General features: G+C 43.1%; 5 protein-coding genes across 8 annotated transcripts; 2 read left to right on the forward strand and 3 right to left on the reverse strand.

Annotated features, from left to right (window-relative positions):
• Window positions 1-5571: 5571 nt before the first annotated feature.
• On the reverse strand, window positions 5572-78643 carry LOC118123258 (protein kinase C beta type). 2 transcript variants are annotated; one of them, XM_035180567.2, is made up of 17 exons: window positions 78134-78643; window positions 76106-76137; window positions 56032-56114; window positions 47793-47904; window positions 47285-47413; window positions 41843-41999; window positions 41050-41184; window positions 39467-39563; window positions 35624-35767; window positions 30223-30396; window positions 28621-28712; window positions 27566-27628; window positions 27276-27414; window positions 26917-26997; window positions 26432-26539; window positions 22798-22938; window positions 5572-9502 (listed from the first exon to the last, which is right to left on the reverse strand). In XM_035180567.2, exons 1-17 carry the CDS (start codon window positions 78316-78318, stop codon window positions 9347-9349), a joined length of 2028 nt encoding a protein of 675 aa, XP_035036458.1. In that variant the 5' UTR covers window positions 78319-78643; the 3' UTR covers window positions 5572-9346. The 2 variants fall into 2 exon arrangements, with proteins under 2 accessions (XP_035036458.1, XP_035036457.1); XM_035180566.2 differs by lacking the exon at window positions 5572-9502 and adding an exon at window positions 14590-18796.
• Window positions 78644-95866: 17223 nt separating this feature from the next.
• socs1a (suppressor of cytokine signaling 1a) lies at window positions 95867-97939 on the forward strand. The gene is made up of 2 exons (XM_035181608.2): window positions 95867-96093; window positions 97040-97939. The coding sequence occupies exon 2, from the start codon at window positions 97097-97099 to the stop codon at window positions 97799-97801; it is 705 nt and encodes a 234-aa protein (XP_035037499.2). The 5' UTR covers window positions 95867-96093; window positions 97040-97096; the 3' UTR covers window positions 97802-97939.
• Window positions 97940-102504: 4565 nt separating this feature from the next.
• On the reverse strand, window positions 102505-128459 carry clec16a (C-type lectin domain containing 16A). The gene is given in 25 exon segments (XM_035181602.2): window positions 102505-105390; window positions 106673-106786; window positions 106789-106809; window positions 107192-107362; window positions 108584-108788; window positions 109259-109410; window positions 110240-110360; window positions 110793-110921; window positions 111060-111110; window positions 112059-112103; window positions 112765-112874; window positions 112964-113083; window positions 113838-113938; window positions 114044-114155; window positions 115286-115592; window positions 118767-118883; window positions 118973-119023; window positions 119578-119752; window positions 120026-120149; window positions 121384-121389; window positions 123392-123497; window positions 125555-125703; window positions 126082-126215; window positions 127296-127424; window positions 128241-128459. Coding segments are annotated over 25 exon segments (3393 nt in total). The 5' UTR covers window positions 128315-128459; the 3' UTR covers window positions 102505-104821.
• A 188-nt stretch (window positions 128460-128647) lies between these two features.
• dexi (Dexi homolog (mouse)) lies at window positions 128648-132068 on the forward strand. The gene is made up of 2 exons (XM_035181609.2): window positions 128648-129560; window positions 129898-132068. Exon 1 carries the CDS (start codon window positions 129135-129137, stop codon window positions 129402-129404), a length of 270 nt encoding a protein of 89 aa, XP_035037500.1. The 5' UTR covers window positions 128648-129134; the 3' UTR covers window positions 129405-129560; window positions 129898-132068.
• Window positions 132069-132572: 504 nt separating this feature from the next.
• ciita (class II, major histocompatibility complex, transactivator) lies at window positions 132573-144001 on the reverse strand. 3 transcript variants are annotated; one of them, XM_035181600.2, is made up of 21 exons: window positions 143438-144001; window positions 140754-140807; window positions 139953-139991; window positions 139812-139868; window positions 138930-139034; window positions 138746-138814; window positions 138365-138571; window positions 138013-138063; window positions 137797-137904; window positions 137644-137703; window positions 137344-137561; window positions 135837-137206; window positions 135205-135726; window positions 134685-134864; window positions 134525-134596; window positions 134340-134420; window positions 134164-134247; window positions 133933-134016; window positions 133754-133837; window positions 133056-133139; window positions 132573-133017 (listed from the first exon to the last, which is right to left on the reverse strand). In XM_035181600.2, exons 1-21 carry the CDS (start codon window positions 143997-143999, stop codon window positions 132942-132944), a joined length of 4167 nt encoding a protein of 1388 aa, XP_035037491.2. In that variant the 5' UTR covers window positions 144000-144001; the 3' UTR covers window positions 132573-132941. The 3 variants fall into 3 exon arrangements, with proteins under 3 accessions (XP_035037491.2, XP_035037490.2, XP_035037492.2); XM_035181599.2 differs by having other exon boundaries at window positions 137644-137904; XM_035181601.2 differs by lacking the exon at window positions 143438-144001 and adding an exon at window positions 142368-142548 and having other exon boundaries at window positions 137644-137904.
• Between the last annotated feature and the right edge of the window lie 178 nt (window positions 144002-144179).

Below are 144179 nucleotides of genomic sequence, written 5' to 3' on the forward strand. Positions count from 1 at the left end.
CCCCGGTTCCACTGAGACACACCAGCCGTGGACTCACCGCTGGGGAAGGATCCGCTCCGGTGTCTCACAGCAGCAGCAGCAGCAGCAGCAGCGCCAGAGACGTGAGGCGGTGCAGCTGAGGCTTTTTTTTTTTCTCCTTCTCCTTCTTCCTGTTGAATCACTGAATGAATGGAGGATGAATCAAGGCCATACGCGTCGGTTATGGAGAGGGAACGGACGCTGGCCGAGATCCGTCGTGTGTTATCCACTCCAGCTGTTGACTCACTGACATGTTCTCTGTCCCTCCTCCAGATGTGCGCATGGGAGCTGCTGCCCCAAACCGTCGCTGATATTTAATAATAATGATAATAACAATATTAATATAAATCTGTTCTACCAGCGGTTATCTGCAGTGAGGAGACGCATCGGTGTTTAAGTTAGAGGCACAAAAATAAATCTCCTCCGTGCGGGATTCATCAATTTCCTCTTCGCTCGCTCTCACCGCCGGAGTTCGACCACAACCGGGACGAACCGGTCCATATACGCCGCCTGCAGATGGACCCTCTCGGTCAGTTACACCCGCTTGCTCCCGAGGAAAAAAACGTGCCCGTTCCTGCGAATGAGAGGAAAAAATGACAGCCGCCCCCTCCTCCTCCTCCTCCTCCTGCTCGTCTTCCTCCTCCTCCTCCTCCTCGCGGGTCCAACCAACACAAACTAAAACTAAGCGCGCGTCTCCCCAAACTCCGCCTGAGGCCGCACCGCTCGGCTCGGATTGGACTCGCGGGTGACAGCGGCCCTTCTGGAGCTAATCCGGCCCCGTCACCTCCGCGTGTCCCCGCCCACCGCCGCAACGCCGTCGGTATAAAACGCGGGTGGATCTCCGGCAGAGAGCGGAGAGGATGTTCGGAGTTTAAACATCAGCACCGGCAGAGACGCGTCATTTTGTTGATGTATAGTCACACAAAGTTCGTGAGGACAGCGTCACTCACTGTGTTGACATGTTGGAGCGCGCACGCACACGCGCACATGCTTCATATCAATATCATATGTTCGACACACGTGTTCACCGCGTCTCTAAATGCAGATCTTCCACTTTGTAGGCGGTGCTTTGCCGCTGCCGCTGCCGCTGCTGTGCCGCGTCGCTGCCGCTCCTGGAGAGAGAGAGAGAGAGAGAGCGCTGTCCGTGGTGCTGAACGTGTGAACGGCCTGGAGGCGCTGTCCTTGGTCCTGAATCGAAGTATATTAACGTATTAATACAGTTAACGTTGTATTATTGTATTATTATCCAATGTATTATATAATTACTATTGCATTATTCTCTCTCTCCTCTGTTCTCGGCCTTAGTGGCCCCTGCACCGCACTGATTAGTTAGAGGAGAGTAAGAGATAGAGAGAGAGAGAGAGAGAGGGAGGAGGGTGGGTGGGTGAGTGGGGGGGTTAGGGGAGAAAGAGAGATTGGCAAGCGATGCATGAAGAATCGCGCCCGGGAGAGAAGCAGAGACGCCACTTAAAGAGCCACGGACCGTTTTTAATGATTCCACTCCAGCGAGGCTTCCACACAAGGCGGTCTGAGCTTCACAGTTCACTCCACACACTGAAGAAGAGCATGCATGTGTGTGTGTGTGTGTGTGTGTGTGTGCACGAGTACGTGTGTTCAGCCTATGTACTGCAGGCATTTGTATGTGTTTATGTCGATGTTCACGTGATGCTCTCATGTGCAAATGTGTGCACATATAAGCATGTGTAAATGTCTTTATGAGGTGTGTGTGTGTTTTAAAGCTCATTGTATTGCCTGTTTAAGCTATGAAGTGAATCCTGTCCTCTCCACTGGAGACCAATGACAGGAGGACAGGACTGCAGGGAGGAATAAAGAAACGTACCCTCACTCTCTAATTGTTATTTGAATGTGTTTATTTACTGGTAGCATGTTTATTTATGAATGAACACTCACACACATATAGCTGACAAAAGACAGACACATGAGTATTTAATGTTAGTACAGTGTTTTAAGATGATCTGTAGATGTCAGTATGTCAGTACCTAAGTGCCATTCCACATTAATTAAGTGACTGATGAATTGACTGTGTGAGTGACTGGCTGATGGAATGGAGGGTTGTTGTAGTGACTATGAAATAAACAGAGGAGGAAACACGGGAATTAAAGCTACCGTAAACAAATATGGAGAAAGAAAAGTGAAGAGAGTGGGAGAAAGAGGGATTACAGATAAATAAATGCATGAACAGATCAACAGAGCGCAGTGACGGGTCCTATCATCCTTCTCACTTGCTCTGCCAGTGTGTGTGTGTGTGTCCGAGGCCCTCGCTGCCTGCGTTATCTCACAAGGAAACTCATTAACATAGAAATGACTTCAGGAAGAGTACAGCATTTCACCTCTGGTGAGAGACAGGAGGGAGGGAGGGATGCCGGAGAAAAGAGGGACGAGGAGTGACAGCACATGACGAGAGGAGGGAGGAAAAAGAGGGGAAGAAAAAGGTAAGAGACACTGTGGTGGGAGAGGGTGAGTGGACGAGTGCAGCGAGGAGGGAGGAGAGGGTGAGGAGTGGGAAAGGATGGAGGCAACATATGAGGACGGACAGATGGAAGAAGACAGAGGGAAGATAGAAGGATGTGGTGGAAAGGGAGAAGAAGAAAGCACTGGATTGAGGTGAAGAGAAGGAAGAGACTGAGTGACAGGAGGAAGGAAAAGCGATGCAGCGATGCATGGCTGCTATGTGCATATCTCCAAGAAAGTATATTTATACCATAATAATTAGTTTTACCAAATATCTTCTGAAGAAAACATAATTGTGTGGAAACATCAGAGACAAATTACATAGTGATCTATTCAAAATGTTGTTGGGGTTTGGTTTTGACTTTTGTCGAGGGAAGCAGTTGTTGAGATATCTCAGCTGTGTTACACATCTCTCAGAACATATTTGCTGTTATCACTTCTAGGAAACGAGAGAGAGAGAGAGAGAGAGAGAGAGAGAAAATAATTTAACCGTTAATATTAATGAAAGTGAAGGGCTCCCACCATCACACAGAGCAGCTGTGACACTTGTTGCCTGTAGGTGGCAGACGTGTGAGAACTGCAGCAGCTTTTGTGCCTGTAGATGGTGCAAAACTGTTGCTGCTGTTACATTTCTTGGCAGTAGGTGGCGCAAGTTCGAGTGAACACCCATTTAAGCACTTTCAAGTTTCACGGCAACATTGGTTTCTATAAATTTTTTTCTGTCTCTCTCGTTTCCATCGTGTCAGCGGCTGACAGCAACTTTTCTGAAAGATACAGTATTGAAGTTTATCAATAGTCTAAATACCATTTGGCTTATGGGCCTGGTGTTGCTAGGCAGCAGGGGTGGAGAGGGGTCGCTGATCCCAGTGGAAAAAAGCATCATGGGAGATGCAGTTTAAAAATCATTAAAGTGTTTTGTGTTTGCCCCTCCTCTTTCTGACTATCCTTTTCCTTCCCTCTCTCCTCTGACAGTTGTGGGGCAGCACAATAGGAGATTGAAGGGAGGAAGATGGGGGCTGGTTCTTGAAGTGAGGAGGAGGAGGACTGCAGGGTTTCTGCTCAGTGAGCTGGAACCTTCTCATGCCTCTGGCCAGTGCTCAGAGACTGGGAGGAGGAGGAGGAGGAGGAGGAGGAAGAGGAAGGGAGGCAAGACAAGAGGAAGAAGTTAAAGGAAACCAAAAAACCACGCAGAAATAATTCAGTGAAAGATAAACGGTTTGGGGGGAAGAGGAGGAGTGGCAAGATGAATGACAGGACAGATATACTGCTGGATACAGTCGGGGGTAACATGTGTAACCTATCAGATAAACCAATCAGCCCTGTTGTAAAAACTGTGCTTGTGTTATGGTGTTTTATATCTCTGTGCATTTGTTAGAATTACATGTGCATGTGTATGAGGATGCTCTTCTCTGTGCACGTTACGATTGTCTATGTGCATCTGTGTTTGTTTCTGTGTTCGAGTGGGTTTCACCAGATGGGAATGACTCCAGGGCAGAGAGAGGACATATGGTGATGTGGCAGGATTCTGGCGAGATGCTAATACTTCAAAACTCTGATTTATTACTTAGACAACATCCACAAATACAGAAAAAGGTCTATGAAGAAGTGTGTGTGAGAATTGTTCCAGTGTGTTTGAGTGTGCGTGTGTGTGTGTTGTCTCATTTGACAACAGAAAACTGATTATATTTATATCTAAGCTTCTGTAGGTGGCGCTCTTTCAGCCATCGTGGTTATGTCTGCTCATGCTGTAGCTACAATAGACGGTCGACATGAGTGCTCACCAAAAGTGAAGCCAAAGCGACTCGATCACCACCTGGTGGCTGGCTGCAGTATAGGCCATGAATCCTGCCTTCTCCATGTTAGTGGTTGGGACTTGGCATGTCAAAAAATACATCAAGCGATTTTTTCCTATTTTAGGTGGTTGTTTCCCCACTTGTATATGTTGAAGGGTTAATTATTCTTACGTGCAAGATGGCAGCGTTCGTATCCGGGATATTTTGGCTTCATCTCTGGATGGTGGGAGAAAGTGTCGTCCATCTTTCCCGTCTATGTGAGCTGCCCCTTTCTTAATTTAGTGTTTTGTCCAAACAACAAGCGGCTGTAGTTGTATTGATAAAGATGGACGGAGCGCAGACGTGATCTGTGTCTGTTGTTACAGTTGTAGTGAAGCAGCAGTGTGTGTTTGTACAAGGCTGCAAAGTGCGAGGACACACTGAGGGAGACATGAGGTCAGTGTGCGTGAAAGAGAGAGAGAGTGAATGTGTGTGTGTGTGCGTCGACCACTGATTGACTGACAGTGAGATTGATTGATGAGGAGGGAGAGGAAGTCAGAGACTCACACACACAGATGTATCTTAATTGTGAGAGCACATGTCTGATGGTGTGAAAGTGTGTCTAATATGCTTGTCTAATGAAAATGTGTGTAGGGCAGCGAGAGAGAGAGAGAGAGAGAGAGAGAGAGAGATAGGGTGAAATAAATCCAATAAGCTCCTCAGTCATGCTCCCCTCTTGAGCGTTTTTTAAGATCCACTGAATGAAATAAATAAGAGATTCTTTTTCTTTTGTCACTTTCCCTTTTCTCTCTCTCTCTCTCTCTCTCTCTCCAGTGTGCTGCAGTGCCCTGCTGTCGTTCACTTCAACACCCCCACCCCCCCCCTGCCCCTATCCACACCAGCAGCCAACTAGTCTCCCAAAGAATCAGTGTGAAGCCCCCTAAACATGGCAACCACCGATAAGACATCTAACTAACTGTTCGCCGAACCCCAACCCCGGACGGCGATTATCCATTTACAGCTTAGCAACTGTAACTAGGCACGTCAGATCTCTGAACATGAAGTGGTGTGCACGGGGCTGTAGTGAGAGCGGTACCTGACGATAGAGGAGTTTGGATGGAGGTGTATTTTCTATCTTCTGCCTCACTCTAAACTGCTTGGACACTAGTTAAAGTTAATACTAGTAGCAGTACCCACACATGGGTGAATTTACAAGAACACGATGGAACAAAAGTGTATTAAAGTTGTAGAAAGAATCTTTTCCACACCAACATCCACATTAATCAGTGAACTGAAACAAGGCAATATGCTCTTTCAACATGATTTATTATTCTACGATCGAAAACAACACAATACACATTTTCTTATTAATAAACTATCTACAGAACACATTATAACTCTCCCGCTGCAGAATCCTCACTGGCGTCTGCACACAGTAAACTATACTATACGCGTTGTTTCGCATGTAAGCTCAGCTGAAATCAAAGCAGGAACAAATTCAAGGCAGCCGACCAATTGTTTTTAATTCTAACCCAGTAATAGCACGTCATATTACAGTGTCAAGCAGAATGATAAAGTGAGGATTACAAAGGAAAAGAAAGGAACAGGAGTAAATACAAGTAGGAGGAAAATGGTTCTGTAATATTTAAAATTGATAACAAAAAAGAATGATAGAAGAATAAAAATGCAAGAGAGGAGAGGGGTAAAGGAGAAGACAACAGGGAAGCTGAGTGGAAGTGGAAGTGGAGGAAGGAAGGAAGGAAGGAAGGGGAAAGGTCAGAAGAAAATAATAAAATAACAGATGGAAAGGTGAGATCAAGTAAAAGGTCGGACGTAAAGAAAGGAGGGAAAGGAGGAGAGGCCTGCAGAGCCTGTACAGCTGAATGAATGGTGGAGGGTCAAAGTGTTTCTTTAAACGCAAAATGTCAATTATAGTTCAGTCATCTTCTACTTTTCTATTGCAACTCATACATTTATTAATATTAATATTAATATCAATGTTACCCCTAAACACATCAGTTCCTCTGTGTATAAAAGCAAACATGGAAATGGAAGACTGGAGACTTGAAAAATATTTATATTTGTACAGATGAAGCAGAACACGGTCCTTTTCAGATATATTTCATCAATAGGTCACAATGACGCGAGACAAACCTTTATCATAAACCCTATAAATGCCTAAAGAAAAGTTATTATCACACATCGGTCCATCGATCAACATTAAATATAGGATAAATCCATATCGCATGGAAGAAGATATGAGAGAGAAAGAAATAGATCATCACATGCATGCATAGTTATAATTCCTTACAGTCCTGATGTGGAGTTTTAAACATCGAACACGTCGCTTCCTGAAACACGGAGAGCGGAGCGTCACATGGAAAACTTCTTTGTATGAGTTCCTGATGAAGTGTTTCGTTTCATGTTAACTCTCTCAAGTCGGAGCTGCTGAGTCGGAGGGACGTTCCAGTGGTGGGGCGAGAAAAAGTACATTTACCTCGTTACCGTACTAAAGTACAATATTCATGTATCTCAACTTAAAATACCACATCACCAAGACTCAGTTGATGATGTAGTACACTCGTAAAGTACTTCTACTTTTAATACTTAAAGTATATATAAAAACATGTACTTGCTTTGTTTTACCCAAGTAGGAAAAGTAAATTTGGTACTTTTGATTTTACTTGAATACATTTTTGTCGTTGTATTTGTACTTTTACTCAAGTAAAATGTTGGAGTACTTCCTCCACCACTGATACATACAGAGAGACTGTTGGCTTCTGACAGATTTCTTATATTAATCTGCACAGTACTTTACATATCTGGATTACAGCACATGCAGGTACAATTACACACTCGTTCATTCGCTCAGCCACACACACACACACACGCACACACACAGGTAGACACAGCTGTCAAGTGCTATTAAATGCTTCAGGGCCGGTGATTCCCAACAGCAGATGTTTAGAGTAGGCAGCGATTAGCATAGGACGTATTTACACCCTTAACCTGAACAATATCTACAAGTCGGTGTTTGAGCGCGACAAACACAACACAACTACACCCATTCAATGAGAAGTGAACAGGACGGCAGAGTCAGATCCAGATACACTTCCAAAAGGTGAAAGAGTTCTTCTCTGTTCTCTGTGTGTGTTTGTGTATGTTTATTTATAACTATGTACAATATATATGCATATGTGCTGTATATAGTGTGCATGAAGGGACAGTTTGAGCAGATTAAAGAAGGGAGGAGGAAATCTAGGCCTGTGTAATGGACCTACAGTATATGTCTTGTGTGCCTCCAGGAGCCAACGTTTCACAGTCATTGTCCGCCTTGTTACGCTTCACCTAATAATTCCAACCCTCAGTCATGGATTGGACTGTATTGCTGAGTGTGTGTGTGTGTGTGTGTGTGTGTGTGTGTGCGCGCGCACAGTACATGACGCTAGTTGGCATTATAGCCAATGTAATGTGGTTTGAAGCTGGAAGGCAGATTTGCTGAATTTGAGCTGAATTTGGAATAATTGGCTTTATCACACACGCACACACACGCACGCACACGCACACACACTCCTCCTAACATATGGACGGTACATGCACATATATGTATGCACGTACATACACTCACACAGACGGATTAGGGGAAGGAGGTGCAAAATAAAGAGTTGAGAAAAGCTGCATTGCTGTTCTTATTATTGCTGTTTGTGAAATCGCTCACTCGGAGGTTGTCAGAGCGGGTCCCCACTCACTGTGTGTGTGTGTGTGTGTGTGTGCACGTGTGTACGTGTGCATGTTCCACTGGTGACTGCTGCATCTGCAACCCCAGTGACACGGCGTCACGCTCGGCTCCCGGTGAGGCCTCGTCAGAACTATGGATTAGAGCCCAAACTAAAAAAAATAAAATAAAAGGACAACAGCGGGATGGGGGGGAGGAAGAGAGGAGGAGGCAGGAGCCAAAAGAAGGATGAAAAAGATTTGACAGTCTGTGAAGTTTGCTCGTTAGGCATATTCCTCTGTGGTGGCCCAGTGTCAGACGCTCATTCGGAGTCTGTGCTCTCAGTGAAACTCATGACAGAGCACATGTTGGACGATGGTCCGGACACAGATTTAACTAGAGGACGACGCTCCTCGTGCTGCAGGTGCGACAACAGACTCCACAGAAGCAGAAGCTCTGTCTGTAGCTTCAGGAAGTTATTATCTTTTAAGTTGTCATGACACAAAAATAATTTTAATCTAAATATTCAGTAGATTTCCTGTTTGTTTTGTTAAACCTTATTGAGACGATGATCTCAGGACTGCAGCTCGTCTTCCTTCAGATTTGTTTTTTGTCAAACATGTACAGGATTCTTGGAAATAAGGAAATGATCAGGTTTGCCCGTCATAAAAATGCAACTCGCAACTCACTAGCAGAGAAACAACAGACGACCTAGAAATGATGTTTAAATACAACTAAGCTGCAGCAAACTAAACATATACGGACCAGATTACATCACAATTACCTTTTCTCCTAACGTAACATGGATATGTTGTAAATGTATGCATTTGTCAAGTTGCAAATATGTTGATACTGAATATATTTGTGAATTATTAACAGAGAATTAACAAGGGGGGAGGGGACTCCAGCCGAACCGGGATTCGAACCGGGTTCATCTGATTGTACTGACGACAGAAACTTGTTTTGGAACTCACATGGTTTGGTTAACGTTAGTCAAAGCGAGTGGTTTGGTTTTTAGTGATGTTAACGTACATTCAAACAGAACCTCACATTCACCCCTAAGTGCTTTTGTTGCCTGAACCACAGACGGATCTGTGGACATGGAAATTACATCTTTCCATCAATCTTTCACGTCACACAAGCTTTTGTCCAAACGTGTGACAACTTGGACTCTTTTTGATACAATGCTTCCAAATCTTTGAATGTTTCTGTACGTTTAGTGTTGTGATACCGTTCTCCTGCTATTGGACGAACACAGATGAGGCCTAAAAAAGGAACACATACATTAAGTGAACACACACAATAATTGCAGTGCTATGTTGGCCTATCTTATCTGCTCTACCAGTGCGTCAGTGTGACGCAGCGTGCGTTAATTTGCAGGAGACACATATTCAGGGTTGGTGTAGGAGAAGCCGAGGAAGTCGTCCTGGTCCAGGTTCATGATGACCAGCTTGTCCGTGGGCGTCAGGTCGGTGGGCATCTTGGTGAACTCCTTGTCGAAGTTGCAGGCGTCCTTGCGGTTCTTCTGCGGGTGGAGAGGGGACGATGGGAGAGAGAGATGGAAGAGAGGGAGCGATGGAAGAGAGGGAGATACCAATGGAGAAGGAGGAGACGGAATGGACGGGAGGTGAGGAGAAAATATTACTGTTCGACAGTTATAACAGCAACATCATTTTAATTCCAAAACTGTGAAACTCTTCCTTTAATAAAACCACCCTTTCATTCTTTTGGCTACTTATTTTCTATTGCTGATGAAAACACATTTTGTGTTTCTTCACTTTACTTCTCACCTGAACATCCAAACTCACATCAGCCAAAGACATTTTTACATCCGCCACAGAGGTTATGTTTTTTACTCCTGTCCGTTTGTATCTTGGTTTTATGTTTGTTTGTTTGTTTGTTTGTTTATGGAAAACTACAGGACAGAGAGAGGGATCCCTCACATGTGGCTCTCTGAGGTTTCTACACTTGTTTCCTTCCATTAATAGGGGAACAGATGATGTCGCCCCTCGTTAAGCCCTATGAGACAAATTATAATTTGTAAATATGGTCTATTCAAATAAAATGTGATATATTTATTGATTGATTATGGATCAGGGAAGGATCCAGATCTCTTCCTTTAACCTTGCAGGGTGTTTTGTCACTTTTTAACTAATTTCCCAGGGAAACATTAATGGATCTTGATTAAAAGAATCAGGCATATTCACTGGACTGATATCTATGAGTGCGTGGGATTTGGTGCAGCTTGATTTAAAAGGGGATTGTTAAGTCTTGTAATCTTCATAATACCAGATCTGTGAGGTGCAGGAATCTAAACTTCTATAGCTCAACAATGAGCTTTTCCTCTTTCACTGTGACAGCAACCAAAGAAACTCTTTGACCTGAAAAGAGAAGACGTTGGTGGAGATCTGCTGAATTTAAAACACAGTGGTGCAGACTGTCCTGACCACTGGTCTGTCTTCATGTCATACTGATTTGTTAATATCAACAGTCACACCAGCAAGAGGAGAGGAAGAGGAGAGTGAGAGAGATCGAGCAGAAAACGATCAAAGTAACAATACAGTTTGATTGAGGGAGGTGCACAGGAGAGTGAGAGAAAGTGACACATACTGTAAATCAACAGAGGAAAGAGACCTGGGAGCCTGAAGTGCAGCCAACTGCGACTTTGTGTAGGGGGTGAGGGCCACTGTGTGTGTGTGTGTGTGTGTGTGTGTGTGGTAGCAGAGGGTTTCTCTGGGGCCTGGCATCATTAATGCACCGCTTGGCTCAGTTGGTGTATGGACGGAGTAAAGAAAAGAGCGGACGGCATGTTGAAGATGGAGGAGTGTACGTTAGTGAGAGGGGGAGGGGCAACTTAGCGGCTGTCTCACACACACACACACACACAAAACTGTCCGTCCAAACGAACCCACCTGAAAATGAGTAACACATGATCATTCACCAACACTGGACATGTGAGCGCAGGAAGATTATTAAGACTCAATTCAGTGTTAGTGAGAGTTGGTCCGATCAGTGGACATGGACAGATGGACAGATGGACTCAGAGAGGGACAGTGGGAGAACAGAAGCTGGCCACAGACAGTAAATATGCACATCACTAAGCAGCGGCCACAGAGAAACCCACACAAGGGGCAATCTCAGAAAATCCACAACCATAAATATTTTATGTAAAAAAGACAGCGAGGGAAGCCAGAGATTTGCCGAACACATCCACAAAGTCAAGAGTCTGAGCATCACAACATCTGGAACAACACAGATAGCTGAAGCCACGGTCCGACTCACAGCACGAGGAAGAGGAGGAAACAAAAAGACAAAGAAAGAAAAAGGGACAGGTGTAAAGAAGAGTAGAATCAAAGTCGATGTCATTATTTTACTCCAACACTTCTGAAGGTAGAGAGACGATTACACGCTCGTACATCGCAAGAGTTCCCGTTCATGAGCGAGGAAGAGGAGGAGGAGGAGGAGGAGGAGGAGCGGGTGGGGTCAGACACATCGACGAGAGAGAGACAGCGAGGGACAGGAGAGCTTTGAAGATCACAGGCACCACAAACAAATGTCGCATCTCCTACCTTCTGCCGACTCTCCCGCGGCCTCGGAGGAGCCGTCTCCATCCACAGGTACACACCTGCCACAGCTGGCCCAGATCCACCTCACGTTCCTGGGCATGATATCCACCAGGGTGCTTCCTCTCAAGGGAGGCCTGCACTCCTGGCTGCTACCACACTCATGTGCATGTGGTGTGGTTCCATTTTTTAAATCAACTTTTTAGATTTAGTTTTATTTAAACCAGAAGCACTTAGAACAGGTTTAGAATCTATGAGTCTGGATTCAGCACAGCGATCGTGTCCTGAAGGAATATTCTGTGAAATCTTATATGTCAGCAATCTTTAAGGATTGATTTACTTTCAAACTAAATGTCATTCAACATATGACAAAGAAAGAAAACTCCCATGTGCACAGCACGCAGTTATTTACCAAACATGCACATTTGAGGTCACACAAACACACACACACACACAAACACACAGCTGCCAGCCATGTAGGCCGGCTCATAATGTGTTCCATCTCAGCGCGCTTCAATTGCGGTTAATGCTGTGAGGCAGAGAGACAGAGATATGGAGAGGGGAAAAAAAGAAGCGAGGAGAGATGCAGTAAAGGACAGCGAGTGAGATAAATATCAGTGGCCCTTGGTATAGATCAGAAGCTCAGAATTAACAGTAGCATCGGGGCAAACACACAATTATTTTTCACATCACTGTGTTCCAGAGGCGGTGGTTTTAATAGAGAAACATGACTCTGAGTCCTTAATTTAGTCTCTGCCTCTCTCGCCCCATCTCTTTTCAGTAACGAGAGGATTAGTGGGAGGAGAGACGATGCGAGCTGAGGATGCGGAAGAGTGGGAGGCACAGAGGAAAGGGGAGGTGATGAGGAGAGGAGGGTGAATGAAAGGCGGTATCGAACGCTGACCTGTTTTGGACTGATAAGCGCAGGCTGCTTTGTGCTGAAGCCACTGGCTTTAATTTGGGGGCCGCAACATTTGGAATTAATTATCACACGCACTCCAGCACTGCCGCGGCTTACTGTGTACACTGGCTATTACATCTACTCCAATACAAACTTTACACAGCTTATGTGCCGGAACTTACTGTTACACAGGAGTCTGAATTGCTGTAGGAATAAAGTTGCGTCGACTACGGGCTGCACCGCAGTGTGAGCATGCAGTTAACATACAGGGGGCGTGGCGTGCGTCTTCAAAGCTGCAGGACGTTGTTCAGGTTGTGCACGAAGCCACGTGAAGCTAATAAATTATCAAGCGGTGGGAATTTGTTGCCATGGAAATGTACTTCATTGAATTTGGTTCTGCACTAAAGGTCGAGATGAATCGGACTCTGGGACATTTGCAGGGATCGGTGGGAAATCAGCTGACAGGACTGATTCTGGAAGCTCTCAGTTTAACCTGCTAGTCTGGCTAGCTGGTTAATTAGCTCACATTTCCAGTTAGTATAAGTGCAGCTACACTGTAGTTAACAGGAGCCGTTACATGCTCCGGGAAATGAGATTAAAACAAACCAGTGGCGTTTGACTGTCGCTCAGTTTCCTCGGACATTTTACAGTTCCTTTGAACAGGAAGGCTGTTAAACAGTCACTTAATGACGTAATGTCACTTCGGCCACTAGGGGTCTCTCAATCATAACGATAATTAAAAACTGTAGTTTGATGACATTGTGAAGCAGCGTGGGATCATGGGAGTTGTTGTCTTCACTATAGATGGAAATCTACCTGATGGAAAGCGTGTTCACAAATGAGGTAATGTATTAAACTCATGCTACACAGCAAACGGCAGAGAACGATCATAATATGTTATGAGTTGAAGGAAAATTCAGCCGACAAAGTCACGAGTCAAGATGTGAAGTCGCAATTTAAAGGCGACTAAAATGAAATGTCCCGTTGCAATAGGAGATTGTTTTGGGGTTTGAAAAGTGTTTTGGATAATGTGGGTACACAGGTCAACTAAATATATAACATAGGTTGAGTCGCTTTAACCAAAGTTAAATTCCGTTTAAAAACAATCTAATAACTTGTGGGATCTCGGATGTGCTCACGTGGACAAAGGCCTTCAGTTTAAATCCAAATGTAAAAATAAAATGTCGCTTCTACATGTTTGACTAACTTCTTCCAAGTTGAGCCTCAGCATCATTTTCCTCTTCCCGCCCAGCGAAACTGAACCTAAACCAGTTTCTACATTCACACTCCCAGAGGATAACTGGTGTGATGTTGATTCTGTTTCGCATCAAATTGTGCCACAGCTCCGACTCGGTTCAGAACCACCACATGTAGTGTGTGTCCACACGTGTAAACATGACACTGTACCAGGGGTTTTAAATGGTGCAGGATGCAGTAACCCGTTAAGAGTGAATGTGCAGCGCGTCGGAGCCGCAGCAGCCGGAGCGGCGGCTCAACCGCATTTTGATTGTGAGCAGCTTTAGAGGCGGCGTGAAGCGGCTGAGTGGCTCAGCAGGGCTGTGTGTGTATGTAGGCCGTGTTCTGCATGTTATTTCCTTGAAGTCATCAGACCTACGCTCCCCCATCAGGGAAAGGCTCTTATGATAAGTGGCAGCCATGAAATATGCACAGCCTGTCGTAGCCGCCTGCCTCGCTTCACAGAGCCTCGCTTGGCTTCCTCGTCCCCTCCCTCCCCTTCTTCACCGCCGTCCCCTCTTACTACCTCTCCCCCCTTCTCACCTCCCTCCGTTGTTGAATTGGTTCCCTCTTCCCTGTCATCTGTTTTTTTTCCCTCTCTCTCCCTCACATTTGCTCAGAAAACCTCCTCGACTGTCACTGTCCATCGCTGGAATCTCGCTTTCCCCTCGCCACCTTCACGCCGCTCTCCCTCCCTCCCTCCCTCTTTCTCACTATCCCTTCCTTATTCTCTTTGGCTATGACACTCACAGTTACCCCATGGACAGCAGCAGTTTGTGTCAGACGGGAACGAAGTGAAAGAAAAGCAAGGGGCTAAAATACAGACGTGGAAAAAGCTTGCAGTCACTTCCTGAAGCAAATCAAATATACACGGTGTGAAGATGAGCACAAACAAACAAAAAATCCCATAAATGATCTTTTAAATCCTTTATTTTTTTAGGTATACCTGTTTTTTTCCTGGAAAACAAAAAATGGCACATGGAAAGCACTGAGAGAAGCAATTATCCTTTTTTACATATTTCATTATTTTCGGCTCGCATCACAGTTTCGAAGCCCCGCTGACACAGAAAACATGTATCACCCTAATATGTTAAGTGTATATAAATCCTAACTAGTAAAAAGGTCAAACAAAAACAGTCGTCATGCAGATTTCATTTTGCTTCTCCCTCAGCAGGAAGGAGTCATAGAGACAAAAGCACAAATCCTGGAGTAAGACTTCTATTCCTCTAGTTCTTTATAATACTGACAGTGTATATTATATGTATCTATCAACATTTGACACAGTTTATAGGTTTATGTGTATATAGATATAGGTATTTTTTTATAACACAGGGGGAATTGTAATGAACACCGACACAAATATAATGGACAAGGAATGAGTTGTACGTCGTCAAGTCGTTCAAATGCAACGGTTGCGTTTACTCGTCCGCAGTTCAAAGTTTAAGACTAGAGATCAGAGACAGGAACAATCTCATCCACATCAATTTGACTCTTGTGGAAATATTCACAGCAGAAATCTATGGATCTGTGTTTTTACTCCAAACTGTAGCTGATGGAAAGTGATCTGTCTGGAAAACTGGAACTTTATCTATCAGATATTCATATGTGAGCATATTTAGCTTTTGTAATAAAGCTAAAAAATTCTTTTAAAAATGCCAACATTTCTATTGTGAAATAATCATAATACTTTATTTTATTTTTTAATTTAGATATAATGTAGATATATTATTTTCACAACAGTCAGCTTCATACTAGTGGAGATAGTGACTCCCATTCCTGTCAGTTTGACTCATTTGCTTTCAGACAAGCTCTGAACTCTGGATAATCTACAGACATTCTTCGTTGTGGGTTTAAGTGAAAAAAGCCGATGTACGAGTGAGTGGCTCCGGACTTTCTCCGGAGTTTCTCCTGCCAGCCAGACGGTAAAAACTCCTGATCTGGAGAACGTCAGCTCGAGGGAGAACACAGCAGGAGATCCTCCGCAAGATTCACTGCGAGCTCGTGAGCTCGTCTGAGCGGAGAATCTCCTGCTGAGTTGTTCGTGCGTGAAAGGAAAACTCAGGAGAAGGTCCGGAGAGAAAGAAAAAACAGATCTGACCCCAATGTGACCCGAGCGCAGTCGCACCTGATCCAACACGTAGTTCACCCGAACACAGAGAGAGAGAATCAACACCGAATGCTTTTCACGAACAAGTGCAGAACAACGATAAGGTCCAATGAACAAATCTAAAGTCAGAGAAACCAGAGTAGATTAATCCTGACACAGATCTGAGAACTGAGCAGGATCTGGTCTGACGCACATTCTGAGTCTGGGTCCTCAGAACTAAACTGACCCCTGAACACCTCTAATTCCTACTGTGCCATAGAAATAACCGAAACAGACGTCTTCAGCTGTAAACATGTAGAAAACTTCATCCCACTACTACTGATAAACACCAGTGGACCTGAAAGTTCAAAGCCTCCCCCGATGTCCCTCTGTGATGAAGAGGAGCACGATATGAAGGACATCAGGTACTTTCACACAATTTTAGCTGCACTTCTGTCTCTGGCTGAGATGAATATGCTTCATAACCTCATAGACTTTGTATGTGAATCAGTTACACTCCTATAACCTGAGTCAGTCCTACAGTGTGTCCAGTTGCGAATACGTCACTTCCTCCCTGTCAACGAGATTATTGCTAGCTAAAGAAAATAAAAAGACAAAACGCAGACACATTCCTGCTGCAGAAGACGAGTGTTAACCAGTGTCCACGTTTACGGCTGCTGTGGTCAGGATGGAAACTCTTATTGCGGATGCAGAAAGCTACGATTAAAAAAAACAACAACACCGTGAGTCGAAGCTCAAATCCTTTTTCCCCCTCATGATCTAAAAATCAAAATCAGAAAAGTAGGGCGGCGCGCTCAACTCACCTTCACATCATAAAAACCAGCGGTCAGGGCTGTTGCAACGCGGGGGGTGGGGGAGGCAAAGCAAGTAAATGTCTGGGGCCCCCGAGCTGAGAGGCAGCCCCTGAGAACAGCTTATAATGTTAGTCCACAGCAACAATATCCTGTGATCAGCTATGTACAGGAAACCGCAACGACACCACGGTCGGAAACACCCTCAAGCCACAAGCTTTCTGCCAAAAGCTTCATCATTTCAGAGGTTTAATTGAAGACTAGAACGTCTGATATGGTTTGATTCTTTTGCCCGAGGTTCCCTCTAGAAACGCTCCTTCCCATCGAGGCGAGGTGGTTGTGTTGACTCAAACACATATAGATGTTTATCATATTCTTATTGTTTTTCCTCCTAATCTCTCTGAAGCCACTTGGAAGTGAAGTGGATCTTTGTAACACTGGTAGATAGACAGCGGGGGTGCTGACATTCACCACACAAACAGATGTAAACACAAGGAGCTGGTGGTACGGACACGTACAGGAAGTGTGACGCTCTCACATAAACACACATGGTAAACGAATGCCCAGGTATCGGAATCATGCTTGAACACAAAGAAACTAACGCTATAGTCTCTCATTGCTTAAAATACTAGATAACAGAAAATGTGAGTAAGAAGTTTTTATTTTCTATTTAACTCAGAGCCTGAATAAAGACCAAACTTCCCAACAGCACTTTACCATCATGATTTTGGAAAAACACACAAACAGACAATCGGATATTTGTGTTTATATTTGTCCTTCGTCGCACAACTCTGATCTCACCTTGTTTGTCTCATTTGGGTAAAATTATATCCCAATGTTTTCTTTTAATACTTATTTCAAAAACAACGAAGAAGATCAGCGAGGGGCCGAGAGATGATGCTAAAATGTGGTTGGGAGACAAAGTCTTTGGCTGTTACTATATCTTACTAATATAGAAACTCATGCACAGTATGTCAAGCATTCCAGTTTTAGCTAAGTTAAGGATAAAGAGACACAATTATTGTTGTTATACATTGAATAAAAAGCAGAGCAGAGTAACAGGCCTAACTCAAAATGCCTCGGAAGAGCCCAGGAATGAAAAAAAGAAGTTAAAGATGAAACTATATAACATGTAAAATTATGCAGTTGAGTATTTGTGTTTGCGGGAGGAATCATGACTTGTTTAAATCTATGTCGTTCTTACTGTGTTTTTTGTCTATTTTATTCTTTTTAATTATGCATTTTTACAATGCTGCTTTTATTACCCAGACATCTTTGTCCCTCACGGTAAATTTGACATTTAATGAACTTTTATATGGTCGCCGTCAATCTCATAACACTGATTCGAGTTGTGTTCGGTGAAATACACACAAACACTTTGTTCACACCGTAAACACAACCGGCTGAAAACTTGAGTCTTCTCATTTACCTCAGATGTTCTTGAGTTTCATGTACAGTTTTATACACACTGGGTTTCAGCAGTAGAAGCATCTCTTTGAGAAAGTTCAGCGCAAATAAAACCAGCTCATTGTAACATTTTGATCAGGTGGAAGCATGAAATGTAAATTACAAGCCTGAGGTTTTATGCCTCCGCCAATCAGTGCAGTATTAGACATATATTTTGTTCCCAGACACCTATGAGGTCACCGTGACCTTTGACCTCAAAAATCTAACCACTTCATCCTTGCATCCAAATGAACATTTGTACCAAATTCCCTCAGGATGTTCTTGAGATATAATTTTCACAAGAACCCAAATTTCTACATTTAGTTTCATAGCTGCAAAAACATTCCAGTAGAACCAGGTTGCAACAGTGTGAACAACAAGTGTATGTGTGAGTGTTTGTCGGTTAAAGCATGTGTGTGTGTGTGTGTTGTGTGTTGTGTGTTGTGGGGGGTTTAGGTCGTGGCTTCTTGGTGATTGTGACAACACAAACAACTTCTAAGATATATTATGTAAGTATATATGTGAGCGTGTATGTGTGTACAGGAATGGTTTTGTGTGTTTGTGTGAGTGTGTCCATGTGTCTGTGCATGAGCTGAAATCAAGCCTTCTCAGCAGCAGTGGGGGTGACAGCAGCTGCTGGGAACACCGTGTTGATAAAGGAGAATCCCTGGAACTCGTCCTGGTCCAGGTTCTCAATCACTTCCGCGTCGGGAGGGGTCAGCACGGGCGGGTGGCGCGTGAAAAAACGGTCAAAGTTCTCAGCTTCCCGTCCGCACTGTTGAGGAGGGTGGGGAGGGGATGGAGTACAGGGGGTGGGAGGGTGGGTGGAGCAGGAAAGGGGAGGGGGATGGAGAAGAATGGATGGATTGGGGCGGGGGTGGGGGAGAAGTCGGGAGGAAAACAAAAGAAGAATGACGAGGTTGAACCAGGGTGTGAGATGACATTCCCTGAACATGGTTTCAAATATGAAGTGCCAGTGCTCGGGGAGCGCTTGATTCAACTCTCTCCGGAAGATAATCTGTGATCACCTTCAAAGTGATAAAAGTATCAGGAGGCGATGAATCAAGTGCTCCCTGTTCAAATATTTGAAACATATTCAACTCCACTTTTCAAAACAACAGAGCCCCTGAAGTCTCAGACGTCCTGTGGCAGAGCACTAACCTGGACCTGTAGGTATAAGGGACCTTTTCTTTTTGGCAACGAGCATTTCTATTTTCCTTATTTGACTCTTTTACTGTATAATTAGGGGTCACATCTATGAATTGTTTTTTCACTTTCTTTTATATTGCCCGAAAACCTTTGACATTTAATTTCTGACATATTTAGGGGACTGATATTAATGAGTGTGTGCGCAAACTAAATTTAAATGTGGTTTCATAGGGGGCAGGAGGTCTCCACTCATTCTAGTGCCGCTTGTAATGCTTGGATTTAATTGGAATTTCTAAACAGTTGCACACGAAAAAAATTCTGAGAGCCACAAGATAATGATGGCATAATTGTGGGTTAATTATTTGCTGCAGCTGTGGAGACCTGCTGAGATATGAAAACCCAAATCATCGGAGCACATACTGAGCACGAGGAACAACTCACAAAGCTCCTGAGATAATAACTTGGAATCTGCACGTTTGTCAAAATATTTAATTTACTGTCGAGATATTTACCTCCACCAAGGAGATTAGGTTTCATCTGTGTTTGTTGGTTGGTTCTCGACTGATCTCCATGAAAGTTTGTAAAGGGGCGGGGCATGTCTCAATGAAGGCTTGAATTTTGGTTTGGATCCGGTTCCATAGGAAGATCCAGGTTTTATTTTTATATAACTTTCTTTTGACATTTTCACAGGAAATAATTGATGGATCTTGCAGTAACTAAAATCTGTTTAACTCATATCTGTGTGGAATTCGGTGCAGCTTCATGGATTTTAAGGGGACTGTTGAGCCTTGGCTGTTCTAGTTCATATATGACATTCAATTGTCATCTTGAATTATTATCTATTGGCTGAAAACACTGAAAACTCTTCTTGCTATTGAGACACACGTGCAGAAATAGAAGAAGATGGATGCAACTATCCAAACAAGCTCCTGTCTCTCTTCCTAACTGCTGACAAAGTGACTGTTCGCCGTCACATTAGGTCGAATTTGTTTTCTCAAGAAGCAATTTGGAGAAAGAAAAAAAAAAATCATTGTTCATTTCAGTCCACCTCATTTCCTCCTCCTGACCACTGGGAACCCCCCCCAAAAAAGAGCTTATAAACCCCTGAGACGTGCGTCCGTCTAAGTACATAAAACAAGTTATTAACTTGAAAACTATATTTTCCTGACAGTGCGCCTCACGGGGACTTTGGGCCGAGCTATTCCTTTTTTTCCTTCCTTCCATCTACATCACTGTGCTGAGCTTTAATTAACACAACAAGGATTCAATGTCCTCTGACAACATCCCCCAGAGGAAAACTACAAACTCATTAAATCTCTGTAACTCGGAGAACCAAATGAAATTAAGCCAGACTGTTTAGAGTTTGGGGAAATATGTAAAATGAGATATACACCAGGGTCAATCAGCTACTTACTTTACCAAATGGGAGAATGAAATGAGCACCGCAAAGTTTGGAAATATCGGTTCAGTGCGGAACACCTTGGCTAAGAGTGCGTTAGCTATCGTATCATATTCACGACCGGGGATATAACTGGGTTTGGTTTTGATGAAATGCTGCTTCAGAGACACAAGGGTTGATTCTGCAGGGAATTAAATGGGGATAACTTTTATTTTTTAAGTTCGTTTTGGATATAGTTCCTGTATTTGAATAAATCCTGCGGTGATGTGAGAATCCTGTAGTGCTCTGCACACAGGTTTCATTTGAGACTGAGCTCCAGACTGAGCATGCAGATCAACAGAAACAAACATGAGAGAGCAGTGAACAGTGAGAGGACAAATAAAAATGTGTGGACAGATGGGTGGATGTGAACAGATACAGTCGAAGGATGGACTGATGATGGAGGGATGGAAAACCACAGACAGCTGGAAGGACAGACTGACTTACACAGTTACACAGTAATAACGTGAATGAAAATGATTTGACCGTTTTTTATCCGTGAAATATGAGTAAAGCAGTCAGTCCGTCGGTCCGTCAGTCAAAAGCTCAATTGTTCGACCATCAAACAGACTCTCGAAGGACATTCCCAGCTTTTAAAACCACAATCGGACCACAATTAGAAAGACTTTGGAAACCAACTTCTGATCAAAGTTAGTCGACCAGCGATATGGATTTAGAGAGCATCAAACAAATCCTTCATAAACAATTATCGTTACGAAAGCACCATCACGTACCAGCCTGAAGAAAAAGGGTTTTTTAAGTCACATCGCTCAAACAAGTCTGATGGCGTCGCAGCGGAAAAGATCAAAAAACCACCTTCAAATGATAAAACTGAACCCCCCCCAAAACTTTCTTTCATGCAGGGTAAACACGACGGTGCTTCAAAAAAGAAAAAATCTGAACGATTACTTGTTCTCCTCAGTGGGAGGAAAGACGGGAGGAGAGAGAAATAGCAAGTGACAGTGCAGAGGGGTGAAAGACAAAAGATGTTAGAGAGATTAGATCAAACAGAGAGAAGAGACACATACAGAAGGTGAGAAGATAGAAGGATCAGACGACATGTGTTAGTAGTCACAGCAGAGACACACACACACACACACACACACACACACACACACACACACACACACACACACACACACACACACACACACACACACACACACACCACCTCAGAGCTGAAGGACAGCCAGGTCCTTAATGTGACCTCAGACACACACATACACACACAAATCCCCATCGGGCCAAGACAGCTGCATAAAAAAACTCAGGAAAATATATTTAGCAGCAGTTTGGCCTTGGGCTGCATGAGTGTGTGTACATATCATGGTCATATTAGGGTGTGTGTGTGTGTGTGTGTGTGTGTGTGTGTGTGTGTGTGTGTGTGTGTGTGTGTGTGTGTGTGTGTGAAGCTCAGGCCACAATTTTCTGCCCAAACCCGATGGAGGCGGAGCGAGAACTAAGCCCGACCTGAGCCTGATGTTTTCCTCGGTCACAGGCACGTGCAGAGTAAAAAAAAAATCAAGTAGAAAAGCTCCAGCCGACGTGACCAAACCCAATCTGAACCCCATATCGTTTCAAAATGTTTGCCTGAACCCAGCTCGTCACGTCGGGTCCCGTCTGTACCGATGTGCACCGACTCCCCGGAGGGTTCCTCTAAACTCAGTCTCACCCCAGTGAAGACAGAAAGCCCTTCAGCTCAGTCAGAGTGACGCTGCACCAAAATGTTGTGCTTTGGTTTCGACAGCTGAATCCGATCGAATGCACGTAGAGTCGTCCTCATCTTCCTCATCCAAACTCCCATTCATCACCACACGTTCTGGTATCATTCCCAACACAACGCCTGCTCCCATCACCACACACTCATCCCCCTCGTGTCTGGACTTACCTGTGTGTTCCATTCAGAGGAGGGGAGAGAGACAGAGGCTCCACATTGAAAAAGGGCAAAGATGTTAAAGGTCACAGGGACAGACCAGAGACGTGTGTAGAACAGAGGAAGTTAGAAGGAAAGACGGGAGTGAAACATTTCCCAAAACCACCAACATTACTCTCTGAGCAACGTCTTCACCAGGAAGAGAAATCAACCCTCCTGGTGTCCAGTGTGGTGGCTGGTGACTAATTCCCCCCCCACACCTTTGGGCCTCGTCCTTATTCGGGGTCAAGTCAGGTTAAAGCGTGGTCAGACTTACAGCTCGGGGTTTGAATGGCGGCTGCACCTCCTTGTTCTCCAGCTTCTCCCAGTCCATGTAGCGGAAGAAGCTGTGCTCCCTGATGTCGCGCTCGCCCTCCGGACCGCAGCCGAGCCGCTTCGCTGGATGCTTCGTCATCAGCTGGACAAGCGGAGAAAGACGAGAGTGAGTTATTTCCTGTCTCCGTTTTTTTCTTCACCCAACGTAACCTCTCTGCTCTGCTCTATTGTTGGCGTATATAAAACAGCTGACATTTTTTTTCACTCCCCTCCATGTGTGTCGTTGAGATATTTCAGTCTGGATAAAAAAAGAGGGGCAACATTATCATAAAAGTGCCGCGCTGCTATCACAGCTGACAAATTAGCTGCAGAGTCATTTCTTTCTTAGCACCTTTGGACACAGTGAAGAAACCGTGTGAGCGTTTTCCCAGGATTTACGTCCACGTGGAACAACGTGCGCTCGGCTAAATATTGACACAAAATTAGCATCAAGGTTGAATCATTTATCCGCTTGAAGGACAATAACGCTTTGCTCACTGACAGCAGGCGAACACCTTTAATTATCAGGTTTGAATGATGAGTGGGGGGGGGTCTTCACTCACTAGCATTTAGTGGTGGGTGGACTGGTGAACCACACTGGTCTGTATCTGCCCCACATCTCCCCTCTGGAATCATTAGAGTTTCATCTCATTTATTCCCGTCTCTTTCCCTCAGCGTTCCCACCCATGATTCGGCCTCTCTCCGTTTATAAATATACATCATTAGTACTATTATTACTTCTTCACCTCCCATGTTTGTATTTCCTTCCTCTTAACCATCCATCCCTTCCACTATCTATCACGTTAGATGACTCTCCCTGAAGACCCAATACGAGCTGTCGAGCCTCCGCCTGCAGACAAATGAACTGCTGGTGAATTTTTTTTTTCTTTACCACAGGCATAATTAAGGAGCGTTTATGATGTCTGTCCACACAACAGCTCCTGAAGAACCAGGATCAGGGCCTGTGGCGTCAGAGTGAGTGTGGAGGTATGTGCGCCTCCCCCAGGAGCAGCAGTCATAACTCATTACATTACAACTAAAATAACACGTTCCATGGGTCAGTCAACCTTATTGTGCAAATATGTGTGCACATAAACACGTTGGCTTAACAGGAATGGAAAAAGTAAACAGTTAATACATAAGAATAGTTTGTTTCTAATAGTTTCCGTGGAATCGCTCACTTCGTTTACATGGACACAGACATTCTGATAAAAACCTGATGAAGACGATACTCTGAATAAGACAGAGTCATGTAAACAGCATATTCTGATTAACTTAACCTGAATGAGGTTTTATACTCACGATAATCAATAATTCAATAAAGGCCTCGTCTACTCTACTGCAGATATTTTCCCCTCCACAGCTTCGTTTTACTGAATATCTCCGTCCAGACGAGAAACCGTTGCTGGTTTTGAAATATGGATGCAAGTCAGTGTGAAAGTGTTCCCCCCCCCCTTCAGATCTACACTGAACTCATACATGACTTTTCTGGGAACCAGTTGATGGTAATACCCGAGTGTTACTACTAAATTATTGTGCAGGGTTTTAAAAACATTTTAAGGAGTTTCTCGCATCTTTCTTCTAACCTTTGCACAGGACAGACCTCATGTTAGTTTGGAGATTTAAAAATAAATAAATGTGTAAACCTTAAATTAGAGCGAACACAGTTCTTCACAGGACAAGAGGCTCTTTAAGCTCGAGCTCGGCACAAACACCGTCATGTTCACTGACTGCGTCGTCTTCCTTGACGAGAACTGAAATATGAACGTTACATGATTCTTTTTTCTTTTTCAAAATGGAAATATCTTGTAGCGTTTAAAAGGAAAGCTTCGTATAGTGACACGCACGCACACACACAACACACACACACTCACACATACACAGAGTTAACCCAAGCAGTACTGGCAGGGCACAGTGGGAACTGTGGGGGTGGACAGAGGCAGCTTTCATGCTCCACTGAAGATCCACCGTTGTAGCACTACAACCCAGTTATCATCACTAATACATATCCACAGAATGTGTCTGTGTGTGTGTGTGTGTGTGTGTGTGTGTGTGTGTGTGTGTGTATCTCACTGAACATGTTTGTCATCACTTTGCCTTTGCCTTTCAATTCATTACAAGAACGTATTCTGACTCAAGTCATCCGCATGTATGTGAGAATGTGTGCGTCTTAATTCATGCTTGCACTGCATGTTGATGTTAATATGTTTGTGTGTTTGTAGGTTATTGTAGATCCGTGTTAGGCCGGAGCTTTAAAGGCGACTGTAATAAATGGAATAAAAGACTCAGAGCATTTGTCTTTCATTCGTTCTCCCTTTCGTTATTCGGCCTTCGTTGAGGTCACAGTGACCTTTGACCATCAAATTTGAATCAGTTCATCCTTGAGTCCAAGAGAATGTTTGTGATAAATTTGAAGAAATTCCACAAGAGGGGGACGGACAGACGGCCAAGCCAAAAACATAACGCCTCCGGCCTTGGCTGTCTGCAGCATGGAGCCCCAAAAACACCACACACCATATTAATGAGCTAAAGTTGTAGCTTTAAACTTTACTAATCGACTGTGCATGTGTGATATACACTGAAGTAGAGGAGTGCTGCTCTGGAGCTCCACAGAAGAACTCAGGGAGCTCCAGAGAGCAGATGAATCATAGGAACTCTGGGGGGGGGGGAACGCCCTGCTGTGTATTAAATGACTCAATGTAAATCTAAACATTACATGGGTTGGTCGACGTGTGTGTAGGTGTGTGTTGCTGAAGCCAGTGAAGTGTAGCATTAGGAGATGAGACCAAGAAGTGGTGGTTTGATAGAGAGGACCTACTCTGTTTATAACACACACACACACACACACACACACACACACACACACACACACACACACACACACACACACACACACACACACACACACACACACACACACACACACACACACACACACACACACACACACACACACACACACACACTCCAGCTGGGACATGTCAAGACATCATTTTTGTACAGTTTTTTTTCTTCCTAAGAGGAGTTTCCACAGCCAACTGAGCGCACTGCAAAGACTTTATAGTCGAGGCTATTAGAGCTGTGTGTGTGTGTGTGTGTGTGTGTGTGTGTGTGTGTGTGTGTGTGTGTGTGTGTGTGTATGTCTGATTGAGAGGATGTACAATGAAAAAAGCGAAACAGCAGCTTAACAATGAACAGTGCAGAGAGAGAAGGACAGGAGAGGAGAGCATTATGATGGAGAGAGAGAAAAGGAGAGAGGGAGAGAGAGAGAGGGAGAGAGAGAGATGGAGAGAGGGGTGAGAGAGAAAGAGAGGTAGAGATGAGCAGAGCAGATAGCCACATGTGAACAATGTTGTTTCACTGCAAATAAATGTTCCTTCATAATGGTTTTAATTACGCAGATAATTTTGATGTCCCTCTCTGCCTCCATCGATTCTTCCTCCCTTTGCTTTTTTCCTGCATCCTTTACTCAAATTTATTACTCTCCAAGCTCTCTCTCTCTCTATGTGTGTGTGTGTGTGTGTGTGTGTGTGTGTGTGTGTGTGTGTGTGTGTGTGTGTGTGTGTGTGTGTGTGTGTGTGTGTGTTTACACTCACCCCTTTACAGATGGCGACAGCTTCCTTGGACATCGACTTTGGATAGGAGACATGATGCTCCATGATTGACTGAAATAACTCATCCTCATCCTCGCCGTCAAATGGAGGCTGGAGAGGAGAAGCAGAGGAAGAGGAAGAAGAGGAAGAGGAAGAGGAAGAGGAGACGAGAGGAGAAATATTAAAGGATATTAAACCTGAAACCTTTTGTGTCTGAACCGAAGGCCTTTAATACTCAAAACACAAGATCCCCCCCCCCAACTGGGACATCCAGGATTTGAGAATGTCACATTTGCTCTTATCAATGATTAATACATGAGACAAAAGACTCATATATATAATTTAATGGCTGACCTTTCATTAGAAAATGTCAAATTTTAAAGGCTCCGATAATGAGCGTTTGTTTTTTTCTCACATTCAGTCACAAATGCTGATTAGAGAAGTTTGACTCACACATACACATTGTTTGAAAAGACTAAGAGACCAACCTGCCCAGCGAGCATCTCATACAGCAGCACACCAAAGGCCCACCAGTCCACAGATCTACCATAAGGTTGGTAGGCTATGATCTGAAATATGAAAACACACAGTAATGTCATGAAAACAACTTTTAATACCTAAACAAAATCAGTCTGGTAGGTTCCTGCAATCCTGAATTCAATTTCAATTCATTAAGAACAGAAGTCGAACTACACCCGGTTTTGTTTTTGCTTTTGTAAATGAGGACTCGTTTATCTTTCCACAGGAACATTTACGACTAAACTCAACTAGAACATGCAAAACAAATCTCTGTTTTAATACACTTTATAACATCCCTTTGAACATGGTACAGGCAGACACACTTTACCTCGGGAGCTATATAGTCGGGGGTTCCACAGAAGGTCTTGGTGGTGACTCCATCGTTCATATTCTCTTTACACATGCCGAAGTCAGCGATCTTAATGTGGCCCTCGCAGTCCAGCATCACATTGTCCAGCTTCAGATCTCTACAGGAGAGAAACACGATGATAACCGGGGAAAGAACAAGAGGCTCCAAGTGTATGTTGCTTCTTTGATTCTGTTCTCCTCTGTATCTTCAGCTTGGTTTTATAAACGGACATTTCTTTATTTTTTCAATTGTTGTGGTACGGAGGTTACCTGTAGATGATTCCCTTTACATGAAGGAAGAACAGTCCGATGCCTATTTCCGCAGCATAGAATCTACACACACACAGAGACACACAGACACACACACACACACACACAAACAACAACATTAATTAGAAAGAGTCTGAGGGAAAGGACAGGGGGGAAAACAGAGGGGTAATTTGTGTGCACATGTGGGTGTGCGTGTCAGCGTAAAGGTCAACGCTGTCTCTTCAAGGCCAGAGAGCAGCTGATAAGATCAACAGGAGGAGTCTGGACGCATTGACCACGCAGTTAACTATGTTTGCATGGGCGCGCACAATCAGCGTCCGTCTGTAGAGTGCACATACAAGATGGCGGTGGAGAATATGCAGTAAAATAAGTTCTGTGATCAGACGCCGACGCTGCGGCGGCAGGAAAAGAGGCGTTTGTTTAAGGCGTCAGGATCCTCGGTGCAGAATATCCTGACTACTGTCTGACAAATAAATTACACCGAGCACAACATGCTGATGGCCTTTGATAAAAGAGTTGTTCACTCCGTTCAACTTGCCCTTTCGCCATCTAAACCTTCTGCCAAATGGAAGAAACTCTAATTCCCTATAAAGTAGATGAAGGGCAAACTCCTCCACGGCTCTCGCTTTGCCCGACAGCCCGCTTGTCAAATACGTCAGCCCGGTGCTTCGGCTTGACACCGGCGATCTCGCCAGCCACCTCAATTATATTCTGCAGCTTTGGAGGTGTTCTACCACACGCTGAAAACTCTTAGGTGCGGCTGGATTACTTTCACGCGCACTGGGGCGAACAACATATTTCATCCCCAGGCACAGCTTGGGTTGTTCATCCATCACCTGAGCCAGTCAAACTGCTGATGGCTTGTTCACTATGATTAAAAATATGTCACTAAACTGGGAAACACCCATGAGCAGAGGATTAAGATATCGTGTTATGATGGCATAAGAAGGTATCTCTGCTTTTTCGTCTACAAATGCTGCTTCGTGTGTGTGTGTGTGTGTGTGTGTGTGTGTGTGTGTGTGTGTGTGTGTGTGTGTGTGTGTGTGTTTACTCACACAGCATGTGGCTCTTTGAACTTGCCAACCTGCTGAATCTGATACATGAGATCTCCACCGTTTATGTACTCCATGACAAAATACAAACGGTCCTGCAGAGAGATAGAAGGGCAGACAGAGACGGTAAAAGTCAAATAATCGTACAGGTTCATAAAAGCAGACGAGAGGTCAGTGAGAAATGTGATGATAGTGAGAGAAGGAGCGTGGGCGGCTGTCGGGGCGAAAGGTAGCGACGGGTCGCACGAGAGAAGATTAAAGCACGGATGCAGAAGAAAGAGGGCGAAAGTGACATTAGAAGTGAAAATGGGGGGGATAAACGATAGAGAACGAGGAAGAGGACAGTGAGAAAGAGGCGATTGGGCTGTCGTCCTTGCGTCCAATCACTCTCGAACTGAGGGAACACAGCAACATCAATTTAAGAGCCAATTCTTCTCCATTATCTATAGAAATTGGCAATAAAGTGCAGTATGTGAGAGAGCGTGGAGGGATTTGGTTTGTGGCCGTGTGTGTGTCTGGAGAAGATATTGTGCAGTTTTGTGAGTCAGGACTTTGAATGCGCGTTCGTGTGCGTGCGTGTGTGCGAGCATCCTTGCCTGCATTGCTTGATAAGTCGGCTCCACGTTTGTGTACAGTGCGCTGTATGTGTGAATAAAATATATTAGTGTGTGCACTACACATCGTATACGGGTATGCATGTGTCTATGCATGCATGTTATAATTGCCTGCTAAGTCCCATATGTACGAAAGCCCTTCTCTGGTCGGAGAATTAGCTCTGAGGACGGGAGGATTAGCACACTCCCTTCTAGTGTGTGTGTGTGTGTGTGTGTGTGTGCGTGTGTGTGTGTAGGTCAGGTCAACCTTTAGCCTTCTACTACAACCTCAAATTGATGTACAATAATTAATTGAAACATAAATGTGTGAGTATGTTTAAGCAGCATGTGCACGTGCACGACATGAAGTTGTTGCATGAAACCAACGAGCTACATTTACTCCTCCGTTAACTCTACGATTTCTATGGATTATGTGTCAGAGGATGAGCACGAATCAAATATGAATGCAGCCTGTGTGTTCTGGCTGTGAGCTGGCGACAGCAGGCGGGGTGGCTGCTGTTCAGACCACAGCGCTCCACAGCAGTGCCGCTGTGCCCTTCAGCAGGACACCGCACGGTGGCTCACAGCTGATCAGATACAATGCGAGTGTGTGGAGGGACACACGATGGGTGTCACTTCTGTGGCTAGTGAGTCACCTGCTCCGAATCCTAACCACCAATCGGAGCGTTGCTTCAAGTGATGATCCATTCTACAGTGTACTGCCATAACAAGTAAAAGTAGATAGTAATAGTAATTGTTTAGGCCGGTGGGTAAAGGGTTTGTGAAGCGTAGGGTTTTTGCACAAGGTGTATTTTGAGTGTGGGGGTAATATCTATAAACAGTTTCTTCTTGTGAATATGTAGAATCTGTAGGGGGACCGGTTTGAGAAAAGAACAGAGTGTGACTGTAAACAGAGCACGGCGAACGAGAGACTGAGTCTTGAACCGGACGTCCACTGTCGACCGCCGGCCCCAGAGGTTTGTTCTTGTACGACGATACAAAAAAAACGTACCATAGTCTGGAAGGTGGAGTGCAGCTGTGTTAAGAACGGGGGTTTTGAAGACAGCGCTAACACTCTCTTCTCCACCATGGTGCACTCCACATCATCATCCTGGATCACCACATCCTTCTTCAGGATCTTCACAGCGTACAGCTCCTCCGTCCCCTTACGTTCCGCCAACATCACCTAGAGAGGGAGAGAGAGAGAAGGAGTGAGACGATAGACGTGAAACACAGGGAAGATAAATCCACCGATATTCAAAATCTTAAGGGCAAATAGCTTCTGTGACATCACCTGTAAGGAAAGAGGGGTGTAGGGAAGAAAGAGGGAAAGAAGGAGGGATAGAAAGGACAAGGACAGGCGGCAGACTGAGATAGGTGAGGCAGGGAAGGCAGCGGACACAGTAGAGGTTCTGTTAAGGTCAGGGATAAAGAAGCAGAGTGATAAAGAAAAGCTTGTCTGACTGTTTTGGGTTCGACAGTCAAGGCAGAAATAACGAGACTAAGGACAGGGGGGGGACTGAGTCATCATTTTTCAAGATGTCACCTGAGGAGAGAAAAACAGAAAAAAGATAGGTAGGACAAAGGGGAAGGAGGAGATTCAAGACTCCTTTACATTGTGCGATTACAGCCAATGTGAAAGTTTACTCCGTCTGGAGTTAAGCCGAAAAAACGAGCTCTGTGACGTCCCAATGACCTTTGACCTTTAAAATCGGACTTTATCCAAGTGAAGAAATATGTTGATTGGTTGCTGTTCATGGGACATCATGCTCAAAAGAATGGGATGGATCAAATACGAAGAAGGGAGTTAAAGTTGGGAGGAGAGGTAAGGACGGAGAGAGGGAGGGGCAGTGGTCTGGCGAATTCAGAATCCTATTTGAATTCATAGTAACAAAAACACAATTTAAAATCTCATTCACATATTTTCTGTTGCTGCTGATCCGTGTGTGTGTGTGTGTGTGTGTGTGTGTGTGTGTGTGTGTGTGTGTGTGTGTGTGTGTGTGTGTGTGTGTGTGTGTGGGCTCGCACTCAGCAGATAAAGTGTCTTGTAGCCAAGGTCGGACTCATTCTGAGGACTCAACCTTATTAACTCATCCTCCTCTCTCAGCTCCTCTGTTTGCTGTATCCTGTTCTCGCCCTGTTTCTTCACCACTTTGCCGTCTTGATTTCTCCTTTTCCCTACCTTTCTTTCCCCTTCTCCTCTTTCCTGAAAAGAGAAGAGAGCTGCTGGAAATAGCCGACCGAATGTGGGTCAAGTCTCAGCTCGCAGGTCGTCTCATGAAAGTAAAAGCAGGCAAAGTAAAAGCAGGCTCGTGACCCAGCAGGTCGGAGGAGTTCATCTCTCTGGACTGAAATATGTATGGAGGGATTTTATGAGCAGCTGTGACTTTAAGTTGTCTGTGTGTGTGTGTGTGTGTAAAGTTAAACTCTGAGTTAGAGAAGAAAATAGAAATCTATGTATTATCTTACGTTGAATAAAATTGGGGATTTCTCTGGGTTTGAACATTGTCTGGGACATTTTGGATGATGCAAGTACACAAGTCAACGAAATACGTAACATAGATCAAGTCATTTTGAGGTATTTTAATTTTAAGAATTGTTAAACACAAGAATGAAACTTGTGTATATTAAACAACTTAATTCAGATTTTGCAGAGTCGCAGTAAAGCTCACACTTTCAAGCATCAGTTCCAGAAAACTAACAGCAGAAACTTCTCTTTGAGGTTTACAATGCGTCAGATACCTGGTTTTCAGTTTCCCTGCACTGTGAATTATCAGCACAGATTTGCAGCAGCACCGTTTCCACATGTTCGACTACTCGCCTGACTGCACGGCTCTAATAAAAGCAGTCTTTAACGTTTTATCTTAAAACAAGTGTGCGAGCAGGCAGGAAGAATGTGGAAGTAGAGAAACGGCAGAGCCTTTTCCATTGTGCGGCTAGCATGGTGTGTTTGTAGATTCCACCGGGCTAATTGAGTTCTGGGACCTCCACAAAAGGAACTGTCATCCAATCGTATTTCTTTTTCTCAAGCACTTTAATTACATTTCCATTGTTAATTTGCATAAAACACCGGGTGAACCTCGTGAGCGGGAAACATTCGCTGCCGCACAACCGCTCAGGTTAAGTTGAGTTTTATTGATTATGGATATATTGAATATATCATTTGTCAGACACAGCAAGATGCCACGGTGACAGATATGAAAACAGCGACATGTTCCGTCAAGTGTGTCGTGAGCAACGAGCAGATCTATACGACCCGCTCGCTCGTTGTAAGTGGCCTTAAATAAGTGTCTTAATGCTCAATGATGTAAATGGAAACCATAACATGTTCATTATTCTCCCCAAACTGGTCAAGAACAGAGCAACGAGAGTGACCTTCCATCCACTTCCTCGCACAGGAGACCGGAAACTCAGCTTTACTGTTTATGTCCTATAAATATTCAGGTATGTTAATATCGAGGGTTAATTGGGTTCAGGAATCTACAGGGAGAGCAGTGCAGATGGACAGAAAGCTCTGTGTGTGTGTGTGTGTGTGTGTGTGTGTGTGTGTGTGTGTGTGTGTGTGTGTGTGTGTGTGTGTGTGTGTGTGTGTGTGTGTGTGTGTGTTTGCATAGAGGGCAGCCACAGTTCAAGAATGTGCACTATAATATTCAGCATTTAAGTTTTAATATCCATTGAAGTTCGATGTATGCAGGTGGCCATAATTGAGAGGGTGTGTGTGTGTGTGTGTGTGTGTGTGTGTGTGTGTGTGTGTGTGTGTGTGTGTGTGTGTGTGTGTGTGTGTGTGTGTGTGTGTGTGTGTGTTTGCATGGACTCATCCCATATGGTGCCAGTGTGACTCTATGTAAATACAAACTCTATGAAGTGAAATCAGAGAGGAAAGACGCCATCTGGCCTGAAGCGGATTTTGATGCCGCCACAAAAGACAAGGACGAGACCAGCAGCAGAGAGAGAAGACGCAGAAAATCTCCAGGTTTCATTGAAGAAAACAAAAGGACGCACACAAACAACAACTGTCCCATGACGACAACCAGATGTTGTTTCAATCATTTCAACCTTCTGAGTGATTTCATACACGTCAGGATCTCGGTCACAGTTTCACTTACACACACCGGCTGCTCTCACCGCTGTGTGTGTGTGTGTTGTGGTGTGTGTGTCACTGTCGGCCCCTTTTTATCCAAGAAAAGTGGTTCAGGGTCATTTGACACAACAGCAGACCCGAGGATATTAACTGTCATGTGTCGTAAATGATGCCAGTGTGTTTTCTCTGCTGACCTTGCAGAGTGAATTTACTCAGAGAAAATAAATGAAACCACACTCTGCTGCACTGCACTGTGGTTTATTACGGTGGGCTGCGTTGTGTTCTTCTAAACGTCACATATCATGTCATCTATTCGGTCATTACTGTGACAAGGTGGAGTTCATGTCTGGACCCTTTTTCTTTTCACGCAAGTGCTATTGAGATTCATGATGATAAAACTTGAGAATAAAGCTTTCGGCTGCAAGAAGAATTAATGCTCCAACTATTATATTTTTATGCAAAAAACTATCTCCCTTGGCCAGTCAGGGTGCCACAGTTCAGATTGTTCCCTTGACAGGTCACAATCAGCAGATTGATATATTTGTAATTACCTTTTTAAACTCAAACTAAAATTACAAATCTATCATAAAACCCTGGAATTGGCCTGTTTATTGGTCTGTGACACCACAAGCAAACCTAACCAGTCAGCTTAGTGTCTGGGCCACACTGGAATTCAACTAACCACCTATACACTCGCCCATTCGACCCAAATCACAAACCAAAGTTTGACCGAGCTGCAACAAAGCACTTAGGTATTTAAGTACTGTCTGATAACAGTAGAAATCCATACGCAGATGTGAGCTCATGCATGTGAAGCACTTGCTCCTCACGTGTGGAGTCACGACGACAAGCTACAGCACTTTCATGTGTACATGGGATACTGACGTGTGTATGTCATTAACCCGCTGAAGGTCCACGGTGAAACGTGAGCAGCAGCATTGTGATGCAGATGTCCTCAGACACTGGAGCAGAAAGCTCTGCGCTGAAGGTACCTGCCTCCCACGCAACCTCAGGAAGCATTAGAGACACAACACACACACACACACACACACACACACACACACACACACACACACACAAACACACACACAACGTGAGCAACTGTTTGTGTGTGTGTCTCCGTCTCTGACGTACTCAATAATGTGTCATTGTATCTTTATTCCTCATATCAGCTGGTATTAACACCAGCTTTGTGTGCGTGTATACGATGTATTGAGTCTCACATACATTCCATCCTGTGTTTCTACACAAGGTGTGTACTCATGCGTATCTGAGCACGTCTCTGTGTGTGTGTGTGTGTGTGTGCGTCTTGTATTCCGGTAACGATCGAGCCTTAACTCAGTCTCTCCACGTTGACGCATCAGTGTGGCTTTAAACGCCCGTTGCCATGGAAACAGGCAGCCAGCACACAGGTCTGGTACACAGACAATGGTCTCTCTCTTTCTCCCTCTGTCGGTCACTTGCCCCCTCTCTCTCTCTCTCTCTCTCCACCCTGCTGCTCTGCCCTTCCTTTACCCAATTTTCTCCCTCTGTCTCTCTCGCCCCATCCTCCCTTTCTTTCTGTTTCTCGCCTCGATTTTCATTCATTCATGTCAGCCTTCCCTCGCCAAGGTCCCCCCCCCCCGCTCCCTCCCACCTCTCCCATGCTTTCATCCAGTCTGACGTTTTTACGTCTCGCTCAATTCATTCATGTCAACCTTGCCACCATCCCCTCACATCTCTGTCTCCCTCGCCTTTCATCACTCTCTGCTCTTGTCACGTCATCCTCTTCGCCCCTTCCCCTTCATCCATCTCTGTCTACCTGCGCCTCATCTCCTTCATCTCTATCCAGGACTTTGTCTTTCTTTGCTTTCCTCTAAGCTCTGTGTGTGGATCCCTGTGCGTTAGATTAGCGAGCTCTAATACTCAGCCAAACACAAAACACACAAATGCTCACGGAGGTATTTATCATAGCACACAGTTAGAGTGCTGATATTCAACTGGGTTCACATGGGCCTGGCTGCTGTATATTCTGCATTTGTCCAGAATGAATTAAGCCTGTAAACGTTAGGTGTAGAATAACAGGAGGTCAAGGAAGTATACTCAGTTTACTCAGTAGGCGATCTGCTGAATTATGCTGAGTCCCCCCGCCTGCTGCGGACCGTAACATCTTTATGGATGTTTTAACAAACTTATGTCCGTATTAAAGATATTCAGAAAAATGATTCATCCTTTATTTGCTTCCAAGTGGAAACACTGTACATTTGACAAGCAGCATCTCAGCTGCTTGTCTACACACGTGTTGACAGAGCAACAAGACAGACACAAACACACATCAACACCACGGCCTCACCTTGCCGAAGCTGCCCTTTCCCAGCACCATCAGGAAGTTGAAGTCAGCCAGCTTCACACGATCCTTGTTGCCATTGGAGTCGAAGCGGGACGCAGCATTGGCCGCCTTGCCCTCTATGTTCTTGCCTGGACCAATCTTAGCTCTCTAGATTGAGGAAAGAGACAACAGAGGACATGATGAGACAAACTGGTAAACACTCAAGGAGACTAGGGGCTGCTGTTAAGAGGAATATATTTAATTATTTGTTGAGAGAAGAAAGTGATTTGCTTTCCTGATGCGCTTTTGTCCTTTTGGTTTTGTGATCAGAACCTGCAAACATCTGATCTACTATTTTAATATCAATAAATGATTTTGATACTTTAGAAGTAATAATAAAGACAATTATAACACACCATCAGGGCCTGCTGTGACTCTGTAGTTTACTTCATGTGGCACAAGGAAATTAAATTTATCATTTGAATAATTTAGTTTGTTGTTTCAGTACAAACACAACTCCGGCGTTCATAGCGTTCATATTGGCAAACATGAGGGAAAGACCTGGAAAAATCATTAAACATTCATATCTTTAACGTGCCAGGCACAGAATGGCTCTTTCTGAGAAAAACTGAAATACATACTCCTAATTATCTTGATGCACTTTTTTGTTGGAAAAACACAAACACACACAAAAAAACACACAGACACATTTAATAGTTTGTAAAAATTAATAAATTATAGAGTGAAAAAAGAAAAGTGTAACAAACAGAGGATCGACTCAATAGTTCAAACCCAAAATGTACGTTTCCTAAAATCAAACACTCAACTATTGCCGGTGACGTCTCATTTCCAAAACTTTTAAAAGCACAAACAAAACGTTTGTGTAAATCCAGAAGTGGAAGAGACTAATATGATAATCGACAAAAGTTTTTATGCCCTTCTTCCATTTTCTTTTTTTCCCCTAATTTATTCCGTACAGGCTCTTTACTCCCCAGTTCACGCTTTCCATAATAAACGCAGCCTCCCTGTGAGTCTGCCACTCACTGTTCACTCATAACTGTCACCACTTCCCTTGTTTCTGTCCTTCAACCACTCACTCCGCAAAAATTTGTACCATCTCTTCCTCTAAAATAATTCATTTCTATTTCATCTTTATAAATTTGGCCTGTGTCTCTTGACTCTCCATTTATTCATGTCTGTCACTCTCAATTTATCCGCCTCTGCCTCGACCTTGTCCTGTCTCTGACATAAGAAACTTCTATTATAATCTTATTTTCCACTTTGTTAAGCCGTGCTACAATTTAAAAAAGGATCTTAAGATATTTAACAGAGTGCCTGCGCACTCAGGAACAGACGTACGTGATGAATACATCTTATCTTATCCAATCTTATCTTAAATTGCTAATCCACACAGCTCTCCCCTCTGTCCTGTGCAGTTGCAGTAATTTTTCCCTCTGCCTTGGAAATTGACAGAGTGAAGCATCAAACTACTCTGCTGCTCCCTGGACTGTTTGTTGTGAGCCGTGTGCTGTGTATGTGTGATGCAACCATACGGCTTTCGACTCATCTACGGATAAAAGGCTCAATCTGTCTCCATCTGTGGTGACATCGCACACAAACACACACACACACTAACACACACACAAACATTGGCTAATGCACTTGCGCTAGGTGAGGGACCGAAGAAGAAAAAGGTATGAATGAAAACATCAAGACAAAGTAAACTGAGAGACAAACGTGGGAAAGTATGTTTGAATTGGAGAGACCCTGACGAGTACGTGTTAGTAGAGTCAGACCAGTAAGCTCCCGTCTCTCGGCCAATCAAGAGAGTGCATGTTAAGGTGGTCAATGTGCATGCTACTGGTTGGTATAGATGGGGGGAGTTCTGCCGTTTATGGCGTGTTATGCGTTCTTTGAAGACAGCACGGTTTACTGATTACGTCGCAAAATGTACTTCAAGCATCACGGACGGATATTTGATTATTTTCTACTGATGCAGTAATTTGTTATTCAATGTAAGTAGCAGTAAACTGTTGTTGGTTATGGTAATTGTAACTATTTTACAAAACCAACAATACATGACTTACACTCACGCTACAGCTCAACAGGTTTCATTTGTAAAATCTTAATTTGCTAAGTAAATGCAAACTACAGCTGTAAGATAAATATAGTACAAGTACAAAGTAGCCTAATGTGTATATTAAGTACAAGATCTTGCAAACTGCCCTTAAGTCAATGCACATAATCGACCACTGGTTGTGTCACAGCTCCAGAGAAGAATAAACACTTAATAGACATTAGTTTTCTGCTCCTTAACTTCCCCTGAATAACATTTTGAGTGTGAATGCCAATGTGTGTGTGTGTGTGTGTGTGTGTGTGTGTGTGTGTGTGTGTGTGTGTGTGTGTGTGTGTGTGTGTGTGTGTGTGTGTACACCCATGACATGCATAATTTATTGCTGTGACTGTCTTATATGTGTGTGTATGTGTGTGTATGTGTGTGTGATTCTAGATAGGATGAAAGGAGGCGTGCAGGTCATGTTACCAAAGTGAAATCTCTCTCTCTGCCCGTCCCTGTGTCTGTCTTTCTCTCTGAGCTTCACCCTGGAGGTTCCCCTCAAGCTTGTGTGTGTGTGTGTGTGTGTGTGTGTGTGTGTGTGTGTGTGTGTGTGTGATAGCCAGCCACCCCCGAGAATGTGTCTCAGTAAACGTCTGAGGCCCGTGACCTTGAAGAGATGGAGGGGAAGAGAAAACAGACAAAGAGAGAGAAACACACAGGGGGAGCACTGAAGGTGACAGAGGACAGAACCGATAACTGAAGGAGAGAGAAGGAGGTGGAATGAGGAGAGGGAGGAACTGAAGGAGAGAGAAGGAGGTGGAATGAGGAGAGGGAGGAACTGAAGGAGAGAGAAGGAGGTGGAATGAGGAGAGGGAGGAACTGAAGGAGAGAAGAACCATAAAACCTCCACATCCAGACAGCGTGTTTATTAGAGAGTCTGACTGTGACGATGAAAGTGTCCAAAAGTAACAAAATCCTACTACCAGCAACTTTAAAAGTCCATAATTACCATGTCAATCTTTTTTAAAGTAAAAAATGACATGTTGTGTTTAAATGACCATTTCTTAGAGAGTTTCATTTCAACTTTATGGCGACATGAAGGATTAAGCAGAAGCTCTAATGTGTTAGTGCGCTGGACTGAGCCAGGTGAGATGTTTCTTATGCTAAGCTAAGCTAACTGGCCGCTCCCTATTTGCTATACAGACTAGAGCTATAGCATCAATCTCACTCGTCCGACTACCTGAAGGAAATGGTTCAGTTTTCCTTCTGAAACCAGATCATAAAACACATCTGGAGCAGAAGCTGAGACAGGTGAGGAAATGAGAGATAAACCGCCTTGGAACATTTCCACTTAACTCTGTGATCAACACATCAGAAAACGAGCCTCTGATGATGAAGAGGAAAAGAAGAAAAAAGAAACAGTGCAAAGCAGGGTTTGCCATTCCCGTGCAAAATGTGTTAACGACTGGGCTTACTGGTCAGCCACACACACACACACGTCTGGACCCGCAGTGTGCCAGACCGGATGGCACTATAAGTGCGTCTGCCAACTGCTAACAGCTCTCCCAGAGAGGCTCTCACTCAGACACACAAAGATGCACTGTGCACACACACATGCACAAGCCAGCCATACCAACACATTCAAACATAGCACACAACACACACACACACACACACACACACACACACACACACACACACACACACACACACACACACACACACACACACACACACACACACACACACACACACACACACACACACACACACACACACACACACACACACACACACACACACACACACACCTCGAATTTCTGCCGGAGCTCCTCGTTGCCCTCCTCCCCCTCCGGAGGGACGGGGACGTTGAAGTACTCGCCCTCTTCCTGGGAGAGCAACTTGAACCTGAGGAGAGAATATTTCCAGTCAAATCAATTCCCAATTCATTTGCACAATTTCAGCGTTTAACTGTGGCCATTAGCCGAGCTGCTGCTGACAGGTAGGGCAAAGTGATGTGAAGTCTCGAGGAATAATCAGCTGATAATTTGGTAATTCACTCTCCTTCATGGTGATGGAGACAGAGACGGGCCGACAGCGTCATCATCATTTCACACAATCAACTGAGCAATTTTCCTTATTGGCCCGATTACGACTAATCGCACAACCTCTATATATCTCACGGCAAAACTAAGATATTCATAGAAACAACACTTTGCTGGGTTTTAATGCTTTAGTTTCACAGATCTCATATTTTCACCTTTAAGCAGTTGATAATAGATTTTTCATCTTCTCACCAAATCCAAAGTGGGACCTGTTTTTTATCAGCAAGATTCCAGATTCCTTTATCACTCTGCATGTTTGGTGCTAAGTTTATTAACTACAAACTTTAGGACCTTAATTCATCTTTTTTTTCTCAGAGGAAACGACTTCCTGGATGTGCTGAGTAATAAATCTGAATACAGCAGCTCACATATACTGCTCCGCCAATACGTAGCCATGTGATCCATTGTTAATACGAAAATATTGATCATGGCCACTTGTTTCAGGAGCCTTTGCACAGTGGGAACATCTGAAGGAATCAAACTGCAAACAGGTTGCAGCTAAAGTATTTTCCAGCTAACGATCTTCTGCAGGCTGTTGAGATGAATGAACCTCATTTTGCAATAAACACTTAACGTCTTTTTTTTTTAAACTAAAGAGCAATTATGGACATGAATTACTTCTTTAACACAAAAACCTCCCACACAGGACAATCACCTCCAGAAACATACAGAACTCAGCTGTTACGCTCACGTCGCTGAGACTCTTCCTCCCTTTGGCTCCCGGTGCCAGAAGGTGTGAGGTTTTTTAAGCTGCACACGTGTCGATGGAGTAAAGCAAAACACACACACACACACACACACACACACACACACACACACACACACACACACACACACACACACACACACACACACACACACACACACACACACACACACACACACACACACACACACACACACACACAGGTTCTCTGAATATCAGGGTTTTAATGCCATCTCTCCACCTCCACCATTCCACCTCAAACGCTGGCACCTCATTAAAATCCCTGACAGGGCAGCGTCAGCGAAAAAGAGAGGGAGATAGAGAGATACAGAGACCGAGTTGGAGAGAGAGCGGGAGGGAGGGTAGTGGAGAGATATAGAAGCAGAGATAAAGAGATGGGGTAGAGATGCTTTGGCACCGAGTATCACCAGAATGAAAAGAGGAGGGAGCTCCAACTAAAGTATTTCTCCAGCAGCGCAGTAATGAACAAGGTCACCTTCACTCTCCCTCCTCCTCTACCTGTTCGGTTTCTCGGCCTCACATCTGTCCCCCGATCCTCCATCCATCCCTACTTTAATCTCACCATCCATCCACTCCTAGCTTCTGGAGCTCCGAGATGCCGAAGGACAGCGATCCCATGAAGTCGTTGCGACTGGTCAGGTCCCAGTCCCATATCTCCACCGACAGACGGCGGTCCTTATCGTACTCCTTCAGGTGGCTGCGGGAGAAACGAGGACAATAAATGATTGGATGTTGGCCAAAGGCCTTTTTTAAATATTTTGACATTTTCATATTAAAAGCTTTTTAACGTTATAGCCCCATGAGAACAGCCGGACTGCATATTTTATATCCTATAACAATTTGTGGACTCTGAAAAGTGCCTAGTAACATTTCTCTGGTAATCACTTTCACTTTATTTCTCAAATACAAGACTTTTTGGAGTAGCTGTCTAGCCTGTGTACATTTAGAGGTTTTTTTTATTTACTTATTAGATGGCAGCAGAAAATGCCTCTCAAACCTAGCATCTGCACACAGATGCCTGAAAATGCAAATCTCCGTCCTCTCACACGCAAACTGCGATGTGGCTTATTAAGAAAATAATTGGAGCCAAGTGGAGGAGCCAACGCCGAAAGCAAGGTTTTTATAAATATAAGGAGCCAGATGTTTTAATCTGAGCGCCAGCGGTTACACATGGTTGGAAAGATGAGCATAATGTGATGCTCTTAAAACACTGCACCGAGCAAGTGAGAGAGATGAAAGAGGAGACAGATAAAATGGGCCGAGACTGAAGGAAGGAGAGGCGAGGAAGAAGGCAAAGAGCGACAGAAAAATAAATGAAATGAGAAACCACCGAACGTGGTGTAATGGAGCCTTACAATTTAAAGGTCTCATTCCAGGTGGGGTTCAGGCAGCACTTTATGGTCTTGGTCTTCTGTTTACTCTCGCTGCGGGGGTCTGGAATCAGTTTGAGCTTCACGTACGGGTCCGAGAGACCGTTGGGGTCCATGGGAACCAGATTCCTTGCCTCTTGGACTGGAGGGAGCGGGGGAAGAAAGAAAGAGTATAATGTGTGTTATCTGAATGAAAGCAGCCAGTTAGACAAGTCACACAAACATGTCATCAACCCCTTGATTTGTATGGGTAAATGTTAAATGGACTGTATTTATATCATGTTACTCTAGTCTTAACCACTCAAAGGGACACATTCACCCATTCACACACACACATTCATACAGCCCTTCTACATAAATATACATCGAGCCACCGTCATTTCAATTTACGGACGACCCGCTCGGCCACAGAGGAGGGGTTAAAGTCATGGGTTCGCCAGATTTGTCGGTAATGACCATGCAGACGGATGAAGGTTGTCACCTCTAACTCTAATCCGTATTTTGTAGCTTTTCTATTATTGGGCTGTAATTGTATTCCAGACGGTAAAATCCCCAAATGGGTTTTTAGTGTATATTAATAAGTGTGTACGTGTGTTCAGTTAATGCTGCTGGTCAAGTTGTGAGGTCACATCCAATTACCAGAAGCAGGGAGGATGCTCGCACACACACACAAATATACACACACACACGGATATTGTGCATTTGGAACCAGAGTCTGCACAGTAGCGGTTGGGGATGGAGCCGCGGTGGCACTTGAACAAATATCAGTGTGATAAGAGCGGCCTAAAATGTATTTAACACGTTCTTTGACTTTTTAATAACTAACATGGAGGAGGCAGGGCTTCACATACAGGGAGCTGCCATGTTGTCCACACCTACGGTCAATTGAGAGTCTCCAATTAACTTGGAGGAAGCTGGAGAAACATGCAACGCAACTCAACACAGGTCTCCACAAAAAGCTGGGATCCCAACCGGCAACCCTCTCCTTCTGTGAGGCACGAGATAGATTCTGCAGATGTAAAATGTCACGTTTAAAGTGTGATATAATACTGAGGCTGCTCCTTATTGCCACCACAGTGCACCTGAGTTCACCTGAAAGGCCGTCTATGCCTACGACGTTTTCTGTAACTGAAACTCTCACACACACACACACACACACACACACACACACACACACACACACACACACACACACACACACACACACACACACACACACACACACACACACACACACAGCTCTTAGTGCACTGTGGAGCATGCAACCCCCTTTTTTTTTTTTTTTTAAACAAGCACTGAAATGAGAGCTCGGCAGTGAGAGAACAACTCAAGATGTCAGCGAGAAGCGTTTTTTCATGCAGCTAAAACACTCGGCTACGCTAAGCTCTCCGAGAAGTTAACCACAGCACCGACCTAATGGCCAACATTAAGCCCTCCGCGGAGCAAGTCAATAAATATTAGATGATGCCTGTTAAAGTGACCATCAAATGGTGGTTGAGCAGAGCTATAAAGAGGGTAGCATGTCAAATGGTCTCAGAGGACAATTACAGTAAATACAAAAGTGTGTGTTTTTTGTGCGTCGGAGTTTTGTGAGTGAAACGAAGGGCGAGCGAATCCATCTGCATGTACAGGTGTGTCGCATGCATGTGACTGTGGATGCGTGTGTGATTGCATAAAACATGAGCATGTGTGGGTCTGGGTATATGTGTGTGTGTGTGTGTGTGTGTGTGTGTGTGTGTGTGTGTGTGTGTGTGTGTGTGTGTGAGAGAGAGAGAGGGGGGGTGTGTATGGTGTCTACAGGGAGGGCGAGTGGAGATAAGAGTGCAGTAACAGCAGAATACTGTATGTGCACACAGCGGCGTGGGTGTTGGCAGTGCACCTTCTCCCATGTGAAGCAGCCTCACTGGAGTCGGAGTAGGATTCTAATGTTCCGTCCAACTTCGACTTTCTCTCTCTCTTGCACAAGTGAAGTCTTTTGTCGGATGATTCCTCTTGGTGAACTGGTTTTGTTTGTTGGTTTGTTTGTTTGTAAGAACGATTACACAAAATCAACTCACAACAATTTCCATGAAAGGATGTAATATGAGTCAGGGAAGAAACCATTATGGTTCTGATGTGGATCTGCAGGCAGGTCCAGGAATTTCTTTTCTCTTTCTTTAATATTGGGAGATAGGGCATTTTATTTGGGACATTTTCCACTTATTTCCCAGGGAATAATTCATAGATATTGATTAAAAGAGGGCAATTTGGTGCAGATCCAAATAAAGATCCAGATCTAGTGAATATAAATGTGGTTTCATAAGGGGACTGTTGGGCCTTGGCAGAGGTAACATTGCGTTTTTCAACATTTTCACCGTGTTCCCAGGGAATAACTCATGGAATTAATGTACCGAGAAAAAAACAAAATCAGGGACATTTAGCGACCTTTCTTTGAAACCATCTACTTGTGTGTGTGTAATTTGAGCCGTGAACACGATAAACATAAAGCACTGGAATATTACAAAAGTCTGCCAAATGAAATAGATCACCGTTTCCCCCCCGATGTGGCCTCACACCAAAGAAAACGAGTGGTTGATTGATGCTGATCACAGCCGTGGCGGATCCACCGAGGAGACATTGTGCATTCGGTTCACACTCCGACTTGAAATGACAAGTCCAACATCTGCTGTTTGTTCTTTCAGCATGACCCGAGGCCTCTTCTGATTCCTGTGCAGCAGTCGCTCAGTGTTTTCTGCTGAGGGGGAGGGCGGGGGGGGAGATCTTCCTGCCATGTTGTGAATATTTTGAGTAAAGAAAGAGCCTGAATAATCTGCACAGGTTGGAGGGAACAGTGTGACGCCCGTGTTCGAGGGTTTCCAGGCAGTGGGAATGTGAGAAAACACAGCTGAGAACAAAGCTAGTGTTGAACAGTCTACATCTGCGACGAGAACACCTGCAAGTGTCTCGAAACGGGACAACACCGATCCTGAGGGCCGGCGAATTCACAGAAACACGGATTTACTCAACAAGTCCGAATTTCCCACGTAATGCAAACTAATGCAACTGATATTTCTCACATTTGTTCATGTTCTGTGGGAAGATTGATGGCACATGATTGTAACTTTGTGAGCCGACACTCCCCGAGTCAATATTATTGACTTTTGCAGTTCCAAGGGAAAGTGTGTGTGTGTGTGGGGGGGTGGGGGTGGGCACCTCTCAAAGCCCCAATCGCACCTCCTCCCCGGCTGGAGTGTCCTTGAGAGAGATGCTGATCGTCTGCTGTGCCACTGACCCTGAGCTTTGAGGAGGGGCGGTGTGGGCACGCAGCTGATCGATGGAAGTGACACTTCACACCCATGTCGATTGCTTGGATTGAATCCGCATCTGAGAGTCCACAGCGCAAATGCATTGTTCGGCGTAGCAGCCATTTCCTCCAGCTCTGTTAAGCTGTGGAATAATTCCTGGTGCTTCTACGATTCGTTCTCTGTGGTGGTGCATTTTCTTTCTTTTTTTTAACTCTCTGCAATGAGGGAGCAGGCCACTCATGGCAGCACACTGACCCCTGTCGACACGAATGAGTACTGCACCACTTGTGCCTCTTATTTGCTTGACTATGATCTGCAACCACAAGTTAGATGAGATGATTTTAATCCTCATCAGCTGAAGAAAGAAGCAAAACTCAAACTGTGTATCATCTGCAAAAAAAATATTACAAACATAGGTGTAACATTTTTTATTCTAACACGACTAATAGATGCATAAGGCTGAAATGTAAAAAAATAAGATATCTGGTTGACAATTTAGCTCTATCCTAATGGGGTGAAAGGGTATCTTGTATTTGATGTTGCTCTATTGTGCAGCCTTTACTGCTGCCCTAGCAGTCTGCTGTCTTATCATTTCCCACAGAAAATCCCCACTAATGATCAGTCTGCGAGCGTGGGAACCAGGAGGAGACAGGAGAGAGCAGAGCAGCACAAAAAAAAATGAATCCCAACAAAAGATAATGCAGGAGGAAATAATTTAAAGGGAAGACACGTGCACATTTAATGTCTATACTGTGTAGGTTCTTTAGGATATTAATTAAATTCTAATAACTATTTAAGCCATAATTCATGGTGAATACTGTCAAGTCCCAGAGGAATTTCCACACTGATATTGTCAAAGTCAGGATTCAAATAATCTTGAGTAAAAAATGTAATTCCAGCAAGGGAAAGATAAATTAACTGGTTTATATGTCTAAGGTCACACAAGCATTAAGCGAGTGTCGTGGGTCAAAGTTCACAAAAGTTGAATTCCATGTGAAGCCATGCTGCGATTTGCCTCGCCACAGGAAGCAGATGTTTTAAACAGGAAGTGAAGGTGCGCCACTGCTACATTCGCACACGTGGCCCCTTATGATACATTCAAATTCTGTCTGTATTTCCCACTGCTGATCAGGGTTACCCCCCACCCATTAAAGTAGAATAGATAGAAAGGACCAACAAAACAACGACCATTCACGTGGAAGTGTGATCAGATTTGGGACATTTGAACATTAGATAACAAGTGTTTGAAGTTTGTGCTAAAGAATAAAGTTTATTCTACATAAGTCAGAAATATTTGTTTGAATTCAGCTCATTTAAGCACCGACAGGATTTTCCCAAATAACAATAAAGTCCAATTTCTGCAAAACATTATAATGTTTTCAGTTTGAAAAAGTTATTGTGAGGGTAATGTAAATATCTGCTGCCACCTAGACGTAGCACAAGGAACTACAAGAGTGCAACAGGGTGGTGAAGTCTTCTTATTTATCAGCTCATTAAAACATCAGTTAGGCAAATTAACTCATCAGCAAAAATGTGAGGGCATCTTGAACATCTATCTTTAGAAAGGAGACTTGTTCAGGTCAGATATTTTGTCTGTTTAAATACATTTCACTGGAACAAGACAGGCTAATACTTTGTCTTAAAACGATGAAAAAGAAAAGATAAATCTGCGGGATTTGACCTGATAATGTGAACATGCAGCAGTTAAAGTAAAATGTCCCCTTTGATGTTTAAACCTATTGAAAACAGCGTGAACTCAAGTATGTAAATATGAACATTTTGTTTTTCTAATGGATTTTGACTGACAGGACTCTCTCTGAGTAACTCGCTGCTTCACACTCACACAGCGACACCATTCATTACTTAGAGGCACTCGCAATCACCGTGCACATCCATCATCCTTCAAACAGTAATAATGTAAAAATGTCTTCCACATCATTTCTGTTGCATCAGCACGTCACATCTGTACGTCTACCAGCAGAGGGAGACATATAACCAGTATTCTACAGTAACTTCAAGGTAAATATATTTGTGTTGGTTGACTCTGTGTGTGTGTGTGTGTGTGTGTGTGTGTGTGTGTGTGTGTGTGTGTGTGTGTGTGTGTGTGTGTGTGTGTGTGTGTGTGTGTGTGTGTCATACTTACTGGTAACAGTGAGTACATTAGTCTTGACCTCAGCGGTGATCTGGATGCGACCTCTCCTCTCAGTGTGGTCTGTCCCACACAGGCTCGGCACATTGGCCACACATCGCTTATGGATGTTCATCATGCAATCTGGAAAACACACAAACATCGTGTATATTTGTGGTGTGGTTTGCTCTTTGAGAATATTCTCTTAACATTGAACTATGTAGCGCTATATATTTTCAAAAAATGTCAATAGTTGAATATTAAGAAGAATAACAACGTATTGATGTCAGCATTAGGTGTTAAAAGTTCTATATTGATAATAACAACACTATTTAATGATGACTGCCATGTCAGTGCAGTTGTTATATAGTTTTGACTGATTTAATGCAAAATTGACATGGATGAATCCTGAATCCAGTATATAATGTGCTACGTAATCTGGCTGTAAATACTAATACAAGGTTACGTCTATTTCTGCTTTAAATGAGACCATAAAAGTATACGTGTGCTAAAGGGAACATACGGTCACATCTCATGCCCTGATGTAAGAGGCCGTAGAGCAGAGAGCCACAGTGGTCACAGAAGGTCGGGCTGGAGTAGGTGTGGATCTTAAACTTGTGCTTCGCCCTCGGGTCCTGGAGACAAAGAGAGAGAGAGAGAGAGAGAGAGAGAGAGATGGAGACTGTAGATCAGACACAAAGCAGTAGATTGAAAAAATTCATAAATGGCAGTTTTACTCCTCTTTTATCTCTTTCATATTCATCTTTCACCACCACTCGTTCATCTCGATCACTTTCTAACTACCCAATGTATTTTATAGTGTTCATGACTCAGCCATTCTTTACATCTTAACATGTGTACTACTGAACATTTGGTATGAGTGAGGGTTAGAAAAAGACTTTCATCAACATGCATAACATGTGTGGTTGTACGTGTGTGTGGCCAATAAGAGACTGCTCATCCTCACACACACAACAGACACACACAGGTGGTGAGAACAACCAATACACCACATGAGAGAGATCCAGGTTGTGTTGAAGCAGGGAAACGCGAGTGTGGGCGTTAAGATGCTTCTGCCAAGTGGATCCATCAGTTATTAATCATGCAGCTATTTACTGGATTATTAATCTCCTCACATCTACGATGCTTTGATGGCACCAAATGATTACTTTGCGAAGAGGAACATTTTTCATATAAACCAGTCCAGTAAGTGTAAACCTCCTCACGGGCTGATTGATTTCTTCTTCTCCTCCTCCTCAACCTGTCCTGCTAAATTACTTTTAATACAGACGGCCCCTGCCTGAATTATACCCAGCTCCCTCATTGTGTCTTTTGAAGTGTGTGTTGGCTTGTTAAGTCTGAAAGACTGTGCCTGTGCCTGCGACCGCTTGTGCGTAGACAAGTGGGTTTCTTTGCACAAGAGTGCGTGTGTTTGCATTATTGTGTGTGCATCTGCGTTTGTTTGTTTCTCTGCTGGTTATCGTCTTTTTCAAGGACAGGACCGCCTCCTGCTCGTTTTTACTGCTCCTCTTAAAAACAAGGGAACATTGTGCTACTGAAGCTCCGGCGATGAGCAACAGCAGGGAGGGCCGACGAGAACACTAATAATTAAATACGTCCGCCTTGAAAACTCAAAGATCGATCAGGAACGGAAAAACAGAACAGAAACGAAAACCTTGACTTTTACTGCTTCCTCTTCTCTGTGACGGTTGCTCGATCAAATCACAAGAAAGATAATCAATTCAAAGCATCACAAATAGGCCGGAAGGTTTAAAATAATTCAGTGTTAAAATACGTCTGACCGTACATCCTAAAAACTTGCATTACTATAAAATCTGCGGGTCCAGTTTGAACCGTTTTCCAACCAATCAACTTGTCCAGGAACAAAGATTAAAAGTTTGTTTTTAAATCGATCACAAAAATCCATTTTGAAGCCGCTTCACTGACTGTAATTATTTCCCAGACATACAAACCGTCACGCTCTTGTTTTTCTTTAACTCCACTCACTGAGAGCCCACACGCAGATGAATGTTGTTGTATGTTAAGTCTCCTGCGCTGCGTATGTCATGTTGTCTCAACTGAAAACCCACAGCTAACATCGGCACAGGACGCCAGAACAATGAGTGCCCATTAGTCAGCGCTGTTGTGACTGTTTTCTTGTCACCGTGCTTTGTCTCACTCTCTGCTCGTCTTTTGTTGTGGTTTAAAACCCTGTTGTCCATTATTTACCACGCCAACGTCTTCAGTCAAGTCCCCACGCACAAAGACACACGCATGCCGTCGTGTCGGTCATCACACTGCGTGACAGACTCCGTTCTTCTGCCGCACAGAAACAAGTCGTCAGAAATCTGCTGCGTCTCAAGTCCCCACCAGACAGTTGTGGTCTGGATTGTTTGTATTTTCCTTCTTATTTCAACCTCAGTTTTCATATTCAAATATTTCTAGGGCTATAACCAAAGCTTATATCAAAATAAACATTTTCATATCAATCTATACTGATTGGGGCGGCTGTGGCTGACGGATAGAGCGGTCGTCCACCAACCTGAAGGTCGGCAGTTCGATCCCAGTCTTCCACATCTACATGCGAAAGTGTCCTTGGGCAAGATGCTGAACCCCGAATGGCCCCCCCATAGGAAAAAGTGTGCCCATAGATGCAATGTATGAATGTGTGTGTGAAAGGGTGAATGGCAAACTGTGCTGTCGGGCACTTTGAGTGGTCATCAATATATAAATACAGACCAATAACCATTTATCAATAATTATCATGATAAATGTCACATTATCATATCTTTTAAGTTTAAAGAGTGATATTTTCTCCTGGGTGAAAGTTTTAATTTTGAACAATTCTTTATGAACAAAACATGACAAACACTTGATTGCAAATGAGGTAGATACATTTTGTGTGCCTCCTCACTGTGTTCAAACAATACATAAGAAATGTATGTATATAATATAATCATTAGTGTGATAACAGACAAACTTATTTGTGTGATTTGTGCACTTTTGGCTTTTCAGTGTGGTCCACTGACATGGGGGAGGCAGAGTTTATGACCTAAATTGCAGCCACCAGGTGGCGATAGAGGTGCTTTGGCTTCACTTTGGGGGAGCAGTCATGTCGTCCATCTTTATAAACAGTCTATCGTCTAATTTCAACACACTTTAACATCCAAACAGCACAAGTGTGAAAGATAGAAATATATTTCCAGGCTACAATAAAAAAATCAAGTTGCAGAGAAGACAAGAACCAAACAGCTGTATTCCTCCTCCTTTCCTACAATGACAGGGTCAAAGTCTTAAAAGCCTTCTGGCAGGTTAACCCTTTCACTGACTAAACCTTGAGCAATAACATATTTAAATATTCAAATGTATATTTAGTTTACGTGATGATTATGTGATACAAGCAGCACATCAGCAGGCTACATAATGGATGCTGATAACTCACAATCACACTCTTCACGTTGAAGTTATAAAAAGTCAGTGTGTTTCCTTAAAGTAAACCGAGCAAACGTTATTTCCCAGTTATATTTAACATGTTCTCCTCCCACACTGATTCAATAACAGACTGCACACTCACTTTCCTACAGGAGAGACTGCAGCTGCTGCTTTTTTTGTCCTCATCAATAAAACAAATGCAGTGCCATTGTGTTTATCCCCCTCAGGCTCACAATCCCTCCTCTGGGAGTGTTTAAGTGTTTGTGAGCCGGAGACTGTTTGAAGCGTTTCTTGTTGATTGAAGGAGCCATGCAGAGCAATCGCTTTTGGATAAAGGAGAGGAGCACAGAGGAATGAAAGAGGGATAAAAATAGGAGGGAAGAACCGAGTGAAGAAGAGAGAGGGTGACTCCCTCTTCACACCCTGAGAGGAATCCCTCTCCTTCTCCCCTCCCTCCATATGCTGATCACCATGTCATCAAAGGTTGCCTTGTGGTTTTAGTGCCGTTCTTTAACCATCTGGTCACAACATTTTTGGGCGACTTCATCTTCACACCCTGAGAGAAATTCCTCTCCTTCTTCCCTCCCTGAAAATATATATTTGCTCATATTTATGTTATGTGTTGAGCTGTGTTGCTTCTGTCTGGAAAAAGACACATGCAGGCCGACCATTTCACCTTCATGAAAGAATAAGCTGTCGTTCTTCATCTGTTATCAGAATACAAGGTTTGTATCGTACAACCGAGTAAAAAGGCCACTCTGACATTTCGAGAAATACATCAAATCATAATATGACCAAAATAAAGTCGTTAAATGAGAACAATTTGAAAAAAAAGGAAATGAGCAGCAAGAATAACCCGTGTTTCCTGGAGTTATTTGTGAAACTTCTACTGAAGCTTAACTTATCAAGATGTTCCACATCCGTCATTGGAACGTAGGCGACAGGCTGAGCTTCTGTTATTCCCCCTCTAAAAATACACTTAACCTAAAGTATGACTTTATTCTAGAAATCTACTTATGACTGATTTGTTTCAATGAAAGATTCCCCAAAATGTTGAAGAAAATGAAAAAAGTCCTTGATGTGCACCCTTAATTGAAATTTAAAATACATGACATTGATGTATAAATAAACTTCCTTTTTAATATTATTTGTTAAATTAGTTTGGGAGCAGTGCCATCCTCCTTCATGTGCACAAACACACTGGACACACAAACACACAGTGGATATCACTGGGCCTGAAATGTAGGTTTCATTAGAGGATCTCATCCCTCGACCTCTCCCACAGGGAACTCATTCTATTAACCCAGATCTATAATTGACTTCTTCTTTTAAACATACACAGCTGACAGAGAGAGGGGGCGCGGGGGGGGGGCAGGAGGGAGGTGGAATGGGAGTGGTGGGTTGATTTATACAGACAGTTACACAATATTACTGATTGTAAAGAAGTTAAATGTCTTTCTGTTCACTCCTCCCTCCTCTGAAGTTTGACCTTATCCTCTGCTGCTCTGCTGCTGCTTCACCCACAGAGAAATCATAAACGTAATTTCATCCATGTTATTTTATCCTCGCATAGGAATAAGATAAAATAGACTTTATCAATCCCGAAGGAACATTTTGTGCCAGGTTACTCGTACAATAGAATAAAACAATAGATTATTAAGAGAAAAATAAGAAAGTTAAATGTGAGTAAAAGCAGAGCCAATGCCTCATAGAAATAACAATTTACATGAGAAATTAAATTAATACTTAAGTGGCAGTAAAAAGTAGTAATGGCACTGATAATAGGATTAAGTAATATGGAAGTAATATTCCACATGTTATGAAATAGTAATAATCTACAATATACGAGCTCTGACATTTGGGTGCAACTACAAGATCATTAATTTGTCTGCTTCTTATTGTCTCATTGCTTTGTCAATTATTTTTTCATTTTTAAATAAATTGCAATTCATTACTTGGTCTACAAAATGTAATTAAGCAACACAAAAGCAGAAATGGTTTATTCATCAAATGAAGCTGCAACCTTTAAAAAAAAAAAAATAATTAAGTTATTTAATCATTGTTGTTGCTGATTCTATTTTAAGATTGACACGATTGGCTCCAAGAATCCTTTGAGTCTGTAAATATCTGGTCTCTATATTAGCAGAACATTACACCTGATCCATCCATCCACCTATCATCCATACCAGCACGGGTTACAGGGGGGGGTGGAGCTGGAGCCAATCACAGCTGACATTGGGCGAGGTCGCCACCACATCACAGGGCCAACACACAGACACAAACATCACACTCACACCGACTGACAGTTGAGAGTCTTCAGTTAACTAACCACAATCTGTGTTTGTGTTTGGACTGTGGGAGGAAGCAGGAGAAAAGCCACAGAGACACGGGGAGAACATGAAAACTCCACACAGAACAACCACTGTCATGAGATTCAAACCAAGAACCTCCCTGCTGAGAGGTGACAGGGCAAAAGTGAAAATGTCTGACAAAGATGATTTGGGAAGATTTTGATAATATGTGATTCTGCTGCACCACTCGTTGTTGCACCAATCTGTCCCTGGCCCCTGAATGTGTTGCATGATCAAGCTGAAAATAACTGAACTCAGAGCTGATGACTGCTCGAAGTGCATCGCTCTCTGCGTTTCATGCTCAAAAAGCCACTTCAGTGCAGGCGTGCGTGGGAGAAAACAACGTGTCGAGCTGAACCCTACAAACCTGACAGCACTATTAGCAAATCTTCATCCAGGTGTTCCACAGTGTTTCACGACAAAGACCGAGCACCTCTATGATCAAATAAGGACATTTAATCTGGATTTCAAAAGAGGCAAATATATAAATACCCGTGTTTAGTCCTGAGAATCAATGAGATTTCTGTCCTTGATATGTACATATTACATCATCACATGACTTTGAAACCCCTGGTGTTATAAACCTGTGCATTGAGACCTTCCTCCTCTTCTTTTCATTCCTTGTATAATCATCTTGATGAGGCTACCTGTCTTCCCGTCTCCTATATTTAAATGCGAAGCCCGTTCGGAGCAGAGCTAGCCTACATTCCCACTGTGCAGGAACCAAGGTTGTAAGGCCACGAACTCATTAAGGAGATGACATGGTGGGGGTGGCGAGGCCCCCGTAATTAAGAGCAGCGCCCCCTGGGTGGAGTGGCATTTAAATAGAGGATGTACAGAATAAGAGGTGGATGTGGGAGAGAGAGAGAGAGAGAGAGAGAGAGAGAGAGAGAGAGAGAGAGAGAGAGAGAGAGAGAGAGAGAGACAGAGAGAGACAGAGACAGAGAGAGAGAGAGAGAGAGAGAGAGACAGAGACAGAGACAAGAGATAGTAGAGGATAGATTCAGGGAGGGGAGAGTTGAATGTACGACAATTATAGAAATATAGACTAGTGTCGTAAAAGGTGTGTGTGTGTGTGTGTGGGGGAGGTTAGAGGAAACAGAATGAGATTTAAGTGACTAATGAAGAAACAGATTGTTTTCAAACAGCTGAACCGTGAAGAAATTCTAAAGCATATTTAACCGTCATGTTTATCAAAGCAAAAAGATCTGAAAGTTCAAATGTGCAGCGAAGGAAAGGAGACAGAAATCTGTTCCGGCTTTTGAAACCGAATCTGGTTGTAAAACACAATGAGAACAACCAGATCTTAGTTCTCTTTTTAATGACTTCTACCGTATTCACATCGATAAACATGCGCCTGTGGTTTGTTTTACCATTATCAACTCCAAGGCCGAATTTTTGTCTGAGGTTTTTTATGTGCCCTTGTTTTGTTTGAGCGTGTAGGCGATAAAACAGACACTTCTGCTGCCAACAAAGCAAAACAACATTTTTTAAGAACTTCTCTAACAACCTGCAGATATAAGAGGAGGACAAACTAATACAAATTATGATCCAGAAACCCCACCGTAGAAGCTATTTGTGAGAAAACAAGAAGGAAGCAGTCGGGGCAGGAGAAGATAAAAATTGAGAAAGATGTTTAAGTCGGCAGAAAAAGAATAAGACGAGCGTAGAGACTTTTCAGTTCTACAGAATACGCCTCAGGAAGACAAAGGACAAACACTGGGTTTCCTCTAGAGGCGGCTCTCTCCGTGCACTTGTCAGAGAGTAAGGGCACTCCAGAGGGAGGTAATGACGTAGCAAAGGAACTTAAAGACCCCGGGGGTTTTTGAGAGGATGAAGGTAGAGTCCCGAGAGTGCTCTTAAAGGACAGATTAGAGAAAAAAGCTTGAATTTTAAGAATGTAAATCAACGATATTCTTCTCAGCTCCTCGAGAGGGTGGATACGATTGTCATCATTATCAGAGTAGCACTTAAAGGCACTTTATGTTGTCGGAGCAGGCGAGGAGATGAAAAGAACATTTAAAGAGTGTTAATAAAATAAGGTCAGGCACCTCAGAATGTGTGTAATAATGTGCATAGGGGGTGCAGAATATAAATGAAGCACTGCAACATGCAGCCATATAGAATACATGATTCTGGTGTGGTTGGAAGCATGATAATTAAAGATACTGAAGAGGAAATGAGGAGAACATCAGAGTTCAAGTCAGTGACAGGATTTAACCTGTGAGTGGGGAAATGAAAGTTGAGTTGTTTTCAGACACAAACTGTGAGAAAAGGTCCAGATGTTTTCCAGAGTTTGTTTTTTACATATGAAGAACGCTGAAGGAGATTTCCTGGGTCAGACATATACACAACAGGAGAATGTCGGGAACACGCAGGTGAGGGGTGTCGCAGCATTCAGGACATTACGTATTGAATATCGTTGTCTGGCCAAGTTGACATTTTCATGAGTCTTCTGGGCTTACTCCGACATTTTGTGGACTGGCAAGACAAGATCTGACTCAGACATTTGTGTTCTCACATACGACCTGTCCAGAAAATGTAAGGATAACTTCTGGGCTTCAATGCATTCAGCAGCCAGCCACCAGGGGGTGATCAAGACACCTGGCTTTACCATCATGCTGTTCATCTTCATAAACAATCTTTAATCAAAGCTCAAAACACCTTAACTGATATTCTTCCATTCTCTGTCAACATGTGAGTTTCCCTGGTCGTTTTTAGTTGTATTTGGCAGCGTCGTGTGTTTAAAATCTACGATATTGAGTCGATCAAAAGTAAATATCAGAGACTTTCTCGTGTGTGAAGATGAAATGTTACTGTCAAGACAACAAAAGGAGAATGAGACGAGAGACAAAAGACGGAGGCTGCTCAACCACAACACTGGTGGTGGTGGTGATAGATGAACTCTTGTTTCACCCGTCTCGTTCTCGCCGTCACACACAGCGTAAGAGTTAAAATGATGAATTCATTTGTACTCACATCTGAGTCAGGTCCTTTATCAGCTCCTGGACAGGAGAAGGTGACAAACTCATGGCAGCGCTTGTGGACCACGAAACAACACACTGTGGAGACAGGAGAGAGAATCAATCAACAGGTGCTTCAGTAAAAGAACAACACAAAATACAGTCCGTTGAATCCTATCATCACCTCGGCCCAGTGACAACATGTATTCAAAGGGATTTGAGGTATTGCTTTGTGCATTCAACAGGAGGAGGCCTTAATCCTGACCTCGTTAGACTCAATCAAAACTTAACGATGTACTTGTGTCTGACCAAGTCCGTTGACCAGTCTGTCTTTATTCGCTGCGGCTCAATTACTGCAGGTCAAACACGCAGGTTTAGAACGGGCGCTGCACTAGTAAAGTGTAAATCAAATAGTGTACATTAAATTTTTGCTAGCATTAGCCTTTCAATTAACTTTGCTCAACCACTCAGAGACTTCCCCCACCCTCTCTCTCTCTCTCTCTCACTAGCACTGCCTTGGCAACCTTGTGGCTTCGGGCATAACTGTGGTTGAAGCCAACGTCTGGAACTGATGTGGCTGGGGACCACCATGGTTCTCCACCACACTAATCATGCAGTGGGTGGAGTTGGGCTCAGGACCTCGGGATGAAGTTACACTTTAAGTAGAAGCAAAATTACAGATGGTTTTGAGGCCGAGTTATTCAACAGCCTCCTTAGACGCATGCATTTAATTGACCTATGAAAGGATTTAAAAAGGTGGTAATTGTGCATAGGAATGCTGTGCTTCTCTCTTAAAACACCCACACACTCTTATTGTCGTTCCTGCAGCGTTGACTCATTGTCCACCGCTGCGGATCAGAGCTGTTTCCAAATGTCTACAATCATGTAATGTAAAATGTAGCCTCATATATACAGTATGAACGAAAATCACTTCTTATCAACAGGATTTTGTGCATTTACAAAGTTCCTCAGGCACAGATTTGTTGAAAATAACAAATTTACACATCAGCACGCGACAGATCGTACAAAACATATTCAGTCAGAATCTAAATGAGATGAAAAGCGTAACACGGCTCCACTTTCCAGGTTGGTAACAATCAGCGGTGCAGAAACATGTGGAAGCTCTGGTGCATGGTGGGCCTGTCATCTCCCCCCTGATCAATGTCAGCTCCACTGACAGGCGAGATGAGCAGAGGAGGCTAAAAATATCTCTCACACACACACACACAAACAGTCCTTATGATTGTGCCCCTGAGTGTATTTACATAGTGTGTATGTCTGAGTGAGCGATGGAGAGGAGAGCTGTAAAAAGCACCAAACAACAGAGACGTTGATGAGAGCAGCAGCCGATACAGTTTATAGAACCACGACTGAAACTAGTGAAGCATATTTGAATCATCCATCTTCACTATGTATCGATACCGTGAATCCATTAAAGGAGAAAGGTACGGTGGCCCTGCAGTGCCAATCACCACAAATCACTTTACACTTTAATGGAAAATGTAGGTACCCGCTATCGGCAAGGCTCATCACTGATTGGATGGACACGCTGTCCATGTGTTTTGTGATTTGTTATCGTGTTTTCTTTTTTGCCGCTTCATTTCTGAGAAAACCAATTTCTTTTAAGTCATTTATCAAGGAAAAAAATCGAACTCATGGTTCTTTTATGTAATGATTAGCTGGATTTTGGACAAAACAAGCAATTCAAAGACGTCATCTTAGACATTTTAATTTCTTCTGATATTTTATTGACCGACAAGTTTCTTTTATCACAATCTGCAGATCAAACAATGAGGAAAACCACCATATGTTGAAGTGTGATAACTGCACATGACGCCAAAGTGACAGTAAATACTGACCCACTGTCGGGCTCTGAAAATCATTTTAAGTTGGAACTGTGCCCACTGACCGAAACCTCGTCTCGGTTCAGTGCTCGGCCCGTTTATCACTTTATACTTTTCCTCCACAACATATCAGAGAGAAATACTGAACTTTAAACTCTACAAGTTAAATGAACGTTCTAACTATTTTGATGCAGAGGAGACCCTGTAATTTACAGCTGCCTAAATAATAAGTGTTTTAATAACTTAAGGAAAGTAAGGTCATATGACAGACTAGTTCCATAATAAGCATGTCGACACAGAATCCTCATATTGGATCATAAAATCAAACAATTACATGTTAGAACATCCAAAAACGTTAACATGGTATTTTCACTATTGGCGGCCTCATGCCCATATTTGAAGAAAAAGATATTCTATCATGTTCTGTTTAATTCTATTCTGCACTGTCAGAGGGGTTGTAACCAACACACACACAGACACACAAAAATCATGTGCACCTCAATGGTACTTCACTCCCACGCAATATCCTCTCTTTGGTCACACCACCCACTCACTGTGATGATATCACACACACACACACAAACACAAAGAGCACCCACGCATTCCAATGATATCACAGATTGAATTCAGAGTGAGGGATGGAGGTATAGGGAAAGAAATGTTGAGATCTGTGTGCACATATTGCTTCAAGGCAACTGCTCTTTTGGAGTACTGCTACAGCCAAATCCCCAATCACACACACACACACACACACACACACACACACACACACACACACACACACACACCGTCTTTAAAATAAAATTATATGGTCTCTGACGATATGACCCTCGGGCCAAAACAATCAAAACCTTTGCACAAAAATGTACCTCCACAGAAATGAAGTGTGTCCTCCCTTTCTCTCTTTAAGCAAAGCACCACCACAGTTCCCACTTCTCCCTTTATACCTCCGTACATGGCGGCGATTCAAAAAGACAGAAGACATTATCTCAAGCCAGATCAACTTGTCGAGATCAAAGAGGATTGAGGAAGACCTGCTGCTGAATACCTGAGTTTGATTGGCAGCTGGATTAAAAAGGAGCGGCCTTCAGGAGGAGGCAGCTCAGGTTCCTTTTCTAGTCGAGCAGAGAAACTTACATTTTACCAACGATTTTACACCGAAAGGTAAAAAAAAGATTGTTAAACTTTCCATGATGATTCTATACAGTACATAACAGTAGTGAGATCATAAATGATTTAACGATTTGACATGCTGTACAGCCCCAGTAGATGTTCAGCCTGAATCCTGGATCCTTTACAAATGTTGTTTGGTGCTTGCTGTTGACGTGGGTGGACAAATAAATTGCATATTTTACAGTTTACAGTGATGTGTTGAATGTATTCAGATCCTGCAAAAGTAACATGAAGAAGTATTTTCAGTAAAATTTCAAATGCAAAATACTCTTGGCCTGTTGGTGTTTAGTTACTCTAATATCATGATGTTGTGTTTCAGTGGCATTTGGGCGTTTGGGCAAATGTACAAATACTGTAATTGTAATGTATAACCCCCCCTTTTATGTACAAGATACATTTGCATGACTACTATTAACTTAACAAAAAACACAAATTAGACGATATATTGCAAGTTTGGGTCCTTTATTTAAAATCATACTTATGAAAGCAAAAGCAAATTAGTACTAAATATGATTTGAACTATATGGGCCTTGAAGAATCATTGAAATGACAGATGTGACCTGTCATTTCAAAAAGTGAATTTCAATTTAGTCACATGAATGTAGTGGACAAATTATATATTCCTCTGATATGCAGTGTCACTATTAGGTGGTAAAAAATAGAAACGCTTAAGTGAAGAGGAAGTGCCTCAAAATAAATAAACGGTACATTTAACATTCCACCACTGAGTAAGAAAATGGAGAGTTTCTGCTTCAGCAAAAAAAATAATGTTTTCATCGATCACCTCTGACATCCTGAGTGCGTTTGACCACCAGATCTTTTCAACAGAGATAATAAGTGATAATGAGCAGGGCCATATCTCAAACACTTATCTATACACAGCTTCCTGGCTGCCAAGCATGCCTCTTCCTTTCTCTCTCTTTCTCTCTTTCTTTCTTTCTTTCTTTCTCTCTCTGTTGAACATGGTGCCCTCTGCGTACTGATCTCAATCTGACTTTAGCACAGCTGGCACTCTGCCTATGTGCCTTCATTATTTATTGTGCACGGAGAACACATACACACAGTTTAATAGAGGCTGCCACACATACACTGGTTTTTCAACATCTGTCACATTTCTCCCTTTTCATGTCTCTTCTCGTCTTGGTCTCTTCCTTGTGTGCGTGCAGCATCTACCTGTGACACCGGCTGAGCATGTTACCAGTAACACTACTGGCACCAGTGCTACAGCTAATCAAGCATTAACATGTTTGCCTGTTTTCCCAAATGCAAATGTGCTCCATCAGCCTTTTTCCCCAGGAGAGGGCTTGTCCCTGCATGTCACTTCAGTTAATACTGTGAGATTAGTACTAAGTCGCTCAACTGACGGAAGTTTAAAATCGCAGCTACTGTGACAATCGTCGTATAATTTCTTGTGTTATGCAAAGATGTCTGGTTTTTCAATGTGAACATTTGCTGATTGTTTTCGAGAACCAGTGGAAGCTGGAAAATATCAATACAATATAACGGCCGAATTTAAAGGCCAAACGGTTGTGTTGGATATTGAATTTAAAAGATTTAAAAGTGTCATGTGGTATTACACAAATATCAAAAACCTGTGATTTATGTAATCAATGTCAGGTGCAGTGGAGTCATTATTCTTGTATTTGCATGTGGCTTCCATCTTAAAATTCACCACACTTCACTAGCACTAGATTCCACACACACACACACACACACACACACACACACACACACACACACACACACACACACACACACACACACACACACACACACACACACACACACACACACACACACACACACACACACACACACACACACACACACACACCTCTCTTTGAAGTGTCCCATGCTGCCTCGATCGCTCCCCCAACAGTCACATGACATCATTATGTAAGAACTGGCTGTCAATCAATACCCCCTACCATCAGGCTCTCTGTGCATCAACACAGTGAGAAGAGAGGGACTCAAACTACCAAACAATCACATTACACTTTAAATAGTTCTTATACTTGAAGGAAATGAAAATATTCAAAAAGCGATGAACTTCAAACGACTTCATCTTATTGTTTTACTAAATATTAGCTCGTGAACAAGGAGGATGGAGCAACGGTTTTCTGAAAATCTTTCATTCCATAATCCTTATTTCTCCCCCCCCTTTTTTTTTTTCTCTCCTCACTTCAGTACATTCTTTTTATGAGATGTTGGCAGAACACTGATGTTGTACACAGCCTTTTCCTCTAATGAGCTGCCAGTGTGTGTGTGTGTGTGTGCAGGCGAGACGCAGTGACATGCTCTACACTGATGTCCCAGATTCAGCGGCCAGGTTCAATGCTACAACACTTGTTAGTCATATTTATTTATCTACGGTTGTCACTGCACATCACCTATAGGTGTAGACACACACACACACACACACACACACACACACACACACACACACACACACACACACACACACACACACACACACACACACACACACACACACACACACACACACACACACACACACACACACACACACACACACACACACACACACACAGCAGGTTTCCACTAAAGGCCAGGTGGTAAAACAACAACCTACAAACGGCAAAAAAAACACAAAACTGTGAGCAAAACACTTCACTCATTAAAAACAATTACAGAAATATTTCAGAGCATGAAAATAAGCTGTGTAACCTACGATCTTTGCAAAATGGAACATGATGAACACAGTGAGCGTGATGCTGCACTTTAACTTACTTGGCTCAGAGGAACACTTCTGCATGGCATCATAAAATGGAAATTTCCATATCAGTTGGCTGCCAGTAAAAGTGCCGCAGAAGAAGCCAAGGCAACAAGGTGACGTAATGAAACAGCTCGACTCAAAACATCCAACAGTGAAAAACAATGTTTGGAAACATTGTGTAAACACGGCACTTGTATTTGTTGGGGCAAGTAGTTTGACTCGTGAACCAGCTGAGGGCGCTCACTCTCAGCTTGACCTATTGCATGCCCTCTTGACCCGTCGTTGATTTGACGTTGCTTTGCAAGAAAAATGGAGGACGCCACCATGCAAAGCTTTCCTGAGCGGACAATCACACAACACCAAAGTATCTCAGAAGCAGCGTGTGGAAGTAGTTTTCCTTCTACATCATGGATGGCTAAATAACAAATAATCAGATTTTCACATTTACTTCTAGACATACATACTGACTGTCAGATTGATTGATTGATTGACAGGTTCACAGACTTGACTATAGCAATTCTCCCTGACTGGGGCCTATAGCAGACCTGGCACAGTGTTTAAACAACATGGAGAGAGGCCTGGGCGAGCCAGACTACTGATGTTGCTTCTATTTCTTGCTCTTCCTACTGCCCGAGTGAAGAGGAGATATCCTGATGAGCGAGGTGGAAGACACAGAGAAGATGCTGATGAAATGGGAGGAACGCAAGAAGAAAAAGAGTAAGATGATAAAGGAGAAGAAGAAAGTCAATAATCTGAACAAAACACGGCATTCTCCTTGGGCACTTCCCCTTGCGTGTGCGTGTGTGTGAGTGTGTATACAAGGGCTTATATAAAGGGGCTGAACAGCCTACGCCAAAGTATAAATACCCACGATGCCACCAGTGAAGCAGGGAGAAGGGTCAGAGTGAGTCAGCACACCCATATCACTCCTCCTTCTCTCTCTCTCTCTCTCTCTCTCATTTCCATCAATCCATCCTTCTTTCAATTCTCCTCCTCTGTCTCTAAATCTATCGTTTACACTTTGCCTTTTCATGGAAAAAACAGAGGATTTCACTTGGCAGGCAAACTGTGACCTCCGCTTGGTGATGATTGTAAGACCAGGAAACACTGTCAACAGCCCAAAACAATAGATTACACTTTCACTTGTCATATGAAGATGCTGCCAAACAGTTTCAGACACGTTAATTTATCAGTGGACAGTGTGTTGTCCCTTCCAATGATCAGATCTTCCTTTCAAAAAAGAACAGAGTGACAAAAGCAATAAAATTCTGTCTTGGGGGGGGGGAGACAACAGTCTGGCTGGCTTCACTTTCAGTTTGATTTCAGTTTCAACTCTGTGCCAACACTGTGGAAAAAAGAAATCCTGGCACGAGATGATTTTACGTGGTCCAGCTAACACCTCCACCCTTTTTCCTCTCATTCACTCCATCTCTCTCATTCACTGCATACCTCTGACCGTCTTTCATTCACTCTGTCTTCTCCTCTCAATGTCTGTCCATCACATCGCTGCTGTCTCCCTGTTTTCTTCCTTCCCGAAACAAATCAATTTGAAGACGCGTCCTTTAGACCTCTTGACGTCTGGCTAGATGCAAAGGTTATAAATCATGATGTAACACATGAGAAGGATTTACATCCGACCTCCGCTCTACTGTTTGTCCTCTGGTAATCACCAACCACAATGTCAAGAGGTCTTAAGGTGGCATCTTCAACTTGAATTGTTTTGTCTGATCAACAAGGTGATGGACCCAAAAATAGTCAGCAGTCATTTGCTTTAAGAGCCAAAATGGCCCCTAACTCCAGGCCCTAATGCTAATCACACGATAAACAGTTGCATTACATTCTAGAAAGACAGTTCTGGGTTCTCTGCTCGCAAGTTAAAAAAATCGTATTTGAACTTGACCGATACCAGACCTGACCTCTCTGGAATTAAATCGACAGAAATCCTTTGAAGTGATGGAGCGCTTTAAATCGCCGGGTAGATTCAATTTACAGTGACTTATTTGAATATTTGCAATTGAATCTCTGTGTCCTCTCTTTTATTTCTCTGTGTGTGGGTACTTGTACTTATATACTTGTGAGGACCATTTGGAGCATAGTCCTCACAGAGTGACGCCATTTTTGGAAAGTGAGGACATTTTGGCCGGTCCTCACGTTTTCAAAAGCTTGTTCGAGGGTGAAGACTTAGGTTTAGGTTCGGGTTATTCATTTAGTTGAGGTGGTTATGGTTGAGGCGCTGGCAAATGCATTATGCCAATGAGTGTCCTCTCTAAGATTGTGTGTGTGTGTGTGTGTGTGTGTGTGTGTGTGTGTGTGTGTGTGTGTGTGTGTGTGTCTGAGGCAGAAGTACATCTACCTCCACAAGATGACCTGAGCAAGCAACTGCTGAACATGTACAGCCAACACAAACACAAACACACACACACACACACAGTCATTTCCTCTTTCTGTACCAACTCCCCCGCAAACACTACCTGCTGTTTTGGGCCAGACGGCATGAAACTAACTGTGGGTGTAAGTATACGTTGAAGAAATATGAAAATTGAGCGTCTGTATTGTGTACATGAGCGTTGGCTGTTTGCTAAACTGCTGAAGAGCGGAGTCATCGTGCTCAATATGCACTTTTATCTAATCTAGTGATTTACTCATGAATCCGGAGAGGTGGCGTGAAGAGGATGAGAGTGTGGGAGAACGAGGACAAAGGGGTGAGAGTGGAGAGCTGCAGATATTAACAAGAGAGCGGATGAGATGAACAGGTTTCAAATAATGAATTAAATACGAGTTGTAAAGTTGCAGGGATCTGTTGCATGATGAGAAATCAGTGTTAGTACAATACTACACGACGAATTTCTATAACAGTGATAAAGCAGTTTAGTCCCAAAGTCAACGATATTCTATTTATAAACTGAGAAATAAAAAGGAAACTAATGGGCAGTAAGTGTGTAAAGTGGAAGAGAGATGGAGAGGAGGAGGCGACAGATGGAAAAGCAAGAGGGGGAACGACAAATGGAGAAAGTCAAATAAAGAAAGTCAAAAAGATGGAGAGAGAGACAGAAAAAAAAGAGGTCTAAGATGACTGCACTCCTCTCGGCTTGTGTCCCTGTTGCTAGGTTACCATCTACGGAGGAATGGGTTAAAGGATCTCAGGAGCAACAGTGACATAGTTAGCTGGCACACACACACACACACACACACACACACACACACACACACACACACACACACACACACACACACACACACACACACACACACACACACACACACACACACACACACACACACACACACACACACAGAGAGAGAAATGGGGCAACAAAACCATGTTTTCAAAGCATTTTGATTTTGTCGTTGGAGTAGGAAGATGTGCACAAAGACAGACACTCACCCTGTAGATAAACATACCACCAGAGTCCGACAGTTTTTATTGATGTGAATTATAGGAGGTGCCCTTGTTTTAACCATTCATGGCTTAATGAAACATCTGCACATGTGCATAGAGGTGTGCTGTTCATTACTGTCATTGTGTGCATGACACTTATTATTAACCATAGTTGAATTGTTAGGTGAACTCTAGTGGCCGTAGTAATTATGGCGGGAGTGAAGGAAGAAGGTAGGTGACGTAGTGTAAAGAGGGACAATGTTAGGAGTAAGGTGGGCTTCTGAACGCTGTACTTTAAAGAGTACAGACCGAAGTACGTGGATACTGCCGAGTACCAATTTACATGAAATCAAACACTGCCCTAATTTCCATACTCTGAGTCAAATATTAAAATAACATAGAGAGTGGGGGGGATTAATGTTGACCCCAGTAAAGCCACATGTGTGGTTAAACTTTTCAACGGTCAACCCAGATAATGCCCGCTTAAATACTTGTATTACGAAATGCAAACATATCCAGTGCAACATGAGGAAACACAGAAGCCACAGCGAACATTTGCATGTCAGCAGTCGATACCAAAGAAATGACACCATTAATTGGAGCACTGACAGCTTCAACAACTTCAGTAATGAGCTTGTTGAGTTACGTTTTTGTCTGACAGAGCCCTCTTGGCAAACAGTAGCGGTGATTTAATAAACTTGTCTGAATCCCAAATTCCTTGAAGCGTGATTGAACACAACAACATCACAGAAAGTGTTAAACTATAAGCTGTGGTTCAACCACAGGAACTGTCCTCTGGAACTAGGAACCAGTATAGTTAGGATGATCCAGTATCGTTATTCAGCCACCATTTAAAAAAAATAAGAGAGTACAGTTGTTTCTTTGCAACCGAAAAGCTATTTTGAGTAAAAAAAGATTTCTGGTCAAACAGTTTCTGATATTTTACTCATCCAGTTGCAGCGGTTTTCAAAGAACTCTTTCAAACCCACAGCAGCAGCAGCATCTCTGCCCCAGCAGTTAGTAATCCAGGTGAGCCATCCCACCTACACACCATGATTCACATTTTTCGACATTTAGTTCATCTCATCGTCAATTTGCCCTGACAGCATCAGTTCAAACTGTAGATCCCCTTCATTACAAACAACAAATACAGAGCAGGGCAGAGGTCCAGTGGCAGCGAACATGGAGGAGACGAGTGCTGTGAAAGTGAAAGTGAATAATTAAAGGATGTTAGCGTGTGGAGAGCACTTCTGCCTTTGTTGCGAAAAAAAAAGTTAGAAACACAACCTCTGACATTACTGAGACTGATTTACACAAACCCAGTGCCCTCTACTGCAGAGCTGATCTGCATTTAGATGATAAAATGCAAAATAATGCTCAATAATGCAAAGTAGCAGTATCACAATAAGGATCCTAAGATAAACGCACATTTCGATGGTGCAGCATTTGTCTAATAACTCATCTGTACTAAGCAAAGTGGCAATTTCTTAACAGACGTTTGAAAAAAAGAAAGTTGTATTTAACCATGAACTTCACTTTCAGTTGACTTATCTTAATCTTGGCTATATTAAAAGTGATAACCCCTTATTTTGCTCATGTTAGTATGTTCACTAAAAACTAAGATGTGTTGAAAAGCTTTATACCAACAACTGCGACCACTGGCCACCATCTAGTTCCATTAAATATTTAGACATGCAACTCACACTGCAGCGAATTATATATAGTGTACATATCAAGTATTAGCTCCTAGTAGAAGTCCTTGTTTTAATTAAACAGATTATTTTATCAGACCATTATGTATAATCACAGTAACTTTATTGAGTTATTGATACAACTCTCTGATTAAACACCAAATAAAGAAAAACCTGAATATTACTGGGTAAACTTTTACATCCTCCTGCTAACGAGCATTAATGATGTTTCCATTACCTGCCAGAGCAGCTGGTAGAGGTCACCAGTCTGCAGCCACAGGCTCATTGAACCACATCCGCTCTGCGCTGCAGGAAAGCAGCTATTGACACCGTTAAGTGTAGCCAATGACACTTGCTGGCACTGACACACATTCACAATGAGTTACCACCAATTAACATGTTACAACCGGTGGTGTGCGATCATGCCAATAGCCGAAATGATTGATAAAACTACAACTACTACTACTATTATGACTATTACTACTACTAAAACTAATACGAATACTTTTAGTAATTCATAATCTAATATATTAATGGGTAAATGAGAGGGCCGGTGCGGTGGTTAGTACTCTCACCTCCTAGGAAGAAGGTTTTTGGTTTAAATCTTGGTTCAGTCGGGGCCTTTTAGTGTAATGTTCTCCTTGTATTTACATAGTTTCTCTTCCAGGTTTCCTACCATGTGATAAATAAATCAGATAAATTTAGCGTATTTGTGAAAGTGAGAGTGAAGGGTTGGTTTGTTTCTGTATACAGACTCTGCAATACACTGGTGACTTGTATGCAGAGAGTGCACAGGGTGTGAGCCACCTTTTACCAGGGATTGGCTCCAGCAACTCCCTGCATCCCTTACAGAATAAGTGGATGGATCTTTTTTGTGAATCTGAGTTACCGGTATCTGGTGCCCAGGCATTTTATCTGTGTGTGTGTGTGTGTGTGGGCTGCGATGTCAAACGAGCTTGACCCACATTGGCTGTTTGATCCGTCCCGATACGTCTCCAAAGTGTCACCGTGGCAACGGGTGTACTGTTGGCGAAAATGGCAGCGGCAAGGACAACCAAGCCCTGAAGGAGATAGTCTGTCAGTGGCTGAAAGTGAGTACGAGCACGCGGACAAACAAACGACACCATCAGTGATCAGAGTCTTCAGATGTGTGAAAGTAGATCAGAGCGAAAGGAGCTGCTGGTCCTCACTGACAAGTAAAATTAGACCATCACACACACACACACTGAGCGACAAATACACACACACATCAGCTAGCCCACCACTGATGTGCTGATAAACAGAGGTAGCGAGAAAGTGTATTTTAAAGTGTTTTAACATTGGTTGTTCTATATTCTCTAATGAGGTAAAGACCAAAATTAGACACACTTGTAAACATGTTACCACACTCACACACACACACACTACACACACTGACACACACACACACACACACACACACACACACACACACACACACACACACACACACACACACACACACACACACACACACACACACACACACACACACACACACACACACACACACACACACACACACACACACACACCACATTAAAGTGAGAAGAGGAAGCAGTTGGGGGAGGAAACACACACTGGGTGTTACTGTACAGCAACTGTCAGAGAAACCTACGACTGGAACCAAAGTCATACCAGAGTCTCAGTTTACAGGCTTGTTTACTTAAAATGAAGATCAGATAAAACCTGAAGAACAACCTGTCGAGTCTCGCATCATTATTCCTTCGAATTTCCACATTACTTCGGTGGCCGACTTCCCTGGTGTAATTTGATCAGCTTGTTTCGTTTCTTTTGTATTCTTCGGTTTGTTTCATCATCACTTGCAGATATTTTAACTCTGGTTGCGCTAATTAAACTCTACGTAACTCTGATGAATTCAATTTGGCATCACTGACTCTTACAGGTAAGGATGTGAGCCTTCAAGAATCAGCTCATGCTCAAAACTGGAGATTCTAAGCAGGAGAAGGAAATTGAAAACCCATTTCAAAGAAACACTTGCAACGTCTCCTTCTCTAGTAATAATCAGAACGAGCCGCCCCACTTTAAACATGGGATTCCCATTATGCTGTTGTGTGCCATGAGCACAAGTTTGTTGTGTCTGAAAAACAAGGGGAAAATCAATGCACTATAATGCTGCAATATTTTTGGCTCCATCAATAAGCCAAATGAGGATGTTGTTTTATGCACAACAGTAGCCGGCATCAAAGACTTCACAATGCTGTTACATAACATGAAGTGTTGAAAATGCTGAAAATAAAGTTGTTTTCAGCAAAGTCACTTGCATTACTGACAGAAATTGTGGGACGGACTTAGAGAACTCACACAAAGCATAAAGGAATTTCTGCTACAGTGCAGATGATACACAAAGACAATGCTGAAACTGGGCCCCTTATGTGACCCAGATCCGATTGCTTAATGACAGTGTGAACAGCACAAATCACATGGAAAATCAGATCTTTTTCAAATCAGGTTTGCGTCACTTTCATATTTGGTTCTAAATCAGATACAGACCAGTTTTGTTCTCTTTTGGAGAGGTGCTGACAGATGTGAAGGTGGCCCCTTCACATCCTGAAAGATTTACATGAAATCTGTTTCATTGAAGCCATTAACGTCACAATCATGGTTCCGACTCCGAATCCACACACACACGCACACACACACACCTGTGCAGAAGTAGCAGCTCCACAAAAATAATTACACTTTGATCTTCCTTTTCTTCCATTTATCTTGCCCATCTCATTCTCTACCCGGACACCACACCACTCCGGATTTACTGGACACTATAAAAATCCGGCCTATGTGTTCCTGTGATTAACTACAGACCCTAAAGAGGCAGATGCGAAAAGCTCAGCCCGGATTTTCACCTGCGGAAAAATGCTTCCAGAAATATTGAGAAATTGAGAAAGCAGAAAGTGCTTTTCTGACTTTATAATTTAAAAGCATATCCAAGTTGTTTTGTCATAAATTTGAAATTTTAATGTTGTCGTCTACGTTGTCGTAGAAGTCTAACCCCACAGTTCCACATCTTTATTCTCCGATCATTGCCGTCTGATATCTCAATGCAGACATGTCGCATTATAATCCTTGCTTTTTTTTCTGATGCTTTCCAATGTTCTTCACACCTACACACTCTCCCTCCACTTGCATTCCCCACTCCAATCCCCCATCCATCTATCCATCCATCCCATTTGGTGCTACTCTCAGTGGAACACTTAGGCTATTTATAAAAGCATCAAAGCCCACAGTTTCCACCACAGAGACACTGGAGAGAAAGAGGGGCAGATTGAGCGAGAGATAGAGGGAGAGGTAGGAAGCTGAAGGAAACGCTGAAGGAGAGACAGGGAACAAGGAGGAGGGAGAGAAACAGACGGAGAAACGCAGAGGAGAGAGAGAGAGAGAGAATTCGGAAGGGAGAGAGGAGGGCATAGCGGGAAGAGAAAGCTGGAGAGGACAGAAAGAGAAAAACAGAAAAGAGAGAGAGAGCGTGGGATAGACAGGGAGAGACTGGCAGGTCAAAAGAAATTGGGAAAACAAACAGAACACAGAGCAGGTAGAAAAATAAAAGACTGGATGACAGAGACAGATATGTTTGTGTCCATGATTCTTTGCTCCAGGATCTCAATGATACACCTCAACACTGAGTGCGCTTTTATTTGAGTAATTTGTGTGTGTGTGTGTGTGTGTGTGTGTGTGTGTGTGTGTGTGTGCGCGTGTGCGCGCATGAATAAGTGTGCTTGTGTGTGTAGGAGGCGGGTTTTTGGATCCGGAGACCTCTCGCCCACACAGGTTGCTGTTGCAGAGGCACCTGAGCTGCGTTCGGCACTGCCAACAGACTCCCGTGTTTGCAAATATTCACTAACTCATTTAGACCTGAATACGCTCCTGAAAAGGCGGAAAACGTATCGTATGAAATCCAGAGGAATGCAGGCACCGTGCCCAAGTGCATGCTTGACGGCTGCAGGTGAAAGAGAGAGATGACGCCCGATTGATGCCAAACACAAAAGATGCCATCAGTCAAAGAGAGGATTGAATGGCACTTTAAAAAAAATATATATATAAATACAATTTTCTATCGGAAAAGGTGCCAATAGCTGCAGCAAGCAACTCATCTATGGCTCGTTTTAAGTGCTATCAACAGTGCGTGCCTACATCCATTTCATCTCTCTGGCTCTTCTTCTTCCTCCCTGTCCATTATCTCCTCTGCCCATGCAGGAAAAATCTCCCTCACCACCTCTCAGCTGGAGTGTCAGTCCTCTGCATACCTTTCTTACTCATTTTCAACCATCTGCCTGCTGGATTTTTTATTTTTTCTTATTAGATTATAGAGGATGCCTTTAGAGCAGAGCACTCGATTTGCATACAATCCTCTGGATTCCAGAACTTCATTAAAATGGTTTGAATTTTACACAACATAAGCGGTTTGGTTTCGATGGCATCATCTGCAAAAGCATAACATGTTGCATTGTGCACAAGACATCGCATACGCTATAAAAGGATTTTATTTATGAGGCTAAACAGAGAATGGTAGATAGAATAAATTATGGAGAATTGTAGCATGCCTCTATTTCTGCCCTATATCCTTCCTCAATGTTCATCATTTATATCCTAGTATCTCTTCTCCATTTTCTCTACTGTACAGTATGTTCTCTACATGCTCACATTAAATTATTAGCATTAAAAGAGACTGCGGGGAACACTGCACTGTTTTTCTTATTGCCCCCGAAGACATGTAACACGTCCTTCATCCCTCTGTTCATCCCTGTTCTGGCTGTGAGCTATTTTCATAGGAATTTTTTAGGGAAATCACATGTAATCTTCGTCTCCTTCCTACGTCCTTCCTACTCACCTTCCCCTCTTTTCCTCTCCTCCCATCTCCTCCATGAATACCACCCCCTCTTTTCTACCTTCCTCTGCCTCCTCCACCCTTATCTCGCCATCCATCTTTTCCATCTCTTCTCAGTCTCCCGCTGCTATTTATGAATTTTCTTACACTCCCTGTCACCCAGTGCCACCCACCCTCCTCCTCCTCCTCCTCCCCGAACCCTTTTCAAGCTCGCTAAAGGGATAATTTGTCCATTAAGTCTGGGAGCAGACAGTGGAGGACACAGAATAGCCTGTTACACGCTGAAACCCAACTCATTATTAACAAACTCATTTAGGAACGCGTGCGCACGCACACGCACGCACACACACACACACACGAAACCAATCACGTGGAAGCTGCAGAGCACACATAGTTCTGCACAAGCAGCCATTAAGGAAATAAGCACTCACTGGGTCATTAAATGGAACACAGATCACGTGTTTGCTTAACTCCCGACATCAAGAAACAGGAAATATGTTCAAAACGCACTCTCACACACACACCCACACACACACACACACACACACACACACACACACACACACACACTCTTCTTAGAAACACCACATTACATCATTCAGGCTGCTGCAAACTCTCTCTAAGGTTTGGGAACCTGAACAGCAGGATCCCACAGAGGCGTTGCAGGTTATTGTTTATAGCAACGACACCGCGGTGGCAATGAGCCGCTCAGACCAGCCCAAAATGTATATTACACAACATGCAAAACACAACCAACCTCGAGGCTGGAACAAGCCACCATTCAAACAGCCGGGTGTGTCCTTACTTTCTTTTTAGTCACTTGCAGTATGCTATAATTTTCGGATCAAAGACAACAATGATGGTGTCAAGGTGGATGGGCAGGTACATATTAGTGAGGGACGGCAATTTTCATACTTTTTCTAACACGTAAAAACAACAACTTTTTTTTTATCCAACAAACCTATAATCTATAAGCGGTTATTGAATCTACTTGAATCTAAGAGGACTTTTGGGCCTTGGCAGAGGAATACGCTCATGAAATGTGAGCAAAGCCAGTAGCGAAAAGTTCTAGACTGCAATAGCTCATATAAAAAAAAAAAAAGCAAAGACAATTGACAACTGATTATCTGATTTAATTACCAGAACTTAATCTAACTTCCCTTTGGCACTCATGACGAGGCAGAATGAAAACCAACAGGGAACAAATGTCAGTGTCAAATGCAGCAAATGAATCTCGGCTTCGTTGAAACCTATCTACAGCCACTGAGACGCGCAGCAGCAATAAGCCGGCGGTTATATTAATTACAGCTGTGGTTTAACAAGATGCCAAAGACAATCAACCTATTCTGGATCAGCGACGGTTAAAGCCAACTACAGACTGAGGTCGAAGGTCAGAGCTGCAGAACTCGAGGAGCAGTGAGAGGAAGAAGAAGGAGAAAATAATCCCACCGCAGTGTGATCGTGAAACAAGACGAGGGGGACACGACCTGATTCAGGTAATGAGAATACAATCAATCCACAAGACACCGTGTAAGACATTGATTAGTAGAGTCAGGTCTCAGAGTGCGACATCATGAATAATAATGAGCAAACAGCAGAGTAAACCTTCCTGCAGACACGAACGCTCTGCATTTAGTTGTGAGACGACTGTGACACACGACTATCACACCCAAACTGTGTGTGTGTGTGTGTGTGTGTGTGTGTGTGTGTGTGTGTGTGTGTGTGTGTGTGTGTGTGTGTGTGTGTGTGTGTGTGTGTCAGAGAGACCTTGCCGAGGAATTCCCTTTCTCCCTGAGCTCTAGGGAAGTGACACCCTGCTCCCGATTTGACAAATGCGCCAAAGAGCCTCTCAGGACACGCAAACACACACCTGATGAACAAGGGTGAGTGTAATTGTTGCTAAGTGCCACTTATTCACACATGTACAAACTCAAATACACGTATTAGGCATTCAAGTTATTTTTGAGCATCAGCAGCAAGAGAGAGAGATCTGAAATCTTTGCGGTAAATCGCTTTTAGTCCTCAGTGCTCTGCCCTGTTATCAGAGTGTACAAGTGCCCACACACACACACACACTTGCAACACACACACACACACACACACACACACACACACACACACACACACACACACACACACACACACACACACACACACACACACACACACACACACACACACACACACACACACACACACACACACACACACACAACACACCCCTTCCTCTCCACAGGCGTGGGCGCCCCTATGGTGCAGCGGATGCATCTGTTAAAGGACACTATTGACATATTACATATCCACATCAGCTAATTACCAGCTAACCCACTGCTGTATTGAACAGCTCCTCTTTCCGTCCATCGGCATATAGACAATTGCATCTGAATGTTTCACTGTTGCTAGGAGACGTGAAAATCCTTGGACACATCGAGTCGGCTGTTCATAAAATTGAAAAAAAAAAAAAAAAGAACACCACTGACTTCATGCAAATTGAAAACAGCAGAAAAACTCAGAGCAGCTCCACATTATTGTCGGCAACATATGTTTATTATCTGATAGTTTATGTTTGCAGTAGCTGTTTCTCAGTATCTGTCTCTACTGTAGGATGAAGCTCAAAATACAGCATAAGGATGGAATCTTTACCTCCCCTGATTTAACATTATTTGAGATTATCTCACAGCCACATAGTCTTTAATATATTTACATAATGCTATGGAGTTACATCATACATTTTGAGTTTGAACAGGACATAAGTTTCAGCATACGATGCAAGACAATGCAAATGTCTCCGCGATTAGACCACCGAAAACCACTGAACTGATCAATTATGACATTTATCCTCCATTTCACCTCCAGCGTATTGAGCTTCATGACAGAACATTACTTGTTGTGTATACACAACAGGCCCTTTTCGCAGCACATATTTTGAAGTGCCATTTGGCTGAATTCCAGTTAGCTGCCTCACTTTCGGAGTCCTTACCCTGCGTCACCCTGTAACGATTCACTGGGACCTGCACTGCACTCAACTATAGACATCTTTTCCGGTGGGGCTGTATGTGAAACCGCAAATGTGGTATGAGCCCATGTGAGGATACAGCACGAAAATTCACAGCGAGCGAAAGGCGGTGTTGATGACAGACGAGAAATAAGAAGAGAAAAGACGAGCCGTATACGTAGAAAACTCAGAAACATGTCAACTTGGAAAGACGATGACATTGGAGAGTTTTCAATAAGGGCAGACTCTTCCATTTACACATCATGTCCTGCCTCTTATATGCTCTGGCCAGATGCCACCCCTCATCTGAATGTTATGGACTTTTTCCTGTGGTTGTGCACATGTCTGACTTCATATTTGACAGACAAACTCCTGACAATGTCCAGAATCCAGAGTTTATATTTAAAAATGGCTTAACAGACTCCTGTTGTTAATATTAATGGAAACTGTCTTTTACCTTTGACAACACGAAATATCTAAAAAAAAAAAAAAGGTCTGAACATTATAAACCATTTACAAAATATATAAATGTTTGATGCTGAAGCTGAAAGTGTTTAATGCTCAGTCAATGAATCGACTGTGTAGGCAAAACAAATGGGATATTTATTTCCCGAGGCCCGGTCACCTTCCTACGATCTAAAACTAAACCAACACCCACAGAAAGCTTTATTTTTTGAGTCAAGCTCCAAAGTCCTGCCTCCACTTCCAGACTTGACTGCGTTGACCTGTAACGTTTCCCACTGATCTTTAAAGAAAGCTGAGCCATACAGTTGTATTGGTTTCACTCTATTTGTAGGAAACACTAAATTCACAGCTTCAACGCCTTCATCTCGAACAAAGATACAGAATAATTTATAGCCTTTTAATGATAGACCTGTCAAAGATATGACGGCCCAATCTTTATTACCTGTCTGAAGTAAGGGTGAACATGTTGTGGTTATTTGTTCCAATCAAATCCTGAAATCTAAACTGTCTAATATAGAGTTTAAAGCATATCGCAGGTCCTGTGTTATTGAGAAATATGTTTATTAATTGGGGACGTTTGAATCAGAGACAAAGGCTCAGAACCTCAGCGTTCACTTGAGCACTCTGAAGAAAAGTAAGACGCGAGATGAAAGGAAGAAGATGAAAGCGAGATTGATAAGGTGAGTTAAAAAAGAAAAGACGAAAGTAAAGTGACAAAAGGTGAAGAAGAGAGTAGATAAAAAAAATCTAGAAAGCGAGCGACGAGGTATAACATTGATCTTGGAATCTGAACCTGAAAACCAAAGAAATGGGAAATGACAGCTCTCGTAATTAAGAGTGTGGAAAAACAAAAACAGAGAACAGTGAAAGAAAGTAGGCAATGGAGCATAAGTGTGTGTGACTGTGTGTATATTTGTGTGTGTGTGTGTCTTATCCACGTACCCTGACACTGGAATCCCTGCTTGCCAAACCCCCTGTGGAGAGAACATAAACACAAAACATGTTGAATATTGTAAAGGCACAGACGTGTGTACAGTACACACACACACACACACACACACACACACACACAAACAAACACACGGAGGCAAATGTCAAACACTGTCTGCCATTTTTGTGCAGCTCTACAGATTTCCATCTAGAGAGCACAAATTAAACACACACACACAGATACACAATCAGTGTGGACATTTAATTATGTATGAAGAGTATAGTGTGTGTAGTGAGGGCCAATTAGATGCACACACACTGGCAATCACACACTCTCAAGACTGTTGTGTTTGGCAGGGCCGCGGCTATACCCCAAGGCAAGAAGGTCGACCACACCTATTCAAAGATATGCTGGGATGCCTGAAGGGGCACGCACATGCACGCACACACATTCATACACATTCAGAAACACACTCAGCCCTCCTCATGCTCATAGTGTGGCTTCAAATAGATAATCTCACGGGGTGTGAAATCACTCAGCGCTCTCATTGTTCTTTTTCATTAGTCTTATTGACCTAGATGGAAAGATAGAAAGATAGACAGATAGACAGACAGATAGATAGAAAGATAGAAAGATAGAAAGATGGATAGATAGATAGACGGATAGATGGATAGAAAGATAGAAAGATGGATAGATAGATAGACGGATAGATGGATAGACAGACAGATAGACAGATAGATAGATAGATAGAAATATAGATAGATGGATAGACAGACAGACGGACAGACAATCGCATTAGATTCCCCTGAACACACGTACACAACCTTCTAGGTCAAACCATTTAGCCATTCACAAATTAAAAAGCCGTCACAGGACTTAAACGATGGTTGTATTGGGAGTAGCGCAAAGCACCGATAATAATAAACGGGACAAATTAGGCCAACCTGGAGCCGGAAACTCATTTTATAACCCGACCACTGGGCCGTATCACTGTCTTGTAAACCCCCCCCGGTGGGCTGCAGGAAGACATGTCTGTACAGGTGATTGAGAGGACAAAATGCAGAGGAAAAGAAGGAGGGGACCAGGCGGGAGGAGGTGAAGTTGTGGGAGCAGCTGTGTCAGTGTTTGACCCGTGACAAACATGTTCATTATTCCCTCTGACTGCAGCTGATGTTTGAGAGAACTGTGCAATCCGTGTTGTTCCTGCTAGAAACTTCAGGATGTATAATACCATCAAACACTGAAGGCGAGAGCCATTCTGTCATCTCTATCTCAGGGTGGGCTGCACGGTGACTTGTCTGTACGTGTGATTAAGAAGTTTGGTGAGCAGCCACTTTGATATTATCGCACACTAGTCTGCCGCTGCTGGTTTTTGCTGGAGCTGCCCACATATCTCCCCGTGATCTGCTCTACCTGACACACACAGCATCGACAACAAGAAGAAGAAGGAGGCTGCAGCTGATGTTTGACAGAACTGTGCAATCAGTGGCAGTCCTCCCACTTCTACCTGTTCCCTGATAGAACTTAATGACATATACCTGGGTTGGGCTGCACAGTGGCATGTATGTACAGGTGATTGAGAGGAGATCATGTGGAGGAGGGGTTGGGGGGGGGACAAGCAGAGGGAGGAAAAAGTTGTGTGAGCTGTTGTGTCAGTGTTTGACCCGTTTACATCAGAATTCTGCTGCTCGGTTATTTCTGCTGGATGCAGCTTTGCAGAAGGTTTTGTTTTTTTTCCCTCAGCCGTTATCAAACCTCAGTCTGCCCACACATCTCCCTGCAGGTCTCTACCTGACACATTGATTGTTTTGAGGAGAAAATCAGTGCAGCCCTCCCACTTCTCCCTCATCCCTGCTACAACTTAATGATCCTATCAACACATGCAGAAGTCTACAGCCATTTTGTCAGGGTATCTTCTCCTTTCCCCTCACACACTTATTTATGCATCTACATCCAACATGTGACTGCCTCTCTGTGGCCTGTGGAGTGACGCGCATCAGTGTAGACATGACAGCGGGTGACCCGAGTGCGTCCCTCACCAGATGAAGTCCGTGCAGTGGCTGCAGAACGTGGGCTGCTTGAAGAAGCGCGCGATGAATTTGTGGTCCTTCACCTCGTGCACGTTCTTCTGGCGGAGGGCTCCCTGGCGCGCGAAGCCCCGCGGCTGCTGGGGTCCGTCCTCCCCGTCGCTGTTGGCCGCCGCCGCCGCCGCCGAGTCCGCCATCCTCCCGCTGACACCTGCCGGGCACCGGGCTGTGGTTCCTCTTCACTTTCAGCGAGCGACCGAGCGACCGACAGCAGGTGTCCGAGCCCGAGCCTTCGCGTGTCGTTGCTGTTGCTGCTCGCGCTGCTGCTCGTGCTGCTGTGGCTCGAGTGGAGCAGCTCAGAGTTCCGTGGGGTTTCTGCTTGTTTAGTTTCTCGGTGACTTCTCGTCGTGTTGCTCTTCCGCCGAGTGCACGAGCTGCTGCTGCTGCCGCTGCACTGCTCTCTCTCTCTCTCTCTCTCTCTCTCTCTCTCTCTGTGTGTGTGTCTCTCTCTTTGCCGCTTCCTCCTTTTCGCCACAGCGAGAGAGAGGGTGGGGGTGTGTCTGAGGAGAGAGAGATTGGTTTCTGAGTAAGAGAGAGAGAGAGAGAGAGAGAGAGAGAGAGAATCAAAGAGAGAGAGAGAGAGGGTAAAAGTGAAAGAGTCAGAGAGAGAGAGAGAGAGAGAGAGAGAGAGAATCAAAGTGAGAGAGAGAGGGTCAAAGTGAGAGAGAGAGGGTCAAAGTGAGAGAGAGAGAGAGAGAGAGAGAGAGAGAGAGAGAGAATCAAATGAGAGAGAGAGAGAGGGTCAAAGTGAAAGAGTCAGAGTGAGAGAGAGAGAGAGAGAGATAATCAGAGTGAGAGAGAGTCAAAGTGAGAAAGTCAGAGAGAGAGAGAGAGAGAGAATCAAAGTGAGAGAGATCAAAGTGAAAGAGCAGAGTGAGAGAGAGTGAGAGAGATAATCAGAGTGAGAGAGAGTCAAAGTGAGAAAGTCAGAGAGAGAGAGAGAGTCAGGAGGGAGTCAGAGTCAGAGAGAAAGAGTTAATTTGATTCTTTGATTGTCTTTAATATAGAATTTGTGCTTTGCCAACACATCACACGTCATAATGCCAATAAGCGCATTGAATTAAGAGAGAGAGAGAGAGAGAGAGAGAGAAAGAGAGAGAGCAAGAGAGAAAGAGAGAGAGCGAGAGAGCGAGAGAGAAAGAGAAAGCGAGAGAGAGATTTTCCTTGACTTTTAAGTTATTTTCAGTCTGAACTGTAAAAGCTCTGATAATAAAGTGCAGTTTAATGAGTTGATCAAATGTGACTCCCATGCGACATCGATACAGTCACAGAGCTGATGGCTGCTTTGGCCTGTCGAATATTTTAGGAGGATTGTTGCAGGAATTTTTTTTTTTAATAACCTTTCCTAAAGAAATATCAACGTTGGGGGAAAGAAAGAAAACAAAAACACAGACGCTCATCACTTACAGTCTGAGAGCAAACTGAGTTACTGAGCTCTGACTCATCTTAAGATTCTTGCTCTCAAAGGGATTTTGGAGAATCACCATCTGCAATTGTTGAATGAATTTTCATGTCATTAATTTTACCAGGATACATTTAAGGTGTGAATGTGATGCCTGTGAAGCAGGTTGTATATGCGCAGGTGTGAGTGACTGGACATCAACATAGGTCATACATCCTGGCTCCTCCATGTTAGTGGACGGGACATGGACCAAAATAACAAGTCACAGTAGACGTCACATACATTTTTCTCAAAGATGGTTTCTGTCATTTTTATCACACTGATGTACGTCTGATAAGTTTGGTTATAATCAGTTATTTGACGCTATAGAAACAGGGGGGGAATGTCTTGATTGACAGCTGGGACTGACTCACGATTGGTCTCGTGCGTGTTGCTCGTGTGTATTGCTGAATTTCCAAGATGGCGGTGCTCGTATCTGAGTTATTTTGGCTTCATTACTGGACGGTGTGAGGAAGATGAGATGCTGCGTCCCTCTTTTAAACTTTAAAGAAATGTCTAATGTGCGTCTGTGGCGCAAAGCAGGACATCAGTGCTCAGAACAATATTTATTCAAAACCGATATAGCAGTAGAATTGCTCTCCCCTCTGCTTTAAGGCCACAGAATCTAATTTTTCGTACAGTGACAACCATAGTCCCAACTGCCACACACACACACACACACAGGGGCTGTCAGCTGGCAGCCAATGACCTAGATGAGATTGATTTAGCCTGGAGACACGTAACCGTCTGTGCGGTTCACGCTGGTCTCATCAATCCTGGTTTGCTGTAGCCTCAGCCCACCAGCCTACGTTGACCTCATCCGTCTCTATTACCCTGCCCCTGACCTGCAGGGGCTCTCATACCTGCATCGCTACATAATCTGGCAGACTGTAAAATCATAAGAACACAATTTGCGACGGTAGCAGACATCAGGAGACGGTGGCAGTGATGCAAGCAGACCCTGTGTGTGTACCTGAATGGGCCTGTGTTTATGTATAGACTGTGACACAGTGACTCATCACTTGGTAAAGAAGACAAACCTCTTTCATTTTCCTCAATACACAGGATCTGAGAGTCGATGTGGACGTCCAATAAGATGTGGATTAGAGCGTTAGCATCACTAAAATCTTTTCAGTAACTGTCGCACCGATGAACACAGAGTAGGGGGGAGTTTATTGCAGACAGCCACCAGGGGGCAATCAAGACACTCTGGCTTCACTTTTGGGGAGCTATCTTGTTGTCGAACATAACTCTGCAACTTTCAACATTCACCACTTTTCATTAACTTACTGCGATATTTGTCAATTCTAGAAACAGGTGAGGATCCGAATACAGATGCCACACGAGGAAAGTTCAGGTCAAGTTATTTGGACTTGCAGGTGTGGTGCACAGAGTCACACAAAGTCAAGGTCGAAAAACAAAACCTGGGAAAACTTGGAAAATGCTTGAACTCTGACAGAGAACCTGACGAGGCAAACTGAGGTGAAACGAGTTGGCACAGGTCAGGTTATCAAGGAAAGAGGGAAGTCTAGAGAGACACTCAAGGAAAGAAGTCTGAAAGGTAAACAGGAGATGATGAACTCGAGGTGCAGGTCGAAGACAAATCAGTTTCTTAAAAAGTAAGACACAGGGACAGAATCATGACAATATTACTGAAGGTAGAGCTCATTAGACTGACATGGCCTGCCATTGTTAAGTTCATTTGTTACCTTCCCTGCTGGGAGAAAGTTATATGGGAAATATTTGTACTCTACCGCTGTCCTCAATGAACCGCAATGCAATTTAGCCTGAAGACATATATGAAAGGTGGGGCCCACATGCTGTTCCAGGAAAAAGCACCTTTGTTTTGTATAGCGTGAAAATTCTCAAGTAAATCACAATTAATCGCCTAATGCAGACAAACAGGCCTGTGCACTTCCAGGTACCTGGAATTGGCAAACCTAAGTGTCCATGCTTTTCAGTTATTACATAAACCTATCAATCAAATTTGGGTCATGACAACAATCTGACTTTATGCTTGGTTTCTGAAAAGCAATGTGGGAAATGTAGCGCAGGATGTTTAACAGCGAGGGTGGGGTTTTCTGTTATTCAACTAAATTTTGATCTGTAATAATATTGATATAATATTGAATGTGCATCCTTCCTTCCTCCTCTCTCATCAACATCCCTCTTTCACCTCTTTCCATCTGCTCATTTTCTGATCTTCCTGTCCAATCCCACGATCCCGTCTTCTCACCCTTTCCTCCAAAAAGGGGGAGGGAGTTGTTACATAAACCTGTTGCTTTCTTTGTCATTCACTGACCACAGAACAGTGCAGAAACCCTCACACTCAAAACATACTGTTTTAGGCTCATTATTGAGTTCACAGCAATCCTAAAATAATAATAAAAGAGATGGTAAAACACTTGTGAATATTATCACATGACATTGTTGTTTGTAAAGTACATTTTCATTAGCTGTGACTCGAGCTGGGTGTGAAATTAAGGTCTATTTGTAAGTGTAGAGACTTTTTCAAGTTGTGTTCACACCAGGTCTGCCCACTGCCTCCAGGAAATAGCCATATGCTCGCACCACGGACACAGTATCTCACTCTCTCCCACATACTAGGCTTTATTAATATGTCACCACAGCATCTACGACCTTAGTTTATGTTTTACAGCACAATGTTGTGGATGAACTTGCCATTGGAAAGAGAAAGTGTTTTATTTAATACGTTTCTCAGTGAAATGCACTGAATGAAGCTGATCTCTGTCACCGTATGTAAAAATACTATCAACCGAGCTGTGGTTAAATGCAGCTCAGGCATCATTGATCCGAAACCACAGAGAGCTCATTCTTCTGCTTTCACAGCTCATTTGCATAACTGCACTTTACCCCCTCTCTCTCAAACACACACACACTCTCTCGTCCTCCTCTTTGGCTGTGTGCTCGAGTGTGTATCCGTGTGCAGTTGCGTGCGTGTCTTTATTTTGCATGACGGTCCACATGTTTCTAGCTATGCGATTTTGTCTATGTCCGCAAGTTTTTGGACATCTAAAGAAGCCCAGGGACGGGTGGTGGTGGTGTGTGTGTGTGTGTGTGTGTGTGTGTGTGTGTGTGTGTTTGTATATGTTGTGGTCTGTATAATCATGTAAAAGGCTGCAGTGGAACCGATTTTTTCCTGGATGTGACTTTGCAGCATCATTCAGCCCCTTATTCTAAACCACAACTAGAAGCCTAATCCCCGAAACCTAACCAAGTTCTAATCTTGAACCTAAAACCAAGTACTAACAGTTTGTCAGAAAGTGAAAGTGAAATGCTCAAACCTAAAGGACAAGGTTTATATTTTTCAATTATCTTCGTGTTTTAGCCACTGAAACATGCAAACTGAATGAAAGTGACTGTTATCAATTAAAGTGAGCAGGTTTGGCTTGTTGAAGTCATGAGTCATCATAAGAACTCTGCTTATACAACAGTTGTTTTTCTGAGGGTGAGATCAGCTGCTTTCAGCCGAACTGAGGGATCAATCTCAGGAGGGTAGTTTGTGTTTTAAAGTCCACAAAAAGGACTTTTTGTTAATTAAATCTATTTTAACTATAATTTACTTTTATTACAATAAGTACATTTCCAAGTATATAATATGTTACATACCATCAGTCAACAAAAATCTGATTCATCAAGACAGATACACAAATTCAGAAAGTTGAAATTTTCTGTCTGGAACAAGATGGCAATGGAGATTTTACAAGCTATACATGAAAAATAACATAATCAAATAAAATCATCAATAATTCAGTCCGTGTGTATGTGTGGAGGTTCATGTATCAGCACACCTGGTGAAGCTAGAAGCACGCAACACTGTGTTTTGCTGGAGGATATCTCACATTTATTATTGTATTTTTCTGCATGTTTTTTCCCTTTTTTCTCCCCCACACTGGAGCTGCCAGTTCCCCTGCTCACTCCCACTGTCGGCCCGCGGAGGGTGTAAACAGTGTTCCTCCTCGGATGCACGTGGACTTCAGCCAACTGCTTTGTTTCACCTGTCGGAGAGAAGCTCCACCAGCAGGAAGAATTACCTGCACATATGGTTTCAGACGAACCCCCTCACAGCACAGGTTCTCCAACCACGGAGTAGGAGTTGTAAGAGGTCTGAGTGCAAAGACAAGAACATGATCCCTCACCAGCTTCCCACCTCCAACACTTCAAGTGGTGTTTGTTGGGATACTGACCTTTTCCCAGTAGGTAGATTATCAGGGTCTGTGATGACCCTGATCTGAACCATTCATCTGAAATACTATCACGTGGTGCACCACACATCCAGCAGAGTCCACCTAAAGCCTGTGGAAGACGAGATGGCACTTTTGTTCCTTTCCTTGTAGTTGGATCCAGTGATATAGACGTTTGGTGGGGACACAGTCCAAAATAACTTAAATTTAGTCTATGTTCAGTTCCTTTGCCCAATGAAAACGTTTTTTGGGACCGTTCAGACTTTCTGACCGATAGCAGGGAGGATTAAACAGTAGATGAGGAGAAAGAAGGAGAAGTGGCTCACAGTCTTCACCACAGAGGATATAAAGATTGAGCAGTGAGGATGTTCATTTGCTTTATTTGAATAAATGATGTGTGCTGCGGTTGATTTGACAGTGGCAGCCAACTTAATGAACCAGTGTATTCACGTTTCATTCAAACCGAAAGTTGTCCAACAAATTGATGACGCAATTAGCCACAACCTACAAAGGGGTGATGACAGGACATTCTTTGGTGCATTCCTTCAATTGTAACGTGAAACCAACACTAACTGATCAAATGTAAACAACGAAAAACAAGGAAGCAAACTCTGGTTCGGACCTTGGTTTGGATTTTCATGTTTGTTATCTGCAAACAAAGCTTTTACAGTATCAACTCGATACGAAGCGACTTCTCTGCAGAGGTTAGTTACACACGTATAGGACGAGGTTCGTGTGCAGGAGCAGAAAGCTAAAAGATCTTCCGTTGCATGCTCTGCCCACTCAAGAATATACATGTGCACGCTAACAATAATTGCTACACTGAAGAAATCCTTGATCCCTGCACATCAAACAGGCGATGAAAGACCTGGAAAGAAAAAGACTCATTACACGGCGTACAGCAGTGCTATTTATATGTGAGAGACTGGATCTCATGGGAGACAAGGGAGGGAGAGAGAAGTGTATGGGGGGGAGATACAGTGAGAGAGGGGGAGCACTGGGAGAAAAGAGTGAGAAAATAGACTTTCTACCTCCAGCCTGGTGGCGATCTCCATCTCCCATCGAGCAAAACACACCCACACACCAGCACCTCATGGTGACCTCTGTGAGGCGCACTGGGAGTGAACCAAAGTGACAAGATGGCGCCCTCTAGTGGCTGCAGGTTGTAGTTTTTTTGTGGATTCGACCATGTATCTCAAAAACCTTAACTCTTTCTCTGGCACATTTTTACACTTTTGCTTTTCGATTTTATTTTCCAGTTTTTGTTTTTCATCTTTTATGCGTTATAACCGACAGATGGACACTCTTCTCCCTATCCCACTGTCTAAGTGCCCCTGAGCAAGGCACCTTACTCCCCTCTAACATCTGCTCCCCGGGCGCTTTTCCAATATATAGCTGCCCACTGCTCCGTTTGGTTGAATGTCCAAATTGCAAGCAGCACGATTGTGTGTGCAAGATTAATGTGCGACGACAGTAAAGGAAATCTTAATGTTTTATCTTTTTGAGTGTTTTTAGGGGCAGGTGCAATATTCTACTCACTTTTATTCTGCACTATTATTCTGGGTCTTACACAATGTGTCCTTGTGGACTGTGTTTTGTGGTTTTGTTGCACAATGTACTGTTCTGCTGCTGCTGCAGCACTTCGGCCCAAGGGGACAATAAATCATATTGGATTTGATTTATTATTTGAAAGGTGTCTAAATTCTTTTCAGCCACTAGAGGGAGGCAGATCTACGTTTTTATCCTTGACGGAGAACGATCACTGTCTGTGCAGCCGATCTGTTGAGTTGAATTTTCTCAGCCTTGAATCTGGAGCGTCACAGCTGTAATACATAATAAGCAGACTGGGTTAGAGGTGATGTGAAAGACTGGCATGTAGATATACAACATCTTTTTAATAACATGTTTTTACTGTTTCATTCCCATCTGGTGCGTGACAGCATGACAGCTCCATAAATGCAAGAGTACCAGACAAATCACCATGAGGTCACGAAATAATAAAATCTTAAATGAGTAATTTAATATTGACTGATTTTATGTTGTTGTCTATGTGATTAATTGCTACTTCAAAATAAGATCATTCAACGTCAGCATACGTTTACCAGTTTAAACAACTACACATCTTGTGTTTGAATGTCAGTGGTTTTTCCTGCTTCTCTATACCCAGAATCATATCTTATCTGCAACACCAGCAAAAACCCACATGCTTTCCAAACAGCTGCTCTGGTTCGTGAGTTATGATTTCCAATCTTTCAACCCTGAGTTCTCTGATGTGACTGATAGGAACAGGCGACACTCCCTCCAGGCTCGCGTGTTACTTTGAAACACCCAATTAAACCAGATCTGATTCTGTCGAAATAGGCCGATGTTTGTCTCTTCCTATTGTTTAAAATTGGGACGTCCAGCATTTCTCAGGAGTTCAGATTACACAAAGAAGAGATGTTTTGTTTATTATGGGTGTCACTGGGTGGATATGGTTTCCTTCAAACAACCAGAGCTTCTCACTGTGACTCACTGCAAGGGAGCAACTGTATTTATTGTCCTGGTGTTACTTGATGATGTTATAGGACATTTGACAATATTAAAGCAAATCCTGCTTCATATTTGGTCGAGTGTATTTGTACATGAACGTCTTTTTAGTCCGGTTTCCAGCATGTTCACAGCAGCACAGTGTGTAAGGACAGTCTTGTACTGGACTCAAGTCCTGGACTCGGACCTGAGCCACTGGTCCTGACAACAGAATGGATAATTCCAGTGTAGAACTGGCTCAGCGGCTCCAGAAGCAGAAAGTACAGGAAGAACACCCTCTGCATCAGGGTTACTAGTAATTGAGGTCCTGTGATGGAGAGTTTCCTTGGAACTGGGATGGATTGTGGAGCATTCAAAACAAGAGGAGGATTCACATGAAGGGTGACGCACCATCCGGGTCTGGTGTCTTCCTTATCTTCCGATGCACATTTAACTTTGCAGCTCTGGCTTATAGGAAGTCTGTGGGGAGGGGTGATGATTGCAGGAGGTGCAGTTGGTTGTGTGATGTCCGAGATGGAGGGTGAGGGCTGTCATGGGTGTAGTTCTATCCAACTGATGGTAAAACCCATTTAAGTTATCAGCCCGTTGATGGGGGGTTCACGGTTCATGTGAAACACTTAGTGACTTGGTTTGGAAAATTTAAAATCTTTTTTACATTATTCTGTATCAAACCAATCCAGATTCCGATCTCTTGCAAAAAGGCCACCAGTGATTAATGAACTTCTCTGTCATCACGCTGTCTTTGCTTTTATCAAACTGGAATTTTTTATCAACTCAAAACCAAAACTACAAGCAAAACTGGACAAAAGCCTTCTTAGGAATTACTATCTCTAAGTTCCTGGTGTTTGTGTGTTTGTGTCGTACTTACTGTAAATTGTTTACATAGATCCTCTTCTTCTGAAATTCTTAATTGTTATAGAGAAGTCCCATTTCCTTCTTTTCGTGGCTTCATCGACCAACACAAGCTCAAACACACGTACGAACCAGCCTCACACCTCAAAGAGTCTCTGTTTTAGTAACTGAAACACTCCACATTCCCTTTTTTTTTGGGTTAAATGACCGTCACCGTAATGCTAACTTCACTTTCAAATCATCATTCTGTGTTTTTGAAAGAGAAAGGCTTGATTCCGGGATTGTCAGACATCGGCTTCTGTGAAGACACACACACACACACACACACACACACACACACACACGGATTCCTGAGTTACTGGGTAAATGAGATACCAGGAGGTCCCATTACTTCATAGAACTAGAAGTAGAGCAGTTCGTTGTTGTATGTGTGTGAGGATGTTGAGACACTGCACAGCTGCGTCAGCAACACGTCTCGGTCTACATGTTCATCCCCCCTGTACAGATACCATTTACTTTATTCTTTATCTGAAACGGGACAGAGAAGCAGCCAGCCGAGTTAGTTCCCTTTTCCAGATGTTGATTGGCAGCCTGCAGTGATAAAACTAGTACTACTACTACTACTAATAATAGTAATAATAATAATAGTAATTAGGCAGATTATTAAAAAAACCTTCTTAAAAGTAATATACAACCCATACAAATTCAACAAATACATGATATAAAATGTAAAAAAAAAGAAAAGAATGAAAAACGTTTTTGAATATTATTCGTATTTATTGGTTATTCCTTTTCCTTTATTTTTTCCCAGCAGCAGTTGAAGGCTGCATGGAGAAAAGGAGCCAATCAGAAAGAAGCTGGTTTCATCATCTGTTTCCTAGCTCCCTGGCAGTTTTCACTTTCGTATTCCAAGAAAGAGAGAACTCAGACTCAGGGCATCATTTGTCGGTACCAGAGTGAGCTGCAGCCTTTTATACGTCACTTGGATAAACATTTATGTTGTTAATAGTCATAGTTCACTGCTCTTCTCTGACCCAACCACTGTCTCTCACTACGTAAACTAGTTTTCCCAGGCAGTGGAGGGAGAACAGGAAACTACAACTGAACTCCGAGTCAATTCCTTATCCACAGAATAAAGAACCGTCATCCAAGAACTAGCCGGGTGGATATTTCAGTTTCATTCTGACAACATTGTCCTCTGTCACGCACCCTCCCCAACGCAACCTGTTCTTCTAAATTATAGTGTTTTTTTGTAGAGCAGCCAGGAATGCATTCTGGGTACTTGATGTTCTAATGTCTTTATCCTCATTGAACCCGTGGAATGTCTGCCTGACAGATTTGTAGCTGCCAAATAAGAATCTAGCGCTGTACATTTTCATCTAATGGTAAACGGGCTTGAGGCCCAACCCTCCTGAACCAAACTGCACACACTCATAAATATCAGTCCCCTAAACATGGGTGACTATTTCATCAAGATGAATTACATTGTGAGATAATCCATCAGGTAGGTTTTGCGTAATTCTGCTAACTAACCTACAGACAAAGAAACGTAAACCTCCTTGTTCTTCAGACGAGGATTAAGCGGATAAACTGAATCTGCAGGAAACTTCCCGGAGCGGTAAACTGTACCCGAGCATTATAAGATACTTTAAGATGTTTTGTCATCTGATAAACCTTCAAATTAACGGATTTGTGACCCAACCTGAAGCAACAGGCCCGGAGCCTGTCCCTTTTTCTTTAATAAAACACAGTTTTGGGGGTTTAATGACTGGTAATCATGACGGGAAATCACTGAAGCCGCGACTCAACCACACACCAATCCAATTATATCTTTACTGCAAAAGCACGAAGGCAGATCAGAGTGAAGAGAAAACGTTCATCGAATTGTGGAGATAATCCGTGGGTGCGGTTTTCACTTCCTTCAAGATTCATCATGGTTTTACACATGAAGATATACATTTTATACATATACACTCACAAGTGAGTCAAAGGTCAGAGCAGATATCATATCTTTAGTAGTAGCATGACGCAATATAAAAAAATGTGATGAGTCATCATGATTCTGAGGTGTATTTTATGATCACATCAGGATATCTCACACACACACACACAGAGTACATATCAGTCATCCCTGAGAATGTGTGTCACCTCAGATCATTTCTTGGTACTTAACATTAAGACTCATGTACCATTTTCTGGTAGTTTATCTGAGGGTTTCTACTTTATATTACTTTACTTGTACTCTATTACATTTCAGAGGTACATATTGAACTTTTACTCGACTACATTGTATAAACTATAGTTGATATTCTTTTCTGAGGAATATATGACGAGCTTTTTGTTAAAGACATTTAATGCCAAATACGTTCAGAGGTTTTCTGTGGGATTTCTCGTGAATGATGACTACGCTCAATAATTCTCCAGAACAAACCCAGGGAAGTTCACTTGGCTTTGGTCAGCAAACACAGCCACAACAATGAATTTCCTATATTAACCAACTAACCAAACCTTTAACCAGCACGGTATGTTTAGCATGTTAATGAGAAATGAACGTCAAACAGTGACTGACTGGTTCCGCAAAAGCTGTTGATTCAGAAGCTTCATACCGTGAAGAGAAAGCGTTGGTTTTATTACTGCTGTCCGACTGGTTTCACACGTCCACTCTGGTTTTTTTTGAGTAAACCTATTGTTTCGCTTGCGCTTTTACTCTTATTCGCCTGTTGAATGACCTTTGTGTCCCAACAGAAGAGCCATCCCCAGCAACTCTGATTTTACTGTGTTAAAAATGCAGGAGTGAATTGATCGTTAGGGAGAAATTGTGGTTTTATGACTGAGCAGCAGGCGTACGGACGAGCCTCGGGAAGGACAAAGAAATTCTGACATGAGCGTAGAACAATAAAACAGTTTTCTGAGCACAAAGGACCATTCAGTGCCTGGAGTGAGGGACAAACAGTAGGATGAACAAGTCAGAGGCCTGTGATGAATTCTATATATAAGTATTTCTTAGTTAATTTCTCAAAAATAAGAAGAAATCACAAAAATTGGTAGAAAATAAGTTACAAAGCAAAGTGAATACGCCTCTTCTACATCTACCTTCTAATTCCACAAACGTCTTTCTGTCTGCATGTGCCAGTGGTATCTCCCAAACCACTCATTTCATCGGCTTCTCACTTGGCAGGTGAATTTTAATTTGCCCCAGGAAGAGCAGTTTCCGAGTTTGTACTCTCGATATGTTCAAACTGATCAAATTTGTCATTGTGTCTTTAATCTGTGGATTTACGACTTGGGGTAAACTACAGCAGTTATCAGCAACTGGGTTAAACCAATAATTAAGCTTTTATTTTGAAAAGTTGTGAACTCGGGTGTAAAGATTGTGTCGATGTTTCTCCTCTGAAATAGCTGAAATGTAATGTTTGAAAAAATAACAGCAGTTCTGTAAAACATTTAAACTTATATAATAGCCACACACGTGAACAGTAATGAAAGCTAATTCTGTTTCATTTTGTGAGAAACACTGACTATAAAATCTTCACTGCAGATAAACCAGGTCGGATGAACACATGGTTTGATAACTTCCCTCTGCTCCATAGAACGTTTTTAAAAAGCCCTGCACACAATAAAAAAAAGTGACTTTATACTGTAAAACTGTTTTACAGGAGGACTCACTAATGACAAGGAATAAATCTGAAGTAGCTCCAGAGCATCAACACAGGACAAGCAAAGTGTAGAATGGGCAAAGCTTGATCCCCGACTGGAGCCATCTGGTTTCACACAGACCTCGGAGAGATATTCTGAACCTCCTCACGTTTACAAGTTCTTCCCATAAACATCAGGAGTTCATGGAAGACACTTGTACTTTCACATTTGGCCAAACTGCCTCTCATGCAGAGCTCCTTTAAAAGCCTCAATCTGGTTTGTGCAAGAGATGTTTATTTGATTGTGTATTCCACCTACTAACACAGGAAGTAATTAAACATCCCTACGAATTTCTAGATCTTCCTTATAATAAGTGATAAAGATTCCCTGAAACACAGCTTCTCATTTCACCGCACTTTCACTTTCACTGCAGCAGAATTATGACCTGACAGTGGATTACAGTAAAGTCAGGATCCACTGAACCTGGATTAAACCTCAGACAGACAACTCCTCTGATCATGTCTTACATTCAGAAAAGGAGACAAAAGAAAGAGACCCCCTGGCTGAGGTTATTATAGAGGTGTTTCGGCTTCACGTCAGGAAAGCTTTCATGGTGAATTATCTAACCCTCCTTGATAAGGAGGGTTAGATAAAATGCCAAAATGAAAAATTATTAACTTCTCAGGCCTCCACTGTGGTTAATTGGTGCAAACAGAAGCCGGATATGGAGTTAGATTGACTTACGGGAAACAGCAACAAAAGCAGTGACGCTTCCCCCTGTAATTTTCAACAGAAATAAAAACGTACACATCATAACCTCTACCAAACTGCCTGGTCCGGTCTTGTTTCTTAAGAATCTTTTCAATGGGCGAATGAATTATTTATTGCCGATACAGGATTCGCACTTTGGCATGTTGCTGCCATCCAGGCCTCATCGCTGTCATATTCAGCAGCAGAGTCCACAACCATATCACCGAGTACACAGCAGTCTACAATAAATCACGGCACAAACTGAAAGTGAAGACACACACGGGTGTATAATAAAATAATTTTTACTTCCATCTATCATTGTTTTCAGAAGGCCATCATATTGAAAGTAAATTCTGTTATGGAGCAACAGATCTGGCTCTTACTGTAACACCAGCGTTTGCAAGAAGCTAAGGAATGAAAATAGGAAGCTAAGGGGGGGGGTGAAGTGGACAATCCAATGTTAAATGCACACACACACACACACACACACACACACACACACACACACACACACACACACACACACACACACACACACACACACACACACACACACACACACACACACACACACACACACACCTAGACACTGCCTAGACACTTACTCTAACCGTTGCAATAACAACTTGCCCAACCCTAACTTTAAAGGGATGGTTCACCCAAAAATGAAAATTCACTCGTTATCTACTCACCACTGTGCCGATGGAGAAGTGGGTGAAGTGTTTGAGTCCACAAAACACTTTTTGGAGTTTCAGGAGCAAACAGTGTTGCAGCCAAATCAAATGCAATTGAAGTAAATAGTGACCACTCCTTCAAACGTACTAAAACAAGAACATAAAATGCCTCCATGCTGCTGCTGTGGTGTCATTCAAAGTGTCTGTGAGCCTCGACATTCAAATTCAGATTCAAATGCAGTTACTAGGAGGAGGATAACAGCAGAGGTAAGAAATGGATTCTAGAGTTTGAGTTTCTATTTTTCAGACTGGGAGGTGCAGGGAATTCTTTGCTGGAACGACACAGGGCGCCAGAAATAACCAAACGCCTCAGAGACGGAAAAAAGTTACAATGTACCTGACACAGAACCACACATGATGACACACCCACAGACACACAGGCCCCATCCATCATCATCATCATCATGGCATCTGTCTGTCGATGCAGTTTCAAGCTGCGACAGGAAGAAACTAAGTGAAACACCATCTGATATTTTGACAGCTGAAAATTGCAGGTCTTCAGTACAACTTCCAGAAGTTACATTTGTCAAGAAAACCACAGCATCGCAGCCTTAGCTCACTCCTGCAGGAACCTCCTGAGAAAGAGTGCATGTGCCACGACATGTTCAGGAGATTTAATCTGTTTATAGTTCAGATTATAATGAGTAGTCTTGTCTCATATCTGCAATAGTAAAAAAAAAAAAGAGTCCAGCTAAGCTCGTATGGTTTACAACAAATGTTCCTGCAGGACAACAAGGAGCAGACATGGATTTCCCCTGCTCTGCCTCTTCCCTACATCTGTAATCCATTGATGAACCCTGCCACACAACAGTAAACAACAGTTCTGTGTGGCCACTGCAAGAACAAGTAACGTTTCATGAATAAAACTGATCCTGCAGCTTTGTGCATGTCTACTTTTTTACTGCTCATGCATGCATTCAACATATCTTCTGTCCCGATTCACGCATGAACCGCTGCATCCACACATATTCTCAGGATCTGCAATCGGACACATGCACTCCATTGTGTGGAGCTGGCTATGTTTCAGTTTTCTTGTCTCTCTCCCTGTTTCACAGAAATGAAACTTATGGGATATGTGCACACGTGAGCTGAGTGCATAACAACATGCACGCAAAAGCAATGTTAACATATATCGTATATTTGCAATGCATGCAAGAAGTACCAGACAGAGGAGGACCAGTGGCAGTATTCTAGTATTAGTGTGCATTTCTGATCAAGCTCAATCGCCTCACTACCATGAAAACAGAGACTTCTACAGCAGCACACCTCCATCGCCTCACTTTCATCTGGCAACACTGATCTGACTGCAGTGTGGTCCAACTATGCATTTTAAACATAGCTTTTCACACTCCAGTGACTTTTAAAATAGATACGATTACATTTCAGCCCTCTGGGATTATTCTCAAAGCCGCCGACCGGCAGAGTACTTTCTGATACAAGCTATAAACCAGCGTTTATTTATAAAGTGAAGTTAGGTCTTTATAAGGATATCCTCGAAAGTAAAAAGTGATTTAGTAAAGCTATAAAAATGAAAAGTTGTTTCACAGAGAGATGTGAGATCAGCGCCTGAAAGTAAGTAGACACGTTCACCTCTGTGAATCCCTGCATGTTTTTATGTTATTACTTAAGGACACACTTCCAAGTTAGGATTCACGTGCACACAACAATAACAGACCCACACCAGTGCAGGGGACACAGCAGGGGTTGTAAGTGTCTGCAGAGGCTCCATGAGGGAGTCCAGGTGCACATAAGTGGCACCATCAGATACACAGAGTGGAACTAGTTGAGTCAGGCCTGAAGAAATGAAACTAACGTCCCACTCGTCTCACCTGTCTGTCTGACTGTTCCTCTTTTAGCCCAGCCAGCTGACCACGGGGCTTTAACTTTCTATTCATCCCTCTCTCGATTTACTCAAACTGGGATGCTGTTGACACTGTTCGTCATTTTCATTTCTCCTTTTTTCTTGTAAGAAAGCTGCACGTGACGAGAGTGTAATGCAACCAAGATGCTGCTGGAGAACAAAAGAGCCTTATTGTTAACTAGTTTACTGCTATTTACCAAACCCATGAAACGTTTGGCAGGAGACACCGATGAAGTCATTTACACTGGTTTGCTGGCCACACTGCAAGCAGATGTACTTTATGGATTATGCACACATGCAGTATTCAAACACTGGAGAAGGTCTGGAAAGATGAGCCTAAATGAAATCAGATGCTTTGTCAGTTTCCCTTTGCATCACATGCCGACTCTGTCAGACAGATGTAGTTTTTAAAAAAAGAAAGAAGCTGAAGTGAGATTTGAAACATTTCCATCATGACTGTTTTCTTTTTTTTTTTTTTTACGTGACATAATTAGAAATCACCTAAAATAGTCGTATGACAGCAGAGCGGTTCAGCTTTACGTGAAACAGTGTCAGAGCAGAGCAGAAGAGAGTAACCACCGTCCACGTAAAGAGGAATAAGAAAAACACTGATGATGTGTCATCTGAGGAAACTTCATCAATTCTTGAAAATATATCCTCAAAATGGGATTCACAGTGGGAAATGGGTCCAAGTGGTAAAATCCAAAATAGTGAAATGATCTGATGGGATGACGCAACAGTGAGAGTTAATCATTTATAATAATTGAGTTGTTCCCGCTTGTAGATAAGGGTCAACTGAAGAACCACATGTGTCCTCGTGCTTTATTAATCACATTTTAGCCTTTTGTAACTCACTTCCCTTTAGTCTTGTACTTCTCTTCGTGTTTTTATATTATTTGTACAAGATAATGGTGCAAAAAGTGGAGCCTCTAACAGGAACATGTTAGCATACGACACACTGACTTTACGCCAACGAGTACAAGTAGAAACGTGAGAACATGGGGGACGAAAATATGGAAAACCGTGCAACCAGAATGTCACGTAACCTGAGGAGTACAGCAGGACAAAGACGAGAGGCAAAGCAGGAGGGTGCAGGAACTCAAACACACTGTCTATGGAGGCTTAAACATGGTGGTTGAGCAAAGGTGAAATTGTTTTTGCAGATCCTTCATCTGAACTGCAAATCTGCAACAGACTGACGCCAAGGGCTGACATGTGAGACCTTTAACTTGATCTGTCACCTGATATCAACACCCACACCCCCTGAGCACAACCTGTGCTTCTGTCTACACCACCGACTGACGTGTTTAACCACTTATTTATCAATTCAAGGATCTTTTCTGTCGCTGCCCCTCCCCACCTCCCCACCTCTCTGGGACGAACGGGTAAAAATAGATCCCCCGACTTCGGACTCACGTTTAAATAAATGAATCCCAAACCTGTCACTCGTCTCGCCGTCACGTGGCGTTTTCTGTGGTTTTCTCGAGTTCTTATAATAACAACAGCGCAAAACGAAATGAAAGAGACGCGGGAGTGTGCTCTGTTTGGTTTCACTTTCTATTTAGAGTAAATCAGCAGCTGAAGTGGCTGTTCGAGGAACCGACGGGGGTGGGGGTGTGGGTGGGGGGTGGAGCTTAGACAGTATAAAACCTTGTGAGATGTTTACCTTCCCTGACACAGACACACGCACACGCACACGGAGCAGACTGAGAACCGACAAGCAGCGGCTCGGTCAGTTGTACCCCCTCCGAGCTGTCACAAAGAAAAGTGCCCGTGTGCGGTCCGCGCTGCGTCACGGATTGCCCTTGCGGGATTTTTCAACGCAGCCTTCACGCAGCTTTCACGGGATTTACTGGGGACACGTAAAGGCGTCTTTAAAACGCAGCTGATGTTGCAACACAACGGTGAGTTGATCTATTTCGTAATGCACGGGGGTTTGTGTTGCAGGTAAAAAAACATGGGCCTTGTGCAACGATGCAAACCTCAGTGATCAGTCCACAGTGCAGGGAGTCTGTTTCTGCAAAAATGCATTAAGGAATCAAAAATTCAACATAGAAATGATACACACTTGAAATTGATCTCTTTATACTTTATTCATCGTGAATATAATGCATCCATCTCCGTGACTGGGATCACTGGCCACACAGGAAATCATCTGTTAATCATTACCTGATTTTGGGGAATCACTTGAACTTTTCCTTGAACTTAAAACAACTCGCAGTGATTGGTTGTTCACATTCAATTGCACAGGAGAAAGTCATTAATTACTATATTATTATTATATAATTCTATATGAATAATTATTGTATTTGTCAAAATAGGAGCGTAAACATTTGATTAAAACCTGATTTATCAGTCACTGTGGTAGGAGGCAGTCTTTTGTGTGTGTGTGTGTGTGTGTGTGTGTGTGTGTGTGTACAGTAAATTGACTGTGGCTGACATCAGTGCTTTATTCTTAGACAAACCACAGATTCCAGTCATAGCCAAAGTTCCGCTCAGTGGAAACCAGAATGAATTTCTAATCTACACTCAGACATTCACTGAATTATGCATGCGCACACGCACACACACACTCAGACACACATTAATCTATATAAAAGACTTTATGACTCCTGCCACGACTGATCAATCAGGAAATCGTTCTTCTTCTTGAGCCACGTGACCTAACAGGGTCCTTTTCTGACACTTGGCTTTAAACTTGTGTGTTAACTTGAATCTTCATTAGTCAAGACATAATGACTCTTCACTGACTTTGACTCTGCTCAAGCTGCTGTGAAAGTAAAGCCCGTAGTTTGATGATGGTTGGATTGAAGATACTAACTTTTGTCTCCTCTTCTGTGTCTCTCTCAGGATGACAGTGGGGTGGGTAGAGATGGGAGAGGGTCTGGGGCCTCTCTCCCCTGTAGGATGGTAGCCGACAGCACAGTGGAAGGCCACGACAAGACTCATTCGTCAAGCTCATCGTCGGCGTCGTCGTCGTCCTCCTCCTCCTCCTCCTCCTCATCTTCGTCATCATCCTTTTCCTCATCGTCCTCCTTGTCTTCGTCATCATCACTTCGCACAGAGCATCTTCAGCATCAGGCCGCTCCAGAGCCAATCCCGAAACCAGTGTCCGTCCCCTCCGTGTATCTGACCCACTTCCGTACTTTCTCCTGCAAGGAGGACTGCAAGATCATCACAGAGACCGCAGCCAAGCTCGAGCGCAGCGGCTTCTACTGGGGCCCCCTGGGAGTGGAGGACGCCCACCGCATGCTGCGGGACGCGCCGCTGGGCAGCTTCCTCATCCGCGACAGTCGGCAGAAAGACATCTTCTTCACTCTGTCCTACCACGCCAAGAGCGGGCCGGTCAGCGTGCGCATCTCCTACAAGCAGAAAAAGTTCTCATTGGCAGGCAACGAGCGCTCGTTCCCGACGCTCTTCGCCCTGTTGGAGCATTACATCAACTCCCCCAAAAAGAGCCTGAGCGTCCCGTACAGGAAATGGGAGCCAACTTTGCAGGAACTGTGCAGGAAGCGCATCATGGAGCTGTGCGATGGGGGAAGTCTGGTGCCAGAGCTGCCAGTCACACATGTGGTCCAAGACTTCCTGTTGGAGTTCCCTTTCAAACTATGAGCAGCTTGTCGTGTAACATTGTCACTGTACTGTTTTTAATCTCAAAACGGATGCTCTTACCAAGCACCAGTAAACTGGAGGTGGTGGAAGAGCCTGTCCATGGTGTGTTGACGGGTAGAACTGCATTTCCATGGCTACACATGAAATCATCTCCCTGTTCTGAGCTGAAAACCTGCAAAATGTCTTCTAAGAGACGTCACCACAGGCCAGGGGAGGCGGCCTCCAGCTGGACAGGGCCCATGCATGACATTTCAACATACGTTACCTGTGGAGAATCAACTTGCACATGGACAGAGCAACTTCTGGACTTGAGGACGCATGGAAAGTTGGAAAAAACTGCATTAAGGGAAACCATCGGACGAAATAGAGCCGTTACGGAGATGAAAGAACTGCTGGGCTCAACTGTGACTCTCCTACTGGACAGTGTAACGTCTGCTGTTGCACGTTGGTGGCCACCAAAAGTTCCCGACTATTTAAAAGTGGATGGCGTGAGGACATTAAGAGCATCGACAACGTGGACTTGTAGAAATGCTTTGTCATATTTGAGGGTACGATTGAAACTGTCACGGCGGTGATAGGATTTATTCTTGTAGCAGATTTAAGCACTCTAATGTTATTGAACGTTTACATCGCACATGAATGTTTGCCAGCCCTGAGGTCTGGTGTCAAGTTGTACTGTATGTGGAGGCGTCTCACCTCCTGTTCAATCCTCTCTGCCGAGCAGATAAACACATGTCTTTACAGAGTCGTATATATATCTATTGTTCATTCTAGAGTTTTACATTGATATATATTTTTTCATTTAACATATTTAAAAATAAAATGACTGACTTTAAACCTGACTTTTGTTTTTCGGTCACTTTGTAAATGTTTCTGCTTCCACATCATGTCATGTGGAGGAGTGGCGAGAGAGGGAGGGACAGACAGACAGGCAGACAGTCAGGAAGCATCAGGGGGTTGAGTACAGTATCGTCACCACAGTGATTCATCTCTGTAGGTAAAGTGACAGGGGGGTGTGGCTACTTTGGTTGTAAATGAAGTGATACGCTGAGAAACACACACACTTACCAGAAACAGGGGCAGAGGTGACGCATAATGAAGCGTGCGATTGTGTGTGTGTGTGCGTGTGTGCGTGTGCGCGTGTGTGTGATTGTGTGATTGTGTGTAGCATTCTTAATGAGGACCCAGCACACATAAAAATTTCCTGAAGAGGAAGTGGGAATTTTTCAGGGGGTTGGTGGTTAGAAGGAAACATTTTCGATGAAAGTCAGGGTTCGAGTCACAGATCACATTTTACTGTAGAGTTATAAATAATAAAACCTCATGTAGTCAGCACATGAAACAAATAAAAGTAATAACTCATTGAAAAGCCCTAAATAAGATATTAAATATCTGGACAGCCAGCGTGGAGTGTACACTGACTGAAATATGAAATTACTCACTAACAGGAACAAGGAACCAGATGTGTGTGTTTTAAAACACACTGTACACACAATGGAGTCTATTCTGAGAAACACACACACGCACGCACAGATTTCAAGAAGCACATTAATAATAATAAATCACAAGATATTTGACAGAGAGCAAATCATAGACAAGCCAGATCAGCAATGTGATAAAACTAAAACAGGTAAAAGACGAACATTAAAAACAAGAAAATAAAAATATAAAAACTATACTAGTCTTATTTTCAGCGCACAGCTTTTACATATCCTTACTCTCAGCCATCGTATACATTCAAGCTGGTAAAATGTCGAAGAAGAAATCCTCCATCGTGACTATGCGTCGCAGTGATGGCTGAGTGAAGCCTGTGGAACACCAGGAGCCTCCAGCTTGGGAAAGCATCATGAGAGTTGAGAAGCATTACCAGACTGGTAAGTAAACGACCACGATGAGACTTCCTGGTTTCTTTTCCCGACAACTTGAGATTATTCTGGGCGAAAAATGTGGAAAAAGCAAACGCTGCTTATTTACACTTTAGCTTTCACTCTGGTCCCGTGAGTGAGATTTAGGTGAAAAGGGGAATATATTGGAAATAATGTATAAACAAAATACTCGTGTGTTTCATCTAAATTGTAAAAATTGTCGTTTTCTATACCCTAGAATGGGCCTTTATATTTAAATACTTTATATTTACATCAGAGCGGGTCCTCTCTACGGAGGCTACCACATTTTACCGTAGTAGTAGTAGTAGTAGTAGTAGTAGTAGAGTGTGGGAGGGGGGGGGGCAAGAGCTGTGGCTCCAACTAACTCTCTCGTATATAAGTACAGTTTACATACATTTATCATCTGAGGTTGTAACCTGAACAATGAACAAGCCTCCAGCAGTTTCCTCTCAGCCGGCCTAACCAGAACGCCAACACTCAAACCAAACCCTACCAAAAGGTTCGTCATCTATTCGGGGACTTTTCTCTTTATGGCCTAATTATACTACTACATGCATGCACACGCACACACACACACACACACGCACACACACACAGTGGAAGATGAGTCATTGATATCGACATGATTGCAAGATCTTAGCTTTTCTGAGATCAATCCTCATTGTATTTTAAGCTTTACCTAGAAATCACTCTGAGCTTTCGGCACATCTGTGTTCTGTGTAGCTGGAGGAAGCTGGGGACTGAACAACGTAACAGTTTCATTCACAGCTTCTCAGTTTTGAGGACATTCCTGACCTTTTTGAGAAGTGAAAAGTGAAGTGAGGTGTTTTGGTAGGCAGCTGATTTTTCTGGAATCCGCCACCGGGAGTTTTCTGATATTTAAACACACTTCTGTGGAAAACAATCAAATTAAAAGGTAAGTGACACCAACAGGGAAACACACAAAAGGTCTCAGGACTAAATGATGTGTTGACTAAATGTCAAATTACACATGACACTACTTCTGTGGTGGCAGATATTAGGTTCAACAGATTATCAGCCGGCAGAAGAACTAGTTGGTTGGGTTTTTTCCTGGAGAAGCTTTTCCTTTGACCAGACACGGGTTCTTGTAAACCGGGTTCTCATTGAGAGTTTTTTTTAGAAACACAACTTCCCTGAATCCCACCGTTAGTCACCACTTTGCTTTTGCTTCTACCAGTTCCTTCATTTTCACACCCATTCTTTTTGGTGGAGTTTCTCAGAATGAACAAAGTGATAACTGATTCACAGGAAACTTTAGTCACGTCAGATAATGAGTTTTGATAGTGACTTGGCTTATTGTCATAGTGAAACAGTGTTTCCCCTTCAGCAGAAAGTAGGTTCCCCCCAGGGAGGGGGGGGGGGACTTCGTACAGCTGCTACATCCCGGGGCCAAATTCTTTTTCTTAAAAGGTTCTCAAATCAGCAGTAATGGGAATAATTAGAGGAAGTAATTTTACATTTTTTAGGGAATTTTTTTACTTGCTTTCCGTAGAATTAGATGAGAAGATTGGATGACGCGAGCGCTCCCGGCTGCAGTAGAGGTCCTAAATCCTGCCTCCACCATGTTAGGGTTAGGGTCATGTTAGGGTCATGTTAGAGGACGGGACACAGAAAAGTTATTTCTTATTTCAACGATTTTCTTTATGTTTGAGGTGGAGGGAGGGAAACATCAGCATGTGGCAAACAAATCCACCAACCAGCACCTTTAAAAAAAATCTGTAAATTGTTGTGTGGAATTTATTTAAACTATACAAAAACAAAAGAAGAAACACGACACTTTGCCATTTCATAGTTAGACAGTTGTGCTGGAACATTCCTTTGATGTTATTAGATACTCACCTCTGGTCGCCACGTAAATATCCGGCACAAAACGCTAGTAACACAAGCATGTGGCTGTAAATAGGTCAAAAGTAAGATGTTCACAGTGTGAACTTATGTTGTGTACATGTTTTTAATTGTTCGGTTCTAAATAATCTTCATCCGTGACTGTGACTTTAACAGCACGACTGCTTCAATCTTTACATCAGTCTGAACTTCAGTTTGATGCTGTGACTGCTGTGATGTGGCGCACACTCGCACAAGAACACCATGTCAGTATTGTTGCAGTACCAGGAACTCATTCAGGTTTACGCACACAACACCCAGACTTCCCTGAAGTGAGGAACCGCGATAAAAGCAACACGTACAGACCACAAGGTGACTGAGGGCAGCATCAGCAGCAGCAGCAGCCACAGAGGCACAACACAAATGTAGAAAGTGTAACAGCAACGTCATGATCCTCAGGCCTTCACAGCGTCTGACACACACTCTCACATTCTGAATTCAGGCCAGAAGCAAATACGTGCATCATGAACTCCTGTTTACACCCGAGTGTCGAGCTGCAGAGCAGAAGGTTGAACATTCGTTGTGTGCTGCAGTTTGAAGCTGTGTTTGTTCACGTGAGGCTTCTCAGTGTAGGTCACCGACCTTCAGCTTTCTGCTACATGCGACTGTGTTTTCGACTCAGCTTTTTTCAGCACCACAGATATGTGAGAGGTTGATTATGTAGAAATCCAAATATTTTACAACCGACTTCTATTTAAGAGCAACATCAGTTCCCCTAAAAACGTCCTCTGACAGCTTGTGCTCAGTGCTGTAGAAGACGAGGGGGTGGGCGACGGTTTTCTAATATTTCCTGTGGTTTTCTTGCTCAAACTCTGAGGAGAACCTCCTCTGCTCTTACTACTGCTGTGCAGTTCTGAGAAGAATGGAGTAGAAAAATAACACAACAACAACACTCATGCAGTGCGCGCACCGTTTTTTAAGTAGAATAATTTATTGCAATTCTTTATTTATTCCTCTGTTTTAGTTCATTAACAATAATTACAGGTTTAAAAGCCAAAAGCATTTACAGAGCATACAAACAAATTGCATACACACACACTACAATCAGAGACTCGATTACAGATGCTTCTCACGGCACGTTTCGGTCGCCAGTGGTTACGGGCGACGCGTCGGCCGATGCGCGTTCCTCCGAACCATCTGCTCTGCAAACTGTGCCAAACTAAGCCTCTTCAGCAGGTCAGCGCAGCCTTATCACCACTGTCATTCTTCTGCTATTTACAAAAAGCCAAATGGAAATACGAGGAGACGGACTCAAAATAAAGAGAGTATTGCTCTGAGTTTCTCATTTATAAACTTGTTGATGACTGTACAAAGTTAAAAAAACAAGAGTGATCGAGCGTTAAGACTTCAGCTGTGTGGCGATGGCACCGGAAAGAAGAGGGCGAGTTGGAGAGCGAAGGAGAAGGAGAAAAGCAGCGTGGGTAAAAGGATGGAAAAAGATGAGGACACGCCCAGAAAAGATATTTTAAGCAAATGAAGTCGTGAATTAAAGTTTAAAGTTGATCTAGAGGTTGAACACTGATGATTGAGAGATATAAGTTGTTACATTCATGTCTCCCCAGCACTGGTTACTTCTTCAGATTATTGCAGTAGTTAAGCTTTGTTCAGATGATTGAAGGAACGATAATTCCAGGATTTAAACATGGCTCATGAAAATAGGATCCAAACTTTTGTTCAAGGGGGGGGAATCAACCACATACTATTTCTCTTGTGTTATTAACATTTATCTATTTAAAGCCATCCCTACATACATGCAGAGTAAAACTGAGCTCAGGTCAGCGCCTGAGGGGGGGAAACCAGCAGGTACATTCAACACGTGCAGACCCAAAGACACGGCTGTTACTTCAAATAGTTTCCTCATGACACCACAGATCCATATTATACTACATCACTATGCGGCTGAAAGAAATTTAAGAAAAAATTAAAATTTGTATCTACTTTTCTTAGGTCATCAAACAATCTGAAACAACTTTGTAAATCAGCGTTTTTGTGTTTGAGGACATTTGTGTTGCCACAGGCTGAATAAAATGAATGAATGAATCGATGCATGACTGAAACAATACTCACTTACTACTTCTCCGCATTATATATTATTCAGTTCCACTTATTCAGCAGCCTATGCTCCATTCAGATCTTTCAGGCTGCTGACGGGTGAACGCACTTCGGGATGTTAAAAAAAAAAAAACAGGTGGCGATTTGAAATGGAAGTTGGAATAAAAGCAAGAGTGAGATCAAAGTTAATCGATTGTTGTTGCATACGTGAATTGCTGGAAACCGACTCTGTGCTGGTTAATCACAAGTAAAAAGCAGCGTTCACACACCTCATGTCACATTCCCACAGGAATTTATCCAAATATTTACCAGCAGGGCACAAGACGACCACTTTTAAAAGAGCTTCGGTTAACATCGAATGAATGTGGAGAGTCTCAGAGAAGTGCTGCCTGATTGGTCGAGATGATTTGATATATATATATTCTATAATAGACACCAATCAGGAAGTGGCAAATGAATGGATCGTTACTTTACATGTGGAAGAATGAGAATCAAACCGAAAGCGGAACACGCGCACACCGACCCACTGGCACTTCTGGGTGGCAGTAACTGCAAATGGGTGCGACATGCAAAGGTTAAAAGGCAAGTGCAGCTGACTCAGTGTGGACCGTATGTATTGTGTGTGTGTGTGTGTGTGTGTGTATTAGCATAGTAGTGACCGCCACCACAAAACAATAGTTGTGAAAACTGAAAATGTGAATGTTAGACACAAAAATAGGGAGTGTGTGTGTGTGTGTGTGTGTGTGTGTGTGTGTGTGTGTGTGTGTGTGTGTGTGTGTGTGTGTGTGTGTGTGTGTGTGTGTCTTTGAGCTGACAATCGATCAGAATGAGTAAAAAACTTTGCTGGTTGTGTGCATCGGCACACGCGTGCTAAAAACACTCGCGCACGCACGACTGAACACACTCGAGTGCACAAAAAGCCAAATGTGCTTTGAGCCTTCCTTGAGTTCGACCAGGGTCTGGACTTGTCTTCTGTCTGTGCATAAAAAGAGTCTTTCTTCATGTGCAAACACAAAGGCTTCAAAAGCCTCCTGATTTATCCACATCACACAATTCCAACAAGTCGCAACGTGAAAATATACTGTAGCCCCCACCGGATAGTTTCCCTATCACACTCTCCTGTCCTCTGTGTGTGTGAGATGACGTTAAGTGCATGAACAGGAGTTTGTGTGTTGTTTTAATCCAGTTCAGGTGAGTCTGCATCTTCTGTGTTCTCCACAGAGTCGTCTCTTTTTAGCGGCTCTGCAGCAGAAAGCTCCGCCTCTAGATGTGTGTCCTCACCTTCTGGCTCGTCTCCTCCCTCTGGTGCATCCTCAGTGGGTGTGGCGGTGTCCTCTTTGACCGTCGCATCCATCGGCGATCCCTCCTCCTCTTGCATCTCCTCCACGTCTCTTTGCCCTCCTTTCCTGTCTCCTTCTGTCTCCTCCTCATCCTCCTCCTCCTCTGCGATGGAGGCATCTGGTCTCTGGAGGGAGTGCATTGCGGGAACGTGGCTGGCGCATGGGTGCAGGTGCGGCGAGTCGGAAGGGGGCAGTAGCGTGAGCGACTCCACGCTGAGTGTGTCAGCGTTGTTGTCGGTGAGGAGGGAGATGTTGGGCTGGGAGGCCGGGGTGAGGCTCGGGGCCAGGGTGGGAGCGGGGACTGGGGTTGAAGGAGTAGAGGAGAGTAGAGTTACTTCCCCCCCTCCCCCTTCCCCTTCTCCACCTGAGGAGGAGGGCGGAGTGTGCTCCAAAAATGTGCCGTCATCTAGTGGAGAGGAGAGGAGGCACAGATTTATATAGATTTTGTAGAGTGAGAACATGCCGACAGTTTCACTTAACCCAAAGCAGGGAACTATCGAGATTTACGTAGGTAAGAAGTGAGGGACGTGTTTTCTACAGGCAAAGGCAGAATGACATTGAGTTCACCAAGTACCTCCTTATATTTTCATTGTGTAAAGAACAAACAGTTTCCTTCTGACAAGGTTGAGCTTGTTTCAAATGTGTCAACGAAGCAGAAAAGCTTCCAAGAAGAAAAAAAACAGAGGTAGAGGGTGAACACTTGCTAACAAACTACCACAGTAACAATACTACGACTACTATCGAATAACTAGTTTGTAAGCATACTTACATTGTGAGAGTGTTAGGTTGCATATGAAAGATATAACAAAAGTGTTTCACAATAACATTCTTAAATCTAGAAAAATCTGAACAAACCCCTTAACAGTTTTATATGTAGGTGTGTAACTACGTGTGTCTCGTGCAGTTTAAGTCATTTTGAGGTTAAGAAGATAAAAAGTGCAAAAAGTAAACAAAACAATTTATGTGATAAGAAAGATTCAATGGTGGAACAGTGGCTGCAGTTATGAAGCCACTCAGATACGAGTCATTGTATGAAACACTCACTGTATAAAAATATATTCACTGAAACAACAGATTCAACACCTGAAACGAGACACTACTCTTGGATCAGATTGAGTTTCTCGTGTCACGACCTCACGGAGCACCTATCCAGTTTCCTCAGCTGCACTCAAACCTTACACAACTCTCCTGGCTCTCGGTAGAGTCACACCTTAAACACTTCCCATCAATTAAGGTGACTAACTGCTCCAAACTAAGCTTTCTGTACAATCATCTATTGGAGGAACCTACTGAGGTATGGCATTCTTCCACAGCCAGTTGAACAGGTCCTCCTGTTTGCATGTAAAGAAACTGCACATTAACACCCATATGAGTGCAGCCATCGCCCTGTTCATACCTGCCCCTCTCATGCATCTTGGTTGATCTGAGCACAGCGGGCAGTAGAGTGGGTCTTGAGCGACCACTTGAGAAAGGATCTAACTTCCCCTGCTCTATATGCAAATGAAGAGTACAGTAAAGATCCGCTCTATATGAAAAGGGCCCTGATTTGACCTATTACCATTTGACTCACTTGACATCAGTGCAAGCAACTGTGTTGTTTGAGGTATGTGCAGTTGTACTATAGGTAAAACCACAACTCCGCATCTGTAAAGCAGGCACGTGCGAGTGTGTGTGTGAGTGTGTGCTACCTGTCGGGCTTTGAGCTGATATAGTACTTGCAGTCACAGAGTCACATCTCCCTGTGCTGCCACTCCCACTGGAGGGAGGCGAGGGCGAGGAGAGGGGCGAGGTACTGTGCTGTGAACACAGTGAGCCACCGCAAAACCTGGAGGTGGCACACGTGCACATAAACACACACACACACAACACACACACCAATTAAAACTATGGTTTATCTTGAACCTTATGTCACTGTAATTTACCCAAAACATACAGAGAAAAGATAAATCTATTATAGAAGTGTTCCTTATGGAAAACACATTAACTTTTAATGTGGCTACAAATACATTTCTATTACTATTGACTCATAAAAACTCAATATAAACATTTAGCATAAACACGAGCTGAAACCTGGGCTAAAAAACGTTCTCATTAATCAGTTGTTTTTCCAGGGGTCTGACTTTGCTGTCATTCCTTCATGATATTCAGATTTGGGTGATATGTGTTCTATGATTCATCTTTTAGATGCTTCTAGATCTCTATGTTACCTGGAACTTTATCCACGGAGCCAAAGACTGCTCTAGCTGCTGTGGGGTCGTTGGGGGCCCGTCTCGACTGTTCGTAGAATCGGAAAGGGAGGCCGCTGGGTGAAGCGTTGGCTGTCTGACCAAAACCCAGAACCTCGGTGGCACTGGGCTGCACTGGCAGGTCCAACAGAGCTGCATACACAGGAAGCACAGGGATCAAAACAACGCTTCTGCAGTGTACTTAGCGTTGGATATTAAACATGATATGGCAGAGAGAGGCTTCTGCCTTATGTCAGAGAAAGGGACTCAATTTAGATTTCCCAGAGAGTGAGTGTAATGGGAAGTGAAGTGTAGACTCATGTATTTGGCTCTACTGTGACTGGATTCCATGTAACTAGGAAATGCTTTTGAGTGTGTGTCGAAAACAGGGTTTGTCATCACAGGTTTTTTTTTTGTTTGCATCCTTATTCACTTTGCTGCATTGGCAAGATTTCAAATGCCATATAATACTTGTTACTAATAACTTCTGAAGAATCAGACCATTGAGAGGGGAAGTGCTGATGAGTCACTTGATCTGAATTTACATTATGAAATAATCCTCTGATAATTGTTCGCGTCTATGTACAAACACGTACACCTGGCAACAGGAGGATCACACATGCATGGGTACACAACAGATTTGAGACTTTGAGGATTTTGGATTCTGTACACTATTAGGAGAATAGTGCCCGTCTAATTCCACACATAGTCCCTTCTCTCCCAGCAACACCCAAGGTCAGGTTATAGATAAAGGGCCAACCAGCAGTATGTTGTAGTGTCTACGCTGAAGGACTTTCTTATCAAGTTCAGATGCTCCAGACAGACAGGCACCAACTCCAACCCTCCGACTTAAGGACTCAATGTGATTTAGGAATGATTACTTTAGACTTATCTGTCCAATAGGATGCCAACACTTACATGTAACATAGATAGTGACAGCAATTCTAGCCATTCATGGATGTGCAGTTAGAGTGGGTGGCGCAAGTAGAGGGAGATACACTGGGGAGGCTGTGGGAGACATCTTCAGACTTGGTCTCATTGATTCATCAAGTCCACATTAAACTCTTCTGCATGAGACATCAGCTGCTGCCTGAGTTCTCCTTTCACCAGCTTCCAGAAAACCTCCATAACAATTACGATTACACTTGATTTATCCCTTCATGTCTTAATCATCGAATATTTATGAATCGAAATTGGCGAGATCCAGTGGTGTAGTATGACAAGGAAGAGCGACTGGGCAGGTGAGCAGAAACCCACCATATATGGGGGTGAGCTGACCAGGAGGCGTCACCAGATGTTGCATACTGGTGTCACGAACAAAAACATGGCTGCCTAACACGACTCGCTTGCACTCCCGGCTTCCTATTTACCCACCGGCGATCCTTTGCATCTTCATGCGTCGGGCCTGGATGCGACCCTTGGCCAGCCGCTGCTTGGCGATGATGCAGCGGATGTGGTCAGCGAAGATGAAGTTGGCCTGGAGGATGGGCAGGGGCTTGGCGTGGGGGTTGGAGATGGGCTTATGGATGATTATGTTCAACGCTCTGCTGTCGTCCTCAACACCAGACACCTGCATGTCCTGTGGAGAGAGGGGGGGTGAGAGATGAGGAGAGGAAGACAGGGTTTGTGAGTTTGAGTAGGAAAGTAGCAGAATTGGATGAAAGATACAAATTGAGTTAAGATGTCATTCATAAAACAGACAAAAGAAGGAAACATTAGATTTTTTACAACAGCTTTAAAATGCTTTGTAAAAATGTCACAATATCAGTTTCTAAAGAGCAAACAGTCATTTTTGTTAAAATGCAGTCACTTGAACTTCTCTGGGGTCATGTTGACATTACAGAATACACTGGAAATGGTTCAGCATGACTAAATACACTTCGAAGAAGTACATCATATGATGTGTGTCACACAGTTTATCATGCTTTTTCTGTGAAGTGAAAAGAAGTGAAAAGAAAACAAGAAATCAGAATCTGGAGGATGAACTGAGGACGAGGAGAAAAGGGGAGAAAGGACAAATTTGTGGCAATTTAAAACAAAAGGTCTTACCTGCAGGAGTCCAGCGAACTTGACTACACCCCATCCGAGGCGTTTGGTTTCTGGCTCGACCAAACTCATCTGGTACACATCTACAGCGAGGAACCTCTGGGCCTGGCCGCCATCTTTACTGACCACCATACAGGCGATTAGGTCACTGTTGTCTGAAACAGACGACAGGCATGAAGGATTTTTTATTGAAATTATTTTCTCGATCAAACTTCTCCAGTGGGGAGAAAATATATATATATATATAGTTTTCCCAGGATATAATTCATGGGTCTTGATGAAAACTAAATCAGGCACATTTAGGGGTTTAATACTTATGAGTATGGGAAATTAGATGCAGCTTGATTGAATGTAAGGGCACAGTTGGGCCTTGGAGGAGTTATGAACTTGAGTGACATCCTAATTAAGAGTCATTAGCCATTAAGTAAATGCCTCGAATGTTGTTGTTATTTAAGTTCTTACAACCCGACAACCTATCTAAAGAAAGACAGCCCTGTTTCAACTACAGCCAGGCATGTTGTTAGGCAACATTGCAGGGAGCAGTCACTAGTATGCACTCGACACTCCCTGTCACCTAATGTATGCACCAAAGCTATCAAGTGTCCCAAAGCAACCTGCCGCCCTGAAACAACCTCACTAGTGGTAGACAATGGTGTCACTGTCACAAGTTCATTGGGGATCTGAAAGGTCAAATTCATCAAAACAAATAAAACAATTTGTCACTTTCACCTTCCAACTAAACAAACATGAAAGTCCCGAGGAGCTGTTATTATATTTTATAGCTCAGGTACAATGAGTTTTATTGTGTTATAAATCATTTCTAAAACAATAATCTCCCCATGTGTTTGCAACAGAGAAAACGTAGCCTTGCTTCAGAGCACTTTCACAATTGAAGAAATCCTCCCACTGATGGGAACACAACAAAACCTTCCCATTGAAAGAACACCTCTGCTCTGACACAACGCCTGTGTGTGTGTGTCTTACTGAGGTCCAAGACATCATCTGTTTTGATAAGGTCTTCAGGTCTGGTCAGAGGCAGCTGGGTCTCAGGTTCTCTCTGCAGCTGAAGTGACAGCGACCGCAGCATGAAGAACACCCGGATCGCCTGTGCAGAGGACACACACACACACACACACACACACACACACACACACACACACACACACACACACACACACACACACACACACACACACACACACACACACACACACACACACACACACACACACACACACACACACACACACACACACACACAATTGAAGACAATACAAAAATAGAAGTGCTCCACAAAAAAAAAGACGTGTGAGAAAACAAGAGGTGAGAATATAGTAGAAATTAGATTTGATCTTTCATGAGAGCTTTCATGTGCTTTGAGTGTGTAATGTAATAGTGTAATTATAGTGGGACAGTGTAATTAAATGGGTATGTCAAAATGTTAAGTATTAGCGATTTCATGTCCTCAAAGGCCTCAAGAACAAACTCAAGATAGATTTTGGACATGAACTGAGTTTGAGTGCGAGAGTGGACGCACCCTGCGAGTCTTCTCCACGTCTCCACACGGGAGTCTCTTGACAAAGTCGATGCCAGTCAAAGGTGTGCCCGTCGGTGGCAGCAGCACCGAGGCATCCATCATTAGATACTCCACGTTGAGAGGTTTACTCTGCAACATACACACAACGCAAGCATGAGTACAGACAAACAAGCAGGAACAACATCATGTACTTGGTCGTGTTTTGTTTTTAGAATGGGGACAGAAGAGAGAGAAACACATACACACATGAAATCAGGATAAACTCACCGTCATGCTTCGGTATTCATCCTCAAACATGTCCAGAAAGATCTCCTCTCCCTGTGATAACGGATTAAAATGAAAAAAAGAAGCATTAAGTCCCACCTCATCATTCATAAATGAAATACATAAAGTATCAGAGTGTGTGCATGTTTGTATAATCCACGTATATTGACTCCCAGACTTTTGGATGTTTACATGCAGATGTTCATGCACGTGTCCCTACTCCTCTACTGGTTTCCATTATACTGAAACACTAATGCCACATCACAGTATTTTACAAACGCACTTATTTTCAGAGAATAATCTTTTGAGTGCTTTGCTATTGGTCACATCACAAGTTACCGTGTCCTGTAATGATTTTTTACAGGCCCCTTCTCCCTCAGTCAAAGTTTTCCCTTGTCATAAACTACAATCAAACACTAATGGCTCCCTGTGAGTGCTGAGTGTAAACACAGTATACGGACGTAGACACACTCACAACACTTTGAGATAGGTTTCGTTTTCTGTGGGGACAACATTCAAGACCTTTTCCTTCTTTGTGCTCATTGTCTCTTTGTGGACTGACGCAGGTTCCCAGAGTTACCACATACCTCTCAGCTGCACGCACTACACCAGAGATTTGCTGAGCAAGGACAGTTTCTTCAAGATAGCGAATTAACTGCGGTACAAATGCTGAAAGAGTACGTCAGCTGCAAACCATGTCATTTAAATCATTAAACGTCAGCCAAAAATAACTCCCATTAGTGATTCCAAAACTGATAAGACACTCAAATAGAAAAAGAAAGCAAGAACTGAACTCTGAGCTGTAATTATGATGAATTACTTTCAGTTTTACCATTACAACTTCAGGGAAATGCCTTGAATTATAATCAGGGGCACAAATATACGATATTATATTCTCATCTCCAGGGGATCTGGATATCACTTTCAACTGATACCAACTTTTTCTGTGGCAAAGACACTTGAGAAGATCTCGTCATTATACATGTTACCGTTTACACTCACCTTGTAAAACCTCCGCAATAAATGCAGACTTTCTTCTCTGGCACCCTTGAAGTGCAAACATGGAGAGAAAAGAAAAGGAAAATACACTATGAACCAACATTCATGTGACACACACAGAAATAAACACATCCTCCTCCTTATTAAATGTATATATTCAAATAATGAGTAGGTAAAGAAAAACATTGTTCCTAAATAGTTTCTTATTATATATGAATCATTATGAATTATTAATGTTGTATTCTTTAACCAACAGTCCACTGACTAAGAGTTTTCACTTACAGTTAATAAGAAAGTTATTGTGATAGAATTACAATCTTAATGTAGCGGCCTTATAAGGTTACACAACGCAATTAGGGTCTATTCTTATGTAGCCAAGGACAAAGTGTCCGTTAGCAATAAATTAAGTCTTTCTTACTCAGCTTCCTCATTCTAATAAAGTGAGGTCTTGCTCATAACTAATTCACTAGCAGTTTGGCACTTACTCACTCACCCCCCACAGGTTCCTTATTCTAAAGCTGCCTCCTCTTCACACTTCAAACCACAGCAATTAACAGACCCTGTTTTGTTTAATGATGGGTTATTTCTTGAAAAAAGGATTGTTTCTGGAACTATTGAGTCTGTGTGTGTGATATGCTAACATCATGTATGAGTCAAGCTGTGTGTGTGTGTGTGTGTGTGTGTGTGTGTGTGTGTGTGTGTGTCTTACCTCCAGACAGGCCAGATGGACATCTTTGATTATACAGAGGTTTCCAGACAGCACTGACTGCTTCAACAAAAGGCAGCTCAGCTCCAGTGTAGCTAGACGCACTTTACCGTCTATGTAAATGTCAAGAGATAGAGACGAGTAAGTGCTGAGGATAACTTACAATGGTTCCTTACGGCCTTTGTTTTTGTTTGTGCGTTACCTGGTTGTGCTGCCTGGCTCATGACTCTGATTAGTCTCTCTGCCAGCACCAGGCTGTAGCAGCTCTTCTCCTGGTCAGGAACTGGCAGCTGCAGCCGCTCCAGAAGATCACGGTTTATACCTACAGACCAGATATGGAAGACGTGACATTACATACGTGAACACTCTGATGATGTAGGTTTGAATGTCTTTAGTCTGTCTACCTGAAAATGATCGAAAGTGTTCATGTCAGGTTCTCTGGACTCCCAAGAGCCTCTTAGCGAGCTGGCTAATTTAACAAATCAATGTTTCATGTTGCAGTTCCTTAGAAAATTGTAGTTTACAGATATAATATTACTGCTATCTTTCACAAATTATATTTACTTCCAAAAACAATGTAGGAAACACAATAAGAATACCCCTCTATCATAAGCAGCCTTCATGGTCCCCCAACATGGCTGCCAGAGAGCAAGTAACTGGCCTTAAGGCTTCTGGTTTATTACCTCCACAAAGGAGGATATGTTTTCATTGCTGTTTGTCTGTCTGGGATTACACAAAAACTTCTGAAACTATTTTATTAAAACTTGGTGGAAGGTCGTGGGCCGAGGAAGAACCCATTACATTTTGATGCAGATCGGGACAACAGGGCAGGTCAGGGACATTTATTATTACTTTCTTTAACATTGCAAAACAGGGCTTTTTTTTGACATTTTCACAGAAGATAATTCCTGGATCTTGATAGAAAGATATCTGGAATATTTTGTGACGCATGATAGAATTCAAGGGGACAGTTGCGCCTTGGTGGAGGTGTGTGCCCTACTGAGTCCAATCCAGTTGTATATGTAGCTCACAGGTCAGGTAACTGCATTCACCAGGTATCTAGAACAAGTTATTACCTTTGCTGTGTGAGACAGCATAAAGCAGGCAGAGGACAAACAGCGCGTGGTAGTCATCGTTGCCGCAATCAAGGGCACTGTACACCATGTCTAAAAACGGTCTGTACAGAGAGAAAGGTTATGAACAACACACGTAATTATATTTCATTCAGTCTTTACATTTCTACGTCAATCTGTTCAGTGTTCAGATATGCGAGTACATGTACCTGCTTCTCTGTGCACATGTGCGGGTGGCTGCAGCCGTCTTCTCCTCATCAGTGATGTTCTGCTCAGTCAGCTCAGACACCTTACACTTCTCCATCACCACCATTTCTATCTCTGTACACACACACACACACACACACTCTTTTTGTAGTCACTAGCATAAGTGTCAATACATGTGAATTGTGTTTTTTTTATAATACAGGCTTTTCACATTCACATCACACTTTCAACAAAAACACATCAGTGCCATGAATAAAAAAAATATATTTTCACCAGTGATAATGAATGCACGTCTGAAGTGCTTCCTTCTTGACCTTCACTGGTTTAAAAGGTAATGAAATAAGAAAGAAAGATCACAGAGTCAGTGTCTGCTTACAGTTGATCAGAGAACAAAAACTTTGCATTTTCTAATGCATGAAATTTAGTATTTGTCCGCATTAAAATGTAGAGGAACAATTAGTGCAGTTTCAACTAGCGGCATTAGAACTTATCTGTCCTTCAAAATGTTTTTTTCTTTATTTATCACTTTTCAAATCAATCCGTTAGAATTGGTTGGCCACATTTTTCCGGCCCCGAATGGCCCTGGACTCATTTTGAAACTGTGTTCCTCAGCAGCCCATGATGCAATCTGTGCGTTTGAGCCTTCAGACGATCGTGAAGATTGTGTCACCCTCGGTTAATATTCTCAGCAAAGAGTCTTTCCAGTCAAAGTAAAGAAGGAATCATTTCAGATGAGTTAAATGGCCAGAGTTTTACTTGATACACACAAACACACACACACACACACACACACACACACACACACACACAGGACAAGAGTGAGAGACAGGAGGAGAGGTGAGGAGCACAGGATGGATGGTGTGTCACCGTGGAAGAGGTCAGTCAGCTGCCACAGGGATTGTGTTGGACATGTGATCCGTGGTAGCCATGGTAACCATGAGGGAAAATAAAAGTGAAAAAAGGGTGATCTCATCTCAAAACTAGATAAAGAGGAATTTCAAATTAAAGTTTCTTTTCGTTTATGCCGTTTTTCAGGGATTTTTTTAAAAACACTCTTTTGGTGAAATGATTCTGTCTTTTTAACAGTTAGTCTCACTCTTTTCTGTTTGGAGACGAGGGCAGCTGCTGTGATGGCTGCTGGGTAACCAGGATGCATCATGGGAGACTGTGTCTGATTGATGGTAGTAAGGAAACACTCACAAACACAGTCCTGTACTGCTGTGTCCAAGGAGACACACACTCACCTTCCGCTGTCTCCCCACTTGCTCTGCTTCCCTTAGAACTCCCACCTCCTCCTCCTCCCTCTGTACCTTTTCCCTTCTCCCGGCCTCCATCCCTGTCTCCTTTGCCATTGTCATCCCAGGTCTCCTCTCCTCCAAGTCCTCCGCTTCCTCCCCCTCCGCCGGGCCTTTCCTCATCCTCTTCCTCGCCCAGGTTCTTGTAGTTTGGCCTCTTTTGGGTTCTCTTGCGGCCACGGTGGCGGGACAGCTCCAGGGAGCGCTCCAGAGACTCTGAGGGCTTGGCGAACCGACGCAGGCCCCCTGCAATGGCCTGGGAGGTTGGAGAAGGACAGAAAGGAATCAGAGGCGAGAGTGAGAGACGTGAAAACCTTACGTATCTGGAAATGAGTTTGAGTATGAGTATTTTAGCAGCTTATCACAAAATCATCAAAGTGTTTTGTTATCGTGCTCTTTCTAAGATAAACTTGGCAAGAAGAAAGCAGTGGCAGCTCTGTTTGCCGCATGATTTTTATCTAAGGGGACATTACAGAGGTAACACAGTATGGTGGCGGTTCATAGTTTAAAATAAATGAGAAAAAGAGAGAATGGAAGGGATGTATTTTCTCAGATAATGATACCCTGTAGAAAATACCAGTTTCCAGAAAGCAAAATCACTACAACCTTTTACTGGTAGATGTTCATGCAGAAAACAGACACACATGAGCACACACGAGATCCACTTGCACTCTCGTGTTAATCAACACACACACACACACAGTGCTGATCAGTGGCTTTGAGGTCTTATCTGTGAGGCCATACTGGAAATAGACACATTTCTCGCATTCAGAACTCAGAGTTGAAGAACATATGCAGATGCACAGGAAACAGCTGGTAAAGGATAAGACGCCGAGCAAAGATTTTAGCACTGACTTACAGTAAAACTGACTAATAGTAACGGTGATATTTTGAACTACGACTAACATTTCTAATAATAAAATTGCATCACTTCTTCAGATTAAAGTGTCTGTTTCGAGTAAAAACATTTTTTCTTTTTAAATGACAAAACAAGCCCCCGTCAAAGTCAGGTTGTAAAAGGATTTACAATTAGCGAAATGACAAAAGATAACAAAACTAAAAACTGGTTAATTAAAGCTATTCTCTCAAGATACACACACGATTTTTGTACACCACCACAAAGGATCTTTGATAGAGCCATTACAGATTCTCGTCGAACTGAATAATCAGTGATTTTACCGAAGAACTTGACATGAAACTGCTCCTGTGGTTGTAATTCATATAAAAGTATTGAACCTTGTTACAAAAGACAAAGAGGAAGAGGTTCAAGTAATGTAACTCAAACTGAAACTAGGTGGCCCGATTTCAATTGATTTCTTACACTGACGCAAACCACACATATGCATGTGAACACGTAGCTACATAGATAAACGCATATACACCTGACGTACAGAGTCAGGGGCTATAGACGGATCCTGGATATTCAAATCTTTGGCACGAACAGCCTCAGTTGAAGTTTCTGAGCATCTCCAATTACTGGAAGTAAGTGGGGATTGTTATGTGTTATGTTTAAGTCATTATTTTCTGGCTAAAGAATGTATTGCTTAAAGATTGTGAAAGCTAAAGATTGTGTTTCTACATCTTCCATCATTCCCTTTTCTTCCTCTTTGACTTGTGAGGAACAAACACAAAAAAAAACTATTTCTCAGCTATACAGTCATCACTCTTTTTTTAGAAACATAACCTGAAGCCTAACAAAGTTCAAAGCATCAGCTTCCCAATTTCCCAAAATAATTTGGTCTTTTTTAACCTTCCTTCCTTCCGTGTCATCGCTCTGTGACACAGGGTAAGTCATCGCAAAGACTGCACTACATCTGCTGCTGAAAACACTGTGTTTACGCTGTCAGGCATAAACCACAGACTAGTATCAGTGTCTGTGTTGCACCTGTTAGCTGACTATGTTCTGGTAAACCGCTCACACTCCGAGCCGCTGCTGAGAAATTAATGGAGGTCAGGGAGCATGTGAGACAAACCTACATATGCGTGCACATGGTGGTGCACATGCGGGCACACATACACGCAACCACACACGATATCTGATGTACAAAATGAACACAACTAAAACAACTACATGTGATTTAGGAGAAAGAACAGATGCTGCGGATGCATAAAAAAAAGGAAGAAAAACATAGGTATAAAAAGACAAGGGAGCGAGAAAGAGCGAGAGAGCAAGAGAGCAAGAGAGCAAGAGAGAGAGAGAGAGAGAGAGAGAACACACATCTTCCAGGAAAGAGATCCGGGTTAGGTGAGCCAGCTCAGTGTTCCATCATGTGACCTAATTTCCTGCCACATCACAGACAAACAGGAAGTGCCTTTTGACCACCTGTGTCGAAAAAGCACCCATACCTCATCCATTTAATCTGCAATGAATCAAACAATAATAGAGGAGCAGTTCTATCTGATGTGGCAGCCACCTGCCAGTATGCACGCAGAGAATCAAACAAATACTTCTGTACAACCACTGAAAAATGAAAACATTTAGCAGAAATGCAAATGAACTTGGTGCCTGCAGAATGAGCAATCTGTGCACATGCAAGCAATACACATGAACACAGAGACAGAAGAAAATATCCCCATCTGAACTAGTAACAACATTTCAAGGGAACTTTGATTATAAAGTAGCAAAAAAATAAAACAACGAATGTGTGAAACGTCTATTTCAAAACCGTTGGACCATATCAGTGACTTCTTTATGAACTTCTCTTCTAATGTTTTGAAATGTTCTAACCTAATGTTACAGAGTCAATGTGGCGCCATCCCCAAAGGAAAATCTCAGCTGAATGAGTAGTTCACACAAACTAGTTTTGTCTCGCTGCCTCCTGATTGTAGGCAAACATCACACTTCCACTCATATTCACTGGAAAGTAGGCTACTTCTTACAACAGCGTTAGGTGTAACACACACACACACACAGAGAGACACACACAGACACACACAATTACCACAGGGTTTCTCAGAAACGCTCACTACCTCAGCACACCCACCTGGCTTTACAAACAGTCAAAAAAATAATCAGAAGTGGGGGAAGGGCAATGAGGGAAGAGAAACTGAATCATGGGAGAGATAAAATTAGAGAATGAGAGGTGAGGGGACTCAGATGGGGAAGATTTGGGGAGAAACGAGGGAGATTAAAAGGGGACGGTGAAGTACAATGACAAGCACAATCAGAGAAGTCATGAGACATTGTTTGAAAAAAGGAAAGACGAAAAAACAATGAAGGTAATTTGCACCATGCTGCCTTGATGTGGGTGAATGCTGAAGAAAAGCATGACCCTGTGATCTTAGAACCACCCACGTGCACATCTGAAGCTCCATTGTGTTTGTGTTTGTGTAAATACCCGTGCATGTATGTACCCATGTGGTTGCCTGTGTGTTTGTGTGCTGTATCATAACGTGCATATGTGTGTGTGTGTGTGTGTGTGTGTATTACCGTGCTCTTTTGTGTGCTGTGTATGTCTGTCTGTGGGGTGAAGACAGACAGGTCCCCATTGAGGATAACGTCGGCCAGGGAGTCGACCAGTGGCCGATAGTGGATGATCAGAAACACCTGGAAAGACACATTCTCATTCATTTAAGAGCCGTTACTTAAAAATGATTAAAGAAGAAGACATTTCCTGAGTGATGTGTGTTGCTTACTTGGGACAGAAGGTACAAGGACACCTGAGGGTTGATTTTTCGCTCCTCAGACTAAAAAACATAGAAAAATAAAAGGTCAGCTGAGAGTGGAGAGATACAGCATAGAGCTGGAACAACCATATTGTTTGATAATAATTTAATAGTTGAATGGACCAGACCTCTGGTTTGGTATATTACACAAATAGGTGCTTAGTGCTTATTCCTTTGTTTAATGCTGTTACTCTGTGACTTCTGTGCAGTTCATACACATTATATAAAGATGGACGACATGATAACTCAACAGCTTTTGTAATGTTTTGTATATTTATTATTTCAGTAGGATTGATTAAAATGTCAAAATGTAACGTTCAGGTGATCCACAGACCATAATATGTTGTGCTTAGTTCATCTAAACACACATCTACAATTTAAATTCTTCATTTACTTATTATTGTCAGTCTAATTTCAACAGGGCACTTACTTCCGTTAAACATAAAATTAGCAATTGTGATTTGACAGACGAATTCAGTGTTACTATGTTTTAGAAACCGAAGCTTTGACACTTCAGAAGCTTTCTGCGTTTAACCTCTTAACGTTATTACCAGCTGCACATAAGGGTACCGTACCGTCTCAGGGATGACCAATGAGTACACATAGAGGGGCAGGAACAGACGGTTGAGGAGGTGGTCCGTCAGCACCTCATTTAGAAATTCACAGTTGATGATGAGGATGTCGTTGAGGTAGTGGAGGTGGTCGAGGTGCTCCGCTACCAGGTCACTTAACTTTCCCCGGTTCTTATGTCTGAGACACAAAAAAAGAAGAGAAATAGAAAGACGCTTAGATATTATCATTGAAATCGCACATGTGACAGTGCAGCTGTGACACAAAGGTCAAGATGTACAGAAAACTGAAACAACGCTGATAAAACTATATCTGAACTATATCATGCAATTTAAAAGTACAGCAATTTGCTTAACGAGCACCAGGATAATGTTTTAAAAACCCTGACAATAAAACAGCCCTGACTTCTAGAGGCCACAGAGAGAATTACACTGAGAAAGAGACAGCACTCACTCTTCATCTGTCTGCACACACTTGTCCAATTCGAGGACATGGCTGCCAATAAACCACACCAGGTTGCTGAAATATGGGACCGCCGTCTTATCTCGGATGTAGTGCAGCATGTGCTGGTTGTCCACTGAGGAGAGGAGAGGGGGGGGGGCCCAGGAAGACAAGTTGTGATCGGCGCTGCACATGGTGTCACTCATTCACATACAATTTGTAATCCCAGAAAATTACCCAAATGTGACCGGTAAATACAAAACCAAGCAAAAAAAAGTAAAATCGTGACAAATTCTGAAAAATAAACCCACCACATGAAGTCAAATTAAGTCCAAGAATTGATTCAGCCATTTGGATTTTGTAAAATGCGAAATAAAGAGAAATCCAGTGGAGAAGAGGAAACCCAGTCTGGTTTTAAATTGAGGCGACAGCGTGACCAGCATGAGTTGGGTTTCACGTGGTGTAATTGGACAAATAGACAAACTGCTTTTCCAACCTTTTCTTTCTGCTTTGTTAACAAGAGCCTTCTTTAGACCGGGAGAAAGATCTGAGCCAGATTAGATCCAACATAAATTGTAGTTAGAATTTCACTAGTAGTGTTGTAATTCACAAGATTTATCATAGTACAATGTAAAAAAAAAAAGCTAAAATTCAATGCTGCTTGAAGGTCTACTATATAAAAAGCCCTAATATGAAGTTTGGCATTACGTTAGATTTGTTACCAAGTAGGTAATGCTTAGATTACTGTTTGTCTCTTTGTCTGTGTGTTAACAGGATTACAAGAAAATTACTAAAGTGAAAGGGAGGGTTAAATAAAACTGGTTGTAATTTCACAATGCCAATCCACACTGGTCAAACTGAGACCAGCAACGAATGAGCAAATCAAATTCACGAATTACGTAATAGCAGAAAACAAATGTACAAATCAGAGTTCCCCTGTCATTGCAGCATTGTGTATAAGTGGATGAACTGAGGATTAATGGAGAGGAAGATTCTGGCTCAATAACCGCAAAAACTGTCAAACCCGCCGTGAGCAACATGTGGCCCTCAGCTGAAATTAAGCCTGAGGAACGATTAACCCGAGAAAAAACAAATAAAAAAAGGCATGCAGGTGTTTTTCATAATGTATGCATGTAGGTAGGTGATACAGAATGATATTCATACCAGTACATTTACAACAAATACACCATCAGGTATAAATAGGGCTGGGTATCGCTAAACACACATGTAATACCTCATAACAAAACACACATTTCGTAATAACTGGTTTACCAATAACAATTGGTAAACGTGTAAAGAAACTAACACCAAGACATGTTTCTACAATACCCAGCCCTGAGTTAAAGTCTAAATGAATGGAACCAACTTACATGAAACTGGAGTTAGGCAGATGGGGCGAGAGGAGGGGGAGACAAGGAGAGGAAGAGTGGTTGTTGAAGAGGAGGAGGGAGAGGGGAGGGGAAACAGACACAGGGTTAATGTGAGTAAAGGGGTGGCTGTGGGGGGTCGGGAGGTGGCAAGGACCCTGCAGTTATCTTCACAAATAAAACTACAAACAATGACAAACCTTGAAAAGAAACATTTACATCACCAGGACACTGCACTTTTCTTTTGTGTCATTATTCAAGCGACAAGACAAAGCTGGAGTTGCAACATAACTGGAATAAAAATATATTTGACGCTAGTAATTATTATCCATGTTATGTTTTGCGGTGTCTCCAGGAATCAGTACGAAGCATCAAACAGTGACATGTTCATTTATGATACATTACCATGATGATGAAAACCCCCAAAATATGCCTTGTTTAACTTTTGTGATCATAGACTGTATATTAGGATGGACGACACGTCTCCACTTCCTGCCACTATCCAGAAATTTAGCCAAAACATCCCTGATACGATCGGGGGATGGAGCGGCGGTAGCGAGGTCGGGTCAATACAGGCAGCTCAGCTGTTAATTCTGATGTTCAACCCTGTTTTAATAGCATCAAATAGCATAGAACAATTTGCAGTTGAACATACACCAATGTGATTAGAACTACCTCAAATGACAGAAAGTTCATGACCTGTACTGCAGCCACCAGGAGGTGATCAAGACGCTTTTGCTTCACTTTTGGGGAAACCCTCCTGTCGTCCATCTTTATATACAGAGCTATAGTGAGACATCTAAATAATAGAGTTCATTTAAAAAAAGCTGAATTATATTCATTTAATTATTTTTAAAAAACTTAAAATTGTGATATTTGTTTAAAAGTTCTACACAGACTATTTACACTATATAAAATGCATATCTGCATCAGAGCAGAGAAGTATCCTGCACCAGTTACAGTTATGTCAGTGAGTTAATGCTTCACTCTTAAACAGATTCATTACAATAACATTACAACCCCGGGCCAACCCAGAAAGTCAACATGTATTTCCACAATGGTTGCTTATACTACAGGTGTTACAGAGTCAAGACTTCATGGGCGGTGTCGGAAAAGTCAGGTTGCACAAGTGTTATATGCAGAACAAGACATACTACAAATAAAGAGACAGACAGGAAGCCGTAGATGTGCCGCAGTGGCTCTATAAAGAGGCGAGGTGACGTTACGTCATGTATAGTGAAGAGAAGTGTGATGTAAAAGAAAATCCGCCCCAAAGCACCAACGGCCGCCAAGAAAGGCGGCAGCAGGGAGAAGCAGAGGCTGACGCAGCACAGTGCACGAGACTGAGCTCATTTATAAACAGTGAATATGTGAATGAGATCAGTGAAGCAGAGAGGCTGCACCTTGTGGTAACACAACCCTAACAAAAGACCGACAAGTTGATAACCTGCTGATTAATGCGTTGCTGGATCATCTCCAACATCTCTATTAATTTATATTTTTTTATCTTATTTGAAAATACTGCTCATTATAACTGCAGCAGAAGTTAACTGTGAAAGAGTAGAAAATGACAAGACAATAAATGGAATGCAGCGGATTTGTGACAGAAATGAACTGTGTGTGTGTTATTCTAGGCATATTTAATGATGGCTGAATATCCTCAGGTTCAGGACTTTTTGAAAACTTAAAAAATGTATTATATAATACCTTAAAAATAATTGTTTGCACTAGGGGAGCCACTGTTTTGTTAGATTGATGTTTTATCACTCAAAGTAGAAGGCAACAAAAGATATTGGGCCCAAAATTCTGCAAAACGTGTATTTGTGTTACCTGTTAGTCATGTTCATGCACCAGAAGCAGCAGCAGCAGCAAGAAGAAGAAGAGAAGAGGCGGTAGGCAGTCCCAGCATCCCATGAGTGTGTGAGTGTGTGTGTGAGTGAGTCAGCGTGTGTGTCTGCGTTCTGCATGTGTGCATAACTAGCATGAGCACATGCGTGTTCCTGGCACTCACCTTTGTAGACGTTGAGTGTGATGGTGCGGACTGCGATGCGGACCATGCTTTCAGGGTGGTTGAAAAACTTAATGGCCTCGGTGTACAGGGCAAAGTCATTAGTGTGCTGTGTGTGGGAGACAGAGAGGGGGGGCGCCGGTGAGCAAGGCACGGCATTGCACCGCCGGGCTTTGGCCACAAATGACCACAGAGAGAGAGAAAAAGCAGCTTGTATAAAAAAAGAAATGATAAACACTGGGCCTGACATTTTGGTAGAGAAATACAGGCTGGGCAAAAACACAAAAAATATAATTTAGTGTTTAATCTAATTGTTCAAGACTTGGTGTGAAACTGTATAATAATAAAGTGTCCTTATCTTGTGGACCAACTCAAACCCTAAAGAATTCATGATGAATATCTTTAAAAATGGATGTATTGACTTGTCCATCCAATATGTAAAAAAAATTACATTTATATAAAGTAAAAGACGATCGGATTTTGATTTACATCTTGTCGTACATTTCATTTCATGACCGCGCAAAAGCTCTGTATCTTCCAGTCTCTCTCTGTGCCAGTGACTGATCCTCTACTCGAGCATTCCTCATTCGCTGAGACCTCCAACCAATCACAGTTGAGGCTCGGTGAGCAAAGGGTCACGGGGAGGTCACAGCAAATGAAGAAATCTGACCCTGAAACTGAACCCAAACCCAGAGTTTGAACTCTAGTTGTAGAGATGTGTAGATCTGAAAGCAACAGAAGAGACCAACGGCTATCCAACGGCGCCCCCTGGAGGGCAACACACTATAAATCGCCAAACTTTGAAATTACCAAATCATAAATGAATTAGAGTAAAGGAAGAGAGAGATTCATTATACATATGACGTCCAAAGAGTTGCTATTGAAAATTGAGAACAAAAGAAGCTTGTGATGACATTTCAAAATAGATTTGAATTCAGATTCACAAAATGTCTGAAGTTTCCTATAGGATAAGTTCAGAATTATACACGTCTGCCTTTAAACAACAATCAGACGCTCATATGTACACTGAAGCAGTTTCAGCTTGCTGTATTCTTCCTGTTCACTCTGGCTACATGGAACTCCCTTTTTAATCTGCTTCAAATTAAAGTGATGGTCGTTAAAATCCAAAGTCTTTGTTCTGAGTAAAAACAGGTTATAAAGATTATCTGAAGCGTATATGAGGCTTTAACAGTCTGAGATAAACTAATCAAGAACAGATCATAGTTAAGTTAGTATCTAAGTTAGTCTCTGTCCTCTATTCCTTCCACTGATGGTGTAAGGGACTAAACACAGGAAGGATGATAACAGTAAGACCAGAGTATTTCAGACATTACAGACTTAACCTCACCTATAAGACTATATCCAGAAATGTCATCAATTTCATTCCAAAGAAGAAGATTTTTCTTTTTTATTATTGATGAATAACATTAAGTAAATAATCAACATAAACTAAATCTGCTATATAAGGTTGATATATTTTGAAACTACATAAACGCTCATATCTACACGCTGGGTCTGGCTTTCGTTTCAGGGGTAAAGCTACCATCAACAGTACACCAATAACTTTCCCCAGCACACACAGGCCAACTGAAGGACTACAGATACTGCTGTTACAAAGAAGGGCAACAACATCATCAGAGATTATTCAGATATGCAGTAGTCTTTGATATTACCATCCATTACCACACACCTACACACAAACACTTAGAAAAAGATTAAATGAAGGTGATATCAGCACTCAGTCTTTGTACCAGCCAGTGCAGAGAAAGATGTCTGTTGCTAAATCAACCAATCTAGACAGGAAGCTGACGTTTTCGACATAGTGTGTAGAATCGCAGATCGCAGTCGCCTGATAAGTACAAATAAAAGTCAACTTGCACAAAATGCAAGTGACAACAAAGCCTCTGCACATTTTTTTTTAATTGAATCTCTGTAGATTTTTTAAAGATGATGTGTGTATTGAAGTTGCTCAGACACAGCCACCTCCTCGTTTGTTTTACTGATCCATTTCAACACTAACTCCCTTCACTCGCAGCCTCTCCTCTTTTGTCCCTTCCGTCTTCTTTAACTGTCCTCGAGAGTTCACGAGAAGGGCTCTGGTCACAAAGTGATAGATTCTCACACTTGTTTCAATACTTCTCTTACCCCATTTTTCTGTGGCCTCACCTCATTGTAGAAGAAGTGCACGGTGTGGTTGTTGAGTTTGAGTGACAGGGTCTTGAGAAAGGAGATGTAGTAGGCCATGATCTCCTCGTCTGAGAAGTCAAACTTGTGGACAATGATGGAGTTCACGTGGTTGTTCGACAAGAGGTAATCTAAGGGTGGAGAGAAGAGAAGATTAACGATCAACCTAATCACACTTGTTCATATGGAATACGTTTTAGCAGAGGAAGACATCTTTTAGGAGGAAACACTTAGGATCTCTCAGCGTCTTTTAGTCCATCCACTAACTAATGCAATTTGATAACACCATAAACCACAAATGAAAAAATATTCTATTCTAATAGATAATAGAAACATCTTAGAAGATAATTAGATTTAAAAGTCATCCCAACTTTGCCGCAGCCTAAAAAAAACACATAATATATCCAGACAAAGCCTCAGTCTCAAAACTGTTTTCTGTCGGGTCTATTTTACTGAAATGTAATACATCATGCATGTGTTAATTTTTCAGTCAATCAGTGAAAACTTACATAAAGACGTCTCATGGCTTATGTTCTCAAACAGTATGTTGAGGGTCTGGAGGAGCTGGACGCAGACGTAGCGTCCGGATTTCTGGCGCAGGATGTTGAGGAAGAAGGCAAACATGTTCTTCTCCAGAAAGAAGCTGAAAACAGACAGGAGAATAAAAACATACAGGATTCACCATGAATTCATATTGAAATGATAACTATTATAGATATTTTTTAATAATGAACAGTGTTTCTCGTTCACAGCATTATTGTGGAGTATTGGTTAAGATAGACAAATATTTATTGCTGCCATATGGTCAGCCTGCCAGACTGTTTGCTGCATCTCATTACCAAACTTCTTTACCTACATTTCTTGTCTGTCTCCACTGTGGCAAATAAAATAAAGCATAAAAATGCTCAGAAAAAAAAAAAATATATATATATATACATACATACACTCTTCATAGGACTACATCTCAGAGTCACTGACTCTAGTTAATTTACAGTAAACTTTAAATTTAGTGAGGCCAGAGCTTTGTGTTTCGTACCATAGAAATAAATAGTTTTCTTTTCACTTAAGGACTATTATCATATTGACCCAAACGTGACTGCATCTCAGTTCAACTCCTACATTCATATTAGTGGTTTAAAAGTTTCAGCACCAATACAACAAATTATTAAACAGCCAATAGCTTAGAAATATGTGAGTGACCATTAATTTCTACTCTTTCAACGTCCTCTGTGGCTTCTCTGCTCTCCAAAGCCATTTCCTGTTTCAAATGATAAAGCAAGAGGTTTCACGAGTTTGAATCCCTAATGACTGAAATGCTTCAGTGGGCTGAAGAGAAATCACGAGTGTTAAGAGGCATGATGAAAATAATTAGTCACATTTATGAGACTGATATCTATGAGTGAGTGTGATTCAGTGCAGTTTGATTGAATTTAAGGGGAATGTTGGGCCTTGATGGTGGTATGCACTCTACTGACATTCTTGTTTAATCATGTTAAAGTCCACTAAAGTACTGCTGTTGCTTCTTTGTTCTTTGAGTCAGCGTGCCAAGAAGTAAAATAGGGAGTTTGCACACACACACACAGTGGGTTTTGAAAGAATGTGCACGATTGGGAAACCTTGCTGACCGATTTAGATACGATTCCACCGCAAGTAAATACATGCTTGAACTTTGTACCACATGCACATCACACCTATAATTGAGTGGACATTGACTGGAACTTACTCGAACACAGAGCTGTCATTCTGGTCGCCCCAGATGAGGATCTCTGTGATGGACCGGATGGTCTCCACGAGGAGGTTTCGATTGTTGTCGGTCACTGTTGTGTTCTTGGTCAGGACGTGGTACATATACCTGATGGAGAGAAATGGAGATATGGTGGTGAACGCACGGCTCCACAACTATTCATGTTTCCATCGATAATGATCGAGAGACATATCTGGAAGCTGAAGATCAGAGGAACCTGATGGTACATAACTTGTCTCTCTCTACTCCCCCTTCCCTTCTCTCTCTCTCTCTCTCCCCTCTTTTCCACCTCTCCTCCCCATTTTTCCCTGCTCATCCAAACCGGTCGAGGCAGACGGCCGCCCACATTGAGTCTGGTTCTGCTGGAGGTTTCTTCTTCAAGTTAACGAGGGAGCTCTTTCTCTCCACAGTCGCCAAAGTGCTGCTCATTGTGAGAACTGTCTGGTTTCACTGTGACTTTTAAGGTCTTGACCTTCTATGTAAAGTACCTTGAGATAATATATATTATAATGAGTACAATCCGTTGCATGAATCACTGGTCTATATGAAATTAATCTGTCAAGAAAATGTCAAATGTTGAGTCGACTGCTCATCTCCAAATAGTGTAATGACTGACACACACACACACAGTATTGGTTACAGTTTTAGCTGTAACCAATACAGTTCCACCCAGATAGAGTTACACCTGTTGGGACACACTGCAGCTCAGCTCCACAGTGGGGATGCTAACGTGCACAAGCTAGCTCACTCATCTCCCCGTTAGCAGGGTGAATGGAGGCACGAGGCCCCCCCCCCAGCTGCAGTGCACTGCAACACGTTAATAACCTGCTGCAGTTGGAGTCGCTAGCACCTGGGCTCGTGCTAATGACGCTTGACAGCTTATCACCCAGGCTAACGTTAGCTCGTCTCATGCTAGCCACTCACTTCAGATGGTCCAGGGAGTGGATGTTTTTCGCCCTCCCCTGTCCTCCAACCCAGCTCCGCGAGCGGCCGAACATGGCTGTGCTTTGTTTTTTTCCCACCGGGGGATCGATGCTGCAGCCAGACGCGTAATTTCTCTCGGTTTTAGCGTCCGCGGGTGTCCATTACACCCACTTTCTCCTGGTGGTAGCCACTTAGCAAACAGAAGGTGAGAGGCGGCGGAGGAGGCTGCGCTTGAAGGGGCATTTCCTCTCAGCCTCGGTTGGGGGCGGCTTCCCCGGGAGTTGTAGTTCTTCCCTCCCGCGGGAGACGGTTGAAAACACAGAAGAGCGAGGTGGGGAGAAAACTACAACGTTCACTTCCGGTGTTCAGCGGTGACGGTTAAAGCCCGCGACACGCCCCGAGTGTTGATTGACACTCGCACGGGCCAATGACAGGGGAGCGGTGTGAGCGCTGGGCCAATCGGCGGCCGAGGCTTCAGGTGTCGGGGGGAATGTTTTGACAGAAATGTCGGAAAAGGACGTTCAGGCTGTGTTTCCACAGGTTTTTCCCACAGCGCAGGTTAGTGAAGAAGAAGAAGAACAGCAGCTCGAACACGCAACGCACAGAAGTGTCCGCGTTTGTTTATGCTAGCTCCACATGCTTCTGTTTTTAGCCGTTAGCCAAGCTAGCAAAGAATGCGTTGAGCTAGCTAACGTGGTGGTCTGAGACTGGTTGTTGTTATGAGCTATGGACGTGTTCCTTGCTGTTTTCCTCTGGACCCCTACAGATGAGATAGCTGCCAAAATGGACGCCCCCAGCCCCATCAGCCCCTCAGACTGATTTCCCAGCAACCCGGAATCCACCTCCTCCCCCCCAAGCAAGACGAACCCAAACCAGTGGCTGCCTTTCTCTTCTATGACAAACCAAATTTATGCCCAGCTAGATTCAGTGGAATCGCTCCTGGACGATCTCCCCTATATGTTTTATCTGGGCCTGTTCTTCGTGAACGTGCTGATCCTGTACTATGCCTTCCTGATGGAGTACATCGTCCTGAACGTGGGGATAGTGTTCCTGCCCGAGGACATGGACCAGGCGCTGGTGGACCTCGGGGTGCTGTCCGACCCGGCCTCCGTCCCCTACGACACGGACACGGAGCTGGATGTGTTCGAGGGCTACCTGGAGTGACGGGCTGGTCCCGAAGGAGGTCATCACCACCATCATCATCATCATCGTGGTGGTGGTGATGAAGAGGTCCAGGCTGAACTCTTCCTGCTCAGTGATGCGGGGAACAAATCTGATGCTGCCGTTGCCTTTGTCTCACACAGACACATCAGTTAAGAAGTAAGCAAAGCAGAGCAGAAGTTACACGTTTCATGATGTGAACGCAACACTGAGATATAACAAAGGGATTAACATACTTGGGGAAACAGCAACAACTTTGAAATGCGACTAGTTTCAAGTTTTATTTGTCATATGCAAGTTAACACAGGGTCAGTGGCACAATGAAAAGTGCTGGACAAGGACAGGTCAGCGCAGCGATGCAACAACAGCAATGTCATAGATATAGAAAGAGAGAAGAACATTTAAACAAAGAACCAAACACAATAGTCTGTACATTATATATCTAATTTTGCCTTTTTCAGTGCATATTTTTGAAATTGTGCGTCCATGTCTCCAGGTTGTCTCGGCTCAAAAGAAGGTAGCCCGAGGAAGAGCTAAAGCACCGCCGGCCGTGTCATGACTGTCCCGAGGAATCTGCACCGGATCAGCTGCCAGTCAGTCTGCGACCATTCTAAAAAAAACAATCGACATCGAGTCGGACATCAGGGAGTTCACGTTGGAATCTGTGTCCATTGCTGGGGACACAGTGAAAGAGGACACGCTAGCAGAATGTGCTGCAAAACTGAATGTTATCTGACATGTGGAGCATGTTTCAGTTTGGCTGCGTCGCTGCCAGTCCAGATCCAGCAACCTGGCATTTACACCCATCACTTATCCAGGCTGTGCAAGATCCGGTGGCTGACTGCAGAAGGAAATGATTATATTCACTTGCCACCAAAAGCCACAGTGTGACGTGCTTCACAGTAAGAAATCTCAGAGGAAGTGGCAACGTGCAGAAAACGATGTGCACTGTACATCTGTCGCATACTTAATCACTCGCAGAACGACTTGCTTTACCCTTTTGTCCTTTTACATTGTCAGAAAACATGTTGCTGCTTTGCAGGCTCACTCATCCTTGAAGAATAATTTAAAATGTGTCGTTTGAGGCCAATCATACTGTATGTGTGCTTCAGGGATGTGCACACTCTCAGGAGCACAGTTAGGAACTCTGGGCACACTGACACTCACAGTGACACAGGCTGTGCAACTATAGGTTGTATCTGTTGGAGAGCTCTTAACTCTTTAAGCTCACTTATAAATCAGGATCACGGCCCTGCACGTGTCACAGTCTTCACTGTTATGAAGAAAAGCATCTCAGTACGTCTTGTGTTAACCTATGGTACATTAAATTATTGTGGCAAATTTAATTGACCAGAAAACAATTAACTGTAATAGATTAGTTATGACAAATGGCCAAACATGCCAAAATGATATCAGTATGATTGTCAAGGACTGAAACCTCCAACTTAAAAGAAGTGTTTCAGATATTTGACATGTTCATATAATGTTACAGATTCGTTAGACACACGAGACTCAGAAGGATGACATTGGTTGTGTTGTTTATTTTAGTTGTCAAATTCAGTTTTATCGCACTTTCTTTGTTACGAATATAGAATCCAGTTCATAAAATGTATATTCTCGGCAGCAATAATAAACTGGATTCAAGCAACGGGGGAGTTTAATAGTTAAACATATGAGATAACGTACAGAATCAGGTAGTTACTCCATCTATCAGCTGGATTTCATTGTGGAGGGGAAGAAGAAAACCACCTTGGGGCAGTAAAGCCCAGAGAATTAACACAAGTACAGTGCAACCAGTGTTTTCTGGCAAAATACTGTCCAGAATAAACAAATTGTGTATAATCATCATGGCGCTAGTGTGAGCTGACCATTTCAGACCTTTTCAAAATAAGTGCACATGCAGATAATACTCCAACAGATCAACTGGTACGAATCAGTGATGGCTAATAACCAAATTATTATAATCTTTTGGACTATGGCTGCCGTTAAGCAATTTATAATGTATCGTTACATTTGCATTTTTATTTGTCCGTCCATCAGTTTGTCCATATGAACTCTATTTTTTTGATAAAAGATAAAAAATCTTCAGAAACCCGACACTAAGGCTCAGGATACCAATATTCTTTGAATAATACAAACCCATGTTAATGGAAACTGCTCAGATAGAATCCGGTAAGGGCTTCCTGTCGATTAATAGTGAATATTTAACTCAAGAAAGTATTTAATCAATCTCCATCATGCTGGAAATGGGCGACATTAACAGGCCAATAATGATAATATATTTTTGTTAAACTAATGCGTATTGTCAATAGATGAGTGAGTTGAATCTTGATGTCACTCCCTCTACTGGGGAATCAGCAAGTGAAGATGGGAAGGAGTCTTGTTTTGTGTGGAAAGTGTTTCTTAATCACAGGTGAAAGACGGTTCGTGCCATGATACCAGGCTGTGTTGTTCAGGCTCTGATCAACACATCTGCTCAGTGTTTAACGTATCAATCAGGACTGTGACAGGTCAGTTTGTCGGATGCCGTCATCATCATCATCCAAACACAACCAGTGCTTGTTCCCTCCCTCACATCTGCAGACCTGCACACGTTATAATAAGCAATGGATCATAGCAGGGTCAAATTTTGCCACGGTGTCTGTTTAATAAACTGAGCGAATGCCAGCTTCTTGCCTCCTTCATTCTTTTTAGATGAGTGTGTTTAGATGCTCCTGCGTCAGAGGAAGGGATTCGAACTGGTGACTGGTAGCCACGTGCTGTGTTGTTGTCCTGTCAGCGTTTGTCCAGCAGAGGACACCAGAGAGCAACATCAGCTTGTTAATGGAAAAACCTCAGAAAGTCACACAGGATGATGTTAAGATGTTTTTTTTTTAGATTTGTATGAAGAAGATGCTCTTTATTAAATGTCTGTGATTGACAACTGACACCTGATATGATATATAACTATTTACAGATGCGAGTCATGTAGAGATGTTTGTATTTTACCTTTGTATTAATGGAAATTGCAGTCATTTACACATGAAACAAGCTTCATAATCAGACTGAATTTCCATTTTAGTTTATTCATTCATTAATTTAGTCAAACTCTGGAAGGGCTGCTGTCGAAAAAATTGTATCCAAGGTTTGAAATGAAAACACAATTGACAAAATGTACATTCAAGTGTCAGATGATTGTGAAGCTATTTATATTTTACAGCCACAGAAAGAGTATCAACAAATATATAATTTACACAAAAACACAAATAGAAAAAAACTCTTTACAACATTTAGGCAACGACATCAGAAGAAAAACATACAGTAACTGATGTAAAAAACTAGACAAACATCAAGGTGCAAATGTATTTCTGGAATTTCTCCATAGCTGCAGCACTTTCCATCTAAGACCTAACGTCATCTTATAAAGGACTTGCATTTCTTAATAAAGCAGCAAAGAATCCTCTCTCCATTGTCTCTTAAGCATTCATGCTTTAGAAACGTGTGTATCGTGATGCATGACAGAAAACTCACAGCCGTGTCACAAAGAGGTTTCATGTTGTTTTAATGCCAGAGGATGCGACCGTCTTGCTGCTGAAGACGCTCAAACACTCCGTATGGAATACACTGGTTCCACATCCTGAGGTGAGCGAAACAACTCAAACAGGGACTTCTCACCTTAAAGTCTTTATTTTTTGACAGTTTCTCAGACTGGCTCCGAGGCATTGCGCTCCGACGTCTGTCAGCTTGTTGTACTTCACACTGTCCAACAAAGCAAATGTAGATTTTAATGGTCACTTCTAAAATCCCCCCTCTGATCTCTCTGCAGACCACTTCATTCATCAAATCATATTCCAGCAGGTCCTCGTTTTCTGCTGCACTGAATGTTTGACGAAACTCACATAACAAATACAAAACACACAGCGCAGTTTCTATTTTCTCACCAATTAAATAATAGCTACTCCTTGTTTGTATGAGACACCCACAGTTGGAGATACATATGAGCTGAGTCTGTATTCAGCCTTCACAGTCTATGTGGCAGTGGTACACGACCAGAAAACTGGAACTCCCCTTGGTTCTTTAAGATGTGTACGATTAGCTGTTCAGTTTAAAAGTGTAAGCATCGGAAGTTTTGGCCCCATCGCTTGCCGCTGACATTATCTCTTTGAAAAACAGTTTGACACCCAAGCGCAATGAATCCTGGGAAAGGTAAACCCAGAGAAAGATCCACTCCTACGAGCCTTTGTTGCTCGGGAATGAAAGGATTCATTTGTCGGCTGCATTTGAAGGAGCCTTTGAAATGTGAATTCAGCCTCCGTATGAATACACACAGTTTCTGTAAATGTCTAAAGAAAACACGAGGCGGGGGGACTTACTCAAGGTCAGTGAGAGACGCCATGTGTGGGAGGATAGCTGCTAAACCCTCTGCCCCTTCGTCAGAAATCACGTTACTGTAGAGACTGGAAAAAAAGAGGGTGGAGGAAGGAAGTGAAAGTCTGTGTGTGTCAGTGTGGTTATTGTTGTGCAGGTGCAGCAGGTCAATGTGGGTGTTTACCTCAAACAGTGCAGTTTGGGCAGATACCCGAGGGTGGTTGCCAGTTTCTTCAGCCCGTGGTCTCCGATGCAATTCTGAGACACACTAGAAACCAGTGGGAGAGAGAATAAGCTCAGTTTCACACACACACATAAAGATCTTACTGTATTCAAATGTTTAAATATTGAGCTTTTTATATCCCCTCAGCCGGATGAAAACTGGAGGGAAAAGGGGCTGAGAAGTTGTACTTACTTCAGAATCTCCAGGGAACAGAGTGACTCTAAAGCATCAGCCAACCTCTCGGATCCCTCGTCCCCGATCTTACTGTTCTCCAGACTGACGGAGGAAAGAGAGAGAGTCAGACACCACAAACAGACACACAAACACAAAGAGGTGGAGGCACAGAGGGAGTGAGGGTGTGTATTTACTCTAAGTGCTGTAGGTTACGTAGAGCTGGCAGGAGCTCCCACAGCTTGGAGAGACCCAGGGGACCTCTGTCTGGGCCAAGCCTAGAGGGACACGCATCATCATCATCATTATCATCATCATCATCATCATCATCGTCATCATCATCATCGTCATCATCATCATGCACTCAAATGTCATGTCTTACTCAAACTCCAGCTTGTGTAGCTCTCGGACAGCTGGTACTCCGTCTGCCAAGATGGAGTCTGAATCGGTGCAACTACACAAAAAACCACACAGATGTCAGGGGAAGTACAATTGGGTGCATCTGTGTGTGTGTGTGTGTGTGTGGGGGGGCGGGGAACTACCTGCTCGACAGCCTCCTGTGCACATGTATGTTCACCAGCTGTGCCAGGTGGTCCACATGACGCAGCTGTGTGATTTTCAGAGGGTGGATCTTGAACTTGGACACCGCCCCTCGCAGGAGCCCCTCCTCCCCACTCCGCTCCAGCTGCTCCCATAGGGCGATAACATCAGCAATGCACGCCCTGTGGGTGGGTGGGTGGTGGGGGGGGTCAGTTTCAAAGGGTTTGACATTTGTATTGATGGAACATTAACTACAGCCCCTTTCCACAGGTCAAAAACCCACTAACATCTGGCTTTTGTCTGCAATGGGAATAAAACAACCAGGTGTCACTAACAGGTTGACTGACTCTGCAGCAGACACAGGTTTTTATCAGCTTTGTTGATGACTTTTTACCCCATGCCCAACAATTTGAATGCACAGAAATCCAAAGCTAAACCCATCTTATTAGGATTTTTGTTCTGCAATGACTGGACAATGAAAAACTCCTAGCAGATCTTTGACATGTGGACTGTAATCAGTACCTGTACGAGTTGACGTTGTTGAGCCCCACCAGCGCTCTCAGTCCAGAAACCCCAATCCCAGAATCCCCCAGATCCAAGCTGAAACCTCCACCTCCTTCAAGTATGTTCTGCACAGTGAACACGTCCGGAGGGTTGAGTCGAACTCCGTGAAATGACAAGACCTCTGGAAGACTCGCTGCCAGGTGAGCGACCAACCGTGCGTTGCCTCTGCTCCCATCACCAAATGATGTGAAACTTGCTTCATATACATAGTGACACGCCTCCAGGACCTGGGCGGGACTCAGGTCACCGTGAGAAAGACTTTTGAGGTGCTTTGTCACTAGAGCCTGTCTGTTGACCACCATATCCCTGAAGGCTGCCTTTGTGTGTGAGTGGAGGCTCTGCAGCTCTGCGCTGTTGTGGAAGAGGAGGCCGACGGCAAATCGCTGAGTCAGCTGGAATTCCTCTCTTTGAGGGCGGCGACGTCCCTTCGGACCTGAGTGGAAAGGAAGGTTCTGGAGGAAAGTGCGCTCTGATACAGTCCTGTGGAAACATACAGTGAGTCAGGCTGAGTCAGGCTAGAACAATGAATGTCAAGGAGAGTTGAGGAAATGAGCGGAAAGCGACATAAAATTGGTTAAGTTTGTTTTTACCTGGAAAAAGAAAGGTGGACTCCTGCCAAGTAGCTCTGAAGGAAGGGACTGGCCCACAACAGGATGTGGCCTTCATCAACGTTTTCAATCTCTGTTTTCCCTCCGTCTCTGTTTCCGTCTGGTTTCTCTCCTCCTCCCATGTCTTTTGGGTCCTCTCCTCCTCCTCCCCCCTCATCACTTGAGAAACCCAGCTGCTTCCTCAGGGGATGACAGAGGAGGAGTCCTGTCCCGAGGCCAAAAGCCTTGTGTCGGGCAGATAAGGTCCGCCCCTTGGGAAGGATGGACGAGTTGGCTTTGACCCCCTCCCACGCCAAAGAGCTCAGCTGGGACAGCAGCTCTCTCTCCTCTGTTCTATCCACCTCCCTTCCCACACTCTCCATCTCCTCCTCGTCCACTTCACTCCCCTCTGTCACCTGCTTTTTTGCCCGCCTCGCTCTTTGGTTGCTCGAGCGAGTACAAGTGTAAACTCGTGCTCTGGACTTACGGACTGGAGTGTTTTTGTGACACACGTTCAATTGATTATTACCTGAGATTTGTGTTTGTGTTTCTTCTTCAGATTGCAGGGGTGTTTGTGTTTTAACGTCAGGCTGTGAGTCTGTGGCCTTACAGTGCTTTTCCATTTTCAAACGAAGCACTTGATGGCAGAGCCCGGTTAAAGTTCTCGGTAGGAGGTCCAAAGTTTTGGACTGTTCCAACACCAGGCACACCAACCGACATAGTCCGGGATTCCAGCAGAGGAGATGTAGATAGCTGCAGTTTTTTAAGTAGTCCAAAGCAGTGGCTCTGAGGGCCGGGTCAGTGAAGTACTGGGACAAGTATGCTTCTACATCGGTGGGAGTAAAGCCACATACCTCCAGAAAGCTGTCTGCCCGACGGAGGAGCTGGTTGGCCGAGCCCCTCGGTCGTGTACTGAGCAGAAGAGTGCATCCTGGAAGAAGGACCCTCTGAAGGATGGCAGAGAATAGCTGTCTTACAGTGTAGGCCTCCGCTTTACTGTCTTTCTGCAGAGATGTTATCACGTCTTTCTCTTGAGTCTGGAGTAGAACTTCGTAGTCTCGCAGCTCGTCAAAGCCGTCGAAAATGATGAGCACGCGCTTGGAGGCCGCAAGGATTTGCACGTACACTTCCTCGGGGTTCGTGCAAGAAGTGGCAAAGGAGGAGAGGTTTAATAAAAGGGTCTGAAGGCTGTAGATGGGGTTTTTCAAAGCGAGAGTTTTGCCATCTAATAAGAAGACAAAGTCAAACTGTAGGATGCAGTCTGTGGACCAGTCAAGGCACAGCTTCCTGATCAGGGTGGTTTTTCCCATGCCCGCATTGCCAAGCAGCACTATGTATCGTTTGAGGTTATGTCCATTTGAGTCTCCGAAGATCTGAGAGGAGAAAGATCCACATGAAGTGAGCTGCAACCTGTGATTTCAGCTAAATCTTAAAATGTTTTTTTCAGCTACATAAAAGCATGTGACTAGATGATGACCATGCATCTGCGAGCTAAAAGTGATCCTCTTACCTGACTATGCCCCAACAAGCTGTTTTGTCGATCCGTATCTCCCGTGATGATGAGCTCCTTGTCCAGGACTCTGTTCGCGTTCTTTCCCGAGCGAAAGGTCTCTCTCTGGCTCACTTGCACATCCACGTAATGAGAGGTCAGACTAACACCCTCCTCTATAGCTGGGCATGTTAGACTCATGTGGGCTTTGACTTTCTGAATGTAGTCTTTTACACTCTCTGAAAAACAAGAACAACTGTGAATGCCAAGCTGCAGCTCCATCAACGAAGGAGAGAGGATTAAAACCCTGTGGGAATTTACCTGGAATATCAAGGACAGTGGAAGACTGAGGAGGAGGTGATTCGTTAGATGAGGAAGTGTCTGAAATATACAAAAAGTCACAATATTTACAATTGAAATACTTCTGCAGCGTTGAGCACACATGAGGAAATTGAAACAGGTACCGGTACACACTTCTGGAGGAGATCGAGGTATGAGGGGGAGACATTGCTCTGCTAGCGGTGTCCGACAGGGATCCTGGTGGTGACGAGCTCATTTGGACAGGCACCACTGCAGCATCCACTGCAAACACAAGATAACACAGTGGTTAGCAAAGAGTGGCTGCTACATTAAGATATAAATGTGGAACCACAACAATGACACTGACTCTTTTAGAGTTTTTTGACTCACCCGGGGAGAGCGGCTGCAGTTGGGGTTTGCAGGGTGTTGAGGCAGAAGGAACTATATTAGAAACAGGGATTAGAACATGTAATATCAGCACATGTGCAATAAATTCATAGACAATCATGAGACTCCCAGTCTCTACTGCTACATCCTCAAATGCATCATTAAAATTGAAAAGTCCTAGGACAGAATTTCTTTCGGGAAAAACGTATGTATATAAATTAAGAAAAGTAATATTAGACAACTTTATTTTAATTATTAAACATTTAAAAAGATTGTTACAGGGTTACTACACACACAATGTCAACAAATACGCTAGAGGGATTTAGACTCAAGTGTGTGTGAATATTTAACTCACCTAATATGTATGTGGGTGTAGCGGCTGCACTGGGGAGTCGAAGTCTAATAACCGGAGGGGAGAGCCTCACATTCGGGATGAGCTGATATCCTTTAGAGTCTGGGATGGTGATGAAATGAATGGGGGGTTGGAGGTGAAGGAATCTTGTGGGAGTGGTGGTTGGGTTCGCTGCCTCTGCAGGACTGAGCTTTGCCTCCACGTCGGCGCCTGGAAAAACAATCACAAGCAACATTCTGATAATGTCCAAACCTGGTTTTTTGTTCACCTTGTGCTCACCAAAATAAGAGGTTTAACAAAAACAAGGAAATAATAAATGATTTAGAGTCAAAGATTTTAAACCAGATATCTCAGATATCTCAGATAACAGTCTGGGGAGGTCACCTGCTGCTCTGTGTCTTTTTGGTGTGGACGGTGGTTTCTTCTCATCAGTGCACCGCTGTGACCGAGGAACTGGACATGGGAACAATAGAAAAAAAGGTTTTGTAATTCAGACTTGAGGATGTTTGTGGCTGCAATCCCAGAAGACACTGAGTTGCAGTGTAGGTTCTAGTGACTCTTTATCTACCTCTCTGTCTTTTTCTCCTTTTGTTTTGTATGCCGGTGAATTGGTCCGTCTGCCCCTGCTGGTGGCCGCCGGTGCACGGCTGCTCTGGCAGAACAGCGACATCATCTGAGGTGCACGAGGGAGGAAGTCAAAGATTCAGTGAAGCAGACACGATAACTAGAAATGGTTGTTTTTCTAATTTCAGTACTGATCTTTTAAAAAAACCATGACGGTGAATCTATAAATGTCTCGAAAGACTGGGAAGCGGAAGTGAAAATTTAGAGCTAATGTGACATCACTGAGAAAGATTGTTTCTCAACTCTTTTGTTTTAATTCCTCATTGCTGAACAGAACATTTTCTCCTGATATGTATTTACACACACACACACACACACACACACACACACACACACACACACACACACACACACACACACACACACACACACACACACACACACACAAACACACAAACACACACACACACACATTTGTTCTTCTTCTGAGCTTTTTAGGAGCCTAAACCCAAGTAATTGACGTTTGAAACATGTGATGAAAGGGTTATCTTCTTGATATGTGATGTAGTGTTGATCTCTCCATTAGGGGATCTGTGTTTTTCTTGTGTCTACATGTAAAGACCCTGCAGTAGCTGATATGTGTGACTTCCCCTTTAGACGTGGCTTCAACACCTTTTGAGGATTTAGATTCTTTGATGATATATAGAAAACTGTCAGTTAGAACGCGCATTTCTTCATCTACAGTTTTCAATGTGTGGATGTAAAATACCCTAACCCTATCTATCGTGACGATGTTTGGGCCTTTTCTTTTTCTCCTTTATTGTCAGTCATTGTCTTCAACCATGTATCAGTAGTCGGAAAAGAAGAGAAGAGAAGAGATTCTTACTGAAGTTGGTGAGTTCCTCAGGATTAAACCACGGATCACCAAAGAAAACGTCTGTGCCTGTTGGTAAGAAAACGCATTAAAGGGAATCGGACACTAGATCTTCTTTAAATTCATACTTGATTTGCATTGTTTGCAACTTACCCAATAGGTATTCATCGTCGAGGAATTCAGATAAATCATCTAAAACACAAAGAATCAGAATCAGTTTGGATATGAGTCATATATCGTTTCAATTTCACAAACCTTTGAAGTTGTGTGATTTTTTTGTCTGGTGGTGTTCTCTCTCTTACTTATAATGGTTTTAAGTTGTTCTAGATCACTGTCCCATTGTTCCTCAGTATGGTACCAGGCCCGAATGACCAGGAGGAGACCAGGAGGTGCAGAACAAGCTTTAGGTTGCTACTCTAAGCTTGTTGAGGCCTCCAGTGTCCTGGTACCTGTGCTGCTTCTCTATTAATCTGCACCTGACCTGGTTGTGCCGCTACCAGGACGAATAGATGTAATAAAAAGGGCACGGCTGCACACTTGGTGCCTGTGAGGTTCTTCCTCGTTCCTCATCAACATCCATGATTTGACTGTGATGCAATTTTATGTTGCAATGTATGCAACCATCAGATCTACATTTTGGATTTGAAATGCTATCGTATTTGTATTCAGATTGGTCTGATTGTTGCTGGTGGGAAAGATGTAATGTTAAAACTACTACTGTTAAAAAGTATCTTGCAAGTTTGCATCATTTATTAGACGCTAAAGTGATTAATGACACCATCATATAATGGATTAAGCAAGGAAAAAGCTGCAGGAGCGTCTCGTATTTCTAATATCTCCGATCTTTTATGGCTTCTTAAAGGCGCTTAAATAGTTCATGTATTTGTGACGCTCCAGTCGTTTTATGAGGGAAACTGCTTTCAGACTGGTAGTTAAAAGTCAAACAAGACCAACCTGGTAGATCTCCAAAGTCATGTGGGTCCTGATCTACTTCAAGCATCTTGGCACCTGATGACACACAGACAGAGATCGCTCAGTACAGACACCAACTGCGAAACCTTTGAACTCACATCTCTACTTAGCTTTGCTCTTTGTTAATCTACAAAGTTGATAACTAACTTCAGCTAACTGTTGATAGATAACTTCATAAAACAAAGAACGTGCGCCAGGTGCTTGTGTTATTTTGACCTTCACGCTTGATAACACACAAAACAAAAAGCCTCAGTGATGAGGAACTTGCAAACTTAAAAACAACACCACATGTTTTTGGTTCTGTCGCTAATACAGTAATATTTGTTGCCCACTTCTGTTCAAAATACAGATGCTTCCTCTCAACCATTACCTCGGTGGTGTTAGATGTTAGTTCTGCTAACACTTTCCAGTGAGTCTCTCAGGTAATAATCATTAGTCCTACAAATTTTGCTCACTTCATAATAAATTCCTTTCCTTGACCAAAAAACGTTTGGCACTCAGCAAGAAACCTCAATGAAAAATAGAAAAGTGAACACATTCCCCCCCGAAAACTTGTCAATTTGCACTTATTGCCTGTAACATTGATTTAAAAATTCTACTTAATCACTTTTAAAGTAATAAATGATAAGAACAGCCACTTGAATCAGTGAATGGAGTTCTGCTTATTCCCAGTTCCCATCTGGTGACTGGGCCGTTGTTATTAGAGTAAAAGTTTTCCTGAAACGTTTATTATTGCAAAGCTTCAATGAATGTTGTGTGTTTTATTTAATTATTTAATTATTTAATTATTATGTTATTTTTGGTGTGTGACTGTATTTCCTTCCCCTTTGTTTAATCACATGGTCATCTTGCTTTTGCTTTGATTGCTGCTCCCTCATTTCCATTCTTTCTTTCTGTTTGGCACTTTGCTACTTTGTTAAGAAAAGTGTTTATTACATATTGTTATAACTCACAAGCAAACACAAACACCCATGAGCACATACTGGCGGCCAGCGAGAGAAACATTGCAGGAGCGCAATAGAAAAGTCTTAAAAAACAAAACCCTCATAGTCAAGGAGAGAATTGTGGCGATGTTCACACACGTTTACGCACATGGAAGAAGTCGGCAGCCAGAGCAGACTTACTTTTAGTCTCCTGGAAGTCCCCCAAAATACAATGTCTCTAACTTCCCCTGACAACAGCCCCCTCGTCTCAGTCACAGCTCACGCAACATTTTACACATTAAGCCAAGTTAAACACGCGCGTAATGGAGATCACGCACGCGTAAATTCACACAATGATATTATAGTTATAGGACATAGATTAAAACTCATTTGTAGTTTTCGTCATTAGTAGAACTAATGAAAGGGATTTTTTTTTTTTTGAAGATTTCCTTTTGTTATTGCTCATCACCTAATTATGCAGGCAATAAACAACACCTCCTATTATTATGTGTATGCATAATTAAATGAAATAACATAATAATCACAAGATGACTCACAAACATCAAATAAATGTGGTTGCAGGAGAAACCACCGACATCTTTTTCCTACCCACACGTGCGCACTTTGGATAAACATGCCCAAGATGGTGCACCGGAGCCCGGATAACTCCTACCTGCCGGGGCAGCCTCCCTGGAAGATGCTCAGATCCGCGGAACTCCTGCTGAGGATCCAATGTGTGATAAACTCCCGGGACATCAACCACTTCGTACTGTATGTCCTCACATGACCCGTCCACTTCCACAGCAAGTGCGCACAACCTGCTCTGTCTGCCAGTGATCTTTTACTTTCACTTCGCCTGAGTGCGCCATCAGGGACGCTTAGCTGAGGCTGCTGTGAAACACCTCTGATTTCCTGATCCGAGCTCTGACGCCGGCCTCAGGCAACACGCTCGGTTTCGGATAGATGACGTCATTATGGCCTCCTTCATACCATATGATCATAGATTCATTTTCTAAATATATATATATATATATATATATATATATATATAAACTGCAGGTCCTGTCTTTTGTCCTGCGGGATGCAGAGATACCTTGAAAAATGCACTTTTTTAACTATACATGATGTCATTTTCTGACTTCTTTGTTTTTATAATTTATCATATAAAATCTTATAAAGGGAAATAATATTGTAATCAGCTTTAAATTGTCTCTGTATTATCTGTGGAGATGTCCTTGTTGACTTTGATCTATCAAGTTCTATGAGGTCAATTGTTAATCATCGGTGTATCGTCTGTCTAGCCAGTCTTCAGGGGTGGATGTTTGTCGGCTCCACATCCCTGCAGCTTTGCCTCCACTCAAAGTGAAAGTGAAGGTAATGTGCACCCTAACTACCAAACCCAGCCCTGGCACAATTAGAATACTGGTTTGTCTGCTGTAGTTATGAAAGCCACAACGTATCTCATAGAAGATATGGAGCTGATGTCGCAAGCAAGTGAAAGGTGTCGGAAAGCACCTTAAAATCCTGGGCAGCAAAAAGCTTTTCTCCGAGCACAGTGGTGCCCGAATGCAAGTAGACTCAAGGCTTTGATGGTATTTCTACAACCTCCGATATTTTATGTAAATGGGAGGTTATGGAAGTGAGCAGGAGGAAGAAGAAAATCAATTTACATAAAAAAGTGTATGAAGCAAAGCAGGATTAAAATAGGCGACTTGATCAGAGGCCTACAGAGTACAAACTTACCCCAGTGTGAACCCACTCTCCCCTCATCCTCATCCTCCTCGTAGAAATCTGTCCTTAAGATTTGTTCTAAGTTGTCTAACGTCATGCTCTGATCCATTTCTGAGTAAGATGAGTAATCCTGTGCTTTAGTAGGAGAGTCTTTTGCAGAACAGGTTAAAAACAAATGTGCCACATCTGCAAATCCAGCATCCGTGCCCCACTGTGCGTCTCCACTCACACACATCAGGTCGTCTGTTGTGTGTGTCGTCCCGTCAGCGACACAACGGACACAGAGGTGGTCCTCCAGACAGGTGGCTGTGATGTTGTCTGCGCAGGCCTCAACAGGTGAAGCATTTCCTGCCGCTCCAGAGACACTGAAGGGCTCCATGTTCACTCCAGTCGTCGTTATGCTGTCGGATGCAGAATAACAGAGGCCTTTCATTGAGTCAGCGGCTCCCCGTGTATCCAGTGTCAAGCTTGAGTCCGTATTCTCCAAGTTGTACAAATCCAGCGTCCTGCACGCAACTCTAAGCTCTGTTTTCACTTCCAACTTCGCATCAGGGCATCGTGCTTGTGTTTTCATGTGCTGCACAGCCACTCAGTCATAAAAGGAACTAGAACATCCCCCATTGTCTGTCCCAGCGCTGCCTCTTCTACTTTCTCTAACCACACCTTCTCCTCTGAAATCCCCTCATCGATTCTTTTATCATCCCTTGTTGGATTCGGCAATTCTCTCCTCCACCAAACCCTCCTGCAGGTCTTG

The sequence above is a fragment of the Hippoglossus stenolepis genome, chromosome 16 (assembly GCF_022539355.2).
Source record: "Hippoglossus stenolepis isolate QCI-W04-F060 chromosome 16, HSTE1.2, whole genome shotgun sequence".
Taxonomy (NCBI): domain Eukaryota; kingdom Metazoa; phylum Chordata; class Actinopteri; order Pleuronectiformes; family Pleuronectidae; genus Hippoglossus; species Hippoglossus stenolepis.

What these genes read in the sequence shown, in the direction of transcription:
- LOC118123258 (XM_035180566.2), bottom strand. Translation starts at nt 78,318, where the DNA reads ATGGCGGACTCGGCGGCGGCGGCGGCGGCCAACAGCGACGGGGAGGAC. An exon ending in TCAGGGCATGAGATGTGACC is followed by an intron (nt 47,414 to 47,792) that starts GTATGTTCCCTT and finishes TGTGTTTTCCAG; the next exon opens with ATTGCATGATGAACATCCAT. An exon ending in GAAAGGGCAGCTTCGGCAAG is followed by an intron (nt 30,397 to 35,623) that starts GTGAGGCCGTGG and finishes CTCCCTCTCTAG; the next exon opens with GTGATGTTGGCGGAACGTAA.
- socs1a (XM_035181608.2), top strand. Translation starts at nt 97,097, where the DNA reads ATGGTAGCCGACAGCACAGTGGAAGGCCACGACAAGACTCATTCGTCA.
- dexi (XM_035181609.2), top strand. Translation starts at nt 129,135, where the DNA reads ATGACAAACCAAATTTATGCCCAGCTAGATTCAGTGGAATCGCTCCTG.
- ciita (XM_035181599.2), bottom strand. Translation starts at nt 143,999, where the DNA reads ATGAAAACACAAGCACGATGCCCTGATGCGAAGTTGGAAGTGAAAACA. An exon ending in CACTGTCCTTGATATTCCAG is followed by an intron (nt 137,562 to 137,643) that starts GTAAATTCCCAC and finishes CTTGTTTTTCAG; the next exon opens with AGAGTGTAAAAGACTACATT. An exon ending in GTCCACCTTTCTTTTTCCAG is followed by an intron (nt 135,727 to 135,836) that starts GTAAAAACAAAC and finishes ATGTTTCCACAG; the next exon opens with GACTGTATCAGAGCGCACTT.